Source organism: Sphaerodactylus townsendi, linkage group LG02 (assembly GCF_021028975.2).
Source record: "Sphaerodactylus townsendi isolate TG3544 linkage group LG02, MPM_Stown_v2.3, whole genome shotgun sequence".
In the NCBI taxonomy this organism is placed as follows: Eukaryota; Metazoa; Chordata; class Lepidosauria; order Squamata; family Sphaerodactylidae; genus Sphaerodactylus; species Sphaerodactylus townsendi.
Genome location: NC_059426.1, coordinates 81,590,751 through 81,707,743, shown reverse-complemented (window position 1 = coordinate 81,707,743; position 116,993 = coordinate 81,590,751). Strand labels below are relative to the sequence as shown.

Sequence of the window (116,993 nt, the reverse complement as noted above, 5' to 3'; positions counted from 1 at the left end):
CCCCCCCCCCACCCCCCCCCCCCCCCACCCCAGAGGAGGAGGAGGAGGAGGAGGAGGAGGAGGAGGAGGAGGAGTTTGGATTTATATTTCCCCTTTCTCTCCTGTTGGAAACTCAAAGAGGCTTACAAGTCTCCTTCCCCCCCCCCCCACAACAAACACCCTGTGAGGTGGGTGTGGTTGAGAGAGTTCCAAAGATCTTTGTCTGGCCCAATGTCACTCAGCTGGCATGTGCTGGAGTGCACAAGCTAATCTGGTTCCCCAGATAAACCTTCACAGCCCAAGTGGCAAAGCAGGGAATCAAACCCAGTTCCCAGATTTGAATGCACTTGCTCTAAACCATTATACCACACTGGAGAGAAGTGACTAGTGGGGTGCTACAGGGTTCTGTCCTGGGCCCAGTGCTATTCAATAGTTTTATCATCTATTCTGCATTGGTTAGACCTCACCTGGAATGTTGTGTACTGTTCTGGGCACCACAATTCAAGAAAGATATTGACAAGCTAGAACTGGTCCAGCAAAAGGCAACCAAAATGGTAAAAGGTCTGGATTCCATACCCCACAAGGAGAGACTTAGGGAGTTGTGTATGTTAGTCTGGTGAAGGTTAAGAGGTGACATGACAGCCATATTTAATATTTGAAGAGATGTCATGTGAAGAGGGAGCAAACTTGTTTTTTGCTGCTCCAGAGAATAAGGCAATGAGACAGCATGAAGTGGTCCCCTCAGACAGCTGTGTATGTTTAGTTTGGCGAAGAGAAGGTTAAGAGGTGACATGATAGCCATGTTTAGATATTTGAATGGATGTCATGTTGGTGAGGTGTCAAGCTTGTTTTCTGCTGTTCCAGAGACTGGGACCAGGAGTAATGGGTTCAAGGTGAAGCAAAAGACATTCCACCTAAACGTCAGGAAAAGCTTCCTGACAGCAAGGGCTGTTTGACAGTGGACTGCACTACCTTGGAGTGTGCTGGAGTCTCCTTCTTCAGAGGTTTTTAAAGAGAGGCTGGATAGCCATCTGTCAGCAGTGCTTTTATTATGTGTTCCTGCATTGCAGGGGGTTGGATTCTATTATTATATGATTCTATGAACCATAAAATACGGCGACTGCTGGGAAGTGTACCCAGATTCCAGTTCCTGCTGGAGGAGCAAGGACTACACTTCCCATCAGTTGTAATTCTGCTGCCTTTGCACAGTGCTTTCCAAGAGGATGGGTGCTGATGCAAAAGGGAACAGGCACCCTGCTGGCTCCGCCACCTTTGCAAAGTTGAGATCCAGCTTTGCAAATGGGGGGTTATGCCTATGGAAATGGGTAGAACTCTCCTCACCTTCATAGGCACCCTGCTCCCCTCCCTTTGTAAATCCAGGACCCAGCTTTGCAAACAACAGTTTTCTAGAGCCCATTGTATTTTCTTACTCAGTAGGCTTTATTGCTAGTTCATGTATAAAACAAATGGACCTTGTTTTAAACCAAGTGCAGAGGCAAATGAAACTATCATGAAAAACGTTGTGATTGGGGGGGAGGTTCTGCACCAAAGTCCATGTAAGTCACACCAGATTTCAAACTTTGATCAATGTAGTATGGCATTAATGAAACATGTGAATGCACTATTCTTCTTTTTTCCTTACTGGTATGCCTTAAAAATATGTATATTCTGCCCAGAGCTCTAAGCCTTCTCTACCTGTGGTAAAGGCATGAATGGAACAACTGAAGAATAGTGACAAGGATACAGGAGATGTGTAGGAGAGAACTACAATGGCTGTGTGTGTGAATGCGATACCCTTCACTGTTGGCCACATGAGCCTTTCTGTTTTGTTTCCAATGCAGTCCAAATAAGCTCAGATTTGGATCAAACAGGGGCTTTAATAGAGACCTTCACCACATGATTCCACAGTTGAAAACAGGAGCTGCGTCAAGAGTTGCAGGAAACAACAGTCAGCCATCTCAGCCTTTGCCCTAAGCTGCTTATCAACACACCAGCTCAAGCCTCTCCATTGAGGGCAGTGTTTGCTTAGACAGAATGTGGCAATGTGATATGAACTCTGATGAGACGCATGATGCCTTCTATGTCCTTTTATCTATGCTGTGACGTGAGTGCCTTCTACTTACACAGGATCTAGCCTGAATTTTAGATCACTGCTGTTGGTATGGTTTTAAAATTAGAAAATAAATTAATGAAAGTCACCATTTCAAATTACTTACTCCAGAGTAGTCCCACAGGCTTTATTGTGAGTGATAAACTGAAGCAAAATGATAGCTATATTTCAGTATCCTAAACCTAACTGTATATACGTCAATTAAAGACTTCATCATTATTAGGGATAATTTTCTTCATCCACAGGGGAATAATCTACTCAGGCATTACATAAGTCATGTATGGCCTAGAAACTTCTGAACATTGCCACAACTGTTTTTGTAGACTAATTGAGATCAGTTTTGAAGTGCCTTGGAAGTGGAAGGGGTTGCTGGCAGTTTTCAAGTCAACCACGGTGTAGCTATCAGAGACGAGCATCTTCTGATATCCATTGAGGTCCATGTACACCATAATGGGTCATACCAATGTTTTGTAGTTTGTTTACACATGATGTTGCCTTCTACTGATGGTTCTTCTAGTTTAGTGCTGTTTTATAAAGTAACATAGGTTAGTGATAGGTGAATTCTGCAAACTTGATTCAGAATTGGTCTGATGTATGCCTGGCCCTCCTACTTGTTCTGATTCCCCCCTTCATCAATTTAGAAGACTTCAGGGGGTGGTACAATTTCTTCTTTTTACCTCTGTTCAAAAGCACCCAAGCCCTCCTGCCTAACTCTGTCCACCATATATATATTTGTCAGCATATACATGGAAAGAGAGAGTAATCTGAGCTCGATAATTCCATTTTTAAACTTTATACAGATCCACCCATGAGATGACTCCCAGGGAAGATCCTGCAGGCTATCTACATACTCCACTCCCTCAGTACACTTAGTTTGGACCGATACTTGCTCCTGCTGATCAGTATCTTGCCATATGTCAAATGCCCCAGTTGCCTCATGGTTTGCTACTTACATTGGCTGAGGGAAATTTCCAGCCAAGTGGAAAGTGTTTTTCTAACTGTTTTAAAACATCTCTCTTACTGTGAGCAATGCCGGGTCCCAGAAGAACCCTATCCCCAAGGGGAAGAGTGCACATTCTTGAATTCAAGAATGGAATAAACAAGAATGGATTGGATTGAGGGGGAGCCCATCTCAAATGGTGGTCAGGAATGGTACAGAAAGGGCTGCTTTCTAGCTGGAACGGAAACACTGATGGAAAAGGGAGTGCAGAACAAAAGCAATGAACAAATGTCTGAACAGTCCACTCTGGCATTAAGCAAGAACAGCAAGAAGGTAGGTTCCATCCCTAAAGAAGAAATAACACAAGGAAGTCTTCAGCTTGTTCTAGACTGCCTGTAAGGGCAACACTAAGCTCATCTCCCAAAAGATGGGATTCCAAGGTTTATGGTACATATTATCAAACCAAAATAATGTCAAACTGGAATGTATATACATTTTTATGTTTGATTAGAAACTGACAAACTAATAGGTCTAGAACTCATTCACTGCTTTTTTTTGGAGGGGGGCTCTCCTTTCATAGCACATGCTAAGCAACTCGTAACTGCATTTCTATCACACAAAAACAGAATCCCCTTTGAGAATCTTATTTATTTATTTGTATTTTGTTCCATTTATACCCTGCCCTACACCAAAGGCCCAGGGCGGCTTACATAATGGGGTTAAAAGCCCTGTTAAAACATAAATCATTAAAAACCACCACAAAAACATCCTTTAAAACAGTCAATAAAAACATCCATTAAAAATCCCCACCCCTCCCACCCCCCACCCTTCAGCTGGCATCTTAATCTCTTGATTTTGTTTGGATGTCCAGAGTGGAGGTGATTATTTTGCAGTTGATAAGTGGCAAAAAACAAACACCAGTCACACAATGTGATAATGTTGTCATTACAAATTACACTGAGTGCTTACGGGTTTTTGATCCTCGCCATACCTTGTCAGATTATTTCCCAGACAATTTCAGAAATAAATGACTCCCATTTCCTTTCTAATAGAGGGCCACTTCAATTGATGATTTGCTATACCAAGGAGGAAGCTATGTGGGATGTGTTAAAATCTCCTGCTATCAGGCACAAACCTGAATGATCAAACACTGTTTTGAAAATTTTCTTATGTGATGGTAGCCCAAATAATATAATTGGCCTGCCCTCTCCTAGGCACTTGCAGGCATTCCTTGGGTCACACTCACCATTTCTTTTAATTCTGAAATGGATCAAAATTGTACACACAAGATTGTAGTTCAGCACCTCTTCCTACATGTTGATTCCATACATTTTCCCAAAAAGGTCAAACTGTGATCCCACTTCTTCTGTGTGACATGCCAGGGCATTCAAATGAATGGTGTCCTTACAAGGCTCCAGCCATTGTTCAGATGGCCCAAGTGGTTGCTTAGGGTACCAAACTGGTGGGAGTGGCGATGTAGGGGGATCCAAGGTGGGCTATCTAAAAACCTGCCTTGATTGGGTCCAAGAGAGGAGCAATAAGAGAGGAGATTGACAGGAAAGCAAAAACTGCCCTGACAAGAACCTTGTCCATGCCCCAGCCCTAGCCTTGTATCCCAACAGGGATGACAGGAAGGAGTGAAAGTTGACTCACTCACGGCAGCTGCCCACCCACCATGCACTTGCTTGCTCATTGCAGTGGCAAGGGCTACTGGCTCACTCACGAAAGCAGATGCAAGAACCTCCTGAATGTGACAAAGGCTGTTCCTCACTTGAGGCTGGGGTGGCCCTAATGGGGATAGGCAGCAACTCAGGCCATTAGCCTGCTGGGATTTTTCCTGTGGGCCTTAATGACAAATCTGCCCCTAGGTGGAGATATATACCTCCTCTCATGTTGAAGCTGCCTTGGATCCACCACGGATAGCAGTGGCTGAAGAAGAGACATGAACCTCCTCATATAACTGCTGTCTACAGAAGATCTGAGGCGGCCTGCAGAGAGAGTGCTTCCTTTTGAATGGAGCCTCTGTTGTGTTGGCCTCTTCTTGCATTGGATTTGCCACAGGAAGAAATAAGGCATTCACTGTTTGAGCCCAGCTTTAACCAGTGGAGATAACGTGGGAGAAGGGTACTTGGGGTACCTCTTAGGATTTAGCTGACTCTGGCTTCAGCTCTTCAGTCTCTCAATTTCACGTGGCTCTCTGAATTCATCCAAACAGGCACGAGATGTTTTGCTTCCATGAAAGTTTATTCTTTGATTTCCTTAGAAATGCAACTCTTTTCTCCACATCTTCAAACCATATTAGATTTCACTGATATTTTGGATCTAGCTGGGAGTGACATTTGCCTTGTTTTTAGAGCACCTTAAGGGGGAAAAATTGTACTAAACCTTTTGCTAGCCTTGCCTAATCCATGTTAGCTCTCTCAAGGATTTGAAAACTTCCATTTTATGTTTTTTTAATGTAATATCCTTGTTCTATTTGTAAAAGCAATAGCAGCCAATCCAGAGACAGTGTCCAAGAGCCTCCAACCAGTATATTTACAAAAGCAATGTGTCTGGTTGAGTTTTCTGGAGGGGACAGATGCACAAACTGGAAGAGGAATTTCATTGCAGTTGTTCATGGAGACTGTTTGGAAGCTTGGAATGTGGTGCCATTTCACTAATGAGAGGAAGCAAATACATTTCTGGACAGGGGCAATATTCACAGATCTGTTTGTAACATTATAAAAGTGTAAAAGCAAACACATCAATATATTTTAAAACCATTTGATGACCTTTTTCATGCCTCATAACAACTGTAGCTACTGTGGAATAACTGTCTGAGATAGGTGGTAGGAACTGGGGAGAAATAATTTCTCATTTCTTTCAGTGATTCTGTGATTTGAAGGTTAAACACAATATACTAGCAGAAATTGGCTATTGGGGAGATCTGGCAAGAGATAGACAGATATACATACACATTTTTTAAATTATTATTTTACCAGCAGTGTACATTAAAAAGAGAAGGAAATTCAAATAAAATCAGAACAGAGTCCACAGAGTCACTTTTAATGCAGCAAAAATCTAAATAATAGGACCAAAAAAACCCCTGAACGGAACTCTCATATTCTTAGTAGGATATGGGGAAGATAAATAAACCAAAATGTTACATATACAAAGGATCTTACCTATGTAATTCAAATAGTAATTTAAATGTAAATTTAAATGTAAAATGAAATATTGATTACTTCAATGCAATGGTATTTGGATTTAACACATATGTTCTTTAGCTGCTAATAATTCTATTTAGGATTTAAAGGAAATAACTGTCTGGATTCATAGTAGCAATATCTCTGTGGGGTAACAGAACATTGAACCTGTGGGATTCCATTTGGAACAAAAACATGAAAGCCAGGTATTGCTCTCATAATGTTAATTTACTTAGACTTTAGTTTACAGGCATGCTCCAAATCCCTGCATTGGGATGGTTCAGGTGCTTCATCCCCCTGATACTTCAACAAGCATACATTACTAAAAGCCAGGAATTCCTATGGACTGGTTATTCATGAGCTAGGCCACCTGGAACACTTCCTGCCAATCCCTCTGAGCCCTCTTTTTCCTTTCCCCCGCTCTGTACTTTGGAACTCTTTCAGGCTTTCTGCCTGAAAGTACACCTCCACTCCTCTTCACCTAGGCCTGATCAGGCTAATTGAAGCACTCCCGTTGGGAGGAGAATATCTTTGGGCACTAGTATATGAAGTGGTACTATAGACCAGTGGAATCGCAAGGCACTGATGCTGTGTGTTGAAGGATTGTACCTGCCCTGTTTTACCCTGTTGGAAGAAGAAGTCTATGGCATCATCAGCTTTACCACTCCAATTGAAAAATGCCTTCAGAGGAGAAGTAAGGCAGCAGCCTTCAGCAATGGTTGGACCTTGCAACAAAATGCCGGACACTGTGAAGCCACTCCATTCACATTTCTTCAAGAGATTTTCAGTTTCTGGGAATGCACTGATTTGTGTCAAGAATCCCTTTCAGTAGTTGGATATGTTGAAAAGTGAATAGAGCCAATATGTAGGAAGCTATTGGAATGCTCTGAACTGTTCACAAATTCCAAAATCCAGTAGAAATCAACAGTTGATGATGTGAGACTGCGGAACTGAGAATCGGTCTTCCTGATGGTGTTCTTTGCCATCCAATACAGATGAAACTGGAGATTTGGCAGTAGACTGATCAAAATTGTTTATAACACCAAAGGAAGATCACAGGAAAGTGTTAAAATAGCTTTTCTTTACCCTGTTACTAAAAGAAAAAGAATCACAAAGGAGATAATCCTTGTTTAAATATCACAAGTACCAGCTGAGTCAGTGGGGAACCTTAGACTGGAAATGTCAGAGAGGAATTTAGATTCACTGAACAGTTGAGCGTCTCCAATTATCATAAGTCACTTATGAGGACCCTCCTGACCTTCTGGGCCCCAAAACTGCATATACCCAGGAGGAAAGAAGAAAAGTCAAGGGAAATTGAACCCAGACAACTCAGCAGGTGGCAGGTAAAGTGAATCAAATATGACCCCTCATGTCCGCATGCATGCAGTCTCTTTCAGGCAACAGCAATGACTTTTTTTCACAACAGCAAAACAATGGGGGAGAGGAGGGGTACAGTACAGCTAACAGAATGTCTATTCCTGGTATGAACCAGCATGACAAACTACTGTCTGCCCAGGCACATTGGTTGGCTGCTTTTTCCCTCACAAATACTTGCTCCACTGCTACTTGCTCATGGTTTTTTCAGTGCACTCCCCTATCTATAGAACACTCTCCTAGAGGATTTGGGCAGGCATCTTTGTCACAATTTCATGAGGGCTGCAAGTCAGAACTTTTGAGGAGGGCCTTTGGATCTCAGGCAGCCCAGTCCTGAGGTCTGTTACAGTGGTAGCAGCTGAGTATTACAACAATGGCAGCTTTGCTTGTCACTTCCTTGAGGGGATATAAAAAAACCAGGGAGTGTGCAAAGTAGACATGGAAGGTTTGCAAGGGCCAAGATCCTGCTGGAATCCCTAGCTATTATGATGTTGTGGCCAACTGAGGCCTCAAAGATGGGATAGCATGACTGATTTGGACAGTAGGGGAGTTGGAAAGCAATTGCTGGAAAGCAATTAATCACTGGAGGTTGAAGGAAGCAGTGGTGAAACTGCTCTTGGGGAAAAAAACATTCTGGATCCTTCTGATTGAGTCCAACTACTGCCCTGGGTAAGATAGTTGAGAGAGTGGTGGCAGAACAACTCCAGGTATTTCTGGAGAACGCCTCGACCCTTTCAATCCAGCTCCTTACCTGGCCATTGGATGGAGACAGTTCTGGTCATTGTTTGGTGTTGATGTTATTATCCAATCTGACAGCAGTGCTTGACATGATTGACCTATTGACCCACTGCCTCACCAATTCTGGGTTGCATGGGACAGTCTTGCAGTGGACGGTCTCACTCCTCTGGAATCGGAGACAGAGGGTAATACTAGGGGAGAGGAGTTCTTCAGGGGGTAATCCTATGTCCAATGTTTGCCATTTATATATAACCCCCTTGCCCAGTTGGTACAAAGTCCCAGAACGGGCTGCCACCAGTATGCAAATGACATCTGCTGCATCTGTTGAGAGGGAGCTCATCAGATGTCATCCCAGATATATTGGCCACATGTTTGGAGGGGCTGTAGTGGGATGGTTGAAGCAGAGTTGGCTGAAACTTAACCCAGCGAAGACAGAGGTCCTGTGGCTGAACGGTGCAGTAAACAGAGACTCTGTTAGGAGTCAGAGCAGATTCATGGATAATAGATCCATCAATGGCTACTAGCCAAAGTTAGTACAGGGAATTTCCATATTCAGAACCATAAATATCTGAAATCCAGTGCTAGGATGCAACATCAAGGAAGGTCTTGGCCTATCGATTAACCCTCTCTTCTGTTAAACAATATAGATGTCATGCTCTTGGAAAAAGTAGCAAAATTTATTTTGCAAGTGACAGAACTTTCTAAGTAATATATACTTAGGATGCAGTCTTTCTGTCTGCGTTTTGAATGTACTCAAAATATACAGTCTTTCTGTCTGTGTTTTGAATGTACTCCTGATTGGTACTTCATAAATGTCTGGTAACGCTCTAGAGCCTGTTTTAAATGCCTAATAAAGGTTGTTGTTGTTGATTAACCCTCTAAAACAAATAGTTGGTAGCTATGTGAGATGCTGGACTAGACTGACCACTGGTCTGATCTCACAGGGTTCTTCTCATGTTCTTACAATGTATCAATTGCTGCCATATCTAATTCCACAGACATAATAAATCACCTGTCCCTACATTCCTTCATAGTTCTGCATAAAATGTTGTTTAATCAAATATCATTCGACCTGTACTAACATTCAAAACTGTGACACTTACAGGAACCCAATACCTCATGGAAATCCAAACACTTACAGGTACCAAGACAGGCTATTTTCTGCCAAAGAAACCTGGTCAAATTGATGTATTTACTGCTTTCCTTACTGACCAGAAACACCCGTCTAAAAGGTAAGACAAGTTGCAGAATGGATGGAGAATATAACATACATGCTTTTCACTAACATAAATATATCTTATTGACAAAGAAAGTGTCACAAACACTGTCATAAAATGGAAAACCCATTACACTTTCTGACACTGCCATTTTTTTGTTGCTCGTGCAGCCAGAGCTGGGTCATTTTGCTTGCAGAAAAATCATTAATAAATGTAGCAGTATATTATAAACATCTGATTGGTATATTAAAACATTAACATGATGTGTTGCTCAGATGAAAATATTGGTGCATAATTTTACCATTTTTCAAATTATTATGGAAATTGCTATCAAACCATGAAACTGAAAGTTAGCAGCAATGTAGACCTTGTAATAAAACTATGACCCATGAACATTCAAGAAGTAGCTCAGTACCCCACCCCCACCCCACTTACCATTCTTTCAGTGTCAAAAGGGTAAGCTTTCTTTGCTTGATAAAAGAGTAACTTAAAGGAATCTGGCAATCAGAGAGTTCATAATAAAAGTAGTTGTATCCATCAGCTCTTAGTACACAGTGATGCATTTCTCAGAATTGTCATCCTACCCAGCAACTCTTTGTAATGACTGAAGGGAAGGGAGCTGGGATTTCCCCCCTGCAGCCAATAGAACTTCAATTCATTCAGCTATCCTGCCCAACACCATAAGGGAACAAGCATGTGAAATGTCATAGTCAAAACAAATTTGATAGATTTGAATGGTTATTCCATGTCCACCCTCACTATTTCTCTTCAGGAGCAGCAGTGGCGTAGGAGGTTAAGAGCTCGTGTATCTAATCTGGAGGAACCGGGTTTGATTCCCCGCTCTGCCGCCTGAGCTGTGGAGGCTTATCTGGGGAATTCAGATTAGCCTGGGCACTCCCACACACGCCAGCTGGGTGACCTTGGGCTAGTCACAGCTTCTCGGAGCTCTCTCAGCCCCACCCACCTCACAGGGTGTTTGTTGTGAGGGGGGAAGGGCAAGGAGATTGTCAGCCCCTTTGAGTCTCCTGCAGGAGAGAAAGGGGGGATAGAAATCCAAACTCTTCTTCTTCTTCTTCTTCTTCACCATTGGTACCTGACCATTGGTTGAGATTTGGGCTTCTCAGTTGATAGTTCCATGGGAATGTCAACTCAATGCATGGCAGCTGTGAAAAAGGCAAACTCTATGCTGGGGATCATTAGGAAAGGAATTGATAATAAAACTGCAAAGATTGTCATGCCCTTATATAAAGCAGTGGTGTGACTGCACTTGGAGTACTGTGTTCAGCTCTGGTCGCCACATCTCAAAAAGGATATTGAAGAGATAGAAAAAGTGCAGAGGAGGGCAACAAGGATAATTGAGGGACTGGAGCATCTTCCTTATGAGGAGAGGCTGCAGCACTCTATTTAAGCTCTTTCACCCTCCCGGACCTGCTTAGACACCATGTATGTCAGCATGTCACTTTAGAAATGGATCTACTCTTTAGGTGTCTTGCCTAATTTTTATTTTAATCTCTAAGTCATCAGCTATGCCACACCCTTAACTTTGTATCACCACAACATTCTTTTGCAGCAATTTCATTTTGTTAGCCCATGTTCCAAAGCATTTGTAGTATTTCTTGTTTTGAACCATCTACTAAGGGGATATGCATTACTTTTTATTTGGAGATTGAGTTGTGAAGCAGGCATCTCAGGGATGGAGGCTTCAGCCTAAAGCTACTCCAGATTTCTACAGAAATGAACAAGTAGTATGGGCTGTTCTTTTCTTTTTGTTATTTCTGCCTCCTTCTGTATCAGCATTCTTCATACTCCCCATGCCTGTATTTAGAAAAAGTTGTCCACATCTCCTGCTGGCCAACTGTATGTATTCCTACCACTCTCTATTCCAGGGTGGCACAGTTTGTGACGTACCATGAAAATGGAGACCATCAGTTATGGGCTAATACTTGTCAAGTTTTTGAACATCCTCTTGTAGGACTGTCAGAAAGGGCACAAGATGGGTAGTGTTATCAAACTTCTGGTGAGCTCAGCTGAGGAATAGTATAAGCCTATGCTATTCATGTACCCAAATTATAAATGAAGATGTAGCATAGCCCACATGACTTACTGATCACCAGTGGAACCATTCTTGCTAGTAACAAGTTGCTACATCTTTCCCATGTTTGTCGGGAAAGACCTAATCTTTTCCCTCACCAAAATGTTGTTAATCATCATCATAATCATAATTGTCGTCATTGTCGTTGTCATCGTCGTCACCGCTGGGTGCCATCCCAAAAACACGAGGCAGCACTTGAAACATCTTCGAACTGACAAAATTAACATCGGTCAAATTCAGAAGGCAGCCCTGCTGGGATCCACACGAATACTATGCCAATACATTACAACATAACATTACAATACATTACAACTCTGGGTGAGGCTCGAATTGTAATGAAGGCCAACAACCAGCTAAAGATCTGGCAGCTGTGAAACCTGCCATCATCATCATCATCATCATCATCATCATCATCATCATCATCATCATCATCATCATCATCATCATCATCATCATCATCATCATCATCATCATCATCATCCATTACAACTTCCTAGGCCTCTGGGTGAGCTGACCTCCAGGGACATGCTTTTAAAAGCACGGAGGTTGGGGGTTGGCTTGTGGATGTTGCCCTGTCCCTGCCCTGGGAGGGTGGGGTGTGGCTTGGGGGCATGGCTCCACCCAACCCCCTAGCCCCAATCCCAGCCTCCATGCTTTTAAAAGCACGTCCCTGGAGGCCAGCTCCTGCTCTCCCCAGCCTCTGGAGAGGGCAGGAGCTGGGCTGCAGGGAGCCTGGGGGTGGGACTCAGGGGCAGAACCACACCCCAAACCTCACCCCTAAGCACGGGAGGCACCCAGAGAAGGAATTGTTCCCCCATATGCTATTTTCCTCCCATATGCCTCTGAGTTAAAGAAATCTAGAAAACTGGAAACCAAAACATTCTGAAGGAAAGCAGAAGAGAGAATGTGTACCCTGAAGAGGAAAAATGGAAAACATTCATGTTCATTGGAATTATCCTACTTTTTCTTCAAGGGGTTTGAAGGAAATATATACCGGTATGACTTTCCCCAAGCTCCTGACATCCATATGACAATCCTGTTAGGTGTCAGATACAGGCTCCTGCTGAGACCCACATCACAGGGAGGAAGCCAGAACAAGGAGTCACACCTGCACTTGGTGTTATCTGCGGCCTGAGGGCCTTTCTGTTCTATTCTTCTGTGGCTTCTTGTAACTAGTGAAATATGAAAACCTTCCCCAATCTCCCATTTCCTGGAGAAGGGAGTATGCCTGTCGTGGCCTTGGGCTAACTCATAACAATAGTGTATTCACACTATCCTTTCTTATGTGGGCAATTGTGGGAATCAATGGGAGCGAGGAACATCTGAATGGACAATGTTTGAGTGTTTGAAAATATATACTAGCTGCAGAAGGCAGAGGTGTTCCTCCCATTGGGCAAAGTGGGCAGTTGCCCTGGGCACAGCCCTGTGGGGGGGGGGGGCGCAAAAACTGCAGGTTCATTTGTGGGATTTTGTGTATTTTCAGTGTTTTTCTTTGGCCTGCAGAGGGTGCAATTTTTATGCTAGCAGCATCAAAATTTCAGAGATGTTTCGGGAGACGCTCCTGATGCTATCACCCAGGTTTGGTGAGGTTTGGTTCTGGGAGTCCAAAGTTATGAACTCCCAAAGGGGGTGCCCCATCCCCCATTGTTTTGAGGGTTGATAACTTTGGACCCCCTGAACCAAACTTCACCAAACCTGGGAGGTATCATCAGGAGAATCTTGTACTGATACCACCCAGGCTTTGTGAAGTTTGGTCCAGGAAGTCCAAAGCTATGGACTCCCAAAGGGGGTGCCCCATCATCCATTGCTTCCAATGGGAGCTAACAGAAAATGGGGGCTACACCTTTTAGGGTCCATAATTTTGGACCCCCTGAACCAAACTTCACCAAAACTGGGTGGTATCATTAGGAGAGTCTCCTAAAGATACCCTGAAAGTTTGGTGCTACTAGCTTAACAATTGCACCCCTGACAGCAGGCACCTCCCAAATTTCCCCAGATTTTCCTTTTAAATCCCCCCATCTTTGACATGGATTTAAAGGGAGAATCTGAGGACCTCAGTTTAAACATTGAAAGTGATGCTGTTTCAGGGTGGGGGAGAATCAACCCCAAAATAGCATCACTTTTAATGTTGTTTAAACTGGGAACCCTAGATTCTCCCTTTGAGGTGGATTTAAAAGGAGAATCTGAGCTCCCTAGTTTAAACACTATTGAAAATGATGCTGTTTGGGGGTGGATTCCAGCATCACTTGTTTAAACTAGGGAGCCCAGATTCTCCTTTGAAACAATGAAAGTGATGCTGTTTCCCCCAATCGGGGGGACTGGATACAACACCATAAAATGTTTTCATAGCAGTAATGAAACATTTTGAAAGCATTTTGAAAATGTTTTCAAAAATTTATTTCTGCTGTGTGGTATGGCTTATTGCTGTGTTCCAGATTTGGCCAGAGTTGGGGCATGTTCTATAATGTGATGGTGACTTTGAAACAACTTGGTGTAAAAAATCATTGCTTGGTCACAGTGGGGGAGGGTGGCTGCCCATGGGGGGCGGCAAACTCCAGTTTGCCTAGATACGCCACTGGGCATAGCTACAGGGGGGGTGCATGTTGCATTGGGCACGCGCCTGGGGGGGCATCAAACTCAGGTTTTGCCCAGGGCTCCAGCTTGCCTAGTTACGCCACTGGCAGAAGGTTGAGCCCCAGCTATGGCTTTCTGCAGCTCAGGTCTTGACACAGTTCCATAAAGCTCTCAAAGTATTCCTGAGTCTCCATCATTGACTGGAGTAGACCCTTACATTGAGGTACATTAAACTAAGATCATGGGATGGGTATAAGGTTACCAAGTGAGGTTCACAGCTGATTGAGGATTTAAACCTCGGTCTTGCTGATTCGAATCCAGCACTTTGATCACAGTACTGTATATCTCCTGATCCTGTGACCTGTACTGTTACTGAAAAGGGGCCTAAAATATTTAAGAAGGTCTAGTACTTTTTCATACAGTTTTCTCAGTCAAAAATGGGAAGTATTATCTAAGGCTTTCACGGCCAGATTCACACACACAGACTTCTCTCTGTGATACACCTCTGAAGATGCTAGCCACAGATGCAGGCGAAATGTTAGGAACAAAATCTACCAGACCACGGCCACACAGCCCAGAAAACCCACCACAACCAAAAATGGGAAGGTATCAAATACTGTTAGAAATTGAAACAGGATGGAAGAAATGAAAAAGCAGCATAACAACTGTAATCACCCATGATTCCTTGTCACAACACAGCTGCTGATAGGCTTCTTTGATTAATGGTTCTCTAACAATCCTGGAACATCTCTTGTTATCTGCTGCATGGGTAATTTGCCCAAAGCACTCCACAACTTCTGCAGAACTGCAGTTGGTGATTTCATACATACACTGACTCTTTAGAAATGAATTAAGTACAGAAAAGTTCTACATAGTGAGGAATTAGCAACTCTTTTGGCAGTCATATTTGGTGAACTATGCATCAGACTGGACTTATTCACATCTCTGGGCTCTACCTGTTGATTTTCTGTATATAAATGAGAGGATTCTAAGGGTTGCTTTGGGGCAATGTTACTATTGATGACCATTTACCTGTGTGTTGTAAAATTAGATGTTGACTTTGTATGCAAACAAATAATCTAGGAGGGAAATCATCTATCTTTTGTGGCATAAAACCATAACCAAGAACTACTCAGGAATAAAACTGAACAAACATAATTCTTCTGCTTAGAAAAAGCTGCCCAGTTTTATGGGCATCTGTGAACATTGCATTTCTCAAACTGAAATTTCTCCATTTGAGCCTATGTAAACAATTAACACACTGGATAGAAAGGTAGCTTTTTGCAACAGACATGATGGTACCAAAGCTTGATTTTGGAAATTTGAAATACAGACAGTATTTGGTATTGATCTCTATTTATTTATTAACTTCATTTATACTTAATCTTTCTTCCCCAAAAGGATCTAAAGTGGCATACATCACCCTCCTCACCTCCATTTTATCCTTACAGCAACCTTATGAGACAGGTTAGTCAAAGAGCAGCTGACCCAAGATCTCAGGGCAAAAGTGGAGATATGGATTGAGGTTTCCCTGATTTTAATCCAACACTCACGTTACTTCACCACAATACCTCTCTATGAATCTATATTGAGTCACCTCTTTCTACCAGTCTGACCCAACTCAAAATGAACTTGTTTTTGTCAATAAGTATTCATTTTAGGAAAACTTTCTAGCTCTAACCAGCATAGCATTTCACATGTACAAACTGCTTGGCAGTTACTGCTTATCTCCTGGGGCATAATGAGGCAGGGGCATAAGGGGACTGGAGCCCTGGTGCCATATGGGCAGGTAACATGGGAGGCACATTGCCAACTGCCCCCTGCCCCCAAACTCCACATGGAATTCAGAAGCAGGGCGGGGGTGTCCAATGCTGGGCTCAACTTGGCCAAGTCCAGCTTTAAACTGCAAGCCTGAAGTTTCAAGCTCAACCCAGCCACACTAATCCCAGCATTCAACTGAGCTGTCAGGCTGATCAGCTCCAGTTTTATACTGTTGGCTCCACCCCAAGCTCCACCTGACCAGAGGTGGAGCCTGGGGTGCGGGGGAGCCAACAGTATAAAGCTGGAGCTGGTCAGCCCAAATGCTTAGTTTGATGCCGGGCTTGGTTTGGCTAGGTTCAGCTTTGAACTGTAGGCTATGTCACCAAGGTCAACCTGACCATTTAGGCAGCTATGCCCCTGCTTATATCTCACAGTTGATTTCTCAGACTAACTCTTCATAGAGCATATTTGCTTCAGCTGAGAATGTTCTGGATGGGAAGGGTTACTTGCTCATTCCAGTTAGGAAGGATCTTTTCACTCCAAGTTTGGGAAACTTGATCAGGGTAGCCTTTGGATTGGTTAATCAGGTTCAGCATACTATGGCCAGCATAAAGACTATTACTATATCAACAATTATCATCCTTATGCTTTCTTATCCACCCCCCACCAATGCCTCAAGAACTATGTGAGTAGGATGTCCATGAGAATGTGGAGAGATCATTTTGATATTTTCCATGAATCTTGCCTATGCCAACATATAATTCTTTTTGTTTTAAACTTAATTTCCAAATTTTTTAAATAAAGCTTCATTTTTGCTTTTTACTGGTATGAGTTTATTGGCTAAACCCAGAGGTGATCAGGCATGTTACTGACAGTGGCAAGGGCTTTGCCACTATAGTTTTGGCCTATTTCTCTGTGAGTTCTTGCCACTGCTTCATGCCCTTGTCGTTTTCCCTGACTTACCCTTATCTAGAGGTATTATCAAGGTCTCAGAGAAGCCTCCTCAATGGTGCTGATTAGTGTAGTGGTTAAGAGCAGGCAGACTCGAATCTGGAGACCCAGGTTTGATTCCCCACTCCTGCACGTGAACCTGGGACCTCTTGTCAATGGAGACAGAATGTGTTTTCTCCTTCTGCTAGGTGACCTTGGGCTAGTCAAAGTTGTTCAGGACTCTCTCAACCCCACCTACCTCACAAGGTGTCTGTTGTGGGAAGAGGAAGGGAAAGAAGTTTGTGAGCTGCCTTGAATTTCCTTACAGGAGAAAAAGGAGCATAAATCCAAATTCGCCCTCTTCTGCCTTGATTCGGAAAGGACATATTGATTTTTCACATAGCTTTAGGCTGTGGCTGATGCTTAGAATGATAAGTTGCAGAATTCAATGTGTTAACATGCATACACATGGCACGGACAGCACACCAAAATAGACAAAACACTTGGAAATGGATGACCTTTCCTTCTGAATATTCATCAAGAAATCTTGTAAATGGTGAGCTAACACCAAATTAGGCTGAGAAGAGTTTTCCCATGACTACAATAGTTTTTCATGAGCCCATTCCAAACCAAACCATAAGGTGTTCCTTACTAATGACTTTATTTTTCTAACTTCTTGTTTCTGTTATTTTTTTCTGCCAAGGTTTTGAAAGACCAAATTATATTTAAGTGTTTCCACATTGATTGAAGAGGAGATCGTCGTTTTGAATTGGCAGCAGTGGTTGAATCATCAATATGACTTTTCAAAAATCTTGTTTGTTTGCTACCCATTTCCTAGCATTTCTAACACAAACGGGGATTTTTGCCCTCCTGAAAAGTTAAAGAAGCTGGTTCTTTGACAATAAAATACCAAATAGAATATTTTGATTAATGTAGAATACACAGAATACCAATTTGTCTACATTTTGAACAATAAAATCATCCCAAGTTTCTTGTAGTAGTTAACCCTCCTGCCATGGGTAAATTAAAAAAAAACCATTTAAAACATTTCTAAGCCACCTTTCTATCCAGATAGGATCTGCAAAGTGAACCATCAATGCATTAAAATTTTCATTTGAAATAGAAGTATATATAAAATATTTAAACAATTTATATAAATACACGTAACAACACAAAGAGGGAGAAGGAGGGCCAATAAACCTAACAAAACATTATTCACTTACTGGGGGAAGGTAACTGTAGAAGGAAACAGGCCAATCTCCCTGAGGATGGAGCTCCAAAATTTTGGCATGACTGAAAAGGCCATTTCTTGGGTTGTCACCCATGTTGTTCCAGATTGTGGGATTTACCATTGTGGAGCTGGTAGCCTTGTGAGTGAGCAAGCTTCATTGAGCTCAACTGGAAACCTGGGTCAGCCAAATTCTTAGGATTGAGCTGCAAATCTCTCCTATTTCCCCCATTGGACTACCTGGGAGTCGCTCTCTCTACATTTCTATGTGCTTTTAAATATCCAGACTGCTAAGGTTTCCAGCTCTGGATTGGGACATTCCTGGAGCTTGGGGATGGGGTGGAGTTTGGGGAAGCAGGGTTGGGGAGGGGAGGGACATAATTGGAGTGTAATGTCACAGAGTCCACCCTTCAAAGCAGACATTTTCTCCAGGAGAACAGATTGCTATAATCTGGAGTCTCCAGGCCCCACCTATAAGTTGACAACCCAAAGCCTGATGAAGAATTCTGGAAAACTTTGAACGTATGCATACTGTGCTATGTTATTTTAATTGCTCAGATTTTAAGGACTGTTTTGGTACATGAAGGTATTAATTTCAACTTCTCTTTTTTCTCTCTCTAATTTTATATAATGAACTTTTGGGTACAGAGATCTGGCTTAACATTTTTTTCTGAGTTTTATGTTGCAAAGCACCATGCACATTTATGGTGCAGTAGTAATAATAGGTTGTCATCTGCCTATGAGATAGTAGGCATCTTTAAGAAGAGTTTGGATTTATATCCTTCGTTTCTCTCCTGTAGGAGACTCAAAGGGGCTTACAATCTCCTTGCCCTTCCCCCCTCACAACAAACACCCTGTGAGGTGGGTGTTATATTAAGCAAATATAAATGAGAGAAAGTAGGCACAACAATACACAGTGTGCAGAGATTGAGGGGAGAAGCTTATTTGTCTAGGACTGGCTAGAAGAAGGTGTGGGATCCTTACAGTTTCTGTGCAGAGTTGTTCCAGTTTAAATCCACAGAAGGTAATGGACTGAAATCAGAGCTACTATCAAAAAGGGTTATCACTTCCTCAGACTCATTTTGACTTGTCAAGCCACAGGCTTATTTTACTCAGAAGTAAACATTGTCTAGTAGGCTTAGTTCTCAAGTAAGTATACAAAGAATTGTAGTTTGCAGCTGTCTGCTATTACTGTTACCTGTAGAAAATAAATTTCGGTAAAAAGAGGAGGCTCACTGGGTAGTATTACCCAGTGGTTGGAGAGCTGAGTATAGATAGATGTGGTTGGACGTGCTAGTGGAGGCCATATTATAGAGAATCAAGTATGACAACATGCAAGCCTGCTAAGCCAAGATTAAGAGTTTCTTCCTAAGTTCATTTAGATGTTATTTTTAAAGAAGCTGATTATTATGGTTGACCATTCTTAGTATTGCAAGGAAGGGGACAAAAGCAGAATTAGTTTGTTGCAGTTCCAACTACTGTTTGCTGCCCTGCCTTCATCCCTACCAAACCATCACAGCTGCTGATTGTTTCCCAGCATCTGACAATCAGAGGGATCCCACCTTTGAACCGCAGGCCTCATTTGGTTATCTTGACAAACCTATGCTCCATCAATTTGTCAAGCACTCCTTTGAATGGTTTGAAGCCATGGCCATCACACCATGTCATGACAGTGAGTTCCACGGGCTGACCATTTCTATACACACAGACATTTCTACACACATTTCTACACACACGTTACTTACCATGAGTTCAGTGCTATTGGGAAGCCTTTTTTTTTTGTTGCCCCATTACATCATAGTGCACTTTTGCACCTCCCAGAGTTTCCCAGTTTTTCTCCAGTCTTTCTCAAACATGATTTGCAGGTAGGTTTGAGCTGACACATCATTTTAGAAATGCATACTTTTATTGTGGTGTACATGCACTTCAAGGTGGGCCCACACATTGTGCCTGCTGTCCATTAAACAAAGCATAGGTGGATTCCACACTGGGGGGTTGTCTCATGTGTCCTGCATGATGCCCCTACTTCTTTGGCAGCTTCTGCATGAATTAATGTTCATTCTCAGCATGACTTGTGATTTCTGGGGTTTTCCCCTTTAAGATGGAGCGGGGGGGGGGGGAGTTCATATACTGATGTGGATTTTAATTCTGTTTTTCTTGTTGTTTTTCAGGTCCTGTTGAGGTTGCCAGTGATGCTGGAGCGTAAGGCATCATTATGGGTTATTAAACTCTGTTGCTTTCAGTTCTGTTGATTGAAGCTGTAAAGTGGGAATGGCACTGTTTTATGGTGAAGGCTAAACTGTGCTGTAATTGCTTCAAGTGACATACTGCAATTATTCAAGATTATAGGAGAAAAGAAAGGGGGAGAAACTCCATGGAAATAGGACAGCACATATGAACAACCATGAACAACCATGAAATCAACCATGTTGATTTCATCCCATCCCAAACTGTTTCCATGCTTACAGAATTCTATATATATATCCCCAGAGTACGCAGAGCCAATACATGATAGTATTTGACTTTTCCTATGTCAGTTTCCCCACTGTCAGAGATCTTTTGCTTTCATTCTTTGCATATTCTTGTTCAGACTTTTATAGACCCTTGTTTCTGTGACTTGAAATAGTTCTATTGGTGTCTCATCTACTTCTGGTGATTTTTTTTCTCTCCAATTGCTCTCAGGGCAGCTGTTCCTAGCTGTAAACTATATGTCAAGTTATATGCAAATTATTATCTATGCAGCATACATTTGGAATACTCTGTATACTCTGGAATACTCTGCATTTGGAATACATTTGCCCATTTTACCGGTGGGGGTAGCCCCCATCTCCTGTTAGCTCCCATTGGAAACAATGGGTAATGAAGCACCCCCTTTGGGGGTCCATAACTTTGGTCCCCTTAAACCAAACTTTACCAAGCTTGGGTGGTCTCATCAGGACAGTCCCTGGATGATACCCTGAAATGTTGGCGCCTCTAGCTTTAAAAATGTGCCACCTGCAGGCCAAAACGTGGAAAAATACCAAAAAAAGCTCAAATACATTGCATTCGGATTCATTCATATTCGGGCAGGGCATATTCAGCTGATTTTTGCACGAATATGGCCTGAATTCACCCGGATTTGAGCCGAATCTGGTATTTGTTGCATCTGAATCTCCAAGCCTACATATAAGTTTCCCAATGAAGTAAACATCACGCCCCAGGATTTTTTCAGTTCAGGAAAATGACACTGGAGGAGGGGCAGGCTGCAGCTCTTATTCAAGAGCACTAGAATCCCAATCCAAATCAGGCCTCTCCATGTCTGAGAAGCATGGACCTTGAAGACCAAATTTATGGTGAACTTTGTAACATGTGGATTGCCCCAATACTGTGTAGAGCACTATTCTGCCATGAAGATTTTCAAGACCTAATTGTCTGCCTGGGAACAGTCTACACTGATGCAAAACTTCATGCAGCATTCTCTCTATTAAATGGGAGCACCACAACTGCTGATATGGACACATAGTACCAAGACACAACCACCTGCTCTTTGCCTTTTGCTTCTGCTTGGTTCCACTTTGGGCTCAGTCTTCTCCTGTAGGTGTTCCCCAGCCAATATAAGATGGATCACTAATGCAGCAGTGTGATATTTCCTCCACCAGACAAATGATTTCTTCAATTACAACAGTATTGGTAACTTCAGAGTAGTGAGAAAGAAGTCAGGAAGAAGTACAAGCCATTGTTTTAGTTGACAAGCCTAGCTTTTAAGTGGGAAAATCTTGAACCAAATCTTGAACACACACCACAACATGGGGTGAATCGTAGAGGATGCATTGCATGTTCATAAGCAAAGAGCAGCTACAGAATGAGAACAAGCTGTCACGAGGATAAACGCTTATGAGAACAATCAGAGGATATATGCAGAACTAATACACACACTCCCTCCAGATAAAACGAAAACATTCCTGGACCTTAATTATTTAGTACTTTTAATCAAGCTCTGAATCTGAGAACTTCAATGAAGATACTTAATATAAATTTTTAAGATGACACTGTTTAAATTAATCTGCCCAGAAGCTCTAAAACTGGAAATATTATCCTGTTTATCCCTCCAATGCAGTGATCTGCAGAAAAGTAAGTATTGGAAACAGTTACATCACTGCAATAGGATAATCTTATTTCTTTCATCTGCTTTAACTTTTCTGTACTCTTCAGTTGTGCACAGCCAGAATTATTTCCCTTTTGACTAAGCCATTTTCACCCCGGGGAGTTGTCCGTTTTCCAGTTATTTCAAAATCCACATCACATACCGGTAAATTCCTTGCATGTAAGCATCCCAATAACCTTGCAGAATGTTACCCTAAGCTTACACCCTTCTAAGCGCGTTGACTTCAATGGATTTAAAAGAGCTGAACTCTGTTTAGGGTGGCCCTTTGAAACTTTTAATTCAAATGCTGATAAACAAAAGTCTTGAGGAGCCTGGGTGCATTTCTTTCACATGCAGTCTTTTCCAAGCCCTTGCTATATACTTGAATTTCTTCCAGGAACTAGTTGAACCAGTCATACAGATACTAAAATAAATATCCCAAATCCATTTTGTCATTAGCATTAATAATATACAAAACAGAAGCAAAATCAAAAGTCTAAATGCAGTGTTCTAGCACAGAGACAAAGAAAACTATTATAATAACCAGTGTAAAGAAATAGAAAATAACAACAAAAAAGGAAAAAAAATTGATCTGTTCCACAACATCCAAGAAATCCAAAGGAAACTTAAAGCATGGATAAGCATGATGAAAGATCAACATGGAAATATATTAGCTGAGCAGGATAAAATAAAGATGGGTAAAGTATACTGAAGTACTATACAGAAGAGATGAAAGAAAGACAAATTCCTTCCAAGAAGAATCTTTTGAAGAAGAACCTACAGTTTTATAAAGTGAAGTGAAAGCTGTGCTGAGAGCAGTTGGGAGAAACCAATCACCAGAAGCAGTTCGGATATCAATAGAGATATTCCAAGCCATAGAAACAGAACAAAAATATTGACAAGAATATGCCAACAAATATGGAAAACAAAATAATGGCCCACAGCCATTGACTGAAACAGTCAATTTACATTCCAGTTCCCAAAAGAGGAGACATCAAAGATTGCAGCAACTATTGAACCATTGCATTAATTTCTCATGCAAGTAAAGTGATGCTCAAAATCCTACAACAAAGACTCCCATTTGTGGAATGAGAAATGCCTGATTAAGAAGAGGAAGAAGCCCTAGAGATCATACTGCAAATTTACAGTTGCTACTAGAGCATATGTGAGAATTTCACAAGAAAATTGGCTTGTGTTGCAACATTACAGCAAAACCTTTGTATGTGTAGATCATGAAAAGCTATGGTTGATTTTAAAGGAAATAGATGTGTCACAGCATCTAATTGTTTTGATGCACAGTCTTTCCTCTGGACAAAAGACTACTGTTAAGACAGAATATGGAGAAACAGAAGAGTTTCCAATTAACAAAGGTGTTAGACAAAAATATATTTTATTTCCCTATCTTTTCAATTTGTATGCAGAACTTCAACTTCAACTGACCTTTATTAGGCATATCAATAAAACAAACTGGGTGTTAAAACAGGACAAAAAACTGGACAAAGCACATAAGGTTGGTACAGAAGAGGTGGTCAAACTTCCATTATGTCTTCGACTTGAGCACTTCTAATAAAGATTCAGCAGTTTTTCCAGTTATCCCGCCATTGCTATTATTCAGCAAGTGAATAGTCTTTGTAAGCTCTGAACAACTTTTTTTATTCCTTACAGCCGGGACAAGTAGGGAGAGTCTTGGTAATGCATACCTCAGGCAAGAAAACATAATATGCTTGAGGGTCTCAAAAGTATCCTGACAATCTGCACATGTTCTATCTTGAAGTGGAATATTCAACTGTCGGCCCTTAAGAACAGCTCTAGCTCGAGTGATGATCCACCTCTGCCTGGGTTCTGACAGTTGGGATAGATATTTAGCTGTGAAGCTAATTTCAGGATAGATTCCAAAGTGCAAGGGAGAGCAAGATGTCCTGGCTGCACTCAACAGCAACTGGTATTCCTGGTCCAGTAGCCTTCTTTTTAGGGATAGCCAATTTTCATTTGTGGATTGCATAAAGAAGGTTTCTAAGAAGTGATCTAAAGAGAATATTTTGGCCTCTATACATTTCCACCATTCGGAGGATTGCAGTTCAGAGATGCAGAACATATAAGAAAAGATGGATTAAATTTAGATGAAAGTGGAATGAAAATTGAGGGGAGGAACATTAATAATTCGAGATATGCCAGTGATACTGGCAGAAAAATAGTGACGTCTTGGAAATAACTGCTGCTGAAAGTTAAAGAAGTGCTAAAGTAGGACTATTGCTGAACATCAAGCAGACAAAAGTAATGACTACCAGAGAATTACTCAGCTTTAGGATGGGCAATGAAGAAATTTAAATTGTTGATGACTTTCTATTCCTTGGCTCCATCATCAACCCAAAATGAGATTATAACTGGGAAATCAGAAGGAGATTGAAACTAGGAAGGGCAGCCCTAAAGCAGCTAGAAAAGTTTCTTAGGTGTAAGGATGTGTCACTAGCTACCAAGATCAGGTTAATTCATATCATAGTATTCCCTATTAGTATGTATGGGTGTGAAAGCTGGACAATGAAGAAAGCTGACAGGAAGCCAGCTAATTCCTTTGAAATATAGTGTTGGAGGAGAATGTTATACCATTGTCTGAACCCCCCCCTCCCCGGATTCTAGATTAAATCAAGCCTGAGCTGCCCCTAGAAACTAAAATTACTAAAGTGAGGCTGTCACAGAATGAGAAAAGAGACATTGGAAAAGATAATACTGCTGGAAAAGATTGAAGGCATTAGGAAAAGAGGAAGACCCAACATGAGATGGATTGATTCTATAAAGGAAATCATGGTTCTCAGTTTGTAAGACCCAAACAAGGTTGTAAATGATAGGACATTTTGGAGGACATTGATTCATAGGGTCACCATAAGTCAGAAGTGATGATGGCATTTAACACACACACATGGGAAAAAATGCAGTGGCAATATGCCACTGTGATACAGTGGAATTAGGATCTGGGAGATCCAGATTTCAATCACTACTCTGCCATGGAAGTTGACTGGGTGACCTTGAGCAACATGTATAATCTCAAAATAACCTGCTTCACAAGGCTGTTGTGAGCAAAAAAAAATGGAGGAGAGGAGAACCATGTTAGTTGCTTTGAGTGTCCCCACTGAAGAGAAAAGCTGTATGGAAATGAAGATCAGAAGTAGTAAAAGTAGTACATTTTTCATAAAGAAGATGGCATAAACCACAGGGCTGATTTGCCTCATTCAGGAACATGATTTCAATGTGAATTTCTAGCACAGCTGCTTTTAAGTTTTTTTAATGAACAATCTTAATCCAAAATTTCCTGGGTGATGCATAGTTTGGTGCTGAAGGGCAGAATACTTCAACTTTTCAGTACAATTTTCTTTTTCTTCTCTGAACCTGATGAATGGGATCAGAGGCGTATGGTATAAGGACATGGGGTCACCTAAGTCCCCGGGGACATGCCATCGAGCCCCGCCCCCGGCCTCTGTGCAGGCCAGCTTTTGGTCTCCCCAGGCTCTGCTGGTCTGCATGAAGGCTGGGGGGGGGGGGCTCAACCTGCATGGAGGCTGGAGAGTGGGGCTCAGTGTGCACAGAGGCCAGGGAGTGGGGCTTGACCTGCATGGAGGCCAGGGGTGGTGATCGTAGGCAGGTGCCCCCCCCACATGGTCCCACCCCCAGCCTCTGTGCAGGCTGCCATGGGCAGGGCTCAGTGCCCCCAAGCCACACCCATGAGAGGCTTAGGGGTGGGGGTGCCCAGAGAAGGGGATGTCTCCAGGCACCATTTATGAATAGACTCAGGGTCTTTTTCTCCTCACTTCCTTCTAATGTCCATGTTGTTACAAGGTATGAATGGTTGTGTATTGCCTCACCTCACCGCACCTCACTTCAAATAACTATCAGTAACTGGAGCAATGGTAATGACATTATCTTACACTGTGTCAGGCAAGGAGTTGGGAGACGGAGAAACACCAAGACATGGAACATTGTCTGTGGATGATCAGAAGCAGGCTGTGTAGTGTTCCAGAAAGCCAGCATTTCAAGCCAATGTTTCATCACTCCCAAGGAAATCTTTACTCTGTATCCAGTTACAGGCCTTAGGTCCTATTTTCTTTATCAAAGCCAAACTCATTTGTGTTCTCTTTTTGTCTGCTTGTCAGTTGGTGTTAAAATGCCTTCATTGAATGTGTAGAGTCATAGGCAGGAGATCATGCAAAGTAGAACTGTGAGCTGCAATAAAATTCAAACCAAATATTTAGTCTAGCAAATAGTTTTGGGTGCAGGATAAGAGCCAGCAGTGGCTTTGCTGAAGCTGGGTGCCTGCATTCTCTGCAGCAATTAGATTTAATAGGACATAAGCGCTTCTTTCCTCTGCATTTTCTCTCCCTTCCCTTTTCTCTCCCTCAGGCTGAAGGTGGGGGGAGGAGGTGGGCAGAGGGAGAAAGCAAAGGGTCTCTGACGTATGACTGGCCCTATAAAAACCAGAAGGAGAAGGGAAAGCAATGCTGATAGCTGATCCAGTGCACCAGCAAGGATGCCAACCCCAAACATTTCCAGTTCTTCAGCCAGAGGCTTCCGGCGGGCAGTATCAGAGCTGGACTCCAAGCAAGCTGAGGCTATTCTGGTAAGAAAGGACCCTCACCCCTTCCAATCTAGTCACATTTAACCAGACAGGCAGACGAGAGTTCTTCCTTTATTTCCAGAGCATCATTCCATTAAAGAAGCCAGACTAAATCTGAAGTTAAAAATGTGCTGGATATGGTTCTAAAAGTATCCCAGTATACAATAACAATTCAGCTCCCAGTTCTAAAGGCAAAGGTATAATGTGAAAAGGAAATATAACAGAGTGGCAAATATGCAGAATGAAATCAACAGCCTAAGACAAAATAATAAGAGTTAGGCTCAAACTTGAGTAAAGGGAAAGGGATTATTTATTGCTGTAATTGACTAAAGCGGAGTTTCTGTGTCACATTGCATTAATGTCTGACATTCAGTGAAACTGTCTGTCAGTGAAACTGGGTTTAAACTGGAGTAACTCTTCATAGGATTGCATAGTATTCTATTCAGTGCAGTAGAAACCAGTGCCCTTTTTGAACTAAATCCACGAGACAGTAGGAATGCAGATGAACTCGTTAAAAATGTTGCTGTGCAATACTGTGATCTGTTTATATTTCCCTCTGTGACTTGGGAATTCTCATATCTTATTTCTATCAGGATTTTGCATAAAGCAAATATGCAGTGACAAAATGCGGGGAGGGAATCATATGAAAACTTCATGTCTATCAGAAATGGATTGATTAGAAGTTTTGCAGTCTCTGCAAGCCAGATTGGTAATGCATGATCACTGGTTGCCATCCCTTCGTCATCTTGTTTGCTGGATGTGATCCTGTAATCTTTTCAGCTTTTGGCTTCCTTGTTTTTCACATATGTCAACTGGGTTGATTCACACATGTACTACTTCAATTAAGTGCTTACATATGTGAATGGCCCATAAGAGAAAAAAACATTGCAACAAAAGCTTTTTAGCGGTTTCAGTTCATATATTCAGCAGTCAGTTCTCCTGTGTTCATGTCTTATCTAGTGTATAGAAATCAAGTAATTCACAGGCTTGCCTGAGCCTGACCACTGGTCTAAGTTGCTTACTCTAGAATATTTTCATAGATTTCAAAAAGTTGTCAGAAAAATTACTCCATGCTGCTGAGAGGGGGAGAATTTCTGTTCTGGATTGATGATCTTACATGAACATAAATGCTGAATGTGATATACCCTAGGTATCCACATCCAGCACAAACCAAAACCCCCATCTTGGAGATAAGACGGCTTTCGATTTTTTTTCTTACCCAAGTGAGAACACAGGGCAAACTGCTTCTGAAATTGATATGAATCCCCAAAATAATTTGTGATACATCCCTGACATTCGCTATTCCAGGGAAAAAAGTAAAATTGATAGATCCCAAGCAGCTTTTTATAATCGGAGCTATGAGTGCAGTTTGCAATTGTGACAGAAATTTACTTTCAAAATAAGGTTGCTGGCCCAAATAGCAAGACATAAATTGAAAAGAATATTGTTTTTTATATTCAAATAAAAATCAAATACATGTTGTATTTGACAAATACATGTCGTATCTTAACAGTTTGGGTATAATTCAACAAATGAGGTTTAATTTTCATAAGCATCCTAGTCTTCAAATGTAGAAATACTTCAATCCGTCTCTATTTTTCTGCTTTCCTAAAAAATAAAAAGCAGCCTTTTTTTTGTTTACAAAATCTAAACAAAGAAAAACAACACCAGAATTATTTGAGGCAGATTGTTTTAGAACTGTCCTTTAGTACGAAGAGGCTTGTAAGTTTGAGTTGAGGTAGTGAGAAGTTTGTGTTTCATCCACACTTCATCTCTTCCTACTCTTTGATCAAAATTATATATTTTTTAAATGTAAGGCTTGAGAGATCCCCTCCCCTTTTTTTACTGCTATGAAAAGAAACATGGAGTGAAGTCAAGACATATCAGATTACCTGAAATGTATTTCAGTGAGCAGCCAAATGTATTTGCCCATCACATATCCTACTCTCTTCCAAGAAGTTCCAGGGGGTGACCAGTTTACATTTGCAACAATCCTCTGGAGTTGTTTAGGCTAAGAGATAGTGGGTGGGATCTGCAGCCATGGGTACAAGGATCACAGATCTTTCCCTTGTTCCCTTTCTCCCTTCTGTGGCATTTTGTGGAGGCGAGTGAAGCCTATCCAGACAGGCTTCTTCCACTGTGTCAGTGTTGGGTGAATGGGGTAACTTCCAGAATCCACAGTATTCTAATGTACTGTCTGTTCTTACTTCATCTTCTCTAAACGATGAAGTAAGTTCCTTGCAGCAAGACAATCCTGTGCCCAATAATGGTTCCACAGACCCTTTCAAGCTGAAACAATCATGCTACAAATTACAGCTCCCAAGGCTAAAACAAGGAGGTGAATGGTGGTGTTAGGAGAGTCATGCCTGATTTTTTGCACAGCTACCACCATGCAGGAAAAGTATAAAATGAGTCTTTTCTTCAAGTTGATTGGAACAGTAATCAAATGAAATGCAAACATTCCAGATGGATTGCCTTACAGACCACAGCCTTTGTGCAGAAGTGAATCCACTAAAATTACTGGAACATTTCCAATGCAATTGGATAAAAACGGATTTTTTTTAACTTGAAGGATATGAATATGGTTTCTTCTGCACCGAAAAGGGACCAGATGTAGGGATGTAATTATGTATAATAACCTGTAAAGGTCTGTGGTCCCCAAATGGCCAACATATGACCTTTAATAAAGTGTTACCTTGAAAGGAAGGTTTTTTTTTTTATTATTAGCGAAGTACAATGGTACCAGTTTCAGGCTGTTTGTGTTGCAGCTGTCTTGATTTACATTCCTTAGTGAGTAGGGAATATTTTTAAAGGAATGGATTTTCCTCACACTGAATTTTTGATGCTGCTTATCATTTTTGAGTTGATTTGCATTAGTACTTATCTGCCTCCAACATAAAAAGTATCATGCCCTCAACATCAATGGAAGCACAAAAGACGTTGGATGATGCCCTTCATTTTTGAAGATGTATTTTAAAAACTATAGGTTACCCAGTTCTGTGGCTACCAAAAAAAAATAATCACAGGGTGAAACAGCCATAAGCCCTAACCTGGATGGCTGTGAGTCACTCCAATCTTTTCAGATCTTGGAAGTTAAGCACGGTTGGCCTCAGTTATTATTTGGATGAGAGCAGTGGTGGGATTCAGCAGCTTCGGCAGAACCGGTTGTTAAAATGGTGCTTGTAAACAACCGGTTGTTGAATTATTTTAATCCCACCACTGGATGAGAGTCCACCAAGGATATTGAGGGTCACTATGTAGAGTCAGGCAGTGGCAAACCAGCTCTGAATGTCTCTTGCCTTGAAAATCCCATGGGGTTACTGTAAATTGTTTGCAACTTGATGGTACCACAAAAGCCATGACACTGTTAGAAGCTGTTAGAACCTGGTAACAAAATGGCCCTTTCTCCAGAGAGATGAGCATCAGGATTCAGGGTGTCTGCCTGAGAAAGCATCTCTAATGCTCCTTTTGTTTATACCCATAGACAAATCTCCATTGACTCCATACCTTTTGGGGATGTTGCACACAACACTCCTTATGAACAGGCTGCCTTCTCTCTCCAAAGATAGGACATGCAAAAACAGTTATTTTTGTTCCGTAAATTATTTTAACTGTTTTAATTTATACATTCATTTTCAGAGTGTGCACCAGCATAAACATTCAAATTTAGAATTTGGATTTTAAAAATGAATTTCTAATTGTTTGTAATTACTTTACAATCAATTATGTAGCCCCTAAAAACAAGGCACACTACTTTTTAAAGTATTTTGTCAGCCTTCTCACAAATTCCCTGCTGCCTGTGCCAACCCTAACGAGCTGAGCAGTTGTGTAAATACACAGTAAAACTACAATTGCCAAGCAGTGATGCCCAGGCATCAGACAGTGACTGCAATCTGAGCATTCAGAACCTTGAATTAGAATTCTGTTCAACAAACCTTAGCCTAACATACATGCCAGAAGGGACCTAAAAACACGAAATTTCCTAAATAATTTACAATTCAATTAATCTATTAATCTTCCAATCCTAAATCTTACTCCTGAATATAAAATAAATATATATTTTAAATATATATTTTAAAGGAGTCAAATGTAGGATGGAATACTTGGAAGGAAACATGAGGGCATATTTCAGCATGTGAAGTTTTACTAAGCAGCAAATGGTCTGGGGACACCAGGACGAATTTAAAGCGGCTATGCCTGCATTTCAGTTGAAAAGGACCAATGTGAATATGCTTTCTGCTGGGATTCCATAAGTGTGTACAGACATCAGTCACAAGTTTGTTGTCACTCAGTTCCTAGGAAAATCATGAGAATATTAAGCAGGAAACATTCATCATTCTACCCCCACCACTGTTGATAACAGGTTGTCTTGAGAATATATTTCACTTTAATTTCTCAGGCAGCCCTACCTGCTTTGCATAAGGATCTACAGATTCCAAATATCCAGTATTATTTCAAATATTGGAATTACAAAATTTGGATTAAGAAAAATTCTGGATATGGCATTTATTGGTGAATTCTGAATATTCCTGAATTCAAATGACATGATCTTTATATGGTTTCATCTTGGTTTTTTCCCCCTTCTTTTTTTCTCATGCCTTGGGCCCAGGGCAGATTACAGTTCAAGGATACAATGTGTAAAATTTAAGCTAAATTTATAGCCTTTGTTCCTTAATTCATTTATTCGGGTAATTGTATAATGTCCACATTCTGGAGAATTTGAGCTAGTACTTTGAGAAAGAAGTTTTAGCCAGAATATCGAAGGCGGTATGAAATGGGTTTTGTTGCTCTTGGGGTGTACATCTATCTGACTGTCATATCTGCCACAATTTTTGCAGTTATTTGTGTTTTCCAAGACCCCACATGACTGGAGACCAGCTGAAAGAAATGAGAGTATACAATGAGACAGTAATGTCTCTCTTCTATCGTATCTTAAAAATCATTTACTATTTTGTCTCTTTCAGAATTGCAAAGGCAATAAAAAAGTCGAACTTAACTAAACAAATGAAAGACATTTTCAGGCAGTCCTCCAAGAAGACGAAAGCAAAATAAAATACACCCTCTTTAAATCCATGTTTAATTTCATCCTTTCCCTTGAATAGCAGCGACCTGTAGAACAGTGGTGGGGTCAGTGGCTGATTATGTTTGTGGCTGACATTTCAGCTTATCATGCCTTGTTCAAAGTATGTAAAATGCTAAATACACACTTAGAACAGAACTACCTTACAAGGGCATGCATTTGACAATTAACTTTGATGTATTGCTTCGAAACAAAGTTCTTTATGTAAAAATTTAACATACTTCTTTATTTATGTAAAACATTTAACATACTTATCAATATTATTACTCCACAGTTGTCATTATTTACTTCCACATAAACATACCCAGTATCCAATTCTAAACTATTAGAGTTGCTATAGAGACATTTCATAGAAACACAGATGAGTATCACCTTGTCTAATGTACTTAAAGCAGTATTTATTATTGCTTTTTATGTGTAGACTTCTACTCTGTTACAGAATCATGCAGGTATGGTTCTAGTGGAACATATTATCACCGCCCCGCCCCTATTTTAGTAGCAAAGCTGCCAAAGCCTACCCAGCACTCCCTTTCTGCTTGCTGCAGAAGATGATTGCTGCTCTTGCCATTTATTTATTTTCTTTTCAGTGATGTTGGTTCCTAAAGCAGCATAGACAGTAGTATTTGTATTAGACTTTGTATTATTTTGTAATTCAAGCCAGTTGCTGAGAGATGCTCAGGACCAAATCCCCCCCCCCCAACCTCTTTTCAGTATCTGAGCAATAAATCACAGAGTTCCTGTAGGGATAATAAAAGTCAAACAATGGGACCACCCAGACTAGTAGGGCTCTCTACTTATTCAGTAGACTCACCAGGTGAGCAGAAAGACATGATTTTGTAAATTAATTAAGAGAAAAAGAAGAAGGAACTCTTAAACGCAAACTGATGAGGCCTGGAACATTGAGAGGCTTTTTAGGTCTTGTGTAACTGAACTGGGCTCAGGACTGATGTCAGCATACCCTGAGGTAGGGCAGATGCCCCTCTCCCCACCACTTGCCTCTTCTGCTACCCATCCTCACACTAGCCACACTACCATCTACAGGCACTGCCCTGTACTATTAGGGAAAGAGTGTGCAAAAAGTTAACAGCAATGATGCTCCTAGCAGGAATGTTCCCAATTGCACACACTGCCCAAGGGTGTGGTACGCAATGGGAGGGCTGGCAAATGCACAGATGGGCAGGGGAAGAATAAATGTGTGGTGGTAGGGAGAATGCAAGCAGGTAGGCAGGGTGGTGTGAGTGGAGAGAGACAGTAACTGGTGGGCAGAGGAGGGGAACAAAGGCACTCTTATCCCAGGGTCTATCAAAACCTGGAACCAGTTGTGCCAGGCTGCTTCTCCCTCCAAAGCTCTCCTTAGTTTCTACATAGTAAAAATGAAAAGGATGAAGAAACGTTTCATTGACTCTTGTAGATGAAGGCTATTTTTCTTCCTATGTGGTGTAGTGTGCTTTAGCAGTTAAGAGTAATGATATCTAATCTGGAGAACCAGGTTTGATTCCCCACTCCTCCACATGAGCGACGGACTCTGGTTAACCAGGTTTGTTTCTTTACTCTTCCACATGAAGTCTGCTGGGTGACCTCTTGAGCTAATCACAGTTTCTCAGAATTCTCTCAGCTTTACCTACTTCACAAGGTGCCTATTGTGGGGGGTGGGGGAGGAGGTGTCTGTAACCTGCGTTGAGAACTCTTAATGATAGATGAAAGTGTGTGACAAAACTCTTCTTCTCCTTATCCCAGTCACCACAGTTCATTGGCAGAAGACAAAGCCTCATTGAAGATGCCAGAAAGGAGAGAGAAGCTGCGGCTGCTGCAGCTGCTGTGGCTGCTGCTTCTGCATCTGAGACTACTGAGTCAACTGAAACCATTGTATTTGAAGAGAAGGATGGGATGGCCATATTGAACCTTCTGTTCACCCTCAAAGGAGCCAAGACTTCATTGCCATCACGGGCACTTAAAGTTTTTGAGGTGAGCAGTGTGATGTTGCCTTTTTGGTTCAACTAGAGGGACACTATTGGGTGAAAAACAACAGTCCATTCAGTCTTTAAATCTGACAGTTCTCTGACAGTTGAATTTAAGCTGGAAGCAGTTCCAGCTCTCCCTTATGATGAATTATTAATGTAGAACCAAAATCACCAGAATCAATTTCTTCTTTTAATTTAGAGGGAACTAGACAAGGATACTGGCATCATCCTGTTTTGTTTGGACACATTTGCTATAAGACCTCTTGTCTTTCCAACTTTCACTGTTGCCATGACATGGATGGCCCAGGCTGCCCTGATCATGTCAGATCTCAGAAACTAAACAAGGTTGGTCCTGGCTAGTACTTGGATGGGAGAACATCAAGGAATAGCAGGTTTGCAATGCAGAGGAAGGCAATGGCAAACCACCTCTGTTAGTCTCTTGCTTTGAAAACCATACCAGATGTTACTGAATGTAAACACAAAACAACTTTTCACTGCTGAGATACAAGATTTGTTTCTTCATAATATTTTGTAGCATTTTATAGACTTGTGCCATGTTACATGATAGTACACCATTCTATATGATTGATGCAAAAACCCAGGTGCAAATTGTTATAGCATTACAAAATTAATACAATTATGTTATGAATGAACCCATACCAGAAACAGTTTTTTTAAAGAACTGGAAGTATGTTTACAAAAAAGTGGTAAAAGCTGTAGGCACAGACCAGACCAGATACTTCCTGCCTTGTGGGGAGAGGAAGGACCATGCCTCCAGGCACTGTGCCACTGCCTCCAGGTGGCCACAAGCTATTAGGTAGCTGTGGCTGAATTACAGAATGCCCTCAACATAATGGCCCTGAAAGTATTATGAGAATGACATTAAAGTGGGTACAGAGTGGTTGTTGTTTTTTAAGAACAAGAAGTCTGATCATCAAAAGTGGTAAAATCTCTAGGCACAGACTAGAACAGATTCTTCCAGCCTGGGGAGAGAGAGGAAGAAGTATACTTCCAAGTGGCTATAGGCCATTAGGTAACTGTATTTGAATTACTGAATGTCCTTAGCATAATGGCCCAGAAAGAATTATGAGAATGATATTAAAGTGGGTACAAAATTTTAACAGAACAAGTAGAAAATTAGATTAACAGCCACTGAGTTTCTCCCTTAACAGTCACTCGATTAGAAATGCCCCTAAGCTAATAATGGAGGTAATCTAAAGGAGGAGAGAATCAGTTGCCGTTCCCCTGACTGGCACAAAAGAAACCCCTCAGAAAATCTCAGGAGCTCCATGTGGTGAAATCAGTTGCTGATATTCATGTTAAAGGATTCTAAATATTTCTGAATGTGTTCCTCAGTAAAAGAAGTGGGTAACACTATTTTTCAGCTACTTTAATAATATTAATACTCATCAAAAGTGAAACTAATTGATGAGACTGCATGAGAACGACTTCTCTTCCAAATGACATCCATGTGATTTATACGAATAAGCTCTCTTGGTTTATCATGAAGAGAGCTAAAGAAAAACAAACACCAAAACATGTTAGGCTTCCACAGTGAGAGATTCATTTCCCTGGCCCCTCCGGCACTGCAGGTACAAGATATGAAAACAGACGGGTGTAATGACATTTGCCTCATGATAAAACAGGCTGTAGAGAGGCTGGCTTCACTTGGCTATTTTACATTATATACAGCTGAAGTAAAGGTAATGCAATCAGATCTGTCAGATTAATGCTAAGGTATTGATTGTTTTAGGGGGCAACATTATAGAGATGCATTAGAAAACATAGGACTAAATTGAGTTTGTTGGTGCCATTGCCTTTGTTCCCTTTTGTCTATCTGTTTCTGATTGAGTAAAAATTGCAGCCTTTCCCTTACTGAATTGCTCAAGAGAAACTACTTTAACTCAGCTAGAAATGGTAGGTAAGCATCAGTTTTCAGTATATCAAGAAAAAGATTGGAATGTCTATAAGGAATTTTGTGCCAGAGCCAACCAACTTTTTTTCCTAGAAAGAATTAGGCAATAATGTAATGTCATTCTATGGACGCCCTAGTATCTGGTACATAAGGATAGAATCACAAAGAATAGTAAAGTCAAGCTAAACCTTAAGATGAACTGGCTATCAATAGTAGCAGTCTACCAATAGGAGAGGCTATACAGGGAAGCTGAGGAATCACTTGAGCATGAAGGCCGACCACAGTTTAGGAAAACCTATCCTATGATTTTGGCATTACAATAAATCTTCTCCAAGTTGGGGACACAGCCAGAAAAAATTAATGTGAGATGCCAGCACTAGACAAACACGGCAGAAGAGAAAAGGGCAAAGAAGCCAAATGAGTTGTAAAACAATGAGCAGACAACATCAGGCAAGAAGGTGAGGCTCTTGGAAACTATGCTGTACTTAACTTGGCCAATTCAGAGGCTTCTTATTACCAAGCTCTCACTTAAAACTGATACTGGGTAATCCCATTATATCAACAAAGTCTTACTGAACACTTATTTATTTAAATATCCTGCCCATCACTTACCTCCAAGATATAAGATATGTAGAAGAAGAGGTGGTTTTTATACCCCACTTTTCTCAACCTTAAGGAGTCTCAAAGCAGTTTACAATCACAATCCCTTCCTCTCCCTACAACAGTCACACTACGATGTTGGTAGGGCTGAGAGAGTTCCAAAGAACTGTGACTAACCCAAACAGGCTTTATGCGTAGTACTAAGGAATGGAACCTGGTTGTCCAGATTGGAGTCCACCACTCTTCACTACACAATGCTGGCTTAACAGAATGAAGAATACCAAAGTAAATACAGTTCAAATAAGAGTAGAAAATCCCTATACACCTCAATAATTTTTTCCATCCCTGCACCTCTGGAAAGCCCTCTGGAGATGGCAGGGTGGTGCAGCATCAGCACTGTCTCCAACCACTTCCACTAACTGGATTGGACTGTTAGTCTGTTGACTGTATAACAAACCTGTTGTTGAAATGTCCATTCTATTATTTTATTTAATTTTTTCCTTAACCGTTTTCTCTGTTAAAAGACATTTGAAGCCAAAATTCATCATCTTGAAACAAGGCCCAGCAAGAAATTACGAGAGGGAGCTAGAGTGGGAGCTATGGATCTGGAATACTTTGTGCGTTGTGAACTGCGCAGCTGTGATCTGAGCACACTCATCAGTACTCTGAAAAGGGTTTCAGAAGATGTAAGGAGCACAAAAGAAGACAAGTGTAAGGAATTTGTCTCCCAGTTACAAACACTAATTTGAGAGGGACTTCATGCTTGGTTTTTTTTCTACATGCATATGATCTCTATACAGGAAAAATGTTGCAAGTAAAAATCCCGATCCAGGCCTTAGTGCTAGAGAAACTTGGAGCAGTATGCCTTGGGAGTGTGCATTTCAGAAATCATCATTTTCCTTTCATTTTGTAATTTCAGAAAAGGAATTATGATTGCTTTCATGAAGTTTCACAATTGTTTATACACTTTTGCAAATTCATTTTGGGAAAAGATTCATTTTCAGATATATCTATCTCATTGGTTCCAATGGAAAAATAAACTTGGATTTCCAGAGTGGCATCAACATTTCAGAGAATGTAGTCCTTAAAACCCACTCATGTTTCAAATGAATTGGACAAAGGAGCCCAATTTTATAGTCTTCTGAAGAAGGTGTCCCCATAGTAGAAATCCAACTCTGAAGGAAGGTATGAGATCTATGTTCAAGAAATTGCAAGAGTAAGTGAAAAAAACTGATAGTTTACAATCAGTTTATTGTCCCTTAATTTCTCATTTGTTTAAAGTACATCTTACATCTTCCTTCAAAGTTACACTTCAATTGTAGGATTATTTTACTTGGCTCATACTCAGTATTACAATGTGTACTTTGGAAAAAATCACCCAAATTTACTGCATGATTTCCTGTAGAAATTAGACCCACTTCATCAATTGCTATGTTTAGACTATCTGGTTTTCTCACAAGAGCTGCAAATATCTCAATGCCATGTTGTATTTCAATTTAGAGTAGGAATCTTAGTATAATGAAAATATGGATCTCTTCTGAAAACTGTGATTTCTTATTTTCCCTTTCAAAAGTAATTGATTCTTAAATTCCTCAAAGATAACATGAACTGCAACTATCTTCCTCCTACTATATCATGTAGACTAGCAGATTTCTGGAGCATATGAAGTTCCTAAATCAATAAACAAAAATATTTTATTCAATTTAATCTTTTCCGTTTTTATATTACTTTTTAAACTTAAATTTTATTAGACTATTCAAAAGTGTTTTAAACAAATAATCCATTTAACAACTATGTTCACTCAATAACTCTCACCCCCTTTTAAGCCACACAACTATCCATCTTACCATTATGTACCCCATCTCCCAAGTAGTAAGAAAAAAATAGATCAGAGAACGAAGGAAGATGATAGATGGCAAAGCTGCAATGAATGGGCGTTGTATTCATATTTATCCTAGAGAACAAATATTTGTCAAAACTTTGAATGTGTGATATACGGAGGGCTTTCCAGTTACTCAGAAACATCTATATAAAGTGTTACACTGACACTGACGTTATTCAAAACAAATGGTAGCAGATGAATCCAGAGTACACACATCTCATTTCAAAGAATATTTTAGGAACTACCTTGGAAACTGAAAAAGTAAATACAAGTTGCAAAATAATCTGTATTAAGATCATAGAGTGATTGTTGAATGAAGGCTCTTTTCTACAATCACCTGATTTCCTTTCTCTCTTTTATTGGATTACAGTTCATTGGTTTCCAAGAAAAATCTCTGAGCTGGATAGATGTCACCATTTGGTTACTAAGTTCGACCCTGATCTGGATCTGGATCACCCAGTGAGTGAGCAAGTCTGCAGTCCCAAATCCTCTTCATCTAAGAATACTTCTTCTGTGGCCCGATTTTTAGCAGCTTCCTTGTGGAATAGCTTGAATTACTATTCTTTGAATCAGACTTGAGAAAAAGCTTTCATTTATTTACATTGCAAAAAACATTCATCAGTCTGCAGACTTCTAGGAACATTACATGTTCACCAGTTTAAAGTTCCATAAATGCAGTTAAACGTGGGCTTCTCAAAAGGAAGTACAGAATCTTGTATTGTCTTGAGGGGCACATTAGCTCTGGGTACAAATAATGGGAGAGAGACTATTACAAGAAAGCATCAGCCAGTGAATATAAACTTGCTTCTCTGCCATGAAAGACCTATCACAAGAATAGTACGTTGCCATTAGTAAAACTGCTCAGTGCAAAAATGTGCAGTAACATTCTTGCTCTGTTCTTTCCTCCAAGGGATTCTCTGACCCAGTATATCGGCAACGAAGGAAAATGATAGCAGAAATTGCCTTCCACTATAAGCAGTAAGACTTGCTGCGCTGCATAGCATCACCTGCTCAGAACTCCATGCATACACTTACTTATCTCTCTGCTCCATGTTTTGCCCTGTTGCTCTGTTGGTTCTTCCCTTTCACTCTGTTGCTTCATGTTTTCAATACTCCATGGCTGCTAATTCCATAGATCTATCGCAATTATTCATAAAGGAGGCAATTCAACATATGTAAGAGCGCTTTCCAGCCACTAAATTTTGGGCCCTGTGTTCAGTCTTCCAAAATGAATATGATTGCCATCTTTTATGAACAAGCAACACACATATTTTCAAACATGAATATATACAAATACATACCTGCAACAAACCTGGGTTTCTGATTGTACTTACTGGAACTGGAAAACGTTTGTGTCGCTCTATTCACAGAAAATGGCAATTGTGAATGTTGGGAAGATAGTGTGTAGCGCACTGTCCTAGCAGGGGAGTTAGGAATTCCCAAAAGGAAACAACATCCAAAGACATGAGTGCAGAAATCATTGCAGGTAGCCGTATCAACTGTATTTAGGATACCTTCTTTGCCCATTGCACTGGATAGATTTGTGCATGTGGCCATTACCAGAAACAGATATTGCTGATCTGAAATGTTATACTTTTGGTAAATGTCATAAAAATCCTGCAAAATTGTTTGTTCCTCCTCTCAGAATCATAGGAACCCAAACTTTATGGTAAAGTTTGACAATGAAGGAATGAAAAAGAAATCTAAATTACCTATGTCTTTTTATATTACCAAAAATTCATTAGTCAACATTTGCATTTGTGATTTAAAATTAAAATATGCTTTCTACATTCATTTTACTTTTTTTCCTATATACTTTCTTATGAATGTTCTTCATTTATTCAAGTTAGTGGTGTGCACTATAGCAACACCATGGGTCACCTTATATGAGAAGAAGGGTTAATGCTTTTTGAACTATATAAATTGTTTTATATTTGTGCACAATGGTAGATACCAGACAACTGGCCATGAACAGTAGTTGCCTCAGTAACATAATGTATTGTCCAAAGAAATGTAGACACAAGTCAAAGCTGACTATGCAGTTCTACATACATCTGGAATTTCTCCCTTTTTTTCAGAGCTCTTTGAGAGCTTCAACTTGTAACTATTTCTGAAGTTTCTTTGAGTTTTGTGGGCAATTTGTTCAGAAGTCTTGATTGTTCAGTAGCCACCGTAGCCTCATAACACATGTGCAAATCACTGTGTGGCTTTTTAAACCAAGGCCTGAATCCTGCTGAGATCCTGGAGATAATCAGCAGCACAGCCCCAGATGCCCAATAGTATAATTTACCCACTTGGAATTAGATGAACTTAGACATTAAATTTGACATCACAATGAAGTCATGATTTTTACCATGCTATGTTTACTTTTAAAAGCAGCCAGTGCTAGAGATGGACCGAGCTTGTATTGCAGAGAATAGGATGCTTTCTATTTTGATTATCTTTAGCAGGTTTGATTTTCCATTCACCCCGCATTTTTATTTCCACAGAGTATTTTTGAGGTAAGGGCCAGTAAAAGATTCTGCTTTTTCAAGATTGCCCCCTAGTGATTGTATGCCTCTTCTGCTTCAAAGTAGCAAAACCTGTTGAGTTTCCTCTTTTGTTAATACTAGCATTATTCTTGGCCCCTCCAGTATTTGTGGCATTCTTTTCATGAGGGGAAATGCCCATCCTTTTATCACTTTTTAACACTCAATGTAGTGGAAGTGTTGTAAGAGTTGCTAATCCACATCAATTGCTCTTTACATAAACTGTATAATCTGAATGACGTGGGTTAATTGTATTATGTGTTAAAAGTAGAGCTTGCAATCCTATTATTGTTTATTGCTCTGTATTTAATTCATGCAGCTGCTAGGTTTTCAAATTTATTTCTGTCATTTTGAGGAAAAGAAACTTGCATTTTAAAGTAACTTGCAAAAATTGGCTTTGGCCTGAACAGCTATGTCATAGGACATAGAATAGACAGGATATGAGCTGCCTGCAGTTTGAACTAAAGTCCTATCTATTAGGTATGGTCTAGCCCTTCATTCATACAGCAGCTTTGCAATTTTGAATATTATGACCTTATTTATTTCTTCTTGTCCTGTCTAACAGACACTTAATGGCTCTGTGACTCTGGTGGAATCCGCACAGGATATGCATAATGGGTTGCAGAATTTACGAAGGAACCCATTTTCCTTTCTTCTGTTTGTATGCATGCCCTTTATCTGTTCAGCAGTGATTGGAGCCAATGGAAATAATCCAGCTTGCTTTCATGCCTTCGTACAGAGATATTTCTCCTTTTTTGCATTTCCTGCAATACATGCGTAACTGCAAAGGCATACAGAAATGAATCCCTGCAGCCATGTCAATCGTCCTGCAATTCAATAGGCTGCACCTGTGTAGTTGTGCATGTGCAGCACACAAAAGAAAAAAAGAAAAGAAAAAGGGACCTCTATGCAATGGCCAGGCAATAATAAATTTGTGGCTGTAGATCTATATGGCAGTCATACTTGTTGGTCCCACAGGGAGAAAATGTGCTTGGGGGACTTTGTACACTGTCAGGTGCTCAGAGAACCTGCCCACAACATGCTGGGTGCCTTGCACAGAATAGTGGGCACGTGAATTCTCCCTGACACGTGAATGGCACAGAACCTAAAGTGAATGGGTGGAAGGGAGGGAAGTAAAGTGGCTGTTGTGTTCGTGTGGGAGTGCTTCCAACCCAGGATTGGTTTAGTGACCCTAACCCAACCCAACCCAACCACAGTTTTTATAACACCCTGCAGATATTATTTTTGGCCTGTGCGGATTCCACCTCTGTGTCAGGTATGACTGGACGACTGAATATAGTTATACATCACAGAGATGGCCATTAATACTTTCTACATTATTCTTTGAATTCCTTTCCTTGCTCTTTTTGATTGTATTCCTCACATAGAGGTGACCCAATTCCACGTGTGGAATACACAGCAGAAGAAATCAATACCTGGTAAGTGTGGCTGTATCCATCCAGTTCCCTGGAACCAAAGTTGAAATAAAGCATTTTTGTAGATTCTTGATTACATTTCGGCACATGTTCTTTCCCATCACTCTTGCTCTTACCAATATATAAATTCTGGAAGGAATCCCTCCCCAATTGTATTAGGGTTTTTTTTAAGACCCCTTTTGTTAGGGTCACTGCAATGTAACTGCAATGTGCTCTTCACTAATTCCAGGAGACATAATAAAGATACATTTTTAACTGGAATAAAGTAAAGAAATGATAGTTCCTACAAATACAAAAGAGAAAATATGATTACCATCAATTCTTGATCATCTATTGCATGGTGTTTATACTGCTTACAGTGAAGTTAGTGCTCGAGAAGGGGAGGAAAAAAGGTTTTATTTGCTTCTTTCAGGGGAAAAAATCTTGCCAGCTTTGCCACTGGTGTAAGGCCGCTTTGTATTGTGCAGCCTTTGGGTAAAGTTATGAATGAGAGAGCTTGTTTTATTTTCCATGCAAGTTTTGTAGTTGATATTATAATGTGCTTTATTGTTCTATGTGTTGCTTTTATTTCCATTTTATTTGTATTTATTGTATTTTAAATGTATTTTTAAAGATTGTAAGCCACCCAAGTCCCTTGTGGGGAGAGGGCGTGGGGTATTAATTGACTGATTGAATAATACAGGGCCTCTGCCTTTAAAAATATTTGTTCTATGACCAAATGTCCTAATTGTGTTTTTGCTTTCTATTTGTGCATTGCTAGATAGATTATGGTTGGTTCTGTCTGTGGCCAAGGAGATGCATTACATGAGTTTTGGTTATTTCCACCCCTCTAATTTTGTAGTCTGCTTACATGCTTGTAGGCTTTGGTTACTCACATGCTTCTGAGCCTCACAAAGACTTAAGTCACCTTTAAAGTCAGATTCCCTCCATCCACCTCTCATTTCTTATTCTAATATTGAAACCTGTGTGGGCATCATAATAACAATCAACATATTCTACTCCAAGAGCTTTTAAAAATCCCATCTAATTAACTAAGAACAGCATAGATAATTAATGAGTCATGCCCTGAACTGCTGCTCCATAACTACTGTAGCAGGTTGGAGAGCTCACTAACCTTTGGTAGATAGGAGGCAGATCCTGTCACAAAAAATGATCTGGCTACTGAGCTAAGCGCCGTGTTTCATAGGAGGCACTTCTATATCTCTTTTATCATGATTATCACCTGCATGGCATACATATTTTGTACTAGAGGAAATTTTTTCCTGATATGAGAATTTTCCACTGAATATTGTGATTCTCTGTTTTTAAGGCCAATAAAAGTAATCTGCTAGAACAATAAATGAATTGGAGATAGTTGGCATGAGTTTACAGAGCTTGGTTGGAAATTGTGATGCTCCTCTCTGATCTTTATCTATCATTGTAAAGGAAGGAGGTGTACAGTACATTGAAGAGTCTGTATCCTACTCATGCCTGTAAAGAACACCTGGATGCCTTCCATTTACTGGAGAGATACAGTGGTTACAGTGAAAATAACATTCCTCAACTGGAAGATGTCTCCCAATTCCTAAAAGGCAAGTTTTCTATCACTTTTTCAAGCCAGGAGCATCTACGGGCCTGTTAGTGAAAACTATAGAAAAGGAATGTCAGTTTCCCCCTCTTTAGTTGTAGTTCTAAAAAAAAATGCCAGCCTTAGGAAGTAATTTGATAATTTTGCTGATCTGGCTTATGTCGTAATACTGATGTTACTATTAGCATTTTTTACTTGCTATGCTTCTCAGAAATTTCACAGGAAGATACATATTGGATGTCCATCTGTAAAGAGGACCTCTATAAAGGATGTTGTTCGACAAGAAAAAGTTAATGCTGTCTGTGGGGAATATCCTGGAGAATTCCTTGGTGCCACCTCCCCTTGCTTTCCTTCCTTCCTTCCTCCCCTCTCCCTCACCAGACCCATCCTTGCTGTTCTACCCCACCACCCTTACTGTTCTGTTTTACCAACGAACTTGTCTCATAATTGGCCTGCCTCCCATTGTCTTTGCTTCCATGTCTTTCCCCTACCTCATCCAAACTCTCCCTATTCTTACTTCCACCCACCTACCCTATGGTCAATGAACTGCTCACCTCCCCCCAGTCTTTGACACTCTGCCTGGCCACCTGCCCCATCCAAGAAGATGGGCTAGTCTTTTTCTGTGTCTCTGGCTCATTCTGCACATGCAGAATAATGCACTTCCAAACTTTTTCAGTGCTCTTTGAAGCTGTGCGGAATAGCAAAATCCACTTGCAAACAATTGTGAAAGTGGTTTGAAAATGCATTATTTTGCGTGTGCGGAAGGGGCCTGTGTCTCTGACTGTTGTTGTTGGCAAGATAGAAACCTGCATTTGGTTCAGGAGTGCAAACAAATAACCAGGATGTTTAGGGAGAAACTCAGAAAACACAAAATTCGCATGTGAAATTATTTTTATGTATTTCTGCTGAATGAGACCAATTATACTTCTTCATGAAATGTGGCTGAAATGATGCAGACAATTACAAATGATGGTTTCAATGATTTCAGAGAGAACTGGGTTTCAGCTCCGACCTGTGGCTGGACTGCTCTCAGCTCGTGACTTCCTAGCCAGCTTGGCCTTCAGGGTATTTCAGTGCACACAGTATATCCGCCATGCATCCTCTCCCATGCACTCCCCAGAGCCGTGAGTACTACTGCACAAAGTCATTATGCTTACCTTTCTATGGCATATCATTGAACATGAGGTATTTAGCCTCTGGCCCGCTGCTTCAAATACAATGACTGATCAATTCTCCTTCTCTCCCATGCAAGGGATTGCTGTCATGAACTTCTGGGACATGTACCAATGCTGGCAGACAAAACATTTGCACAATTCTCCCAGGTGAGCCAGATGTGACACTCCTTGAACTGAAAGCATTTAATTCTGTTAAAGAGAAAAGTAAGTCTGAAGCATTAAGAAGCTGAACATGTGTGCACAAAGAATGTTCTATTTCTGATGTTTCCTAATGACACATTTTTGGAAACAAGTTAGTCAGAGATGCAAACATGAGAAGTCTGAATGGTGAAGGGAGACAAAACGGTAGACAGATATGGTAGACATAGATTTATACACTTTGAACTGGCTACATAAATTATTCCTCTTCTTGCTACTTAGTACTTCCACAAGCATGGATTGATGCATCTCCAGAATGTCCCACTAATAAAATTTGCCACTACATCATCTGTGAGGTTTTCTGATGTCGTATTGCTTATATGAGTAGTTTAAAATGCTAGAAAACCTAATTTTCTCTTGCAGCCAAACTTACCACCTCTCTCCCCACTCCCCCCACCCCCAATGTAATTATGTGTGAAATGAATATCAAGCTATTGCTACAGTTTGGAAAGAAAGTAGCTAAAAATGCTGTAAACCAACAAGCAAATAAATGATACCTGAGGAACCTTCGCAAATGGTTAAAATGTTTGTTGAAACTTTTTAGCTCATTGCTTCAAGCTACTTGGTACTTAAAAACAGCCCTACAAATCTTCAAGAACAATTATTATGTTGAAGTGTAATCGAAAGCAAAATGCCTACCTGTGACTGAATTAGTATAATGATTGTTGTGTGGGCTTTTTAATTTTTTTTAAAATTTAATTTTTTGGGGCATATGAATGGAAACAGCAAGAACATAGAAATAAAAAGTGAGATGACAGGATTTGGGGAATGGAATAAGATTGTATTGTCGAAGGCTTTCACTGCCGGAATCTCTGGAATGCTGTGTGGTTTCCGGGCTGTATGACACGGAGATCCTCTGAAGATGCCAGCCATAGATGCAGGCGAAATGTCAGGAGAGAATGCTGCTAGAACGTGGCCATACAGCCCGGAAACCACACAGCACCCCATGGAATAAGATTGTTGTGCATTATTTTGACTGGGTAGCCCAGGCTAGCCCGATCTCACCAGATTTTTCAGAAGCTAAGCAGGGTCAACCCATGTTAGTATTTGAATGGAAGACCATCACTATGCAGAGTTAATCAGTGGCAAACCATCTCTGAATGCCTTTTGCCTTGAAAACCCTATGGCATCATCATAAATTGACTGTGCTTTGATGGCACTTTCTACCACCACAATATTAAGCCTTAGTTTGACTCTTAATGAGAACCTGTCACTCAAATGTATTGCTGAAGGCTTTCATGGCCAGAATCATTGGGGTGTTGTGGGATTTCCAGGCTGTATGGCTGTGTTCCAGTAGCATTTTCTCCTGATGTTTCACCTGCATCTGTGCCAGCCATAGATGCAGGCAAAACATCAGGATAAAATGCTACAGGAAATGGCCATGCAGCCCAGAAACCCCACAACACCACACTGTCACTCAAATGTTTACAAACCATCATTTCGGGGGGGGGGGCCCTTCAACCAATTTTACTGGTCAGAAGTAAAATGTAGGCATTTTAGTGGACAGACCTTAAAATAGTTGCCTGAAAAAGCAGTTTGAGACATACAGCTTCTGGTCACGCTAATCTGAGCGACAAACTGGAAGACAATCCTGATGTAGTTACCTCCTCCTTGGCACTGCTGTCTCAAAAAGTAAGAGAGCACATTTGTTTCTTTCTGTTCCACTTACTTGTCTTCTGAAATAACAAACTGCATTCATATCAAATAGGAGTAGGTCCAAGTTTGCTGTTATTTGTCAGGTGAAGTCTCCTATCACCACCAAGGTGAGGTAACAAGCCACAGTAATCAAGACACTTTCAACTATTTACAGTTCCATATTAAAAATAAGACATTTGTTGGCATAGGAAAAAAATACTTGGGGGGGGGGGGTTCAGGGAAAGAAAAATCCCACTTCCATAGCTGCTTCTCATTTCGCTACCTCAGCCTTCTAAGTTTGTTATTTATATACTGCAGTCTTTCTTTTGCTCCTAGGACATTGGACTCGCATCCTTGGGAGCAACAGATGAAGAGATTGAAAAACTTGCAACTGTAAGGGTTATTTTACATACACACATACATACATACATACATACATACATACATACATACATACATACATACATACATACATACATACATACATACATACATACATACATACACCCACACATGAAAATCTGTTTCTTCCACTAAATCCAAATATTTATCAAGTTCAACTGTTTTAATAAAATGCCTGGTGAATAGAGCTGCCAGCTCTGGGTCGGGAATTGCAGGATATTTAGGAGCATGGCTTGAGGAGGGTTGAGTATGGGAAGGGGAGGGATCTCATTGTAATATAATACCAAAGAGTTTACCCCCAAGAAGCCATTTCTTCCAGGAGAACTGATCTTTGTAGTTGTAATTCTATCAGATCTCCAAGCCCCACATGGAAGGAACATTAGTAAAGCAGAAAATTGTAGAAAAAGATAAATGACTTGTAGCTAAACCTGACAAGATCAGATAACAGAGGAGGACAAATATACAGGCCTGAGCTCTGTTTTAAGAGGTTCACCATCCCTTGATGTCTTAGACAGGGACAGACTATCTGGTTCCACCCAGGGGCATACTGCCCATAGGGACGGGGTGTATGTCAAATGACTCTGGTCGCAATGGCATGCCCCCCCCCCCGCAAAATCACCCCACTCCTTTCCTCCCCTGCATTGAGCTGGCTCAGAAGAGCTGGGTTGGTGCGGAGGAGTCACCTAAAGGAGTCGGACTGCTGCTTCAGCACCCTTCCAAGCCACCTCCTTCCCTACTCAGGCCCTCAGGGGCAAGGTTCGGATGCAACTCAGATGGGCACCGTGGTGGCAGGCTGGCTCCTGGGCCACCCACTGTGGCACCCTGCTCCCCTGCCTCCCTGCAGGTTGGCTTCTGCCCTCCCCAAGACTTGGGGAGGGCAGGAGGCAGCCTGCAGGGAGGCAGGGGGCTCAGATGGGCGGTGTGGCAGCAAGTCAGCCCAGGAGCCAACATACCGCTGCGCTGCCCATCTGAGCCGTCCCTGAGCACCACCCTGAGCCCCACACCTGAGCATTGGGAGTGCCTGGGGCAGGTGTTGTCCCTGGGTGCATTTCCCCCAGTAAGCCTCTGGTTGTCTAGTTTAGTTGCAGATGAAATCTTTCTTGATTTGTATGAGCTTAACAACACCAACATGTTTTTAAAGTAACTGATTTGTTTGTTTGATTTTGTGTGTGAGTGAATCTATATGTAATTTTTCCCCTTTCCAGCTTTACTGGTTCACAGTGGAGTTTGGTCTCTGCAAACAGAATGGAATCATCAAAGCTTATGGAGCTGGGCTCCTCTCTTCCTATGGGGAGCTAATAGTAAGTCATAAAATATTCCACTAGACTGTCCTGCTCGCTACATTAAGGCATATGTGCTGTCTTTTGTCACCATGGTCATAGGGCAGATTTTCCTGCAAGGCCTTTCTTTTTGCTTTATACAGCATTCTTTGTCAGATGAGCCAGAGCTGCGGGACTTTGACCCTGATGCTACTGCTGTGCAGCCCTATCAAGATCAGACCTACCAACCTGTTTATTTTGTATCAGAGAGCTTCAGTGATGCCAAAGCTAAACTCAGGTGAGATACACTTATTGGGAGAGCAACACTGCAAAAGAGAACATATATGTGGTGGTAACATCTATATTGCATTGCTTCCATGATAGATTAGTTATGCTATTTTTTTTTTAAATGTACTTTTCAAACTATTAAATAGAATTGAAGGTAGCTCCCTTTTCGCTGCAGAGGTAGAGAACAAGTTAAGATGGACCCTCTCTGGAGGCTTGTGGGTTCAATATGATGTCTCCTAAAAGGGATTCACAAATGTGTAGGAATTTGACTTTTATATGTGATGTTTCTGCATGCTTCTTTGCTATTAACAAAGATCTGTTCCAACTCAGTTGCCAGTTTACCAGTAGATCATGGAATAGTTGTGTATGCAGCTCCATCTGATCCTAATATTAGTTTGATCTTCCTGGGTGCTGTGAATTTGGTTGGAAGGGCATGTATCCTTAAGAAGATTACCTCTATTTTTGATAGGTTTAAACACTTTTGGCAGACAACTTTTAGAATGTGGGAATTGGGTCAGGCCCCATTCTGTTGTTAGAGGCGAGCATTAGGCTTGGAGATTTGGGTGCAACAAATACCGGCTTTGGCCCAAATCTGGGATAATTAAGGCATATTCGGGCCAAAATTGGCCAAATATGTCCTGCCCAAATATGAACAAATCTGAATGCAAGGTATTCAGACTTTTGGGGGGTATTTTTTGGTGTTTTTTCGCATTTCGGCCTGCAGGGGGTGCATTTGTAAAGCTAGTGGCACCACAATTTAGGGTTTCAGGAACCAGCCAACTTTGCTAATGTTTGCTTGGGAGAGGCAAATGCTGTCGGCATCAGGTTCACCTTCAATCGGGTGCCCACAGCATTTGCCTCTCCCAAGCAAACTTTAGCAAAGTTGGCTGGTTCCTTTCAGAAAACTCACACCAGCAGCCCTGCAGGAAATAAGTGCCCCTACCCAGAGCAAGAACCCCACCAGAGTGCCCCCATTGAAACCTCTACCACAGAGCCAGCTGGGCATAACAGCAAGCCCCATTGAAGTCTATGGTGAGAAAAGCTTTTTTCCCCACCATAGAACTTGCTGAAGAGCCTGGCAGATTCTGTGCTCTGCAGTGGCTCCATTGTAGCCAATGGGGAATTTCTGAGTGTGTAAGTAGGCTTCACATTTTTCAAGGTAGAGGCACCAGACTTTCAAGGTGGCTCCAGGAGGCCCTCCTGGTAATAACATCCAGTCTTGGTGAACTTTGCTTTGGGGGGTGGTAGGAGGGGGTGCGTTGAGAGAGTTCTGAGAGAACTCAGCCAGTCTTCATATGCAGGAGCAGCGAAACAAAATAAGCCTTTTGTGGGCCCATAAAATCAACCCCCCCAGAAGCAAAGTTCACCAAGCCTGATGCTATTACCAGGAGGGCCTCCTGGAGCCACCTTGAAAGTCTGGTGCCTCTATCTTCAAAAAATGTGCAGCCTACTTACACACAGAGAAATTGTCCATCTGGCTACAATTGCCACAAGGATCCTGGAGTCAAGCCACTGCAAAGCAGAGGATTTGGGCAAATTTCTTGGGGTTCCTGTCAGAAGTGCATTTTTAAAACTAGTGGCACCACAATTTCAGGGTGTAATCCAGAGATGGTCCTGATGATACCACTCAAGTTTGGTGAAGTTTGGTTTGGGGGGGCAAAGTTATGGATCTCCTGTTATCTTCCATTGGAAACAATGGGGGATGGGGCACCCCCTTTGGTGGTCCATAACATTGGCATCCCTAAACCAAACTTTACCAAGCTTGGGTGGTGTCATCAGGACAGTCTCTGGATGATTCCCTGAAATTGTGGTGCCACTAGCTTTACAAATGCTCTCTCTGCAGGCCAAAATGCAAAAACACCAAAAATACAAAAAAATCAGAAAGTGTTATTTGTCTTATTCAGGCATGCAGATAATCTTATGCCTGAATAAATCTGAATCCGAGTTTTACTGAATTTCTAGGGTATTGACCAAGTCTAGCAAACATGGCAGCTGAGAATGCATTTTTCTGGTAATGTTGAGCTTAAAAACTTGACCCCTGTTTGGAAATTATTGATCTAGCCCAGTGGCGTTCCTGCCTAGGGACAGGGGGTACCCTTTGTCCCCGGGCGCCCCCATTTGGTCACGTGGGGGGGCGCCAACATTTCAGGGTCGTTTGTGTGATTTTTAATTTTTAAAGTGTTTTTTCACGTTCCGGCTGCCTGCAGGTTTTATATATAAATTCAAAATTTCAGGGTACCATCCAGAGACTATCCTGATGATGCCACCCAAATTTGTGATGTTTGGTTCAGGGCAGAAGTTATGACCCCCAAAGGGGTGCCCTCATCCTCATTGTTTTCAATGGAGCTAACAGGAGATGGGGGGTTACCCATTTGAGGAACCATAACTTTGGTCCCCCTGAACATATCTTCACCAAACTTGGGTGGCATCATAAGAATAGTTAACATATGATACTCTGAAAAATTTGGTGTCACTAGCTTTAAAATGTATCCCTTCCAGGCATCCCAAGAAATTTGCCCAAGATTCTTTGTTTGCAGTGATTTTGCTCCATTGTAGCCAATGGGAATTTCTTGAGTGTAGGGCAGGCTGGCCATTTTGAAGATAGAGGCACCAGACTTTCAGGGTGTCTCCAGAGGGCCTCCTGGTGGCCAGCACCAGGTTTGTAGACCTTTGCTTCTAGGGGTTCACCTATGGGGCCCCAAAAGGCTTATTTTGTTTCCCTGCTCCTGTACATGACAGCTCAGGGCTGAGTTCTCAGAACCTCCTCTCAACTCCCCACACTCCAGAAGCAAAGTCACCTCGGGCTTGGGTACATTATCAGGGCCTCTTGGAGCCACCTTGAAAGTCTGGTGCCTTCTATCTTCAAAAAATGTGCAGCTTGCCTCAGAAATTCCCCCCATTAGCTGGCCATAATGGAGCAAAGTCACTGCAAACAAAGAATCTTAGGGCAAATCTCCTTTGGGGTGCCTGAAGGATGTATTTTAAAGCTAGTGACACCAAATTTCAGGGTATCATCTGGATAACTATTCTTATAATGCCAGCTGTTTGGTGAAGTTACACCATAGGGACCAAAGTTATGGTTCTCAAATGGGTAGCCCCCTCATCTTCAGGTTAGTTCCCATTGAAAACACCGGAATGGGGCATTCCATTTAAGTATCCATAACTTTGCTGCCCTGAACCAAACATCACTAAACCTAGAAAATACTGTGGCAGTCTCTGGATGATGCCCCTGAAATCATGGGGCCGCTAGCTTTAAAAATGCGCTGCCTTTTGCAGTGCCAAAAAAAAAACACCAAAATTACCCCCCCCAAACCCAAATACCTTGCATTTGCATTTTGTCTTCATATTTGGGCAGGAAATAATTGACAATTTCCTGTCTGATCGTGCCTAAATTTGCTCCAGATTCCAGCCAAATCTGCTATTTGTTTCATCTGAATCTTTAACTCCCTAAAAGTGATGCTGTTCTCAGAGATCTTATTCTCACTAATACTTTCACTCTTATCCAGGGTCCCCAGATTCTCCCTTTGGCGATGGATTTGAAAAGAAGAATCTGAGCTCCCTAGTTTAAACACTATTGAAAGTGATGCTGTTTGGGGTGGATTCCACTGGAGGTGTTTTGTGAGAGATGATGCTGACATTTGTTTGGTAAATGTTTTGCTGGGGTGATTTGTGAGAGATTTACATGCTTAATACCCACTCTGCACTGGCTTGAGTTGAAAGCTAGCTAACAACCTACTTCATAGGGTTGTTGTGGATTAGGGAAATTAGGAAAAGAGTTGGCGGGGGAGAGAGCTATAATGTTTTGATGGGAGTGAGGGGTGATTTGTGAGCTGGTACAAAAAATCTTTGTTTCGTCATGTGGGGGGAGGGTGGGCGCCCATACTAGGCGGGGCGCCAAACTCAGGTTTTTCCTTTTGTCCCCCGGCCAGCTTCTGCTCATCGCATTCTCTGGATCTAGCCACAAGAATCCTGTTCCTAGTGAACTCAAGGTTGAATTATTATAACAATCTCTACATGAAGCTGCCCTTGAAGATGACACAGAAATCACAACTGGCATATTATGTGGCAGCCTGTGTATTAGGGAAATAGATTGTGTCCATTTTACAATCTCCCCATTGGTTGCCAATTTATTTCTGGTTTCAGTTCAACATGCTGGTACTAACCTTTAAAGCCATTCATGGCCTGAAACCCATTGGGATGGGGACTTGCAGCTACTTTGTCCAGGCCAATGACATTTGGTTTTTTTCTGTCCCTCTGCTGGTGCACATTTATAGATGTTTGGAATAGTCACCTGATCCTTCTGGACTGTCCTTCTGAAAAAACTCAGTGGGATCTTGATTTTGATGAAGCTTCATAAGAGATATGAAAGCAAACTTTTAAAGAGGGTAACCAGATAATGGAAAAGACTAAAGGATTTATAGGCTTTCTAGACTTCAGAGCCACTGAACATTATTCATTGTAGATTAATAATAATTGGAGAATAATAGACAATTAAGTGGGCATTATTCACTATATTTTTATTTGTTAATAGTTGTTCTAGTGTTTATAATTTATTTAGGCTCATTCCGCACATGCAGAATAATGCACTTTCAAACTGCTTTCAGTGCTCTTTGAAGCTGTGCGGAATGGCAAAATCCACTTGCAAACAGTTGTGAAAGTGGTTTGAAAACGCATTATTTTGCGTGTGCGGAAGGGACCTTAGTTATTCTTTGAAGTGTTTTTATTGTCTGCTACCCACCATGAGTTCCAGTCATCTATGAGAAAATGGACATATCATTATTTTAAGTAAATAATCTAAACAAATAAACAATATAGCCCATACCCCACACGCAGACAAGCACAATAATCAAGATTTCATTATGGCTTAATAACACGAAAAAGCTTGTTTGTAACTCTTTCCCTGCCCATGACTTGTCCACATTCCTCTCATTCCACTTTGAGAAGATCTATTGGACAACAGATTTCATGGAGTATGTCATGGGGCCCTTAGACACCAAGAAGAAATGAACTTTCAATATTAAAAGATTTATACGTAATGTTTACATCTCTTCAGATTGTCTCACTAGTCAATTTTACAACATGATACTGTGACCAAGATAATCACATATCAATCTTTGACTTCCAGGATCTGTTTCTTCTCAATACAGATATTTACAGTTGACACTCAAAGATAAAATCGTCTAAATCTGAGTCCATAAAACAATAATTGGTCAAACGTATCAACATGAGATGGACAGGCAAAATGTAGGCATGTTTGTCTGCACTGGCAACTGTACATCAATAAAAATACCACTAGAGTGCACTGTAGCATAAGCAACAAGGAAATGTTAGGAGCCTATGGAGATTGTTCTGGGGCGGGGGAGGGGAGAATCACTGTGCCACATATAGGCTTTTGTAGCCTGGAAAGCCATCTGGATTTTCCAGGAAAAGGAGCAATTGCTTTAGGATAAATCCTGTTCTTAAATCAAGGACAGCACATGTTTTTAAATAACCTGTGTTTATGGCCATGCTCAGATAATTTTTCCGTTCCCCATTGAATTCTTCTACTGCCATTCATTGCCATATATTGAAATAATTTTTTGATGTGGATTATAGGACAATTTCCCAGTCCAGCTTGGTCACGTCGTCTACCATTTTGACTATGGTCTAGCAGACAGCATCTGCTTGCTTTAGCTACATTGGATCTTTAGCCTAATCTGACTGCAGGGTTTTCCACGTGGGGCAGGAAACTTCTGACAGCACCTCAGCATGAGACCACCACATAGCAGGTTCCCCTACAGTTTCCCCTGCCCCAGTCCTCTTGCAGTAGCCATTCCATAATCCCCCTAACTGCTCTGTCAATCAGTATATCAGGTTCTCTGTACATCAGGTTCTCTGAGATCCCAGTTTTTTTCAAAGAAGGTCTCTAGCCCCTTTCATTGTGCCTTCCCTCCATTTCCATAATAAAAGAGGCTAGAGACTTTTTAAAAAAATTAAAGTTGGAAATTCAGAAAGTTGGAAATTCATGAAATAATTAATCTAGAGGGTAGCCACATTGGTCTTCAGTAGAACAGCTAGATTCAAGTCCAGTAAAACCTTTGAGACCAACATAATTTGGGGGGGATGTATGCAGTGGTGGGATTCAAATAATTTAACAACTGGTTCTGGTGGTGCAATTCAAATAATTTAACAACTGATTGTTTACAAGCACCGTTTTAACAACCGGTTCTACCAAAGTGGTGTGAACCTGTTGAATCCCACCACTGGATGCATGCTTCCAAGAGTTAAAACTCCCTTTGTCAGGTTATATTCTGATGTTCATCTGTCAATTATAAAACAAAAAGCTGTCTGGTGGCAAGAGATGGAAGTGGCAGGCAGAGGGGCAGGGACAATTCAGGAAGCTGGTCCTTGAAGGATCCATGCAGTGGCAGCTGCAGGACCTTGAAGGCCCAAATTGTAGAGACAAGGGCACTGTTGGGTCCCAGGTAAACCAGGCTTGAGTGGCCTGTTAGATTTGAGTAGCTCTCTTCTCCTCAGATCGAGGAGGCAGGGGAGGGTAAGCTGGAGTCCTGACTTTGGGAATGTTTAGGGTCCTGGACAATTCTAATCATGAGATGTTTCTGCACAATTGCACAGCTACCCGTGTGGGTTTACCTATCCATGATTACCACCAAAGTGTTTGTTTATTCATTCAATAAAAGAAGTACTATTTCAATATACAAAAAAAGGGGGGGGGGTAAAATTGAGCCACTTGTGAAATCCACAGGGCACAAGTCACATGACAAGAGTACTTTAGCTCTTCACATCCAAGGACTTGTGCCTCCTGGGTGGGCCCAAGATATATACCTGAGAGAAGAACAAACAAAAGCACAGCGAAGACATGGCCGCTGACAGCACTGCCCCCCCCCCATCTGCCCCTTCTGAAAATGTTGAAATGTCATTATTCCGGTTTAGACACTAATCTCTTATTGCTGCTTCTCTCTGTTAATTGTACATCCAGCCTATCTTTGCTAATTGTTTTTGATTTTTTTGCACTCTCTTGCAGGGCCTATGCAGCACGCATCAAGCGTCCATTTTCTGTGAAGTATGATCCGTACACATTCAGCATTGAGCTCCTGGACAGCCCACAGAAAATCCACCGTTCCCTGGCAAATGTCCGTGATGAGCTCCACTTGCTAATTGATGCACTGAATATTATTAGTTAACATAAACATGTGGATGACACTTTTCTTCTCCATGCTAATGTTGAATCCTGCAATGGCTTCTTACAAAGGCTTCTTGACATTGTGCCAATTGGGCCAATATCTTCAACAGAATTTCTTTTAGGGTTTTTGTTGCTGCTCATCAGCATATTATTCAACAATCAGGCATATTTAGCGAAAAGCTACATTGAAGAGAGGAAAGGAGGCTTAAGTGTCTTAAATCCAGAATCACCTGAGGATCTTTTATTTTAGCTTTGAGGGTCTTTTCTGCTAGCTTCAAGTTAATGTGGATTTGGTGCAAGGAGTGTCAAGTTAGGACATTAAAATAAATGGAACATTAAAATATGCATTGCATATTGCATATACATTGCAACTGGGGAAAAAAATCAGGTCTTCTTTAGCTTTTTAGTGAACATATGAAGTTGCCTTATACTGTGAAACCATGGTATTGTCTGGTGGCTGACAGAGGCTCTCAATGGTTTTATAAAGAAAAAAATCTTTCCTAGCAGGCACTTTTTATCAAATCCTCTTTCCAAGGAACTCAAGGTAGAAAACAAATTCACCTTCCCCATGTTATCTTTAGTGTAGTCCTGTGACATAAATTTAGGCTAAGAGAATGACTAGCCTAAAGCCTCCCTAGGGTTTCTGGGCCTCTTACTATGGCAGGAGAACAGTACTATGCACAGAACAATCCTTAGCATATTTTCTCAGAAGTAAGCCCTGGTGAATTCAGTAGGGGGTATCCTCTGGTAAATATGCTTAGTCATGACCTTCTAATTCTGCAACATAACAAGAGTGATTTTACATAAAGATCAAAATTTATTTTATAAATACCCTGTAATTGCAAGAATCATTGCAACCAATTTTATGTGATGACATATAGGGAAAGACCTCAGCGTTCTAACTGATACTATATAATGCAATGAACTCTTCAGTTTGACAATCCTCATCTCTTAGTCTGGGAAGAAATCCAGCAGCCTGAAACAAACTCTCATACTATGCAGTTACTCCTATCAAAGTGCATTTATTTCAATGGGCTTAGAATTGAGTGACTTAGCATAGGATTATATTGTAACAAACACAGTCTGCAGTTGTATGTGAAGGAACCTTGGGTTAGAAGTTGTATGTGAAGTTGTATGTGAAGGAACCTTGGGTTAGAAGGACCCACTGATATAATTCTTTACAGGGACCAGCTAGAACAGGGGTCTGCAACCCGCGGCTCCGGAGCCACATGTGGCTCTTTCAGCCTTATACTGCGGCTCCCTGTGGCCTGGAGGTTGGAGGGTAGCATGGGCGTGCCCCTCCAGCCCTCCAGAGCAGCGCTGGAAAGAAAGGTGAGTGGAGGGGCCGAACCAGAGGCGGCGCCGTGAGTGAGGGCGCTGCTAACTGCAAATGGCTTTTTGCATCCCCTCCACTCACTTCTCCTTCCAGTGCTGCTCTAGAGGGCTGGAGGGACACGCCCACGCTGTCTTTGGACCCCTGGAGGTCAGAGGGTAGCATGGGCATGTCCCTTCAGAGCAGCCGCCATCCCCCTCTGCTATCCCTGCAGCCACCATCCCTGCCCGGTGCCTCTGCCTCCCAGCACTGGAAAGAAAGGTGAGTGGAGGGGCTGAACCAGCGGTGGTTCCATGCGGAGGCGCTTCTCCGGCTCGGTAGATCTTTGGGGCCATGGAAAACGTGTCCAAATGGCTTTTTGGGTGGAAAAGATTGCCGACCCCTGAGCTAGAACATTGAAATACAAGCTCTGAAGCATTTATTGTTCCATCAATCTGTCCATTGGCTGGGGAGAGGAGAAAGGAAAAGAAAGAAGTTTTGCTTGTGAAGTTATTTTATAGTTCTGTAAAGTAGTTTTAATACCCTAATCCCTTCTTATCTGAATAACAACATTAGTGCTTAAGTATATTGTCAGGAAGAACAGGCAAAGTTCTTAAGGCAGTAATACACTTATTTGAAATGTGAGAAGTCTTACTGGTTAATTCGGCTAAGGAAGAAGTGATTTCCCCTGCCCATTGACTTTGAGAGTCACAGGCTTATGGAGATGTTTCTAAGATGTTCAATTGTCAACGTTATCCTGTTAAATTAATCTGGCTTTATTAAATTGGGAGAAAATATGTCCATTTAGAAATAGAAGTAGTCTGATAATACCATTTTTTCTCCATACCTTAAAATGTACTCTGTTTTTCATTTGACTTGTGATCAAAACTGGTTCCATGCATCCTAATTCTGGTCACAGTGACATTGACAGATGTGCAGAATTGGCTTGTTTTCCTGCTTCTTTTTTAAAGGGGAACTTTCTGCGCTCTCTGGCTTAGGCTGTTTCCGCATGGCCATGCTGCGGGGGGTGAGTCGGCGTAAACAAACACCTTACCATCCCCCCTGCCCTGCGCGACAGCTCTGGAATCGCAGGGCAGTGGGGGGCATGTCCCCTGTCCTGTGCGACATGCCAGAAGGTCAGAGGGATGGTAAGGCATTCTGGAAAGGGGGGGAAATGGCGCCTTCCAGGGAGAGAGGTTCGGAAACAGTGGCTTCAAGGGCACAGCTACCATTGTGGGGTTGTGGGAGGGCTGGTGCTGCCTGTGGACATGCGGCTGCTGGCACATGCAAACCTCCTCCCTCTAGGGGACGCTGTTTTTAGCATCCCTGGAATGCTGTATTCCGCCCTTGTGGAAACAGCCTTAGAGTTAGGAATCCCTGTGTGAATGGAAGAGAGCACACTTGGTGGGAAATCACCACAGTACTATTGCTACAATGACTAAACAACAACTTTTACAATATTAATGATATCACTTGCATACCACACTATGATTTCCTGCTAATTGCTGGAAGACTGAACTTATGAATGCTGGGATCATATGGGAATAGTATTGAAGCAGCTTGTTTCAAAATGTCCAGGAGGGAGAGATAAGGAATCAGGTTACTAGTTCAATTTCTTCATGTTCTAGAACAAGACCAAAAAAAAAACAGCAAAGAAAAGAGACACAAAGCCTCCTATTCTGGGTGACATTGGTATAGTCAATTTAGTTTGTATGCACTAAAGCCTCAAGGAGTGGATCTTGCTACTACTGCTGCTGGTGTGTGAGTGGACCTGTCTGTCTTGCTGTATATCAAAAATGTTGATTTCTCAGTTTTAAGTCATGCTGTTGTTGAGATACTGAAATTAGTCATAATAAAACTATATTTCTGGGCTAGCATCCTGAGTTTTGCTTCAAGGCTTTCAGTTCCCAGATACCACCAGGTTGTGATGGACCCCCACACCTTCCTGGATTTCTCAGGCAGGGAAACCACCCACTGACCAGACTTTTCAGATTTTCCTACCTTTTTCATCTCAGGGACTGAGCTGTTTCTAGTATGGTAGCATACAATGATAAGAAGCACTTAACCCTGTTATACTCTCCAGCCCTGTTATACTCTCCAGAAAATAAAGATGGTCATTATTTTAAAATAATTTTCTTGGCAAACCCCTTAATATAAGGTACACAAAATAAAAATACCAAGGCAGGTGTAAAACTTAAACAGAATGAAAGATTTATTATCAGAGAGAGAAGATGGGAATGGGAGGTAACTTGGATGAAGGAATGGATGAGGCAGCAGAAAACTTTACTGCATAGATTTTTGGCAGAGAATCATCAGTATTTGTTTTCAGGCACAGGCTTAAATAGTTTGTCCAGTTTCAGATAGCTTAGATGTTAATTTCAGATGTTTCTTAGATGGTACAGTTCCTTATACTTCAAATGGTACTGTGGCTAATGGATATCCACATGGCTCAATCAGGCTTGGTACATTTGCTTCAGTACCCTCATGCAGCCCTCACAGATAGAAAACACTCAAAATAAAACTTAAAACACACTTATAAGGAAAATAAAAGCAAAACCCCATACAGCAGACTAACTGGTCTTTAGGATTTTTCTTTCTATCTCCTGGAAGATCTATGCCTCCTGGGTTATATATATGCCCACACTTGGGCCCTCAGTGACCCTTCACCACTATTTCTCCTTGTCTGTGCATATTTGCACACAATATGTGCATATTTGCACACAAGGCTGTCACACAGTAGGACAAGACAGAATCATGCACTGACTGCCACTACTTTCCTCAGAGTTACTATGTTTTATCACAGCAAAGGCAAATAGCTCTTTGCTTCAGGAACTTCACATTCCAAAAGTCTTTCAGTGAGATATCCTCCTCCTCTCAGTGTAATCAGATCTTTTACCCAATCTGAGTGCAGAACTGCCTTAGCCAATCAAATGGCTTCCTTGTTCCTGGGTCTCTATGCCTCTCTCTAATTGTGAACAATAATGGCTCCTGACAGAACTGCACTTGTTAAACACATTTTTTTCTGTGCTGTCCCATTACACAGGCATTTTCTACAACATTTCCAAATTGTCTCCCATCCATGTAATTTAAAACTGCTATTAGGATTTAAGACCAATTTCCCCCTTCTCCAATTTAGAGACCAAGAGCTGCACACTTGCCCCTGAGCCGTTATAGATTTCCTTTAACTATGCATGTATTTGTGTGTATGTCATCACTGACTTATGTCAACCCCAGCAAGGTGCTTTCAAGGCAAGTGAGAAGCACCCTGCTTAGTTTTCAAGATCTGATAAGATTTGTCCCCTTCTTCCCCCATATCATGATATGTTCCCTCTCCTTTAGACATGTATTTGCTTGCCAATTGGATGAGAACATACTAGAAGGAACCATGGGTACTTTTTAATCTGTAATTACAGGGGAAAGTGTAGCAGCAGATATGGAAATGACTACTTTACATCTCTGTGTACAATGTGGCTCATACTAATGGTTGCACCACAATCACAGCACCATATGTACTTGGGCCTCTTGGCGGAATCTCACTGGATGAATTGGCATTATGCTAGTAGTATTAAGGACTCAGTGCCCCTTTCTGCACAAAGCATTTAAAATGTTTTGCAAATGTTTTGAAAAGAACTGTTGTCATGGGTTATGTTCTCATAACCCATAAAAATAAAAATGGTTCTTTTTTTAAAAAAGCCACACACACGTGGCTTTGATGTTACGTAGGCTTGATATCCAAAGCCTTGCCAATTCTGACATCAAACCTATGTAGCATCGAATCCACAACACAGAAAACAAAGAAGGGAAAATGGTACATTTGTGTAATTTGCAGTGGCAGGCAGCCTCAATGTCAAATGAGAAAACATCCATAGGAAACTTTAGGAAATGGTGTACAGCTAGAGAAACAAAAGCAGCAGTCGGGGGGGGGGGGGGGCATGGAGCTTCAATTTCAGATGGGAGAAATAAAATGTTTCCTGTTTTCTATCTACAGGAAAAAAGGAAATGTTTTGAAAATGTTTCAGGGAAAAGATTGATATTTAAGAGGATCCATATAAAATGTTTTGAGGCTGCAATAAAATGCTTTCAAAATGTGCTTTTTTTGGGGGGGGGGGAGCTGTGTGGAACTCCTTGGAAGCAATATTTTCTTTCCTTCCTCAGAATATTTTATTTTGGCAGTGAGGAAAGAGCCATTGTTCTAATAGCAGTGAATAGGAATTATTTCAAAATAAATATACTTAGGACTGGTTCTGAAAGATTGAAAACACCCAATGATTTCTTGAATAAAGAATTTGTTTTGATGATTTCATGAGCTGTCCCTGTACAGTTTTATATCCAGTGGCACGGGTTTGCCTATTAGTGGAAAAGCCCAACAATTAGTCATTACCCCAAAAATGTTTCTTCATTCATTTAGCATATGTTTATGTAGTCTTTTCAGAAACCAGGTCAAGATGTCTCATAAAATAAAAACAATACAACAAACCAAATAAGCAATTTAAAATATTATAGTACACAAAACAGCCGATGTTTCCATTTCCCACCAGCCTCTCATCTATGTGGGTTCAGCATGTTTGCTGCATCAGGAGCATTGAGACAAACTGGAAAGCAGCCATGATTGGGCCAGTAGAGGTAGAAACAAAAGCTAGTTGGTACAGCCAAGCATCTTAGAGATATCAGAGGGGCAGATGCGTAGAACATCTTAGACCCATGCTTCATCACATTTCTGTACAAGGGCAATTTAGACAGTGGTTCTCAACTTGTGAGTCGAACGGCCCTTTCACAGGGGTTGCCTAAGATTCTTTGCATCAGTGTTCTACATCTGTAAAATGGATTAAATGTTAGGGTTGGGGGTCACCACAACATGAGGAACTGTATTAAAGGGTCGCGGCATTAGGAAGGTGAGAACCACTGATTTAGACTTTCCCTCTTTCAGTTGAGAGCCAGAAATATGTATTTTTTGTTTCTTTTGTCTTTGTGCCACCCTCTTCAATTGCCATTAATCCTTTCCCTTCTTCCTTTTCACTCAGTGCTCTGCCTGAGCACATCTGAAGGTTTGTTTTTATTGGAAACATTTTATGGATATAGGTGCCACTGGAAGTAGCATAGCAACAAGGATGGGCAAAAGGAACAGCCATTATGTGCTTGGCATTTCTAGATCCCATCAAATTTGCAACATTAGAAAAGTTCTTTCTGTGCCAAAACATACTAAAATATTCCATCAAAGGTTTTCTGGTTACCATAAAGAAATTAAAACGTAGAGGCATTTGCGGAACTAAACAGGAAAAGAATGAGACGACTGGTTTATAACTTCTAGCATAATTCATTATAACGCAAGCTTTGTCGGAAGACAGATTCTGAGCACAATGCAGCAGACAGAACTCAGAGCAGGGATGTAGTTTCAGGTTCAACTGAGGGTTGATGTGTCAAAGGGGCTAACCTGCTCTTGTGCAGAGGCATACAGAGGGAAAATGGTGCCCGGAGACAACTAAGTCTCCAGGCACCTCCCCCCACGCTCAGGGGCGTGGCTCAGAAGCATGGCCATGCCCCCAAGCCAGCCCCTCCAGGTTCCCTGGAGTCCAGCTGCTGATCTCCCCAGAGCCTGGTAAGAGAGCACTTGCCAGCCTCTGGGACATGCTTTTACAAGCATGGAGGCTGGTGGTCGTACTTGGGACTTGGTTATGACCCCACCCCAAGCCCCACCCCCAACCTCTGTGCTTATAAAAACACAGCCTCTGGCAACAGCAGCAGCTGGGCTCCAGGGAGCCTGGGGTGGGTGGGTGGGTGGGTGGGTGGGGGCTTGGAGTGGGTCCCTGCCCAAGCCCCGCCCTTGGGAGCATGGCCACACCTCCAGCTCTGCCCCAGCCTCCGTGCTTATAAAAGCACGTCCCAGAGGTTGGCGACTGCTCTCTACCCAGGCTCTGGGGAGAGCAGCAGCTGGGCTCTAAGGAGCCTGGGGGAGGGGAGGGGTGGGGCAAGGGGTGCAGAGCAGAGCTCCCTCTCATGACAGTGCCGGCCTTTCAGTCATGTTGGCAGTGCCAGAGAGGCCCTACACGTGATTGAAAGGTGTGCTCCTGAGGACATGGGTATCCCATGTTGCTAGGCTGGTATGCCTCTGCTCTTGTGCCTTCAATATTAGCTTAATCTGCAGAAATGAACAGGTGAAGCTTTTCAGTGCCCAGGAATCAGCACTTTCACCTGCTAACGTTACAGATTCAGCTGCTGTTATAGGTGAAATAGTACATCTTGGATTTTAAATTACTCCCAGGTACAATTCAAAGTTTTGACTTTTAAAATCCTAAATTATATGCATTAGGATAACAGAAAGCCCAATTTCATCTATCTTCCTTCAACTCCTGTTCTGGTATGACTGTATATTATCAGGTTTAGGAGGGGTGTTTTACTTTAATCGTTGCATCCTGGGTGGAGTTTTATGGCATCACTGCACTATATAAGTTTTTATTGATACATTGGTTGGAAACTTCTCTGAGACTGTCTTGGTGGAAAAAGCAGATTACAAATCCAGTAACCAAACAAATGAACAGAGCTGGCTGAAGTTAAATCCAATGGAGATCCTGTGGCTTGCGGGGAAGACTTGGGAAAAAATGGCCACCCTCCAGCTCTTGATAGGGTGAAATTAACACCTCCACCCACCATCAGGAGCTTTGGTGTGATACTTGATACTTCATTATCCATGGAGGAAACAACAAGAGCAGGGGAGAACTGTCCCTTCCAGTTCTTTCTAAGGCCGTTTCTGCACGGCCCCCTCGCGCCCCCACGCCGGCAGGAGTTCCGTCGGCGTGAGGCGTAAAAGGTTTGCTCTTCGCACGCCAAAGTTGCGTCGCGAGCAGGCAACAGGGCGGCCGGGTAGAAGGCAGGCGACTCCAAGACGGAGCCGCCTCTGCGCCCTCGCCCGCATTAAATGTGTCTTCACCATTAAGCCTGCTGAGCGTCGCCAGCCCACACTATCGCCCTCCGACCTCTGGAGGTCGGAGGACAGTACGTAAGAGCTGGGCTGCGACGCCCGCGAGGGCGCATCACGAGGAAGACACAGTGAAGGGCGGGAGGGAGAAAGCGTCTTCCCGGTTGCATATTTTTTTTACCGCTACCGCAGGGAAAACGATCCCTCCCCAACAACAAATCCCTTTAAAGGGTTGTTGTTTGAGGGCGGCGCTTGGCACGCCACCCTGGGAGGGAAGAGGGCGTCAGGTCGCCCGCTGCTGCGTTGCAGCAGCCGGCGCCAGTGTAACGGCGGCCTGGAATTTTTTTGGCGCTTGCGTCAGGCGTGTCACGAACGGGTCAGCACGCGGCAGATACGCCCTAAGTTTCCATCAGGAGAGACTTGAAAAGCAAGGGCAGGGGCAGTGATTTAAAATCTAAGATGTAAATAAAATAATAAAATATAAATAAATAATAAATTCATGTGAACACTGATGAACTACCTGCTTGTGTTCCAACACCATTACAGGTTCAACATGTGACAATGTCTGACAAGTCATTTTGATGGCAACACAAAGATTATGGAATGTCCTTCCATATGAGTTGCAACTGACATCATCCCTTGTATTTCCCATAGGTCTGGCCTGGCTACTCTACTGCCAATTCTGAGCTAGATCCTGTTGGGCAGTGGCCACTGTCAGCAGAACTCTGCCCTCCAAGGAGACGTTTGCTGTTTTCTGGTCCAAAGTCCAGTTCTTTTCCTAAATTCTACAAAGTGGGATGCCTCTAGTGCCAACACACATGAAATGGTGTTTGGGCCAAATATGGCTTCTTGTCCCAAAGTTTCTATTAAAACCAACCAGATCCATGCTTTCTCTTGCTCTGTATATCCTTGTTTCCAAGTAGCAGAGGATTTTGCATAGAGCAGGAGATAACTTTCATACAACTATGATTGTGCTTGGTTTTGCAAGGCAAAATTCGTTCCACTGCATCTCAACAGATCTTTATTAACTTCATTCCATACTTTTATGTTGTTATTTTGAAATGGTACACAATTTTTATGAGTCAATCACACTCCCAAATATTTAGCTTTTTTAACCACCATAAATCCCAACAACTGGGATAATGTATTTTGTAATTCTTGACATATTCTTTGTTAAGATTTTTGTTTTACATTTATTTAATTTCAACCCTGCCAGATCACCAAATTCTTGTATGATTAGTCCAAGTATATACACAAATAGAATGCCCAGCAGATACCGGTAATTGAATTAACTGAACACAATTCCTTTTTAAAAATGCAACTTCTTTACTCTTTACTTGACTTGACTCTGCCTGAATTAACTGTGAAAATACATTTGATACATACGCACCAGAAGGAAAACCTCTCACCTTGGCAATGCCCACTTTAACATTCCCCACAGTTTCCAGAATTGTTGCATATCCAGCAACACTAATGAAAGTGAGTACAACTCATTTTAGATGCAAAACTTGAAAAAATAACCAAAATCCCTCTTTGATCCTATCTGCCAAGAATATCAAATAATGCTCAAGAATGCGGTAAGTATACACAGAAACACTTTGTATTTATTTATTCATTCAGAAAATGTATTTGCCACTTCTTCAGAGACCTGTTGAAGTTTCAGAACAATTCCAAGCTTTCTTGGAGGACGCATTGGTCTTGGAACCATTTCAATCCAGCTTTTGCCCTGATCAAGGGATGGAAGTGACTTCAGCTGCCCCCATGGATGATTTCCAGAGACAACTGGACTGAGATGGGTTGGTGTTGTGGTTATTGCTTGATGTAACAGCAGCATTCTACATAGTCAGCCATGACCTTTTGGCATACTGCCTCGGTGACCCTGGAATACACAGGACAGCCTTGAAGTGGTTATGCTCATTTCTCCAGGGCTGGGGACAGAGGGAAGCAATTGGGGAGAAGCCCTTGGCATGCCATTTGTTGTTATGTGGAGCCCCACAAGAGGCAATCCTCTCTCTGATTTAACATGCATATGCGCCCTCTTGTCAAGTTGGTCCACTCCAGAGCCTCTGACTGGGTTGTCACCAGTATACTGTATACCCCATTATAGCTGCTAAGTGGCCAGCCTCAGATATTTTAGCCAATGTAAAGTGTTGAGGAATTATCTTGTATGCCTCCTTGTGCATGGAGGCATACAAGTTGCAAGTGTAGCCCACCTGATGTTCTATCACCTGTGCCAGGCAAAGCTGCTGGCACCCTATCTGTCAGACTTGACTTATCCAAAATGATCCATGCAACAGTCACTTCCAGGCTAGACTACTGCTATTCATTGCATTCAGGGCTGCCCTTGTGATTGCTTCAGAGGTTCCTGCTGTGTCAAAATGCAGTGACCCCAGTCCTTACTGGACCCCATGTCAGGCACATATCCAGCCACTTCTCTGCCAGCTGCATTGGCTCTGAGTAAAGGACTGAATTAGGTTCAAGGTCCTAGTATTAATGTTCAAAACTCTAAATGGTCTGAGACTTCCATTACTTTGGGACTGCATCGCTTCATATGGTCCCCAAAGATCGTTACGCTGGGCAAACAACAATTTACTGGTGGTTCCTGGCCTGAAAACTCTCCAGCTTTTCCTGGCAAGGCCCTTGTCAACTCTGGTCCCAGCCTGCTGGAATGCCAGCATGGTGCAGTGGCTAAGAGCTAGTGGGTTCTAATCTGGAGAACTGGGTTTGATTCCCCACTCCTGCACTTGAGTGGCAGCGGCTTATCTGGTGAACCAGATTTGGAACCCTCTCAGTTCCACCTACCTCACAAGGTGTCTGTTGTGAGGAGAGGAAGGGAAATGAGTTTGTAAGCCACCTTGAGTCCCCTTTACAGGAGAGAAAGGTGGGATATAAATCCAAACTGCTCCTGCTCTTCTTCTTCTTCTTCTTCTTCTTCTTCTTCTTCTTCTTCTTCTTCTTCTTCTTCTTCTTCTTCTTCTTCTTCTTCTTCTTCTTCTTCTTCTTCTTCTTCTTCTTCTTCTTCTTCTTGATTGAGTTTCAGACTCAATCAGAAAAATACCAACACTATTTAGGCCTGAATGAAATGTACAATAAAATGGGGCATAATTTGTGTGTGTGTGTGTGTGTGTGTGGAAGGATGGGGTTGAAGAGGGTGTTATTTCACACTACCCAAATTTACTCTACTGTGCGTTTTTTACAACATGAACCAGATATCTGGTTGAGTCATTTTAGCTGTAAAGGCAAGCCATGTTATTAGAAAACAAGTAGAAGAGTTATTTTAGACCACATGAATTAAAGTCATAACAGTAAGGCTGAGTAGAAAGAACTCAGTAGCATCATTCAGCTCCCTATGTAAAATCTCCATCTCTCCAATTATATGTTTTTTGTTTCAGGCGGGAAATGCCGCCTTAGTTGTTACTGGCTGTAATATGGTGTATTCTTTAATATCAGCTGTAGCAGTGTTTCATCAACAGTTTTTGACCTATCACTGGTTACCAGCTGGGGGGAAAATTGGTCTGACATGTTAACATGTTTGCTTTTTCTTAATTCTACACTTCAGAACAGCTGCTAGGACTGACACCTTGGTGGCCATCCCAATGTCAGCAATGCCAATTGCCCAGCATTAGTGTAATTGGAGAGGTTTAATAGCCCCATTATCTCTCTTGCTAAAAGGGTGACAGCAACTCAAGGCCTATGAAGCAAACACTGGAGTGTAATGGGATGGAAACTGCAAACGGTTGCTTCTGCTGTTCCCTCTTTAAGACCTGTTGATTAAGCACACAAAAGTCTTAATGCGTCCATGCAGCAAAAAAATTGACCAGGACAAACTGAAAAGGTGGAGCTCTGACCAAACCTTGTGTCATTAGGAATAGTCAGAAGGCTATAAATTTGGGCAAGAGAGGAGGCCAAACCGTCACTTCAGTATAATTGTTTTTCTTTTCTGATCTACCTTCAAAGCTTCTGTCACTACAATTTGATTAGGTAAGTATTTTTCTTCTTTTTCTCTTGGATTTTGTTGTGCAGTGCATAGAATTCTCAGTGTAAAGTTGGTAGGTCAAAGCCTTGCCAGTTGTAATGCTCTGGTTTAATGCTCATGGGGTGACTTTGGATAAGCCTCGCGAGTTGGTTTCAGGAACCACAATGAAGGAGGCACCACTGGATAGGCAGTTAGTCAGTCATGTTTCCTTTGTTATCTCCTGAGCATCTCTCAGTGTATTCTGTACTTGAACAAATGAAATAATTCAAAGCAGTTTTATGCTGAAATGTGCTATAGAAATGGTTAAAGTTGCTCAGAAAAGCACCTATTTCATTGTATATATATGGGCAGCTATGGGCTGTAATTCAGCAGAATTTGCAGTTCCACTTTTGCAAGGGAGTTTTTCTGCCTTTAACTATGTGAATTTAAAGTGTTCCATGTGCTTACTGAATATGCCCTCCTCTAGCTGTAGGACTCTGCTGAGGACTATAGACTAAAAAACCAGGTGTGACTTGAAGCACATGAACAAATTGCCAGTAAGGTCCCAGGATTGTGGTTAATGCTCACTCTTTGTTAAGAGAGTGACTTCCATCTCCTGTTACAATAGGTTTTTTTTACAAATATATTTTTATATAAATAATTGTATTGATTGTATTGCTCCTTCCTTCAAGTGTACTCTTTCCCACTGTTCCTCATTCATACCAACTCTGTGAGGCAATTCAGATGGAAAGAGAATGCCTGGCACAAGGTCACCATGTGAGCTTCAGAGCACAGTGGGGACTTGAACTTGGGTCTTCCTGATCTTACTATAACACTACGCTACATAGTTTCAAATTGTTTTTGAAATGCAGTTCTGATGTACCCCTAACTCTTTAGACTGCAGCCCTGAACACATTACTTTGAAGTACATCGTTCATATGTTATTTGAGTTTAACAGCCCAAAGGCCATTCATTCATTTAAAATTTTTTTGACAGCAAATGGCAAAAGAGAATTTTGCCACATCTACTACACAGTTTGACTTAGACCATGTGGATGCAACCTTAATTCTGCAACATCAGGAAAGGGGACAAATTTAATAATCCAGTTAGTTAAAAAAATTTCCCTTTCTTCTCCATATTTAGGACATTAAAAAACACATGCACAGATGAATCAAGTACATTAATTTGACAGTCACATAATCTTTTATTTGAAAGAGTTTGTGAATAACAGACGTTCATCTGGATTGTTGGGAGTGCATTACAGTAAGCAATCATATAAACTCATCTCAATTTAGGGACTGTTAACATATATAAATACAATGGTAAAACAGCATTAGCATCAATTTAATGCCTAAATCTAATGGAGCACACTTCCTTGTGGTGTTTTTTTTGGTGCGGGGAGGGTATCATTCCAGTCATTTTTAACTAGTTTGTGAGTACATGATATAAATCTTTGCTTAGTCAAGTAGTATTTTCTCCTGATGTTTTGCCTGCATCTGTGGCTGGCATCTTTAGAGGATCCTTTGACAATACAGTATACTAATTGTTTCAGATTGCCCACAACCACCCTGGCCCCTTCCGCATATGCAGAATAATGCGCTTTCAATCCATTTTCAATGTGCTTCGAAGCTGTGCGGAATAGCAAAATCCACTTGCAAACCGTTGTGAAAGTGGATTGAAAATGCATTACATTACATTACATTACATACAAGTGAATTGAAAATGCATTACATATAAAGTAGTCCTTAACAAAAACAAGTCACCATGGCTATTAGTAAGTTGTTTTTGAAACAGACATTTTTATGACGGAAAAGAGGACAGAGAAGGGAGAAATCAGCCTTCAAACCCTTTAAATTGTGAGAAGTCAAGTAGCAAGCTCTTCTCTCTGCTTTAACACCATTTCTTCACTTCGTCTTCTCTTTCCAAGGTCTTGTCTACATCACCATGGCTTTCTGGAACAGATTCTTGCCTCTTCTGGCACTGCTTGCTGTTTTGGCTCCTATGACTAATCATGCTTTATCCAGTCAGCATCTGTGTGGCCCTCATCTAGTAGATGCACTTTACCTTGTATGTGGAGAACGGGGCTTTTACTATGACTCCAAACGACGGCGGAATGTTGAAGAATCCCTAGGTAACTTTTTTTAGCTACCTAACAGTACAAATAATAGATTTCTGCATTGAACTGTAGAAATGTGCGGTTAAAAATTGCTTTTAGAAGGAAATTCCAGTATTTTGATCAACAATTGAAAGGCAGATCATAGATTTCATTCCCAGGAAAACTTTCAGCAAGAGGGTACATCTGTCACTACTTACTGGTAAGTATTTCAATGAAAATAAGGGATCAAAATATACTGATCAGCTAACGGATGAAATTAGCATTTCCATTTTTGCCTGATTTTCTTGCCTGTCCTCTATTTTCTTCAGCTACCTGTAAAATTATATAGAAACACTAGCAAGGCCTGGCCACACGTTGCTGTGGCTTATTGTGGTGAAATGGTAAAGGAACAGTAGTACCAAATCAATTGCAGAGGCCAGCAGTACGTGCTCATGCAAACACGCAGCCTGATATTAAAAGGGCGTCAGTGGATGTATTGTGCTGCGGCTGCATTGTTGGGATGAAAGCACCCTCCTACACACATCTAGGCTGGCTGGTCATGATCCTTTACCTGGGAGTAAGTTTGGTTGGTGGCAATGGGTGTCGCTTCTGAGGAAACCCTCTGAGGGGCGCGATGCAGCCATTCAAAATATGTCATGGTTGCTGTACCGAGCTTACTCCTGAGTAATGCATGCCTGGTTTTCTTAACTGTAACCGCAGTATTCAGGAAATCTAGGGTGCCTGGCCGCTCCCTCCCATCCCTTGCATATCGCCCCTCACTCTCTTCCCTCCCTCACTTCTCTTTCCTTGCATGCCACCCCTCCCCCTCCTTCCCTTCCCTTTTTCTCCGCTAGGGAGGGTGGGTCATATCAAGATGCTGGACCCCCTCCCTCCCCTCCCTTGCATGCCACCTTTCACTGTCTCCCCTCTCTAACTTCTCTTTCCTTTCATGCCTCCAGCTCAGTCCCTTTCCTCTCCCTCCCTCTCTTCCCTTGCATGCCACCCCTCCCTCCCTCCCTCTCCCTCCCTTCCCTCTCCCTCGTGTGTATGTGTGTGTATGTGTGTTTCCCACTTCCCACTTGAAAGTTACTGCCTATGTATGCTCCCTTTCCACTGCTTCATATCTGGCCATCTGAGTGAACATTCTAAGGGTGACAGTTACACACAGGCAGCTGCATGTCCTTCACCATGGAGCGCCAGGAAAAAGGCGTTTTACCTGGGCCAGGTGTGAAATTTCAGGTATGTGAACATCTAAAAACACTCTCGCCTGGCTGACTATAGTGGCTGGGAATTTTCAGAGGAATTGGCCCAGCAGTTACTGCGGCATACTATCATCAACAAAAACACTGTTAGCTTTTTATATATATATATAGATAGATGATATAGCTGGTTGCTACAAAGTCCAGGACTGGTCTTCCCATTAGGTAATACATCTGGTCAGAAAATCAGCAATGTGTAATTTATTATTATATTTTTACTTGTGGGGGAAGGTACCATTTTAATTGTATGGGCTTTTCCACACAAATTGTTTACTAATTATTCTGTTGGCAAATGCTGGCCCCCTCTCTATGGTTTTCCACATCACCCCATCCCCACCCCCAATTTGGTTCTAGAAACATTTCTGATAAATTTTTCCTTTGCTGTTTCCATGAACATTTTCACCTTGATTTTTTGCCTGATGTTTCTGAGCTAGCTTCCCTTAAACATGCAATCATAATGATTCATTGCTTATTTTTCCAGCCTGCCAAACCCCTGGCCCTTATCCATGCCCTGGTGTAGTCAACCAACCCCCAACCAGAGGTGGGATCCAACCAGTTCTCACCACTTCTCTAGAAGTGGTTACTCATTTTTTCTGAGTGCCGAGAAGGGGTTACTAACACAACCTCCCTGCCCAATAGGGACTGGAGATGCATGTTTGCGGTGGCGCCACTGTTTGAATCCCACCACCATCGGAACCTGTTATTAAAATTTTTGGATCCTAGCACTGCCCCCAACCCCCCTTCAGCCATTTCTCCTCCCCTTCCTCCTCCCCTTTCAAGGTGAATCAGACCTGTTTTGTCAGTTATAGAAATCTTGAAGTTAACATTCAGGCAGAGAAGCAAATAGCCTGGATAGATCAGATCAGGTTTGTCAAATTTCACATAAAACATTTCCTTCTACTCACAGCAGCCCACTCTCCTTCAGTCATTTTCTTTTTTTCTTTAATCAGTCATTCTCCCCCTTGCATACATCGCTGGTGTGAATGGATGATGAATGCTAAGTTAATGTTGCTGAAGTAAAAGACTAGATTGTGAAGAGCTCCTAATCTTTTAATAATTTTCCTCAACTATAATTTTTTTTCTTGAGGGCTGGGTCTCTGGGGGTTTTGGGGGGACATACAAATGTATGTAATGGTGGTTTGTGCCTCAGCTTGTGGTGCAAAATGGAGGATTGTGTCAACTTGAGTGCAAACTTCTCCAGATTCAAGGGGCTAAAGTGAATGTACTGAACACACAACAGAGATTCTCCAGTGTGCCCAAAAACTCATGCTCAGTTAAAGTACACATCAGAAAATCTTGTAAAAGAATGGGGACAGTTTTTTGGAAAGACAGCCATAGACATATCCCACACATCATAACTGATGTAATGCTCCCCCACATGAGTAAATTGCCTCCTATGCAGATAAGATGAAACTGGCTACACTGAACAAAAACAAAATCTGAAAGGGAGGCATGTGGACAAAATTTGTGGGAAACAATTGGATCAACAACACCTACAATATAAAGTAAATGCAGTGTGCAGAAAAGACCTTTGTGTCACTAGTCAAAATATGGGCCATGCTGTTCAAGGCAAAATATTAATTGGCCATAAAATAGGAAACTTTTATCTATCTAAAATTTAGGTGCAATCGCAACTTTGCCTTGACTCCCTACTGCCTCCCACCATTGGCTCTGATGTCCTCCACTTTATCAGTGCTATCCCTTCTCGTTTATCTTCAGCTTCTCTTCCTCACTACACCCACAAGCAGAGTGGAAGTCCAGTAAGGAGAAGATGCTACAGTCACCAGGATTGGTAGTGGGAGAAACAGTGAGTGGCAGCCAGAAGGAGACAATTGTGTGTGGGGGGGCATGATCATGGATAGACAGCTCTTATGTGGGATACTGTTTAAATTTAAACAGACACTGTTTAAATTTGTTTCAGGTTTTTTTAAAAAACCCACATCTACACTTTATATCTCCTTCTGAAAGATGGTCTAGCAAAATGAGCATTCCACAAATATATGCCCTATTTAAAGATGTATTAATTTGGGTGTTCTCTCTATCTGGCAGCAAATGGGTTGGATGAACTGTCATTCCAGACACATGACTTACTGAAGAGAGGAATTGTGGAAAAATGTTGTGAAAACACCTGCACCCTTTATGATCTAGAAAACTACTGCAACTAGAGGAGAAACCCTGCGGGGGAAGCAAGATAAGCACTTTGCTATTGCACTTTCCAAGTCATGAATAAAAATCCTATGAATCTACCTAAGCAATTCTGCTATCATTGTACATGTCATTTATTATTATTATTATTATTATTATTGCTGGCAGCACGCACACATGCGTCTTGAAAAGCTGCAGAGTGTTTTTGAAATACCAGGTTCGCAGGTTTAGTGAGAATACCAATAATTATTACAGTCTAGGGAACTCCATCCCAGAGAGGATGTAGAGCTGTCCTGCCTGTAAGCAGCAGGAGATTGACATTTACTTTACTGGAGGTTCCAAATATCAGCAACATGCTATCTCTTTAAATAATTATTGCAAAACTAATAGAATCTTACAGGGCTTAAAGATGCAAAACCTCCTGTTTCATGAAGATGAGGATTCTTAAAGAAAATGGGTAGCTATCCTTAATAAATGATCACTGGACTTAATCACCCTTATAGAAAAATTCCTTGAGGTGGTTAAAAACATAGATATTGATATAAAATCACAAAGAACTTTAGAGACTCAGTTCCAGCTGACATATTATCTAAAAAGATAAAGGAGGTAGAGAAGGACTTGGGAAACCTAGGCTGTTTCCGCACGGCAGCAGAAACAAACCTCCACCGGCATAAATTATGCTGGTGGAGACTCGGGGACTGTTTGCACCATAGCGTGTGAGCAGCCGCCACTTTCTTCCCACATGGAGCCACCTCTCCTTCGGTCCCCTCCACTCACATCTTCTTCCAGCATTGCTCTGGAGGGCTGCAGGGACACGCCCACACTACCCTCCAACCTCCAGGGGTCAGAGGGCAGCGTGGGCATGTCCTTGCAGCCCTCCAGAGCAAGGCTGGAAGAAGAGGGGAGGGGAGGGGAGGGGAAAAGCGGCGTCTTCCTGCCGTTGTGGTTCGCACCATGCCTGGTTTGAAGACGCCACTTTGAAAAAACCTTCTCATTGAGCAAGGTTTAAAAGTGGTGCCTTCGTGCTGCTTGGGAGGAGCCAGGATGGCTCCTGTGTAAACAGCACCCCAGGGACCGTTTTTTTGCCGTCTCTGAGGTGCTGTTTTTTTGCCATTGGAAACAATGGATGATGGGGCACCCCCTTTGGGAGTCCATAGCTTTGGACCCCCTGGACCAAACTTCACAAAACCTGGATGTTATCAGTAAGAGACTCTCCTGATGATACCTCCCAGGTTTGGTGAAGTTTGGTTCAGGGGGTCCAAAGTTATCGACCCTCAAAGGTGTAGCCCCCATCTTCTGTTAGCTCCCATTGGAAACAATGGATGATGGGGCACCCCTTTTGGGAGTCCATAGCTTTGGACCCCCCAGACCAAACTTCACAAAACCTGGGTGGTATCAGTAAGAGACTCTCCTGATGATACCTCCCAGGTTTGAGAGCGAAGACCCCAGTTCAGGAATCCCAAAGTTATCGACTTCCCTCAAAGGTGTGACCTTACATCTCCTGTAAACCAGTAGGAACAATGGGGGATGGGGAGCACCAGCACTGGGAGTCCATAACTTTGGACTCCCAGAATCAAACCTCACCAAACCTGGGTGATAGCATCAAGAGAGTCTCCCGAAACATCCCTGAAATTTTGGTGCTGCTAGCCTAAAAACTGCGCCCTCTGCAGGCCAAAGAAAAACACTGAAAATACAAAAAATCCCACAAATGAACCTGCAGTTTTTGCGCCCCCCACAGGGCTGTGCCCAGGGCAACTGCCCACTTTGCCCTATGGGAGGAACGCCTCTGCCCTTTGGTCAGTCAAACAATCACAAATTTACAATTACAGGGTTTGGTCAGTCAAACAATTACAAATCCATCTAACAGTAGCAGGTCCTAGGCACTAGGACCGAAGTAGAACATTCTATAACAAACACAATACAGGATATGGTGGATGAATTCACAAATCTGGTATCATCTTTATCCTGAAAATATTTGGTTTTTAGCAGGAAGGTTTTTGCTGATAAATCCTACCATTCACTTTTACTCCCTGCTCTTTGTGACTCAAAGGATTCTCAGTCCAATGCTGCTGGCAGGAAATTAATTCATTTGGCCATCAAGCATAACAAACTGTGGCTTAGCGGGTTGAAAGAGTTATGCCCATGCTCAAGATTTCACTTTTGTTTCCCCTCATGGCTGTAGTGTTGTTGATTATCTTCTATTATCTCTGAATTTAAGATCATCTGTTTTTCCTTTTCAGTTTGGAGACATTTTGCTGGGTGATTATCTTCTCCTCAGTCTTGTTTGGTCATACATGGAGGGTGATAATGTGATTCCATCACCACCCAACGAACCGCTACCCAGGCTAGTTTGATCACCTAAGTTGGCCTCAGCCAGTGAAAACTTACTTCGTTCCCCCAGTCTAGCCAGTCTCAAACTTTCTGTTCTTGCTGAGGATTCCCCCCAGGAGACATCCACTAGCTTTGAAGCCCTCCTTAAACAAATTGTGGATGGTCTTTTGACGTCCACCATGGGGGGAACCATGCCAAAAAAGAAAGGGAACATCCTTGTTTGACAGAAAATGCTTGGAGTGTAACAGTCAAATTCGCTCCTTATATTGGAGCTTTAGGGATTTTGGAGCCCTTGATCTCACTGATCAATTAATACACTGTAGGAACAACCTTCGTCTGTTAATTAGACAGAAACAAATGGAATATGTAAACGCTCAGTGGGAATGCTCATTTAGCAGTAACTACCAATAACTCCAAGCTACTCTGGATTGTGTTGACAAACTTTAATTAAAGAAAGCCACCTACCCCTACTTGTTTTACCCCTGATATTTGGCACGATTATTTTTGCAAACTTTTAAAAGATTACATTTTAAGTAATGGGCTTCCTCTGTCTACTCCTCAGGTTTAGTTGACCCCCTGTCTCAACACAAGAAGTGTCTGAGCTGCTAGAGGATCTTAAAAGAAGGAAAGTCCCTGGTCCTGATATTATAATTCCAGAGATTTTGAAATTCCATATTGACAGGTTGGCCCCTATCCTGGTTACTCTTTTTTACCCAAGTAAATAACTCAGATATGTTTTCCAAGACTTGGTTGTCTGCAATCGTGAAATACATATCTAAAGAGGAATTGTCTTTTAAAAAATCTGGGTGGGGGGAATTGTTTTGGAATACTTACCTGAGGGTAAAGTGATGATCTTTTTGACCAAGAGTAAGGAGAATTGATAATTATTTCCAAAACTGTCTATGTGTATATACTGGTATATGTCAGCTTGTATGGAACATCTTATAGGAACTAAGCTAGAGAACTAAATTAAATTATAACCACAAAGGATCAGCCACGACTTACCGCAGCCGCCACTGCTCAAAGGGGAAGGGACAGCCTCATGGCAGGGTTGCTTCCCTCCTTTGCCTCGCGAGCTCTAGAGGCTCGCGAGGTTTCACCCTGGCGTCATCAGGGGAGGCGGGGCCAAGCGGCCTATGTAAAGCATGGCCCGGCCGTTTTCCTCCCCCATTCCTCCTGAGCCAAATGTGTTCCCCACCCACCTCTCCCTAATTGTTTTCTGTTTATCTTTCTTTTATGTGGTTTCTTTTGGTTTATTGTTAATGCATGCTTGGTTCTGTCATAGCCATTGGCATGCTGCACATGGGGGACTGATCTTTAGCTTGGAGACAGCAGGGAAATACCCGCTATGATGGAACCTCCTAAGAGGTTTGGGGTGGAATAAGCCAAGGGGGGACATGCCCAGATGTGTGCTTCTATGGCTTGTGCCCCTGGCAGCAAGGAGTCTTCAGGAATTGGCAACTGCCCATCTGGAACCTCAAAAGCTGCTTCAACATGTGGTAATTTTCCTCAGCAGGCGGGCTAGAGGATAATTTAGGTGACTGGAGGACAGCACATGGGCACCCCAGCACACAGCTCAGACCCCCATGCTGCGCCCTACGCTTCTTTTACCTTGAATCAATAATTATTAATAAATGGCTATGGCCAACTTTTACCACCAATAAAATTACTCCATTGTGTTTTGTTTAACTTAATTATAAGGTCCAGGAGGGTCATCAGCTACTTCACTGAAGCAGCAGAAGAAGAGTACAACAGTAACGGCTTGTCTTTAATAACATCACAACTTACCTCTTCATCTTTATTGTTATTTAGTATTTTGACAAAACTATTTCTGTTCCTAAAAATAAAAACTTAATTTCCCCACTTTTAAAGTTATAAAACCTCCGGTACCTAAGTTTATATTACTGACAGAAGGGGAAGGGTTTATTTTGTGTTTCCTGAGAGCAGACCTCTGCCTGACTGAGAGGTGCCCACACTGAGAAGAACATTTTTATTTTTGTTTAGTTATTCTGTGGGAAAACACAAAATGAAATTTAACTTAAAATCAACACATTCACACTACCACTTTATTAAAGCAGCTGAAAAGGGGACTGCTCACTAGCAGCATAAATTAACAGTTGCAATTTTGGAGGGAATATATCCTTAGGGCACTCATGGGCAGAGCGTACACTCCAGAAGGCATTTGAAAGACCACAGGGGAAGCTCTCTTTCTCTCTCTGGCTGCCACTTACATTATCTGTGCATATAATGGCACAGATAATAGTATCTGAGATGTCATGCTACATTCAATGAAGGAAACCTGAATCTCGAACCAAAGCCCAGGAAAGCAGCACTAGAGTTATCTGCCAAGCACTGGCAACCGGCAGAAGTATTTGGGAATGTGAAGACTTGGGAAACAATAAAAATTTGGGAAGTTTCTATAGCATCATGACATCCCTTCTTGGGTACAATGGAAGTGATGTCAGGTGACTCTACTTTCTGCCCCCCCCCCCACACCACCACCGAGTGCTTTCTGGAAGCATGAGAAAGCAAGAAAAAGCACGGAAACCTTGCTGCTGCCTGAAAGCACCATAGGACTGAGGGCCAGAGTGCCCCCTGGATGGGGTTGTCAGATACGAGTAGGAATGGGGACATCTGAGTTCTTATATCCCAATCAGAAGATGGGAGAGGTGTTTTAGAGGTACACTGCACATTGTAATCATCTTAATTAGAGAAGAGGAGAAATACTTGGGGCAAAGAATTAGCATCATTAGTGAGATAAGAGCCCTAAATCCATATTTAGCTGGGGCGGCGGGGGGGGGGGGTGTCCCATTGTACTTCATCCATGAATGAACTTAAATTCAGCTATCTCATATTGTAATCTCTTCCTGAATATTCTCTGAGGACTGCCGCTATTAGGTCAGCAATTGAATGACCTGGAACCAGGCTGGAAGATTAATATGTTCTTCTACTGGTTTTTAAGTGCTGCGGTTTTCAATGTTGTATTTGTATCCATTTATTCTTCCTTGAAGGGTCTCACTTATTTGTCCAATGTAGAGATAGTGGAAGGGAACTGTTGGCACTTGATTGCATTTAGCACTGGCCCCTTCCGCACACGCAAAATAATGCATTTTCAAACCACTTTCACAACTGTTTGCAAGTGGATTTTGCCATTCCGCACAGCTTCAAAGAGCATTGAAAGCAGTTTGAAAGTGCATTATTCTGCAAGTGCGGAATGAGCCACTGGAAGTTGAGAAAGTGAATGAAGTTTAGATAATATGGCTGGTGGGAGGTCCCATATGAGGTCCTAACACTCTGTGTTATCAAAGTGAATATGGGAACAGAGTGGATATCTTGGTTTGTTGCAGGTCCTGCTCCCAGAGTTTATGTCTATGTGGAAAAGGACATTGTTGTGAGTGAGAAGTTGTTTAAGGTTAGGAAACTCTAATGTAAGTGAAGAGATCAAGACAACTTCCCATTATTGGTTCTTATTCAGAAAAAACCTTTGCTTTTTAGCTGCATCTAGAAACAACAGCTAAACTGAAAATAAGAAGAACCTTGACATTAGAATTTCAATTAAGTCTGGAGTCTTAAACATAATAACATAGTAACTGACATCAGTGAGAACTATAAAATACTGAAATTCTTTTTTTTAAAAGGCTCCAGTCATCCTTGGAGACTCTACTTTAGATGCCCCGCCATCTAAGGCTAAATGGGTAGTAACCAAAAAATGTCCATCATGGCACCAAATTTTGGAAATCCTCTCTTAGAGAGATTCATCCGTCTCTCTTGATCAGCGTCTTTCACCAGGAGGTGAAAACATTTTTGTTTGGGGCATACCCCCAATAACAGTTTTTGGCCCTTCTTCTGGTATTGTTTGTTTAGGTGTTTTAATTGAATTCTGTAATTGAATATATGTTTTAATATTTTTATGTTTGCTCTCTTGTGTACCCTGATTGAGTGGAAAGGTGGTATAAAAATGTTTTAAATAAAACAAAAATATACAGAACACAGCTTCCCTCCTCAGAAACCTACTTCAACCCTTCTCCGTTTTGCCTGGTTGTTTTTTTTTCTGGTACTGTCTTTCCTTCAGTGTAGTATTCTGCCTCATTTTGGGATTGTAAGAACAATGGGAAGAATATTAAAAGCTGTGGATCAGATCTTCATTTTACACTAACAGGCAAATTCAAGCTTTGTTTCTGAACGTTGATAAAAATGAAGAGAATATGCCACTGTCTTGAAAGGACTTGACTCAGTCTTTAGCAATTACAATCTTCCACAGCTTCTGGAACATCTAAGCAACCTTTTGATGCAACTTCATTTTTTCATATGGATAAGCTAAAATAAAAATATCAGTTGACATCTGCCCAGTATGCTGACAGCAAAAGTGGAATTCTTACAGAGGGCAGGAAGATGAGAAGAAGGAAATACTAACAGACATATCCTGTACTGTCAAACACTACGGGACCCAGTGGGCAAGACCCTGTGTAAGCCTGTTGCCAAATTAGACATACAACTTGATGACATTTTACAATGTATTTTTGCCTTAATCTGTATCACAGTTTCAGCAGAATATATCAACAGCAATCTCAGAGAGAGACTGAGAGAGAGAGAGAGAGAGAGAGAGAGAGAGAGAGAGAGAGAGAGAGAGAGAGAGAGAGAGATCATACTGTAATTCTGCAGCATTGTTTGCATGGCAGAGGATGAGAACCCTGTTACAAAAGGGTTTTTAAAGGTACTCTGGAGAGTTTTTTTGCAGCAGATTCTCTATTCAAGGCATGTCATCCAATTGTATTAAGGGCTATGTATACAATCAACATAATGGGCCCTTCCCCACTTACCCTAAGCCCCGCGCTACTCGAGGAGAGTAGCGCGGGGTCCCTCGGCGCTCCCCACTGAGAGGGGCGGCGACAGCGCAGCCGCCCCGACGCTGCTGCTGTCGCGCCCCTTAGCGCGCGGTATCCCTGGCACTCTTTCAAAGGGCGCCTTTTGATGACCCCGCGCAGAGCGCAGAGCGCGGGGTCGTGGGGAAGCCCGAGCGCGCGCCAGGGATGCTGCGCGCTCGGAATTGCGGGCAGCAGCCCTCGGGAAAAGGTAAGTGGGGAAGGGCCCAATAAATGGCAAAATTGTTCTCTTTTCAAGCTGCAGATGGAACCTGAATGTTTGAATGCCCCTACTACAGACATGCATGTCAGGACAGACATACATTGTATTTCTTTTAACTTTGACAAACTAATTTTGTTATGTCTGAAGGTATTTTTAAGATGGTGACACATTCAAACATAATGCCTTTTATTTGTAGTCTGAAGAGATATAATTCTTTAAAAATACTAAATCGTGAATGGTGCCAGTTTCACAATGCATTGTGAGTACCTGAGTGTGCTAATTTTCATACGTGAATTGTTGATCTTCCAACTTGTTATGCTCCAACAGTGGCCCTTTCCCCACTTACCTTTGTCCGAGGGTTGCTGCACGCAATTCCCAGCGCGCAGCATCCCTGGCGCGCACCGGGGTGTCCCTTTGCAAGAGCGCCAGGGATGCCTCGCGCTGAGGGGGTGGGACAGCGGCAGCATCAGGGCGGCTGCACTGTCGCCACCCCTCTCTTGGGGAGTGCCGGGGGATCCCGCGCTACTCTCCTCAAGTAGCGCGGGGCTTAAGGTAAGTGGGGAAAGGCCCAGTGTTACAGATTGAAGTAGGGGTAAAATACAGCAGTAGTAATTTTTAAACCATAAATAGCCTGTCTCATTCTAGAATATTTCAATTGGGAACTGGAGTCCCTTTTGCAATTTGTACAACTGACACAGGTACCATTGTTAGGTGCATATTCAGTGGTGACTCCCACTTTAAAGAACTTTCTGAAGGAAACCCACCAGTCCCACATCTTATTCATACATGGCTTTTAAAGTTAACTTTAAGCTACTGATCTCTAGTTGTATACTTTAAAACTGTTTCTTGCTGGTGGGTACTATTATTTCATTGTTGACATTGTTTCAATTTTGTTGTCCACTGCTTGATGAACTGTACAGTTTGAAAGTGAAAGATGCAATAACATAATACCAGAATAAAAGAAACTTTTGTGAGAAAATCCCCCTTTTTGATTTCGATCATATGTGCCACTGTGTCATTTAACACTTTTCAGGAGAATACATATATACGTTTTGAAGCAAAAAAGAAACAGCTACATTTACCAAAGAGAGAAGTGAAATTCTGGTACTTCAGCCTGAATCACAAACATGCACTCATGTGCTCTCTACTTTTTTTTTTTGCTTCTATTACAAAGCAGTTGAGAAGTTGGCCAAATAATTCAGGCTCTGCTTCAGGCAGTCATCAGGCTTGTATAGTGGTGAAAGCAGAGAAGAGATTCTTGAATGTTCTCCTTGCTGAGTTTCTAGAGACTTGTGTACCTGTCTCCAATGGTACGACTCTCTAGCTTAGCTCCATTTTTGTGCCTACGATCCTGGTAATGCTAACAGTGTAAGATTTACACCTTGATGCCTAGGCACTTGATAAATTCATGAACAAAGCTTACCTATTAGTTATTGGTCTGCCTGCTGGACTCCTCAAAGATTTCTATTCTGCTCCAAATTATCCACATAAGCTGGAATTGCTGTTGCTATATGACTATGAGTAGCTAGTAACTTTTAAAACAGAGACAACACAATCTGGACCAAAGGGAAGCTTACAGGTAGCTGACCAAACACTCTGTCAATATATCCTGAAGACACAGTGCCCCACGGTTGACCACTGACATGGCTGTGTTGCAGAACTGTTGGTTAATACTACTGTATCAGCAGGTGTGGAGCAGATCAGGAGCATGGTAGGAGTTAGTTGGCTATATACAGACCCTAGCCCAGGATCGTCCCCACAAAAAACTGCCCTTAGGTGTCCAAACAACAGAATGGCTAAACACCCCCACACAAATAGCTGCAGCCCCAGCCAAAATTCCTTGCAGAGCAGAGGATGCTGAGTTCACCCTCTCAGTGGTAGCCAAATCCCCCTCCCTTCACCCTAACACTGCACTTAGCACTACATAAAGTCAACCCAAGGCAGACCATAGTTCAGCTGGTAAGGTACATAGCATAGCTCATTCATAATGAGTGTAACTTGTTATGAATGAAGCCATTTCCCCCTCTCCTCCTTTGCACATATAAAGATCACCCATTCAGGAAGCAGCAGTAAATGCTGCAGCTCCTTTGCATAGGGTCATCTTTCCCCCCTTTCCCTTCTCAGGATGCATGTGTAGCTACACAAGCCTCTAGAGGACATCCTTGGCCAAGCAGTGCCCAGGCAAAAAAAGGGGGAAAAGTATCTCCTCTTGCCCCATGCTTCGGACTGTGGAATGGTGGGTGGCCAGAGATTCCTCCCGCACAACCCACCACTGCAACTGAGAATCTCCCCACATCTGAACATAGCGGTTGCAATTTGAGTGGATTTTCTCAATGAAAGGGGGAATTTGAATGCTTCCTGCTGCCATTGTTCACACAGGTAAGCAGGAGGAATTTTAAACCCGGATTACATGAATTGTAATAATTGCCCTGTTGACAGCCAGCAGACTGGCCAAGGTGAAAGTGGGAAGTGGCAGGAGGCTACCATGGAAGTGTTGCTCTGAAGCATCTCTGAAAGGACAAGTGCTAGGTTGGCTTCTGGTGCTGCTGTTACAGTTCCTGAGGCTCACGGCTGAGGAGTGTGGATGAGAAGCAGGAGTTGCTGCACCCATCACTGCACCAAGTGCAAGGAGGAGGAAAAGCTAACCTTATCATACTATACTCAGTCTACATACCTTATAGGAAAACCAAAACAGGTAAGTAAACCAAAAACCTTTGTAAACATTAATCTCACAACACATAAAATGTTGTCTCAAAAAATTCTTTCAATAGTGACCAATCTTCTTGTTTATCTTTAACTTGCAAAGTCCCAGTCAAAAGGTCTAAATCCATATATTTCCATAATTTGATGTACCAGTCCGTTAAAGAGGGTAGCTGAAATGTCTTCCAATATTTTGCTAACTCGATGCGAGCCGAGGATGCTATATAAGTTAACAATTTAGAACGACAGATAAGTTTCTTATCTCTATACAACCCCAACAAATAAATTTCTGGAAGCATTTCAATTTCCCTTTTTAAAATTAACTGTATTTTCTTATGGATTTTTGTCCAAAATTCCTTCAGCCTTCCACATGTCCACCATGCATGGAAAAAAAAACCTACTGCATTACCGCATTTCCAACATAAAGGTAGAAATTTACTATTTATTTTTGATATTTTCAGTGGGGTAATATACCATCTGTGTATTAATTTTCCTATATTTTCCCTTATAGCTATACATACTATATTCTTATAAGCATTTTTCCATATTTGTTCCCACTCTTCTAATACTATATTTCTTTTTAAGTTTTTACTCCATTCTACCATACTTGTTTTAATTAATTCTTCCTTGGAATCCAGAGATAATAGTAGGTTGTATATTTTACTCATTTGTTTCTTTCCTTCCTTGCCTATTATTTCATCAAAAGCTGTTGGTTTCATTGTAAATCCCCAAATTCGTTCATCCTTCTTAAAATATTGATACAGTTGGGTATAGGTGAACCATTGACATATACCACCCCATATAATAATTTGGTCTCTATCTTTTAAAGTAATAAGGTTATTACAGCATAATAACTTTTTGTGTGTTAACCAGTCTGTTCCTTCATTTTTATCCTTAATTTGAAGCGACTCCATTCAGGACATAAAGGAACCCTCCTATAGAATAAATCTCTATATTTATCCCAGATTTTAATCAAATGGCATCTAATATAATGGTTGTTAAACAAGCCATATTTTTTACTTTTAAAATCCTAAATAATATGCATCAAGATAACAGAAAGCCCAATTTCATCTATCTTCCTTTAACTCCTCTCCTGGTATGACTGTATATTAGCAGGGTCAGAAGAGGTGTTTGACTTTAATCATTGCACCCTGAGTGGAGTTTTAATCCCTCTTTGGTCCTATCTGTGGGGCAATTGGGAGTGCTGGATATAATGCCATAAAATGTTTTCACAGCAATAATAAAACATTTTGAAAGCATTTTAAGGCACATGCCACTTAAAACATGATGTCTCATCATCTTTACCAGGGCAGTCTACTGACCCTCAATGTGTCACACCTTGACCTAGCCACAGTGATCCATACAGTGGCTATCTCCAAGTAAGAGTATTGTAACTCACTTAACACTGGGCTACCTTTGACCTGGAAAGTCCAACTGGTTCAGAATGCAGGGGCACAGGTTCTTAATGGCACCTTGTGGCATGAGTATATTCATCCAGTGCTCTGCCAGCTGCACTGGTTGCCAGTGGAGTACCAAGTCAAATTCAAGTTGTTGTTTTTTGACTTGAGCACCAATAGTTTCTATTGGTAAATTGGTCAATAGCAATTGGCTCTATTCTGCTCCTACCAAAAATATTTGGGTTAAAAAAATACCCAAACCTGAAATTGTAAGTTCTCTCTCCCCTTTCCCAAGCCCGAGGGGGATTGAGAAACAGCAGGGGAGAGAGAACTGCCCCTGCCAGAGCTTTCCAAGTCCTGGCAGGCATGAAAAACAGGGGTGAGGAACAATCCTGCACGCAGGAGTGAGCACACTACCTCCTGCAAGCAGGATCATGCTCCCTTCTCCCCCAACCTCACAGCCTCTCTCCTCCTGCTTTTGAAGTCTCAGTCAGAAATGTGGGGGATGAGTATCTTTTATGCCAGGCTACTTAGCATAAAATCAAAAATCTGCACACTCCAGCCTAAACATTGGTTTTGTCACCAGGGGCTACTTAAATCTCACAGGGCCCTGGCCTCACTTGACACAGTGTCCCACAGTCTTCCACCAAGCTGAATATTTCAAGATGAACAAGTGAATGAAGTGAGGTGATACTATTAGTAAAACTAATTATGATTAGTAATTATGTTGAAATGTTGTGCCACTTACATGTGAGGGAAAATAATCAATTCCACAAAATTGATCAAAGCCAGCGTAGATCCTTAGCATCTAACTGAGTAAATGCACTCAGCACTGCACTGAGAAACCAACTGGATGACCCAGTTTTGCATGCACATTTGTCTTGGGGGCACCTCACTCTGGAACAAGAACTGAGCTTTGGTCTTGGAAAATTTGCATGTCCCGGCGGAGGGCAGAGTCCCCTAAATGCATGATTTGTGGTGGTTCAAACCTTACATTGGGGTGCATCATTTTAAATCATCCTCAATATTTGTCATTAGATTCACAAACAAACTAGGAAATGTGAATAATAAACTGATAACCCACTTCATCTCTTCTTTAAGGTAGTGTCCTTCAATGCTAGCATTAAGACCACATATCACGATCCAGCGTCTCGTAAATTAATCAGCATAATAGGAGGTGAGGCACACTTGATCACGTAAAGCTGATATGTAAATGTAAAAATGAAAAAAAGCAGCCACAAAGTGCATCTAAAATGACTCTGCACACTCCTTCCACTCTTGGTAGCAATTCAGTTTGCAACTCAGGAAAATTTCCTCATCCTAAGCCGATTGGGTCTGGGCAATTACCTTCAACTAGAGACATCCAGACCTTGAAACGCTCAATTAAAATTCCACTCAATAGTATTACATTGGAGACAAAGAACCTTTTAATAGGATGACTGGATGGCAACATTGTGTACTGTTCACTGCAGTCTGAAAAATTAAACTTTTGGAACCCATATCCTGACAGGGTTGAGATATTGTTAAATTTTATCAGAGTACAACATGATCAAATCCTTGATGAATGTCTGCCATCACTTCACAATATTTCTCTTTTCCCTGTCATTTGACCACCAGAACTATGGTTGGACAACAGTTTACTTTTGCAGATATATGTATATGGATTGGGAAATTCCTGGAAATATGGATTGAGAAATTCCTGGAAATTAGAGGGAGCATACGAGAAATTTATAAAGGAGGAAGGGCAAAAATAAGAATTAATGACAGGTGGACAGGAATTGTAAATATTGAAAGGGGAGTTAAGCAAGGATGTCCACTATCGCCACATTTATTTATAATGGCAATGGAATTTTTGGCAGAAAGGGTTAGGGTTAGGGTTAGAAATGATTAAAAGGATATAAAGTGAATCATGAAGAAATAAGGTTAAATTTATTTACAGACGATATTTTAGTAATAACGGTAAATCCGGCAGATACAATGAAAGAATTAAAAATAATACTAGAAGATTTTCAGAAATATTCTGGATTAAAAGTTAACTTAGAGAAAACAGAAATAATGGGGGTTAATGTGGAAAAAAGACAACTAGAGAGAGGATTAGTAAAAAAGATCAAATAGCTTGGTATTACAATAACACATAGAAAGGAGAAGATGTTTAAATATAATTTTGAAGTAAGGTGGAAAAAAGTATTAAAACAAATAAAAGAATGGTATAAGAAGACCTTATCGATCATAGGGAAAATCAAAGCATTAAAAATGTGTATAATGCCGAAAATGTTTTATCTATTTCGAACTCTTCCTTTGGAAATTAAGAAGAAGCAATTTGAGGAATGGGATAAAAAGCTGAAAGCTTGGGTGTTTAATAATAAAAAACCAAGAATTATGAATAAGATCAAAAACTGTGGCCTAGACCCTTGGCATTGCTGTACTAATCTTGGGTTTGCATTTCTCCCCAGCTTTTTAAGAAATGTATGCACAGGATTTCAGGTTTCAGACTTAATCAGAAAAATACCAATGCTATTTAGCTCTTAATGAAATGTACAGTAAAAAGGGACATAATATTTGTGTGTGTGTGTGTGTGTGTGTGTGTGTGTGTGTGTGTGTGTGTTATTTCATACTAGCCATATATACTCTACTGTGAGTTTTTGACAACATGAACCAGATATCTGGTTGAGTCACTCTAGCTGTCAAAGGCAAGCCATGTTCAAGTAGAAAAGCTATTTTAGAGCACATGACATAAAGTCATAACAATAAGGCTGAGTAGAAGGAACTCTCTGGCATCATTCAGCTCCTATCTCTATCTCTCCAAGTATGTGTTTTTTGTTCCAGGCAGGAAATTCAGCCTTAGTCGTTATTGGCAGTAATAAGGTGTTTTTCTTCTTTAGCATCAGCTGTAGCAGAGTCTCAGCAACAACTTTGACCTGTCATTGGTTACCAGCAGGCAAAAACATTTGTCTAACATGTTAACGTGTTTGCTTTTTCTTAATTCTGCACCTCAAAACAGCTGCTAGGACTGAAACCATGGTGGCCACGCCAATCTCAGCACTGGCCAGCATTAGCGTAATTGGAGAGATTTCATAGCCCTGTTATCTCTCTTGCTGAAAAGGTGATAGCAACTCAAGGGCTATGAAGCAATCACTGGAGTGTAATGGGATGAAAACTTCAACAATTGCTTCTGTTGTTGAGTATGCACAAGATTTAATGTGTCCAGGCAGCAAAAAAATTGACCAGGGCAAAGCTAAAAAGGTGGAGCTCTGACCAAACCTTGTGTCATTAGGAATAGTCAGGAAGCTATAAATATGGACAAGAGAGGAGACCAAACCGTCACTTCAGCATGGTATTTATTTATTTTCTGACCTATCTTCAAAGCTTCTATCACTATAATTGATTAGGTAAGTATTTTTTCTCCTTTTTCTCCTGGATTTTTTGTGCAGTAAATAGAATTTGCAATGTAAAGTTGGTAGGTCAAAGTCTTGACAGTAGTACTGCTCTGGTTTTATGCTCATAGGGTGACTTAGGATAAGTCTCATAAGAACATAAGAACAAGCCTGCTGGATCAGACCAGAGTCCATCTAGTCCAGCACTCTGCTACTCGCAGTGGCCCACCAGGTGCCTTTGGGAGCTCAAGTGCAGGATGTGGAGGCAATGGCCTTCTGCTGCTGCTGCTCCCAAGCACCTGGTCTGCTAAGTCATTTGCAATCTCAGATCAAAGAGGATCAAGATTGGTAGCTATAGATCGACTTCTCCTCCATAAATCTGTCCAAAACCCTTTTAAAGCTATTCAGGTTAGGGGCTATCACCACCTCCTGTGACAACATATTCCAAACACCAATCACATGTTGCGTGAAGAAGTGTTTTATTAGTCCTAACTCTCCCCCCCCCAGCAGTTTCAATGTATGCCCCCTAGTTCTAGTATTGTGAGAAAGAAACATTTCTCTCTGCCAACATTTTCTACCCCATGCATAATTTTATAGACTTCAATCATATCCCCCCTCAGACATCTCCTCTCCAAACTAAAAAGTCCCAAACGCTGCAGCCTCTCCTCATAAGGAAGGTGCTCCAATCCTGCAATCATCCTCATTGCCCTTCTCTGCACTTTTTCTATCTCCTCAATATCCTTTTTGAGATGTGGCTACCAGAACTGAACACAGTACTCCAAGTGTGGTCACACCACTGCTTTATATAAGGGCATGACAATTGTTGCAGTTTTACTATTAGTTCTTTTCCTAATTATCCCCAGCATAGAGTTTGCCTTTTTCACAGCTTCCATGCATTGAGTTGACATTCCTATGGAATTATCAACTAAGATGCCCAAATCCCTTTCCTGGTCTGTGACTGATAGCACTGACCCCTGTAGCGTGTACATGTAGTTTGGATTTTTTGCCCCTATGTGCATCACTTTACATTTTGCTACATTGAACTGCATTTGCCATTTCTTATCCCACTCACCTAATTTATCAAGGTCCGCTTGGAGCTCTTCACAGTCCTTTGTGGTTCTCACCACCCTACCTACCCCTCCTTCCAGGTCATTTATGAATGGGTTAAAGAGCACTGGTCCCAAAATGGATCCTTGGGGGATACCATTCCCTACATCTCTCCATAGGAGGACTTCCCCTCTTATTCCTTCATTGCTGAGTTTTCTCAATAGTCTCTGGTGAGGAACTTTGTCAAAAGCCTTTTGGAAATTCAAGTAGACAATGTCCACTGGTTCCCCCTTATCCACATGCCTGTCTACACCCTCAAAGAACTCTAGTAAGTTTGAAAGACAGGACTTGCCTCTGCAAAAGCCATGCTGACTCTTCCTCAGCAGGTCTTGCTTTTCTACATGTTTTATAATTTTATCTTTAATGATAAATTCTACTAATTTACCAGGAATGGATGTCAAACTGACTGGCCTGTAATTTCCAGGGTTCCCCCTAGATCCTTTCTTAAAGTTTGGTGTGACATTGGCCATCTTCCAGTCTTCCGGGATAGAGGCTGATTTCAGGGATAAGTTGCATATTAAAGTGAGAAGATCAGCAATTTCATTCTTGAGCTCTTTAAGAACTCTTGAGTGAATGCAATCTGGGCCAGGGGATTTGGTAGCATTTAGTTTATCAATGGCTGCCAGAACTTCTTCCTTGACTACCACTATCTTTGCTGGTTCCTCAGATTTGCCTCCTAAGAAGCATGGTTCAGGTGCAGGAATTTTCCTCACCTCCTCTTGGGCAAAGACAGATGCAAAGAATTCATTCAGCTTCTCTGCAATCTCCCATCTTTTAGCACACCTTTTGTTCCTTTGTCATCTAATGGGCCTATTGCTTCCCTAGCTGGCTTCCTACTTTTGATGTACTTGAAGAACTGTTTGTTGCTGGTCTTGATGTTCGCAGCCATGAGTTCCCCATAATCCTTTTTTTGCCTCCCTTACAGCTAACTTGCTTCTCTTTTGCCACCATTTGTGTTCCCTCTGGTATTCTTCATCAGTCAAGTTGGACTTCCATTTTCTAAAAGACATCTTTTTTTCTGATAATTTCCTCAACCTCTCTTGTTAACCATGGTGGCTTTCTTTTGGACTGGGTGCTGCCTTTCCTAACCTGCGGAACACATTCCAGCTGAGCTTTTATTACTGTGTTTTTAAATAACCTCCAAGCATCTTGGACAGTTCTGATTCTCCTGATTTTCCCCTTCAGCTTCCTGTGCACTATCCCCCTCATCTTTGAGAAATTTCCTTTTCTGAAGGTGAATGTAACTACATTAGTAATTGTCACTTGTTCGCATGCAGAGATACTGAATCTGACAGCATTGTGGTCACTGTTCCCTATCGGCTCAACAACACTGATTTCCCGCAGCAGGTCCTGGGTCCCACATAGAATTAGATCTATGTTCACCTCTCCCCTGGTTGGTTCCACAACCATCTGCTCTAAGCCACAGTCATTTAGCATATCCAGGAATGTTCTCTCCTTACTATGACCTGAACATGTATTTTTCCAGTTTATGTGGGGATAGTTAAAATCGCCCATTACCACTACGTTTTTGCTTTTGTTGGCCTCTCTAATTTCTTTTTCTATCTCAGAATCCTCTTGTGCACTTTGGTCAGGGGGATGATAAAATAGACAATGCAGGGGGAGCTGATTCCCCTATAGAAGCACTATAGATATCAATACTAAGGGTGAAGGATAATTCCAAATATTAAACTATCCTTCACCCCTAGTATTGATATCCATAGTGCTTCTGTAGGGGAATCAGCTCCCCCTGCATTGTCTATTTTATGTGACACTAAGCTCTCTTTGATGTAGAGGGCAACCCAACCCCCAATATGCCCTGTCCTATCCTTCCTGCAACCTGGGATAACAGCATTCCACTCATTCCACCATGTCTCTGTGATGCCCACTATATCAATGTCCTCCTTCAAAACTCTGTACTCCATCTCCCCCATTTTAGGTCGAAGGCATCTACTATTAGCATAGAGACATCTGTCCCTCACCTGGGATTTATGTGCTTTGCCCTCTAGCCTTTTGTAGACACTATCACTTATCACATTGCTATGCTCCTCGTTTGTATGTGGTTGATTTAGAAAAACCTCCCTCTCTGTCTGCATCCCCATGGATACTGTATTCTGAACCGGTCACCTCAGCTCCTGTTGGCTTTCCCCCAGGAAACAGTTTAAAAGGTGTTCTGCCACCTTTTAAATGTTGAGTGCAAGCAGCCTGGTTCCTCTTTTGTACAGGGCTGCCTTGTCCCAAAAGGTTCCTAGTTCCTGACAAATCTGAAACCCTCTGCCTTATACCACCTTCTCATCCACACATTGAAACCTTGTATCTCTGCTTGCCTAGCTTGCCCTTTGCGTGGAACAGGTAGCATTTCTGAGAATGCCACCTTGGGGTTCCTGGACTTTAACCTGTTACCTAGCAGCCTAAATTTAGCTTCCAGAACCTCCCAGCTACATTTCCCAATGTTGTTGGTGTCAGTGTGGACCACAACTGCTGATTCCACCCCAGCACTGTCTAACAGCCTATCTAGATAAAGCATGACATCCGCAACCTTCGCACCAGGTAGGCAAGTCACCATGCGGTCATCACGCCTCGCACAAACCCAACTCTCTACGTTTCTAATTATAGAATCGCCTACTACGAGGAACCCCCCACCTCCCTGAGGGGTATCCTCAGTGTGAGAGGATATCTGATCACCAGCTAAGGATGGGGTCCCATCTAAGGGAGCATCTTCCACCACCTCAGACTGGCACCCTCCATCTCCCAGACTCTCATTCTCCATGACATCTGAAGAGATGTCACTCTGGGAGTGGGACCCTGCTGTTGGGTCCCTGAAAGCCTCATCTGTCACCCTCTCTGCCTCTCTCAGCTTCTCCAGGTCTGCCACCTTGGCATCAAGAGAACACACATTTTTCCTGAGTGCCAGGAGCTCATTGCAGCGAGGGCATACCCACGACTTCTGTCCCAGTGGCAGATAGTCATACATGTGACACAGTGCAAAACACTGGAAAGCCCCCACCCCCCTGCTGGATTCCTTTCTTCATATCCAATTCTGTTTAGACATTCAAATATTGACTTTTAATTAGTGCCTCCCCCTTAAGCTTTCTATACCTTCTACTATCCCTTAAGATATGTTCTTATTTAGTAAAACACCTGAGCTGGTTCCAGAGACTGACTGAAAAGATTTAAAAAGCCCCACCTCTCAGCAGCCCCAGGACAAAGAGAAAAAAGAAGAAAAAACCGTTAAAAATACACTGTTTAAAAAATACACTGTTTAAAAGATGTGGCTTTGAGACAAGCCCTCTAAAAAGAAAACCAGAGCTCACTCAGCCCTTTCTGACTCATTCTTTTCTCCACTGCTACCCTTCTCTGCTGGTTCCAGAGACTGACTGAAAAGATGTAAAAAGATTTAAAAAGCCCCACCTCTCAGCAGCCCCACCTATCAGCAGCCCCAAGACAAAGAGAAAAAAGAGAAACCCCCTGTTAAAAATACACTGTTTAAAATATGTGGTTTTGAGAAAGCTGCAAGTTGGTTTCAGAAACCACAGTGAAAGAAGCACCACTGAACAGGCAGTTAGTTAGCCATGCTTCCTTTGTAACCTCCTGAGCACTTGAACAAATAAAAGATTTTCACACTTGAACAAATGAAAGATTTCAAAGCAGTTTTGTACTGAAATGTGCCGTTGAAATGGTTAATGTTGGTCAGCAATGCACATATAGCCTCATGTATATATGGGCAGCTATGGGATATCGTTCAGCAGAATTTGCAGTTCCACATGTGCAAGGGAGTTTTCCTGCATTTAACTACATGAATTTAAAGAGTTCCATGTGCATACTGAATATGGTCTTCTTTAGCTACAGAATTATGTTTAGGACTGTAGACTAAAAAACTAGGTGCAACTTGAAGCACATGCTGCCCATGAACCAATTGCCAGTAAGGTCCCAGGATTCTACTCACCCTTAAGAGACTGACTTCCTTCCCCGGTTATAATAGTTTTAAATTATTTTTACAAATATATTTCTATATAAATAATTGTATTGATTGTATTGCCCAAATAATTGTATTGATTGTATTGGCTTCCTTCAAGGAGCACAAGGCAGTGTATTCTTTTCCACTTCCCCTCTTTCATAAAAACCCTGTGAGCAGGGACATAGTTATAAATTTTTATGGGGTGGGTGAGAGAGGAAGGAAGGAAGGAAGGAAGGAAGGAAGGAAGGAAGGAAGGAAGGAAGGAAGGAAGGAAGGAAGGAAGGAAGGAAGGAAGGAAGGAAGGAAGGAGGCGTGTGTAACCTCCTTCTGTGGGTTCTGTGGGGCAGAACCTGGAATGAGTTGCAAAGAACCAAATTTAAACAACAAAATGGTTTACTTTTCTTTACAATTAACACTTTTAAAACATCAACATTTAACGTTACAATTCAAGGTCCTGTTCAGGTTGCATTTCAAGTCCTTCTATTTACAGGCCAGAAATGTATTAACAAAGGAGATCAGAGCAGCAAAAAGAAACTACTCTGAAAAGCTAAAAAATCAGTTTTCACCAAACGGAACAGCAAACATGTGGAAAACTCTCAAAAATATCACCGGTTACAGTAAACCACCTTCCCAAGCTGAAGGAAATCAGCAATTGGCAGACGACCTGAACGTGTTCTACTGTAGGTTTGAAAACAATCTACAGTCACCTTTCTCCACAACCTCTATCTCAGATGCACCAACAATAGCCAAACTTCCTATAACTGAACCCATTTCATTGGGTTTACAACCCCTGGTGATCTCAGAAAAGGAAGTGCAAGATCTATTTCACAGACAGAAGCCTGGAAAAGCACCAGGCCCAGACAAGATAACACCTTCTTGCCTAAAAGTCTGTGCTGTCCAATTGGCCCCCATCTTCACCCAAATCTTTAACAAATCACTAGAGATGTGCTATGTTCCTTCCTGCTTCAAACGCTCCACTATCGTCCCAGTGCCGAAGAAGCCTTCCATCAAGGAACTTAACGACTACAGACCAGTTGCTCTAACATCTGTAGTTATGAAAACTTTTGAAAGGCTAGTGATGTACCATTTGAAAACCATCACGGATCCACTGTTGGACCCCTTGCAATTTGCATACCGAGCAAATAGATCGACAGATGATGCTGTTAATATGGCTTTGCACTATATCCTACAGCATCTTGAATCGCCAAAGAACTATGCAAGGGTCCTCTTTGTTGACTTTAGTTCAGCATTCAATACTATCAGACCGGACATTCTTCTAACCAAACTAAATCAGCTAGCAGTACCTGAGCATATTTGTAAGTGGATCACAAGCTTCCTAACAGATAGGAAACAGCAGGTGAAGCTAGGAAAAATTACATCAGACACCTGTAAAATGAGCACAGGGGCCCCAAGGCTGTGTACTTTCACCACTTCTCTTCTCTCTGTATACCAATGACTGCATCTCAAATGATCCATCTGTTAAAATACTGAAATTTGCAGATGATACAACAGTGATTGGTCTCATTGAACAACGATGAACCCGCATACAGGCGGGAGGTTGAACAACTAGCCTCGTGGTGCCACTGGAACAATCTAGAACTGAACACACTTAAAACCGTAGAAATGGTGGTAGATTTCAGGAGAAACCCTCCCATCCTACCTCCTCTCACAATACTAGACAACACAGTATCAACAGTAGAGACCTTTAGATTTCTAGGCTCCATCATATCTCATGACCTAAAATGGTCACCTAATATCAAAAATGTCATCAGAAAAGCACAACAAAGAATGTTCTTTCTCGCCAACTCAGGAAGCTCAAACTGCCCAAAGGAGCTGCTGATACAGTTCTACAGAGGAATCATTGAGTCTGTCATCTGCACCTCTATAACTGTGTGGTTTGGTTCTGCAACCCAACAAGATCGACACAGACTTCAGAGAATAATCAGAACTGCAGAAAAAACAATTGCTGCTAACCTGCCTTCCATTGAGGACCTGTATACTGCCGCGAGTCAAAAAAAGGGCTGTGAAAATATCTACTGACCCCTCGCATCCTGGACATAAACTGTTTCAACTCTTACCCTCTAAACGTCGCTACAGAGCACTGCACACCAAGACAACTAGACATAAGAACAGTTTTTTCCCGAATGCCATCACTCTGTTAAACAAATAATTCCCTCGATAATGTCAAACTATTTATTATATATTTATTATATAATTACTGCACTACTTTTTTTTCATCATTCCTATTACCCATCTCCTCCCAATTATGACTGTATGACTATAGCCTGTGCTGACATTTCATTTTATTTTATGATTTTACATTTTATGTTTTTATTACTATTGATTGTTTCCTGATTGCTTACTAGACCTATATGACAATCATTAAGTGCTGTACCTTATGATTCTTGACAAATGTATTTTCCTTTATGTACACTGAGAGCATATGCACCGGAGACAAATTCCTTGTGTGTCCAATCACACTTGGCCAATAAAGATTCTATTCTATTCTATTCTATTCTATTCTATTCTATTCTATTCTATTCTATTCTATTCTACAGTCTACTGATATTGCCAAGTCCAAATCTTCTTTGCAAGTTGGCTGGCTCCTGAAGACTCCAAGGGCTTGATGAACAGGTTGCAACATGATGAAGGTCTCCAGGAGAACTCTCACCCATTACAACCACAAAAGAAAACCCTGAAACAATAAACTCCAACATTTACAACACAGCAAAACAACAACTACCTTCCCAGTAGTTCCCAACAATATTGAAATTACCTTAACAAGGTGTTAAGGGCTTATAGAAATCAAGGTCCGAGTCTGGTACCCTTGTCTTCTGCAAAGAGCTCTTGCAGCCTTTCTGCTGCTCTGAGTCTCCACCCCCTTACTGGGTCAACCCATTCTGGGCCAACCCATTCTGGGCATGGGGGTTACACGTGCTCGCCGCGTCCCAAGTAATGAGTGAGAGAGGAAGGAAAGAAGAAAGGAAGGAAGGAAGGGGAAGGAGGTGCACTCACTGCATCCCAAGTGCAACTTGCTGTCATTGGCGTCACCACTGTCTATCCCGCCCAAGCAGGTGGGATAGACGGTGGTGCTGATGCCAATGACGGCAAGGTGCACTTGGGACGCGGCGAGCACGCCTGCTTCCCCGCCCCCTCCTTCCTTCCTTCCTTCCTTCCTTCCTTCCTTCCTTCCTTCCTTCCTTCCTTCCTTCCTTCCTTCCTTCCTTCCTTCCTTCCTTCCTTCCTTCCTTCCTTCCTTCCTTCCTTCCTTCCTTCCTTCCTTCCTTCCTTCCTCTCTCACTCACCACTTGGGATGTGGTGAGCATGCCTCCTTGCTTGCTTGCTTGCTCTGGCATCCTTTTCCCTCCTTCCCTCATCTGGCACCTGCTGTCACCTGCTGCTACCTCCCAGAGAAGTAGTGCCTCACGCGAGGCGGCTTTTCGCTCTCCTGCCCTCCCGTGCTTAGGTGGGCAGGCAGCCGCTCTCTTCTTCTGTGACCTTTCAGTTGCCCGTCCGGCTGGGGGTGTCCTCCATAAGTGCAGCTGCCTTTGCAACTTACTCTGTCCATCAGCTTGCATGGCTGGCTGGCTTGCGCTGCCTTGTGCCCACCCTTGCCGGACATGCAATGGGTTTTTTTAAACCAGAGGAAACCACGCCCCCCTTACCCACATCCTTGTCTGTGAGGTAATTCAGATGGAAAGAGAATGCCTGGCACAAGGTCACCATGTGAGCTTCAGAGCACAGTGGGGACTTGAACCTGGATCTTTCTGATCTTACTATAACACTACGCTACATAGTTTCAAATTGTTTTTTGAAATGTATTTCTGGTGTACACCTGACTCTTTAGACTGTGTCCCTAAGCACATTACTTGGAAGTGAGTCCCATTAAACATTTCACTCAGGTAAGAATAACATACCACCATTATATCCAAGATCTGCTTCACACATTATGAAAAGATAAATTTGTATTTTCTATCATGTAGGCCAAGCCGGACTCAGCTCCCTGGACATGGGTCTGGAGGTGAGATATAGCATACATTAAGGCATTCAAGAGTAATGTTTTAAGTGCACTACATTTTTAAAAGTAACATATAAAGCAGTCCTAAACAAAAACAAGTCACCATAGCTATTAGTAAGCTGTTTTTGAAATTGACATTTTTTAATGAAGCAACAGAGGCCAGAGAACGGAGAAATCAACCTTAAAGCCCTTTAGATTGTGAGTGGTGGAAGTCAAGTAGCAGACTCTTCTCTTTGCTTTAACCCCATTTCCTCACCTCATCTTCTCTTGCCAAGGTCTTGCCTACATCACCATGGCTTTCTGGAACAGATTGTTGCCTTTCCTGGCATTACTTGCTGCGTTGGCTCCTATGGCTAATTATGCTGGCACCACTAAACAACTGTGTGGATCGGACCTAGTGGAAGCACTTATGTTTGTTTGTGGAGATCGGGGCATTTACTATAAGCCCAAAAAACGGTGGAAAGTCAAAGGTAACTTTTTTTGACTACTTAAACAGTACCAATAATGGATTTCTGCATTGAACTATAGAGACGTGAGGTAGGGAATTGCTTTTAGAAAGAAATTACAGTATTTTGATCAATAATTAAAAAGCAGATCATAGGTTGCATTCCTGAAGAAACTGTTTCAGAAAGAGGGCACATCTGACTTCCAGCTTCTGACACCACAATGGCTGCAGCTCTCCTGAGTGAGAGATGACCCTGTTGTCTCTTTTTCGCTTGGGTGATATATCTGAGTGATGGTAGCCCCCTGGATTAAAGGGAACTGCCAGAGAGAAAAACAGGGGTGAAGGGCACTGGGAGAAAACCAGAGGCCCCTTTCACTCATTAGAGCCTGCCTGCTACCATCTCGGCAACAGGAAAAGAAGCAGTTTTTGAACTACTTTAAGCTGTAAGTGAAGCTGTTTATTTTCTGAAGAAGATCAGAAATGGAAAATCGAGTCTCACCTTTCATCATATACTTCACCCAGCAAGAATTTATTTCTTACAAACAGATAAGTACAACTGAGTTATGTGCCTGATTTATGAAGTGCATCATAAATTTTGCCAGGTTGGAGACCTTGTTTAGAGCTCCATTAGTACTACATTGCTGGAATGCTCCTCAATCATTTTAAAAAAATAAAAATTTAAGAAGCTCACTTTAGAAAAGCTCACCCAGATTTATAATCCGTCCAGAGTAAAAACTGGAAACTGAAAGAAGAGGAAGAAATGGCTGATTCAAATGCAAAACATGAGCTATTTTGGATCCATCCATCCTTGTTTCACGTGACTAGACCAAATGCAGAGAACTGAATCAGTGCTTGCATCTGTACAGAAATATATATTAGAAATGAAAAATATGATGTGTAAAGTTGTTGGTGCATGCAAGATTTAGCAGAACTGAAAAAAGAAATTAATGGTCTGGCTAAAAAATATGCAGAATGTCTCAGATGACTCTAAAACCATGGAAACAAAAATGGAAGTTATTCAAAAGGAAATACAACACCATTCTTCTATGTTGGCAGCTCTTGTTGCACCTAAGAGCAAGAGCTAAAGGTAGATGGTCACTTAAGGCATAGTCATCAATAGAAAATGAAAACAGAAAATTATGCAGGTATGGGGAAATTAGATTATAGTCAATTATGCTGCATCCACATGTAGAGATGTGGGTAAAATTCCCAGCATTAGGACAATTTTCCATTTAGCTAGAGTTTGTTAAACAGCTGAGGAAACAGCTAGAGCTTTGTTAAACAGCTGAGCAAATTTTGCTAGCTCTAGGCCAGCTTGATTCCTAATTTGATCTTTCAAAGTATGAATGGCAGGAGTAAATAACAACAGTATTGCCTCATCAACTAAGGAAGAAAAGAACATTTTTACCAACTCTGGCATTAAAATCGCCTGCCAATATTATTTTATAGGTAGGAAAATTACTTTCAAGTTCTTCTATATATGCTGCTATATTTTTCCAAATAATTACTAAGATTTATAATTCAAACCAGTTGGAATATAAACATTTACAACAATCAGAAGATGTTTATCTATACAAAAACTTATTGCATATCCTAAAGGAGAACAATCTGGAAGAACTATTATTTATGTTAATTTATTTAACATTAGGATAGATAAACTACCCAAAGGATGACCAAATTTACTAGGTTTTGAGGCAGGAAAACAATATGGTGAATTGCCATTAAACTGTGCACTTGTTAGATTAACCAGGCTTCTTACAGTAGAATAATATGGAACTTCCTGAAATATTCACTGAAGCTGGGATTTTTAATCTTATTCCCCCTAGCCAGCGATGTTCCCTGAAAGAAGTCTAAGGCAGGGGGACTTCTGGCAGCAGGTCACTTCATCTAGAACCTTGATATTTGTTGACATTGCTTTGGACACAACCATTTTTGGTCCTCATAGGGCTTTACAGAAAGGTATACTAGAAATGAAAAATAAGACTGATAAAAGTTGATAAATGCATGCAAGATTTACAGAACTGGAAAAAAAGGTTAATGGTCTGGCTAAAGATATGCAAAAAGTCTCAGATGACTCTAAAACCATAGAGACAAAAATGGAAGTTAACCAAAAGGAAATACAACACCAGACTGAAAAATTAATTGGTCTGGAGTTAAGACAGAAGGAAATTGCATTGAGAATTCATACCTTACCAGAATCAGATGGAGAGGATTTGTGCAATGGCTTTCTACCAGAGCTAGCAAAATATATGTCCATCTCAGTTCCAGAAATATAAGCAAAAGTGGAGAAAATATATCATGTGAAATCACTTGCTGAACAAAAGAAAAAGGTGCCCTAAGACTGTGTGATGCATCTGACATTAAGATTAATGAAAGAAGATATACTCTGCATGCATTTTAAAAAGAGGTTGCATATTTGGGGTAAGAGTTGATAATCATGAAGGTTTTGGAGAAGGGGACAGAATTGTTACCTAGCTTAACAGTTAGAATATATTTTTAAAATAGCAATGGGGGAAATAGCTCAGCTTGGCAGTGTGAGAGGCAGGCTAGGTGGGATTTTTTAGACAGCTATACCAGAAATGGCTTTTGAAATGTTCCACAGAGAATACGAAGAGATCAAATTGAAGTTAAATACTTTTATAAAATTTTGGTAGAACAAACATACAGTGAGGCATAGAGAAGCTTACACACAAGTTCCTAAAGGATGTAAACAGGGAGGGAAAATAGGTTTGGATGATAGATTGGGAAGGGGAGTGACGGGGACTATAAGTTACCTAAGTTCAGCTGAAGAAGTCTTGAAGAAGGCAAGGATTCCTACGCCAGCATGGGAATCCAAGCGAAGGATGATATCATGTCTCAAACCAACCATACCAAGAGAGGTTCAGCCAGTAAAGAGCTGGAATGAGCCAGCAAGCTCACTAGGAGCTAGCTAGCTAGCCAGCTAGCACTAGAGTAGAGCCAGCAAGAACTTGGGGTGTGCTGTATTTTTATACCCCATGGCATAGTTTGAGGCGGGAGCAAGTAAGTTTCTATTCCTGGATTTTCTGGGTTTCCCATGCTGGGATTGCTGGTCTGAGCTAATTAATAGCTCATCTATTGTCTTCTAAATGTCAGGACAGTAGAGTCAATTGTTTCTTGATTGTATCAGGGGAGCCATGAAATGGCTTATGCAGAGTGTCTTCTAAGAGTCTCCGCCCAGGTATTCAAATTTGGCTGAGGTGTGTGTTGTCAGGAAAGGATCCATTGTTAAGGAGATGGTTTCTAAAGGCAGAGGAAAGGCAAAAAATCTGGTAGTAGGGAGTTTCCTAGGTTCTTTGTGTTAGTGAACTTCTTTGGTGGGGTAATCAAGATGCATGTCCATGGGGTTTCCAGTCTCAGCTGACTGCATTAACCCTTTTTAATGATCTCATTTTGCTAACAGACTTTTTTGCACAGTGTGGCCTGTATTAATATCTGGACATTCTGCTACACACACACAAATATATGGCTGTTGGCATTTGCCAGTACATATTGCAGGAAAATCATGTGAAATCCATATTTCAGTAAAGCGGGGTGTGAAGGGTAGGGCAACAGAATACAGAGTCCTGACAGAGGCTCTGAAGAAGAAAAAACATTCCCTTTAAATGGTGGCTACCAGAAGGGTTAGCCTTTACCTTTAATGGAACTCAGCAGAAGATCCTTGATATACAAGAAGCAAGAAATTTATTTACTGTATCAAGAACAAAAAAGATTTCTAAAGTCAGCAGTGGCGTACTGGTTAAGAGCAGGGCATTTTAATCTGGAGGAATCAGGTTTGATTCCCCGCTCTGCCGCTTGAGCTGCGGAGGCTTATCTGGGGAATTCAGATTAGCCTGTGCACTTCCACACGCACCAGCTGGGTGATCTTGGGCTAGTCACAGCTTTTTGGAGCTCTCTCAGCCCCACCGACCTCACAGGGTGTTTGTTGTGAGGGGGGAAGGGCAAGGAGATTGTAAGCCCCTTTGAGTCTCCTACAGGAGAGAAAGGGGGGATATAAATCCAAACTCCTCCTCCTCCTCCTCCTCTTCTTCTTCTTCTTCTTCTTCTTCTTCTTCTTCTTCTTCTTCTTCTTCCTCTTCTTCCTCTTCTTCCTCTTCTTCTTCTTCTTCTTGTACAGTATATTAAACTGGGAAAGTTAGAGGTCTAGAATAAATGGTGGGAGGAGGAGGTACTGAAATTATCTACAAAATATACTTAAAAAAAGCAGTGACTACCTAAAAGACCAGGGAGAGCAGAAAGTTATAAAGGCTTTTCCCCCTTATTTTAGTAAATAGAAAGCTGGTATAAGACATTTTGATTACTGGATATAGAATGTCTAGTGAATGATGAAAGTGAGGTGGAAGTCACATAGTTAATTGGTTTTTTTAGATCTATGTTCTTTTTTCTTTTTATTGGGGTCATAGTTTGTATTGGGGTTACCGTTATGGGGAACTGAGAGTGACAGTCTATATTTTCTTACCATCTGGTAGTTTAAAAAATTTGAATAAAAAAAAGACAAGATTGTGAAGTGAGTGGCAAGGAGGGGATTATGGGGGCAGAGAGGAAGCGTGATCATGGATAGACAGAAGAGCTATCCTATGCAAAAAGGACTCAAGGACCCCAAAAACTGGAAGCATCCCAGAAACAGATACTATTTAAATTTGCTTCAAGCTTTTTAAAAAAACCCACAAGCACATCTACACTTTATATCTCCTTCTGAAAGATGGTCTAGCAAGATGAGCATTCCACACATATATATGCTATTTAAAGATAAGAACATAAGAACATAAGAACATAAGAACTAGCCTGCTGGATCAGACCAGAGTCCATCTAGTCCAGCACTCTGCTACTCGCAGTGGCCCACCAGGTGCCTTTGGGAGCTCACAGGCAGGAGATGAAAGCAATGGCCATCTGCTGCTGCTGCTCCTGAGCACCTGGTCTGCTAAGGCATTTAAGAACATAAGAACATAAGAACTAGCCTGCTGGATCAGACCAGAGTCCATCTAGTCCAGCACTCTGCTACTCGCAGTGGCTCCTTTGGGAGCTCACCTGCAGGAGGTGAAAGCAATGGCCTTCTGCTGCTGCTGCTCCTGGGCACCTGGTCTGCTAAGGCATTTGCAACCTCAGATCAAGGAGGATCAAGATTGGGAGCCATAGATCGACTTCTCTTCCATAAATCTGTCCAAGCCCCTTTTAAAGCTATCCAGGTTAGGGGCCATCACCACCTCCTGTGGCAGCATATTCCAAACACCAATCACACCTTGCGTGAAGAAGTGTTTCCTTTTATTAGTCCTAATTCTTCCCCCCAGCATTTTCAATGAATGCCCCCTGGTTCTAGTATTGTGAGAACACGAAGGTAACAGGAAGTAACAGGATCCAATTGATACAAAGTTGGAACAGACTCTTGTCAGGGAAGGGCAGAGAACTGGAGGCTCCAACACCTGAAGAGGCGCCCAAAATTACGTCCCAACTTCTGCAATCATCTCTTGAATTAATCTAGGTATTCTTTCTGTCTTACAGCGAGGAAGGTGGATGCGAATGCATTCCTGAAATACCGCTTAAAGAAGAGAGGAATTGTGGAACAATGTTGTGAAAACGCCTGCAGCCACAATGTTCTAGAGAGCTACTGCAACAAGTAGAAAGGAATGGCAAGGGAGGCAAGATAAACTCGTTCTTGCACTTTCCAAGTCATGAATACAAATCCTACGAATCTACCTAAGAAGTTCTGCTAGTCATTGTGTGTGCATCTCTTGGGGAGCATAGTATAATTTTTTAAAAATTTAAAATGCCTGGTTTGTAGATTTAGTAGAATGCAATAATTGCCCCAATCTAGGGAACTCCAGCCCAGAGTGGATATAGAGTTGTAAGCAGGGGGAGATTGACATTTACTTTACACACCGGTTTTTATGCCTAATAAAGGTTTTGGATTTGGAATTGGAAGTATAGAAACATTGATATTTTTGTGTAGGAAATGTCCACCATTTAAAAATAAACTCTAGATACTCTAGACATTTACTTTATTAAGGGTTCCAAATATCAGCAACAAGATATTGCTTTAAATAATTATTGCAAAACTACTGCCCATGGGGCTTGAGGATGCAAAAGGCCCTGTTTCATGAAGATGAAGATTTTAAAAGAAAATGGGCATATATTGTAAGGGTCCATTACTCCAGTCATCAACAAAACTCAGGAAGATTTCAAGAGCTTTATTGGAACTGTCATCCCAGGCTCTGATAGCCAAAACTGAGGGGTTTTGCTCTCTGACCCCTGGTATACCTTTACAGTTTAGTTCAACCCCTAGCATCCTTCTACCCTCGCATTCCCATAATATCAGCATGTGAAAGACAGTGGGAACAGAGAGAACAACAGTAATGTTTGGGCAGACAGTTCAATCCTTCAGGAAGGCAGATAAGAGTGAAAGACTAAGCATTCTTAGGCTAGTTACTTTGCAAGCAGGGGAAGGCCTCCATAGCCTTGAGCGATGATAATGGTTGAGCCATCTGCAGCTGGGGTGTGAACTTGCCGGTTGTTGGCCCTGGGGGTTTTGGGTCACCATCAGGTTGGTCATCTGGTGCTGCATAGTCCTCATCTTGTGGCACATCTGGTTGCATTCTCTCTGGAGTTCGTCCTTCCGCTGGAGGGCCTTGGCCTCGTGACTCCATCTCCCGGCCCCCTGGTCTCGACCACGCTCGACCCCATCTGTTGCCGGCCCTGAGGTTGCCTCGCACTCTCATTCCCAGCATCGAGTTGGGTCTGCTGGGCACAGCCATGAGTCCTGACACTCTATGGAGTGGCTGATTTGGTCCCATCCAAAACTCCCAGCCGGGGTTTCTAGACTACGATCCAGGGCGGGAGTGAAGATGTCCCTCAGGGATGGTTGCGGGTGCTCCCTGCCCGTGGCACCATGGTTTCTGTCCAACGCACTGTCGGATGAGGTGTGGTTCCCTTTCTGCCCAGCCATAGTGCGAGTTGGTCTGGGTGTAGAAAAGGGGATCCAGTAATTTCGGCTAAATGTAAGGGTCTGTTACTCCAGTCATCAACAAGACGCAGGAAGATTTCAAGAGCTTTATTGGAACTGTGTCATCCCAGGCTCATATAGCTGATACTGAGGGGTTTCGCTCTCTGACCTTTGGTAATATACCTTTACAGTTTAGTTCAACCCCTAGCATCCCCCTACCCTTGCATTCCCATAATATCAGCATGTGAAAGACAGTGGGAACAGAGAGAACAACAGTAATGTTTGGGTAGACAGTTCAATCCTTCAGGAAGGCAGATAAGAGTGAAAGACTAAGCATTCTTAGGCTAGTTACTTTGCAAGCAGGGGGAGGCCTCCATAGCCTTGAGCGATGATAATGGTTGAGCCATCTGCAGCTGGGGTGTGAACATGCAAACTGTGAGGCGTGGAATGGTGCGGGCTTGACATATATCCTTAATAAATGATTGCTGGATTTAATGACCCTTATTATAGAAAAATCCCTTGAGGTGGTTAAAACATAGCCAGAGGCGTATGAGGGAAAAATGGCGCCCAGGAACAAAACCTCCTCCTGGTGCCCCCTGTGGATCACAGAGCCTTGCCCCCCACAGGTTGTGGAGCCCTGCCCTCCGTGGGTCACAGAGCCCTGCCTCTGTCCACGTCATCGTGACATGGGCGGGGCCTCCCTCAGCCCTGTCCACTTTGTCACAACAATGTGGGTGGGGCCGAGGGAGGCTCAAATCAGAACAGGCAGCAGGATGATGTCACCCACATCGTAATCTTCAGATTGCAATTCCCTTCTCTACTACAATTCCCTGCATTCTCCTCAACTGAAAATAACCTACCTGTGGGACAATTCCTGCATTTAAAAAGGAATTCTACTCAACAGTGTGATTACACCAATGCTGGTAATTATTTGGAGAAGCAACTTCAGAGTAGGAGCTAAGTTTGCAATATCATTTAGGCAGCTTAGAAAAAAGCAAATATGATTGACAGATTTACCTTACTTACCCTCATCTCCCATAGCAAAAGTTACTAATCAAAGACTTACCTGTGGACTTGACTTCATTCCCCTCAGCAGTAAGATTAGACATATAATCAAATGCTGGCCCTTATTAGTATATTCCTGCATGTGACTTGCCTCCATTAACTGACCTCAGGAGATAAGAATTTAACTTATCTAATGGTTAGAACTGATATAAGTACTCACATGACTAGAGATTCCAAACCTGATGGAAAAACGCTTCTGCGGCTCATGAGTGGCCTGCCATTGCGGGCTGGAGTGGACTCCCGGGTGAAAGCCATGTCATTGCCCTTATAAGGGCAATGATGTAACTTCAGAACTTGGACCGCTCATGCAAGGGAGCCAAGTTCTGAGCAGAACACAGTCCCACAATAGCAGCAGGCCACATCATCGCCAGGTGCCAGTAGGCGCCTGGCTATTTAAACGGCATCCACATGGGGTGAACTCAGTCTCGCTCTGGACACCGGAGCACAAGGATCGTCGATCACTGTGGTGGGTACTGGGGGGTGGCCTGGGGGGACCACCACAACAAGCACATTGGAGCATGAGGGCCAATGGCCGGTAGGACAGGCGGCAGGGGGGGGGTCCAACAAGGAGGGAAGCACATTGGGGCACCAGGGACTGCAAGTGGTATTTGGCTGCTGAGGCAAACAAATGGCAGCAGGAAGTTCACAACAAGGGGGGGGGAAGCACCATTGGGCATTGGGGCGGGCGGCTGACAACCAGCTGGTGGCCTGGGAGTCCCGTCCACCCCCACTCCACCCCCCCGCAGCTGGGAATTCCCTCCCACAGCAACTGGCTCTCCGTGCCGCTGCTTTAGTTCAAGGGAGGGGACTCGATGCTGATGTCCCAGATGTTTGGCTGGTTTTGGGCCCCATGCAGGTCCGGGGGGGGGGTGCTGGGCATTTGGCTCACTTGCCAGGGGAGCAACAGTTCATGCCTGCTGGCTTGGAGACTGCATAGGGTGGCAGGGCACAATGAGCGGAGTGACTGAGTTTGTTCCTTCTGCTTCTCCACATGAAGCCTGCTGGGGTGGTCTAGGGCAGACCTATGTGGTTCCTCGCCCTCAGCCTCCCAAATGGGCAGACCCGGCCCTGTCTTCACACATTTTTAAGAACCTGGTGGACATGTTTTTACAGCTGGCCCAGAATTCCCGTGGGGGGGGGCGCCACTCCATTTGCATCCACCTCAGCCACTTCACAGCATAGGTCAAGGCCCCTAAAGGGGCGGGGGAGTTCTGCTCTTTTCCAGGCTATCGAGGAAGAGGATGTGGTGACCTCCGCATCAGAGGGGGAATCTTCAGAGGCGGCACCAGTGGACCCCCTGTGTCGCAAGAAGAGTAGGAAGATGGGGGGCGGCATTCTTCTCGTCGTAGAGATTTATCGTCTTCATCAAGCGAGTACTCTTCAGACAAGGACTCCCTTCAGGTGGACGGGGCATTTTGGGAGAATAGGGCGACCATTCCCTCACTGCCGCCTGGTCTTAGCAACCACAGGGATAGGAGCCTGGGTTTTCTGAATGGGATCCCCCTCCACCAACCCCTTTTGCTGGTAGCAAAACCCCCAGGTCGCCCTCTGAATAAGAAATTGAAAGAGAGGGCACTCAATGGGTACTACGTGGATGTTTTTGACTTCATCCACCCAGGGTCCTCCCCAGGTACCACAGGCTTGTTGTCTGCCCCACAAGCAAATGAAGGAGGGACATTTGACAATTGACTCCTTGGTTTTGGGGAATACATGACCTTGATTGCAGCGGCATACTCGCTGCGGGGTTGGCAGTTGGCAGCTCATCAATGTCACGTCCTGAGGGCCAGGACCACTGTGGGGGGGACTCAGTGGCAATTACAATACAATACAACAACCTTTATTAAGCATATTAAAATAGGCTCCAGAGCGTTACAGACATTTCTAAAGTACAAATCAAAAGTACATTCAAAACACAGACAGATAAACTGTATCTAGCATTGGACGTTACTTAGAAAATTCTGCCACTTGTAAAAGAAATTTTGCTACTTTTTCCAAGAGTCTGTGTTATTTAACAAAAGCTCCACAACAGAGTTGTCAGAGTCTCTTTCAGATTTGTCTAAGACCCACCCAGGAGAGAAATTCCTAATACCGACATATCTCGGACAATCAAGTATAATGTGAGCAAGAGTCTCCACTTGGTTTTTACAGTGTGGACAGACCCGATCCTGGAGAGGTAGCGACCCTTTGTAATGGCCAATGGATAGGTAGCGACCCTTTGTAATGGCCAATGGAAAAGTATTGCATCTGACCCTTGTAATAATCCATCTCTGTTGGGGGTTCAGTTAATAGTTCCCTATGTGCCCCTGTTCTGGTACTATTCTGACAGAAAGGGGTGAGCATGATTTATTTGCTTGGCCCAACAAGATATGGTATTCCTGTTCTAGAAGTCTGCTTTTTAAGGTTTGCAGAATCTCTCTAGGTGACAGCATACAGAGATCTTCAAGTATTAAACCTAGAGAGTAGATTTGTGATTTAAGAAGTTGATACCATTCGGAGGCAAATAGGTCTGGGCGCATAATATATGTTAAACGGCACTCATCAGAGTTAAAACATAGTTTGATCCAATACTTGAATGTAATCAGCCATGCTTTTGTTTCAAGTAGGTTCTGACCAGTTTGTAAGCATAGTACACCATATGGTACAGAGTGTAGTACCCCAAGTATTTTGTAGAGGAAGCCAGATTGTATTCTTTCAACTGAGTGGTTCCATGCAGCTATCCATAGGGGAACTCCATAGAGAAGTTGCTGAACTACCTTGGAGTTGAAAACCTTTAGAGCTGCAGTGGCAATTAATTATGATGAGGAAAGTCAGAGGGCTTTATCCAGCACCTATGATGTTCGCTTGAACTTGATCAATAGCAAGGCATGGATGATGCTGGTCCAGCCATTCGCACGCCCCCCAGAGTCAAAGTTTCAAAAGGAAGGGCAATTTTAGGGGGGAAGGGCCACACCTAGTGTGTTGAGGGTACAATCAGGGCAGGTGCCAAAGGCAAAAGTGTAAATTTGAACACTCCTGTGAAACCTGCTTTGGTCCCCATGCCAGGTTACTGTGCCCTAGAGGGAAATGGCTTCAGCCCTTTCGAGGAGCCTGACTCCCTGACAACACAGCCCCCAGGAAGGAAGGGGGGTCAGGCCTTACCGCAACACCTGCTTCAGGCTAGTTTTATGGGTCAATGCTCTTTACAAAGCCTTGCCTTTCCCCCCATTAAAATCATTCCATCATCTAATTTGCTAGCCACTTACCACAACTAGTAACAACTGGTAATACCACAACTTACCACAACTGAGTTCTGCCTTATCCATCATCTGTGTTACCCAAGGGGCTCCTCAGTTAATGACTTATTTGACCCGGAGCTCAGCTCAGTATGGTATGCATCCTTGGACCATGCTATCACCTTGATTAGAGCATGTGCCCCAGGGGCCATGTTGGCTAAGTGCGACATTCAGTCTGCCTTTTGCTTGCTCCCCATTCACCCCGCTGACTTCTGCCTATTGGGTATCAAATTTAATGGTCAATGGTATGCTGATAAAGCTATGCCTATGGGTTGTTCAGTGGCCTGTGCAGCCTTTGAGTGCTTTAGTTCCTTTCTGGAATGGGTGGCCAAGGGCCAGCCTGCTTGTCACCCGCTATTTGGATGATTTTTTATTTGTGGGCAGGGCGGGTATCCAGTAATGCCTCAACAGGCTACAATCCTTCCAGGCTCTTGTGGCTGAGCTAGGCGTTCCCCTCACCAGTGAAAAGATGGAGGGGCCTGCTACCAATGTAGCTTTTCTAGGAATCACCCTGGACACTGCATGGGTTACATCCAGCCTACCTTTAGACAAGGTCAAAAGACTACAGGCCCTATTGCAGGAGCTGGTTTATAAAACAAAATGCACCTTAAAGGACTTCAGACCTTATTGGGGCACCTGAACTTTGCTTGCCGAGTCATTTCTGTAACATCTGTAGTTATGAAAACTTTTGAAAGGCTAGTGATGTACCATTTGAAAACCATCACAGATCCACTGTTGGACCCCTTGCAATTTGCATACCGAGCAAATAGATCGACAGATGATGCTGTTAATATGGCTTTGCACTATATCCTACAGCATCTTGAATCGCCAAAGACCTATGCAAGGGTCCTCTTTGTTGACTTTAGTTCAGCATTCAATACTATCAGACCGGACATTCTTCTAATCAAACTAAATCAGCTAGCAGTACCTGAGCATATTTGTAAGTGGATCACAAGCTTCCTAACAGATAGGAAACAGCAGGTGAAGCTAGGAAAAATTACATCAGACACCTGTAAAATGAGCACAGGGGCCCCCCAAGGCTGTGTACTTTCACCACTTCTCTTCTCTCTGTATACCAATGACTGCATCTCAAATGATCCATCTGTTAAAATACTGAAATTTGCAGATGATACAACAGTGATTGGTCTCATTCGAGACAACGATGAAACCGCATACAGTCGGGAGGTTGAACAACTAGCCTCGTGGTGCCACTGGAACAATCTAGAACTGAACACACTTAAAACACCGTAGGAAATGAGTGGTAAGATTTCAGGAGAAACCCCTCCCATCCTACCTCCTCTCCACAATACTAGACAAACACACCGGAAGGTATCAACAGTAGAGACCTTTGTAAGATTTCTAGGCTCCACTCATATATCACCTTCATGACCCTAAAATGGACACCTAATCAATCAAAATGTCATTAAAAAAAAAAAAAAAAAAAAAAAAAAAAGCGCCTGACAACAAAAGAATGTTCTTTCATGCGCCAACTCAGGAAGCTCAAACTGCCCAAGGAGCTGCTGATACAGTTCTACAGAGGAATCATTGAGTCTGTTATCTGCACCTCTATAACTGTGTGGTTTGGTTCTGCAACCCAACAAGATCGACACAGACTTCAGAGAATAATCAGAACTGCAGAAAAAACAATTGCTGCTAACCTGCCTTCCATTGAGGACCTGTATACTGCACGGTCAAAAGGGCTGTGAAAATATTTACTGACCCCTCGCATCCTGGACATAAACTGTTTCAACTCTTACCCTCTAAACGTCGCTACAGAGCACTGCACACCAAGACAACTAGACATAAGAACAGTTTTTCCCGAATGCCATCACTCTGTTAAACAAATAATTCCCTCGATAATGTCAAACTATTTATTATATATTTATTATATAATTACTGCACTACTTTTTTTTCATCATTCCTATTACCCATCTCCTCCCAATTATGACTGTATCACTATAGCCTGTGCTGACATTTCATTTTATTTTATGATTTTACATTTTATGTTTTTATTACTATTGATTGTTTCCTGATTGCTTACTAGACCTATATGACAATCATTAAGTGCTGTACCTTATGATTCTTGACAAATGTATTTTCTTTTATGTACACTGAGAGCATATGCACCGGAGACAAATTCCTTGTGTGTCCAATCACACTTGGCCAATAAAGATTCTATTCTATTCTATTCTATTCTATTCTATTCTATTCTATTCTATTCTATTCCATGAGCAGGCCCTTCTGTGCCAGGTTGGCACAGACCACTTGAGGAATTAAGGCTCCCCACCACTATATCTGGGTCACAAAAGGCATTAAGGCCGACCTGACATTTTGGTTGGAATGCCTTAGGCATTTCAATGGAACTTCCCTTTGGCAATCTCGTTTCACCCCGGAAGCCACACTTCAGGTGCACTCTGATACCTCTGGCAGCATGGGTTTTAGAGTATATTTCAGGGGAATGTGGTGTGCACAGCGGTGGCCAAAGGAGTGGGAGGCTGCTGGCCTTCTCAGGGATCTCACCTTCCTAGAGTTTTTCCCCACCCTGCTTGCAGTTTATCTGTGGACTCCACACTTTGCAAACCACAAGGTGGTATTTTGGTGTGAGAGTCAGACAGTTATCAACCGCCAATCCTCTAGCTCTGAGCGGATTATGCCCCTTGTCAGGAGGTTCGTGATGCCCAGCATGTTCCAGAAGCCGACAACGGGTTGGCAGATGCTCTCTCCCACTTTCAGATGGAGAGATTTTGGCGGCTGGCTCCGGGAGCATGGCCGCACCCGGAGCCCTTTCCACAGGAGCTCTGGGATCTTGGGAACAGCTGATCACCGACGGTGTACAGGCATCGGTGGCACCCACCACACACCAAGCATACCAAGGGGCCATCAGAGCCTTTCTTGCATTCCATCAGTCGTAGGAGGAGCCAGCTGGGCCACTATTCTGTGAAGCTTCTCTCCTGAGCTACCTTGCCCATCTGCGGTCTCAAGTGCAGGCCGCCAAGACCATGTGGCTACACCTGGCAGTGGTATCCTTTTGCTGCAAGGTCTTAGGCATTGACGACCCAACGGGGTCCTTTTTAGCTAGGCAAGCAGTCAAGGGGTGGGGAAGGTTGAGCCCCCGTATTCCAAATGGCCGCCACCCAATCTTTCTAAACTTGCTCTCCCGGCTGGTGCCATCCCTGCCCCACATTTACATGTCTCGCTATGAGCAGCCTTTAGTTTAGCGTCTGGGTGGCCTTTACTTTAGTGTCCTTTGGAGCCTTCAGGGGCGGGGAGCTGGAGAGCATGTCATGCAGCAGCAACAGCTGTGCACCTCTCCTTATAAGTGATGTGCACATCTCAGATGGCATTTGAGCAATACGCTGCACCAGTCCAAGACAGATCAGGGTGCAAAAGGGGTACACATTACCATGAGGGCCTCCACCACACCAGGACCCTGCCAGGTGGCAGACACTTCAGCTTATTTAGCAGTCCGCCCTGCCTTGGCTGGTCCCCTGCTCATACACAGGAATGGCTGGTGACTGTCCCGCAATCAACTAATGGCGGTCCTACGGCAATGCCTGTCAATCCTGGGGCTCTCATCCTACTCATATGGTATCCACTCATTCCGGATTGGGGCAGCATCCACAATGGCTGCCATGGGCCCCCAGGCCAGCAGGATCATGAATGTGGGCTGCTGGCACTCAGGGTCATTCAAAACTTACATCAGGCCTCTAGCTCAGGATTGAAGCAGCAAATATAAAATTAACAATAATAACAATAAATAACAATAACAACAATAACAATAATAACAATAAAAGTAAAACGTGTTACAGTCCTAATTCTCTTCTTTGTCAGTCTCTCCAGGTTCTGCAAAGGTTGTTTGGGTGGTTGGCCACAGCATTGTCTACTGGGCAGCTGAATATGCTGAGTCCTCAGGTTGGGCCCGGGATCTGGGCCTCCACCGTTACAGATCTTTTGGTTTGGGAAAAGAGGCATGCATTGGCATGACGTTCTTCCTCTCCTTCCGAACAAGATACAAGCCTTTGGCCCCCTGCATGCCTTGGTGCTTCATCTTGGTGAGAATGACATCCCGGCAGTTCAGCATGTTCAACTTCTTCAAGCAATTACTATGGACATTGACACGTTGCACCAGCTGTCACCTGGAACAATGCTCTTTTGATCCCATCTACTAGAGCGTCGTGTTTGGTGGGGAGCTAGAGATCCCCACCATGTGGATCGGGCAAGGGAAAGGACTTGTAGGGCTGTAACACATTTTGTTCAGGGATTTTGCTCTTTCAGGTTGGACGCACTGTACAGGGTGGATGGGGTTCATCTGTCACAATGAGGAATGGATCTTTGGCTGCATAGTCTGAGGTCAGAATTGTGTGATTGGCTTGAAGTTTAAGAAGCATTTGTGGGGAGCCGGGTGGAGGGGTTCCCCCCTGGCTCTTTGGCGTATTGCGCATGGAGGATGATCTGTTGGGAAGGGGGAGCGACGGGAGCTCTCCTGGTGTAACACCTCCTTAAGAGGTTGGGGTGAAGCAAGCTGATGGTCAGGACACTTGGAGGGGGCTACTTAGGCTTGTGCCCTAGTGGCAGATTGGAACAGGCACCAGACAGGGGTCTATCGCCCAACTGGCATGGCCCACTACAATCTTGCCCTTTGCATACTCCAAACAAGGGATTTCAAATACTAAAAATACTGTGTACACCATCCTCTGCCCCTGCAAAAAAATATGAATATGTCACCTTCAGTGACATGTTATCTTCAGAAGAACCATAAACTGATAACTGATACTAATAAGAGGCATAATAAGATTAATATTCAAAAATGGTTACTGCAGAAGGAGGCTTTCTTTATACATGGACTTGAACCTGCTGGTCTTAATTCCTGATGGGACTTATCAGTTTGGTTAAGTTGTTTCTAACAATTGGCATTTTGATAACTAGCTCTCTGCTCTTAATTGGAATCAGCTTTGATGACTCTTGTGTTACCACTTACCTTGAATACATTTAAATGTTGGCTATGAAAAGTATTCTCTGGGATGCAGACAAGCTTAAACTAAAGAGCCCAGATTCTCCTTTTAAATCCACCTTAAAGGAATACTCTGGGCTCCCTAAACAACATTGAAAGAGATACTGTTTGAGTGGGGGGGATTCATCCTGGAACAGCATAATTTTCAATGTTGTTTAAACTAGGGAGCCCAGATTCTCCTTAAAGGGAGACTCTGGGCTCCCTATTTTAAACAATATTGAAAGTGATGCTGTTTCAGGGTAGATCCCCCCCCCCCAACAGCATCATTTTCATTGTTGGTTGTTGCGGGTTTTCCAGGCTGCATGGCCGTGATCTGGTAGATCTTGTTTCTAATGTTTCACCTGCATCTGTGGCTAGTATCTTCAGAGGTGTATCACAGAGAGAAGTCTGTTATACACTGTGTCCAGACTTCTCTTATAACAGACTTCTCTATGAGATACATCTCTGAAGATGCCAGTCATAGATGCAGGCGAAACATTAGGAACAAAATCTACCAGACCACAACCTCACGGCCAGAAAACCCACAACAATCAGTCGTGAAAGCCTTCAAAAATACTTTAAATTTTTTTAAATCTAGGGAGCCCAGATTCTCCCTTTAAATCCACTCCAAAGAGGGTGGATTTAAAGAGAGAACCTGGGGAAAATTGAGGGTGCCTGTTAGGGGAGCAATGTTTAAGCTAACAGTACCAACATTTTAGACTATCTTCAGAAGACTCTCCTGATGAAACCACCCAGGTTTAGTGAAGTTTGGTTCAGGGAGTCCAAAGTTATGGACCCTCAACAGCAGTGGTTCTCAACCTTCCTAATACCATGACCCTTTAATACAGTTCCTCATGTTGTGGTGACCCCCAACCATAAAATTATTTGTGTCTCGGTTCCTAAGACCATTGGAAATATGTGTTTTCCAATGGTTTTAGGCGACCCCTGTGAAAGGGTCGTTCGACCCCCAAAAGGGTTGCAACCTATGGGTTGAGAACCGCTGCTCAAAAGGGTAGCCCCATCTACTATTAGCTCCCATTGGAAACCCTGAACCAACCTTCACATAAGCTGGGTGGTATCAGCAGGAGACTCTCCTGATGAAACCACCCAGGTTTAGTGAAGTTTGATTCAGGGAGTCCAAAGTTATGGACCCTCAAAAGGGTAGCCCCATCTACTACTAGCTCCCATTGGAAACAATGGAGGATGGGGACACCTTTTTGGGGGTCCATAACTTTGGACCCCCTGAATAAAACTTCACCAAACTTGGCTGGTATCATCAGGAGTGTCACCTGACGATAGCCTGAAAGTGTGGTGCCACTATCCTAAAAACTGCACCCCCTGCTGGCTGACAAAATAAAAACACTAAAAATACAAAAAAATAGAAATGAGCCCAAATTTTTCTGTGCCCCCAATGGTGGGCACCCGGGACATTTTCCCCTGGATGTCCCCATTGTAGCTACACCTCTGGAAGGGACCTATTTTGTATCTTGACCTTGTAATGATTCAATTGTTTTACTGAAATTAATAATGAAATCTCTGTGTATGTACAAAAATCAGATCTGGGCATCTGATGAGAATATTTAAAGAATAAAGTAAAGCACATCTAAGGAAAGAGAACAGAAAAAGAAGAAAAAAGTATGCCTGCTTTTTGTAGGAATATAAATAGTTACCATATCTGTATGATGGTTGTATTCTTTAGTTTCCATTAACCATGATTTTAAAATGATTTTTAAAATATTTTTTAAAGAAGCAAGGGAGGAAAAAAGAATGGCGATATACAAACAGATGTTTCGTTTTTAATGTCATCCAAACATCAACCAGAATTTTTCAGCTGACTGTACTAAAACTTGGCTGCCTTTTACTAGAAGCTTGATCTTCTCTTTTAAAAAGAAAAAAATGTAAATTTTCCTGTGTCCAAAGTGCTTTGCCAATTCAATCCTCACTGAAATAATTAGACATTGTAGCACAGCAGACTGAATTCAGGAACAGCTCAAATGATTTTAATATCAGGCAGATGTAGCCTTAGTTAAGATATGCCCTAGGCATTGTTTTCCTAACTGTTAGCCTTTTCTGTGCACCACTTTTCTGTTCACAAACACATTGTAGGCCCTTTTAAGAACTACATACAATAGATTGATATAAGGAAGCCCTTTGAATAACCCACACAAAAAGAAAGTGCAAATATGGTTTGGACTATTATCATGGCTACAGTGCCAGACAAGATCAGATTATAAATCCTCACTCAAATATGAAGCTCAAATATGCCTAGATTTACAAGCCTCATGGTGAGACCTGGAATTCTCCTGGAATTATACTGTTTTCCTTTACCTGAGATTGGTTCTCCTAGAGGAATGGCAGCTTTGGAGATTGAATTCTATAGTATGTCACATATATAATGGAACAGACCTGCCTGAACTGATGGCATCACCAAAACAAAAGCCTACTGAAGAAGAGAGAAGAGAACTTACATACATTCAGAAGCAGCAGTGGGATTCAAATAATTTAACAACTGGTTGTTTACAAGCATCACTTTAACAACCGGTTCTGCTGAAGTGGTGTGAACCTGCTGAATCCCACAGCTGCTCAGAATCCTCTGTCTGTCTGTCTGTCTGTCTGTCTGTCTGTCTGTCCACTTGCCTGCCCATTTGATATTG

At 42.2% G+C, this 116,993-nt stretch overlaps 3 protein-coding genes across 4 annotated transcripts; all 3 read left to right on the top strand.

Annotated features, from left to right (window-relative positions):
* The first annotated feature begins 26,752 nt into the window (after nucleotides 1–26,752).
* On the top strand, nucleotides 26,753–57,244 carry TH (tyrosine hydroxylase). 2 transcript variants are annotated; one of them, XM_048483266.1, is made up of 13 exons: nucleotides 26,753–26,860; nucleotides 33,675–33,902; nucleotides 36,938–37,124; nucleotides 38,666–38,754; nucleotides 39,206–39,273; nucleotides 42,212–42,262; nucleotides 43,685–43,830; nucleotides 44,815–44,950; nucleotides 45,079–45,148; nucleotides 47,171–47,227; nucleotides 48,442–48,537; nucleotides 48,660–48,793; nucleotides 55,808–57,244. In XM_048483266.1, the coding sequence occupies exons 1-13, from the start codon at nucleotides 26,771–26,773 to the stop codon at nucleotides 55,965–55,967; spliced, it is 1,512 nt and encodes a 503-aa protein (XP_048339223.1). In that variant the 5' UTR covers nucleotides 26,753–26,770; the 3' UTR covers nucleotides 55,968–57,244. The 2 variants fall into 2 exon arrangements, with proteins under 2 accessions (XP_048339223.1, XP_048339224.1); XM_048483267.1 differs by lacking the exon at nucleotides 42,212–42,262.
* Nucleotides 57,245–68,049: 10,805 nt separating this feature from the next.
* INS (insulin) lies at nucleotides 68,050–73,746 on the top strand. The gene is made up of 3 exons (XM_048485841.1): nucleotides 68,050–68,172; nucleotides 70,074–70,277; nucleotides 73,550–73,746. Exons 2-3 carry the CDS (start codon nucleotides 70,091–70,093, stop codon nucleotides 73,663–73,665), a joined length of 303 nt encoding a protein of 100 aa, XP_048341798.1. The 5' UTR covers nucleotides 68,050–68,172; nucleotides 70,074–70,090; the 3' UTR covers nucleotides 73,666–73,746.
* Nucleotides 73,747–97,904: 24,158 nt separating this feature from the next.
* Nucleotides 97,905–103,693, top strand: LOC125426313 (insulin-like). The gene is made up of 2 exons (XM_048484571.1): nucleotides 97,905–98,082; nucleotides 103,575–103,693. Exons 1-2 carry the CDS (start codon nucleotides 97,905–97,907, stop codon nucleotides 103,691–103,693), a joined length of 297 nt encoding a protein of 98 aa, XP_048340528.1.
* The last annotated feature ends 13,300 nt before the right edge of the window (nucleotides 103,694–116,993 follow it).

Excerpts from the sequence above, each read along its gene's own strand:
- LOC125426313 (XM_048484571.1), top strand. The coding sequence starts at position 97,905 with ATGGCTTTCTGGAACAGATTGTTGCCTTTCCTGGCATTACTTGCTGCG. Across the intron at positions 98,083-103,574 it reads AAAACGGTGGAAAGTCAAAG|CGAGGAAGGTGGATGCGAAT; the intron begins GTAACTTTTTTT and ends TCTGTCTTACAG.
- TH (XM_048483266.1), top strand. The coding sequence starts at position 26,771 with ATGCCAACCCCAAACATTTCCAGTTCTTCAGCCAGAGGCTTCCGGCGG. Across the intron at positions 47,228-48,441 it reads AGATTGAAAAACTTGCAACT|CTTTACTGGTTCACAGTGGA; the intron begins GTAAGGGTTATT and ends TCCCCTTTCCAG. Across the intron at positions 48,794-55,807 it reads GATGCCAAAGCTAAACTCAG|GGCCTATGCAGCACGCATCA; the intron begins GTGAGATACACT and ends ACTCTCTTGCAG.
- INS (XM_048485841.1), top strand. The coding sequence starts at position 70,091 with ATGGCTTTCTGGAACAGATTCTTGCCTCTTCTGGCACTGCTTGCTGTT. Across the intron at positions 70,278-73,549 it reads GAATGTTGAAGAATCCCTAG|CAAATGGGTTGGATGAACTG; the intron begins GTAACTTTTTTT and ends TCTATCTGGCAG.